Source organism: Phoenix dactylifera, chromosome 7 (genome assembly GCF_051530095.1).
Source record: "Phoenix dactylifera cultivar Ajwa chromosome 7, Ajwa_hap1_PhDact_Kaust_v1.1, whole genome shotgun sequence".
In the NCBI taxonomy this organism is placed as follows: domain Eukaryota; kingdom Viridiplantae; phylum Streptophyta; class Magnoliopsida; order Arecales; family Arecaceae; genus Phoenix; species Phoenix dactylifera.
In genome coordinates, this window is record NC_143196.1 from 10510878 (window position 1) to 10655056 (window position 144179).

The window sequence follows — 144179 nt, forward strand, 5'->3', positions numbered from 1 at the left end:
AGAAAGCATCACTACAGCAAATGAAAGTTTTGCCGACTGACTTTTCCCGACGCTAGGGGAAAGCGTCGGTAAAGGTTGGCTCAGCCCCAACCTTTTCCGACGCTTTGGGTTAGTGTGGGAAAAGCAAAACAAACAACGACGCTAATTAGCGTCGTTATAAGTCTGAGAAACAACGACGCTTAAAAGCGTCGTTAGAAAACTTAAAACCCAACCCCTCGCTCGATCGGCCCCCTCTCCTCATTTTCTATCTGCGACTTCCCCGCTGCCGACTTCCCCGCTGCCGTCGACGTCTCCTTCTGAGGTAAGCCACCTCCTTCTCCTCCGACTTCTGAGGTAGGTTGGCTCGCTTAAAAGGAGGTAAGCCACCTCCTTCTCCTTCCGTTCGCCCAGCCCCCTCTAAAATTCGGTCGATGCCCTACTTGTGCGCGCGCCGACTTCCCACCTCCATCGCGAGCCGGTGCTTCCCCGCTGCCGTCTTCCTCCTTCTCCTCTGAGGTAAGCCTCCTCCTCCTCCTCCTCCTCCTGCTGCTGAGCAGATCAAATGATTGCGACCAAGAGATCGTTGCAATGGATGCTGGGAAGGGCGATTGGGGCGAGGAGCATGTGCGCCCTTCCCCACAAATCCGCCCCCTCCTCTTCCGAGGAACTGATGAGAATGGAAGCTATGTTGTTGTACCCCACACCACTCCCCTTCTTAGATCTCAAATTCTTGCGGCCTTGATCTAATGCTTTCCTCACTTAGATCCTCTGTTATTTATGTAGATTTATTATATTTGGTTTTGTTGGATGTCGATGCTACCAGGTCTCTGACTCGGTCGATCTTGGTTTTGTTGGGAAGGAAGAAATGTTTGTCAATGTTTCTGTGTTTTGTTTATGGGTTTATCTATGGTTTTGACAAGTCTGATTGGTGCATGATGATATGCTGATTGAAATTGGAGGGTTGCCATGGCTTTTAAGAGTTAGTGATGCTGATTTTCAGCTGATGCTAATTTTTGATACGATGAGAATTGGTGCTATTCTTTCTTTGTTGTTTGGCTTTTTGCTCAGTGAACTTGGAATTTTTGGGCTTGGTTTGATCTGCTGCTGTAGTTTGTGGTAGTCGTATAAACCGGTGATGAATCAAGGCAGACTGTGTGGGTGGTGACGATTGCTTCTTTTGCTTTTTTACCCATTGTCTGAAATCTTCTTGTTTTAGGTTGTTCACTTTCTCTAGCTGCATCTATTAAGAAACTCATGCTGTCCTAATGCAGATCTACCTGCGGAGGTCGCATAGAATAAAGGCTATATCTGAAGATCAAGTTTTAGCTTGATAATGAATACTGATTTAGGAAGAAGTTTCACTGCTCCAAAGGTTTGTTCCCCCTCCAGTAATTTTTTTTTCAGTTGTTAAGTTCATGTATCATCTTCAATTCTTCCTAGAGCTTGTTTTGGTTCTCCAAGCTTTGGTGATAACATGTTTTAGGTGTTAGCACCTAGGTTTTTCTTCTTAGTTTGGTGGGTTTGCTGAAAACTTGATTACCCAATTGATTTCAGAAGGATTCTTGGAAGGCCATCTTGCTTTTAGCATATCAGAGCCTAGGTGTGGTGTATGGGGATTTGAGTATATCCCCTTTGTATGTTTATAAGAGCACCTTTGCAGAGGATATAAAACATTCAGAGACAAACGAGGAGATTTTGGGTGTGCTTTCGTTTGTGTTCTGGACTCTTACCCTTGTCCCTCTCTTCAAGTATGTTTCCATAGTTCTTAGAGCTGATGACAATGGTCAGGGTACGTATCAACAGTTTCTGAAATTTGTTTTCTTGAAGTAATAGTTTTGTCCTTTTATTGACATTATTTATTTATGATGTTGCAGGTGGTACTTTCGCCCTATATTCTTTGATATGCAGGCATGCCAATGTAAGCCTTCTTCCTAACAGACAGGTTGCAGATGAAGAACTCTCCACTTACAAACTGGAAAGCCCTCCAGAAACAAATAATAAGTCAAGGGTGAAAATTTGGCTTGAGAGGCATAAGAACTTGCACACTGCCTTGCTAGTAGTGGTTATGCTTGGTACCTGTATGGTGATTGGAGATGGTGTACTCACTCCAGCTATATCAGGTGCTTCCAGTTTTCTTTTATTGAGTTTTTTTTTTTTGTGGGGTGGGGTTGGGAGATGGGGGGCTTCTTTCTCTTGTTCTGGTGCTCAGGTTTCCACATTATTTGCTAATCTTATTCTCTTTTTTTATTTTCCCCCTTGGTTAGTTTTTTCTGCAGTTTCAGGACTCGAGTTAGCCATGTCCAAAGGCCACCATGAATGTAAGCTTTTCTTCTATCGCATGAATCAATTTTTTTTTTGGCTCCAACAGCAGTCCATTGATAGCTCTAAGAAAAGCCTATTTTACTAGTCTCTTGTTATAAGTGAAGACCACGTAACTCCCTTGTTACTTTAGCCATATGTCAATCCCAATGGTGCTACTCTTTGGTCTTTTTATATGTTGGACTGCTCAGGTTTCATATTGTCATGCCTTTTTCATCCTGTAACACTTGTAGTCAATATAGTTGTCTGTGCACATCTTATGGAACTCTCTTAATTATTTTTTACATAAATAAAGTATTTGTTGGAATTCTCTTGTACATCATATGGTAATTAAGAGAATAATATATTTCTTTTTTTGATTTTGATCGTTAGTATCTAGTTTGATGTTTTTTCCCAGGTTAGGTACTTATGCCATTTATTAGTTTCTCTTTGTGTATTTGTTCAATTCTAACTTTCAAATTCAGAAATTTTCTTTGATATCTATTGGGCCTTTTCTTACCATTCTATTTAGTTGCTAATGTACTTTGGTAACTCCTGATGTATGGTTTAATATGTTTATTTCAGCCTTCCAATGATACTGCCCTCTTGTTTATAAAAATTCATTCAATTGTGCTGGAATATGTATATCAAGTTCTTTGTAACAGTGGTTTAGGATAATTTAAATTCTGGATTGCAGTTTTCTTATGTTCCTTTCAGTGCTTGATTATTTAAATAGCTTGGTTTTTTATTATAACGATATTGCAGTAAAAGCAAGAAGCGTGCAACATCTCTTAGGACTTGCAATATCCGTGCATGCAAGTAAAAGATCTGTGACATTTTTTAATGATATCTTTTGTAGGGCTGGCAGCGCAAGCTAGATCCTGACTTCAACATTATGCAGACACTAAAAACATTATTACTCAAGGAGGACTGGGCGCAACCCATTGATTACTTTTTCTCATAAACAATTTTGACATTGAAAATAAACATATGGAAAAAAATATATATTGTTTTGTGAAGTGTACATTCTTGGGATCCAGAAATTGTATAGAGTGCCTAAGTTATGTATCTTGATCTCTTGCACCTCACTATCATATGTCGAGATTCTTGTCAAGAAAATTTTGACTAATATTGTTTCATTTGATTACTTTCCATGGCCCTATCATTGTTAGATTGAGAATGGGACTGGCTAAAACAAAGCAGATTGTATTCTGCTTTTGGTTGTCATTAATTGTTTTAGCATACTTATAATATCTTGTGAGCTTACTTATTTTGCTTCACCTATGTTTTTTTTCGCGTTAGTATTCTGTTTTTTCTTTTCGCGTTAGTATATATACTGGAAACAGAACTTTGTTAACGCAGAACTTTGCCACGTTGTAAAGCCTTGTGCTTCGAGGGCCAATCTTGTCCTTGCTTCTTCATTAAAAAAGTCAATATGATGATTTCTTGTCCTTCACAAACAAACTATGAAAAGTGTGAGAAGTTGGAATTCAAAGGTTGATAGCTTTGTCATGCTCGGTAGATCAGTTCAAGTATCGTGGAACCAGTTCTTGTTTAAGTATCTGCTGACATCATAACTATTGATGCCTGACGTTTATCTTGATTCTTAAATTCCTGTGTCTGAAGTCTTTGCTAACTGAAGAGTGTAGTATTTAAAATATAGATTAATTTTTTTTAAAATATTTACATTTCCCGACGCTTTAAAGCGTCGGTAAAAACCCTTGGCCTAAGCGGAACCCGTGTTCCATTACGGTTTTTTCCGACGTTGTTTTGCGTCGGAATACAATATTTTCCGACGCTTTAAAGCGTCGGCAACTAAGGTTTTGGCCGACGCTTTAAAGCGTCGGTAAAAACCGTTGGCCTAGGCGTAACAACACTGGGAAACTGGCACGCCTTTGAAGCTTGCCGACGCTTAAAAGCGTCGGCTAACGCCATAGTTAACGACGCTTAAAAGCGTCGGCATAGGCCACCATAGCCGACGCTTAAAAGCGTCGGCATAGACCGCCGACGCTTTCTTCACGCGTCGGCCTAAACCGGCCCCACGCCCACCTGCCCGACGTCGGAGCCACGCTTTGGGGAGCGTGGGTGAGAAATTCGCCGACGCTTAAAAGCGTCGGTATAGGCCAAATATAGCGTCGGGAGATATCAATTATTTTGTAGTGCATGTTGGTTTTTCAGTTTTTACGTCTTTTGCTTTTACAAAGAAATTCTTTAGATACTTTTGTTGCTTATTAGTTTTATATCCTAATCCGGCTTTATTGAAAACAGCTCTTTGATTTGAAAGAATAAGATTTAATTTTTCAGAGCTTTGTGTGAATTTTTCAACAATTGGCTTGTACTTATGTACCTCATTCTTAAGATTCAAATTTTCTTTAACTAGTTCTTTCATATCCTTTTTAAGAGATTCAACAGTTTGCGCAAGTGAGGTATTACTATTGAGTAGGGAATTTACTTTTAGATTTAATTTCTTGATTAGTGTTTTTGCCTTTTCATTTTCAGTGCTAAGTCTTGAATTTTCGATTTTTAGGTTAGTAGTGTTCATATTTTTAACGCTCTCCTTTTCAATTAATAGGTTTTCAATATTTTCCTTTAATTTTTGATTTGAGGCTTTTAATTCTTTATTCTTTGCTCCTAACATACTACAATCACCCATAAGTTCTTGAAAAGCATTATATAATTCTTCTAAAGTAAAATTTATAGTTGGGTTTTGACATACCTCGTCATCTTCGAGCGCCATGAAGCATAGATTGGCGGTCTCTTCCTTCTCTTCCTCCGAGGATGATGTGTCACTGTCATCCCATGTTGCCTTCAATGCCTTTTTCTTCTTCTTTCCAAAATGCTTCTTTTGTTGTGGGCATTCGAAACGAATATGTCCCGGTCTCTTGCAGTCATAGCATACGATTGGGTCTCTTTCTTTTTCTTTTTCTTTTTCCCAATCATTTCTCCCTCCAAATTTCTTTCTTGGGAATGGTTTCTTTCTTCTCATGAACTTTTTAAATTTCCTTACTATCAAACCCAAGTCCTCATCTTGACTTTCTTCTTCACTCTCACTGCTCTCTTCTTCACATACACTTGAGGTAGCCTTGAGTGCGATTGTCTTTTTCTTTGGCAACTCTTCTTCATGCTGCTTCATTGTGAGCTCATGCGTCATCAATGAGCCCAAGAGTTGTTCTAGCCCCAAGGTGTTGAGGTCTTTGGCTTCTACAATCGTCGTGACCTTTCCTTCCCATGCTTTTGGCAGTGACCTGAGAATTTTACTCACAAGTTCGGGGTTAGTGTAAGATTTGCCCAAGCTTTTTAGACCATTAATAATTTCGGTAAAACGTGTAAACATGCATGTGATGGTTTCATTAGGTTCCATCTTAAACAATTCATACTTGTAAACTAGAATGTTCACTTTGGACTCTTTGACTTGATTTGTACCCTCGTGGGTAACTTCAAGCCTATCCCATATTTCCTTAGCGGAACTGCATGTAGAGACTCTATTGAACTCATTTACATCTAGAGAACAAAATAATGAGTTCATGGCTCTAGAATTGAGTTGAGCCATCCTATCATCATTCTCATTCCAATCCTCCTCAGGTTTGGGAACTCGAATGCCATTCACCACGTGTGATGGTTCTTGTGGTCCCTTGACTATAACCCTCCACAAGGCATAGTCTTGTGCTTGAATGAAAATTCTCATTCTCATCTTCCAATAGGTATAATTTGTCCCATTGAAGAGTGGAGGTCTATTGGTAGCTTGCCCCTCGGCAGGAACATTGTTAAAGGGTGTTGCCATCTAGATCTTTGGCTAAGACGGTTAGGTCTTTCAAGAAATATACAGAGCACCCGCTCTGATACCACTTGTTGCCCAGAGATGGTCACCCAAGAGGGGGGTGAATTGGGTGTTTTAAAAACTTTTTGCCTAATTAAAAATAAAACACACAAATATATGAACTAAAATAAGGATAAAGAGATAAGAAGAGACAACCACAAACACACGATTTTATAGTGGTTCGGAGCCTTCACCGCTCCTACATCCACTCCCCAAAGTGCCTTTGGGAATTTCCACTATAATCCAAGATTACAGTACGGTAGTTTTGCGAGTTCACTACCCAACTTGTTGTTTTACACCGGGCTCACAACAAACCCTAAAACCCCCAATTTCTCTTAGGCTTGGGATGCCTTTCCCTTGTTCCAAGTCCCTTGACTGGAACAAGCACCACAATAAAAGAGTTTACAAAAGGAAATAAAAGCTCTAAGAAGCAAATATAACAAGTATGAATAATGTAACCCGGAAGAATCCTTTTGCCGTTGGAAGCGTGGGAGATGTTGATTCTTCCGAGGTGGAGCGCGTAGGGTTGAGTGTGAGCTTCGAATCCCGAGCGCACGAGAGTGGTTGAGCTTGAAATCGCTTGGGAGACTTGAGAATACTTGATTTCCTTCCTTGAATGCACTCACTCCCTTGAGCTTTTCTTTCTAACTTCTCTCTTGAATGATCTAGCTTTTTGGTTGGTGAAGAGTTGTTGAGAACCACTTAAGAGGTCCCTTTTTATAGCCCAAAAAGCAAATATAGCCGTTAGAAACAAAAAGAGAAGGATTTGAAATTCAAACCAAACCTGAAAAGCTGTCAGTCGCGTCCCAGGCGCTCCGGGGACGTCTCCGCTACAACGAGGGACGTCTCGCCTACAGGATTTTACTTTTTATGTTGTCTGGGGTCGACTCGGCACTTTACGGGGACGTCTCGGCTTGTCTGCACTTTCTGAGTGGGGACGACTCCGCTGCCTTGGGGACGACTCCGCTTCTTTATCTCCGAAAGACATGTCCTCTGGAATTTCCTGAGAGAGTCGACTCCGCTCTTTCAGGGGACGTCTCGGCTCGTCTGCACTTTATGCATGGGGACGGCTCCACTGTCTCAGGGTCGACTCCGCTGCCTTATCACCGAAAAAACCATTCTCTGGAAAACCCTGAGAGAGCCGTCTCGGCTATCTTGGGGATGACTCGGGAACTCTCCTTTTTACCTGCGAGGACGACTCGGCGTACAGTGGGGACGTCTCGCGCATATCTCTTGAAAACTGCCTTTCTGCCGCCACTGAGAGAGTCGACTCCACTACTGAGAGAGTCGACTCCGCTAACGCGGGGACGACTCGGCAGGTGCCGGGGACGTCTCCAAGTGTGCCAGTTCTTCCTGTTTGTGCCAGAGACGTCTCTGAAACCATCAGGAGACGTCTCGGCTGTCCCTGAACTTTTTCATTAACTCAAAATGTTCTTCAATGAATTCATAAAAATTATGGGAACTTGCCTAGACATTTCTCAACAATATTCTAGATAAAACACATGAATTCCTTAATTAAATTGTTAAGATATAATGGAATTATGCTCTAGTGTTTTGTATTCATCAAAATCCATTAGGGGGTCAACAAGGTGAATACCTCACCAGTGAGTTTGTGACACATCTAGAAGGGAATGGGATCCTCTCTCAGTGGACTCCTCCTGGTACACCTCAATATAATGGAGTGTCAGAAAGGAGGAATCAAATCTTGTTAGACATGGTTCGATCCATGATGGGGTATGCTAGTCTGCCAATATCCTTCTGGGGATATGCGCTTGAAACAGCTTCTTATATTCTTAATAAAGTTCCAAGTAAGTCTGTGACTAAAACACTACATGAGATGTGGACAGGGCATAAACCGGTGCTCACTCACCTTAGGGTCTGGGGGTGTAAGTCTGTGACTAAAACACCACATGAGATGTGGACAGGGCGTAAACTGGTGCTCACTCACCTTAGGGTCTGGGGGTGTCCAGCCTACGTCAAATATTTGAAAGCAGACAAACTCGAAGCTAGGTCTAATAGATGTTCTTTTGTTGGCTATCCAAAAGAAACTAAAGGTTATTATTTCTACCTTGCTGAAGAACAAAAGTTGTTCGTCAGCAATAGAGTTGTCTTCTTGGAGAAAGAATTTTTTGGAGAAGAAACTAATAGCCCTAATGTTGGACTTGAAGAAATTTAACATGTAGAAGAACCGACAGCACCCACTGAACCATTAGAACCTGATTTGATTAAATCAAGCCTAGAACCCATTATAAAAACATCCTTAAGGCGATCTAGTAGAGTACCACGTCATCCAGACATATACTATGGTTTCTTGGTCCGGGACGAGGATCTTGTTGAGCTTAATGAAAATGATGAGGATCCGATCACCTATATGGATGCAATGCAGAGGAACGACTCCGATAAATGGCTGGAAGCCATGCATTCCAAAATGGAATCCATGGAGGTCAATAATGTATGGACATTGGTTGACCCACCCGAAGGAATAAAACCCATAGGGTGCGAATAGATTTTCGAAAGAAAAAGGGGCGCAGACGGAAAGGTGGACACCTACAAAGCCCATCTGGTTGCTAAGAAATATCGTTAACGTTATGGTATTGACTATGACGAAACGTTTTCTTCCGCGACAATGCTCAAATCTATTCGGATTATGCTTGCGATAGCAGCACATTTTGATTATGAAATCTGGCAGGTGGATGTGAAAATCGCCTTCTTAAATGGAGATTTGGAAGAAAAGATGTATATGATACAACCTGAAGATTTTACATCCGCAGATGAATCAAAAGTGTGCAAGCTTCAGAGATCCATATATGGATTAAAGCAAGCTTCTCGGAGTTGGAGCATACGTTTTGATAAAGTGATCAGAACGTATGGCTTCATTAAAAATGAAGAAGAACCTTCTATATATAAATGGGCTAATGGTTTAGTGATTGTATTTCTTGTTTTGTATGTGGATGATATTCTCTTAATCGGGAATAACATCCCTGCATTACAAGGAATAAAAGTTTGGCTATCATCACAATTCTCTATGAAGAATTTGGAAGAAGCATCCTACATCCTAGGGATGAAGATCTATAGAGATAGATCTAAAAAGTTGCTTCGGTTGTCCCAATCCATGTATATTGATACCGTGCTGAAAAGGTTCAGCATGATGAATTCCAAGAAAGGCTATCTTCTGATGGGCCATGGAATTCAGCTCTCTAAAAAGGATTGTCCGACAACTCCTTAAGAAAGAGAAACTATGAATAGAATTTCATATGCTTCATTAGTGGGATCTATTATGTATGCAATGATATGTACCAGATCAGACGTGGCACACTCACTAGGGGTAGTGAGTAGATACCAGTCTGATCCAGGTAGCAACTGGAAGATTGTAAAAACCATTCTTAAGTATTTAAGAAATACTAAGGACCAGTGGCTTCTCTATGGAGATACTGACTTGAAATTAGTAGGATACACTGATTCTAGTTTCCAGTCAGATCAAGATGACAGCAAAAGTGTATCGGGTTACATATTTACCCTTAAAGGTGGTGTTGTCTGTTGGAAAAGTTTTAAGCAGCATACTGTGGCTGATTCAGTGTGTGAGGCAGAGTACATTGCTGCATCCGATGCTACCAAGAAAGCTGTATGGATGCGAAAGTTCATCACCGAGCTTAGAGTAGCACCCTCCATTGATGGTCCAGTTCCACTATTCTGTGATAACACTGGAGCCATTGCTCAAGCGAAGAAACCAAAAACACATCAGCGGACCAAGCACATTCTGCGGCGATATCATCTTGTTCGAGAGATAGTAGAACGAGGTGATATAGATCATCAGAAGATCGATGGAAAGAAAAATCTGGCCGACCCATTTACTAAAGTCCTCGGCATCAAAGAGTTCAACGATTATAAATCGAAAATGGGTATACGATACTGTACTGATTGGCTTTAGTCCAAGTGGGAGTTGTTAAGAATTATATCCTAAAAGTCAATCGTCAGCCTGTTGATGATTGAATTGTATATGAATTAATGAAATAATAAAAGATTATTTAGCATTATTCATCGCATATATTTTGTAAATCTTCTTGAACTCTTGTAATGTGATGAAGTCCTTAGGACTCTTCTAAAAGATAAAGAAGGATTTGTCTATGATCCTTAAACTGTTCGCGACCAACCGATATGCTATTACTAGGACAATAGTATTATCAAGAATAGGTTGTTGTGTGCCATATCATTGCTTGTCCTCTTAACCAAGGAGTGTAGAGACACTAATATGCCACACAGGTGAAGTATAGGAGTATATTTCATTGAACGTGACCAGTTCTAAAATGCTCCGAGTGGATATGGGTATAAGTATCCCTCAGACCTGAGATCACCACGGTGACTTACAAGCAACTCACTGTACTTTGGTGTCGGACTATCTGAATTTCTAATTTAGTGATGGAAGGCTACTGGGTGCAATCAAGTACTTGCGAACTCGGTGCGTGAGTCAAGATGAAATTGACCCCTTCTGGTGACAGAAGATAATGCCCTTGTGTTCAGTTTAGCAAAACCTTGGTCAGGATAATTCTTGTGAGGAGTCATAGGATTTGTAAAGTTGAAACACATTTTGTATGCACTGATTAAAGAGTTGACAGAATTCTGAAGTCATCCTAGGCATTTGGAGTCATAGGGATTAATTATACAGTAACCATAGTCCAAGGATTCTTGAATGTTGCTTTGCAATCATTCGGCCTATTCGGACGTCAGGCACCATTGTTAGATGGTCATTTTGATTAGTACATGAAGTTGTTCTTGTGCTATCGGCTTAGGTTTGGACCTATAGGGTCACATGCATAGAAGTTTTTAGGTTGATCAAATGGCTGATCGACGATTAAGAATCGTCTAGGGGCACATCGGTCAATTCGATTGACAAATTACCCTAAGCAAAAGTTGCAGTAAAATAATTATTGAATTATTGAAGGATTAATTAGCAATTATATTGCTAATGAACTCAATTTGATTGAATAATTGAGCTTAGGTTGAGCCAAATTGAAGACTCAATTTGAGCTTCATCAGGGTTTGACCTAATTGGATTGGGCTCGACCCAATTGATGGAACTTGACCCAATTGGATTGGGCTTGACCCGAGTCTATTAGAAGTCCTTATTTGATAAGGATTCTAAGTTCAAAAATTCAGAAATTGATAAGGAGAAGAATTCTTAAATTTTAGAATCCTAACTTTCCTTCTTGAAGAAGAAAATTGACACCTTAACTTATCCTCTAAATTCATGGCCCCTCCCTCTTTATTTTTGGCCAATTTTTGGCGTGAGAAAATAGGAGGCGTGGGACTAGTTTCTCAATAAATATGGCGCCTCAAACCTTTCTAAAAAGATTAGGATGAAATCCCCAATTTGTAGGGAATACAATGTGCATGAAGAAGGGTGGCATACGGTTGAAATTTGGGCGCATGAATCCCTAGTTTGTTGGGATTCAAAGCACACAAAAAAGAGGCATAATCATCTCCTCTTACCTGCTGGTTCACCATAATTTTTTGGGATTTTTATCAGCCAAACAAATTGGCTAAAATAGGTGTGAGGAGTGGAGGGTCTTTTGGCTATACAAAGACCCCCACGCCTAGGGTTTAGGATAGAGAATTTTTGAGAGACCTAGGTACTCTGAAAAATTCTGAAACCTGCCGTCTCCTCTCTTCACCTTCTTCTCCTTCATCTCCATTCTTTATCCTCTTGAAGAAGAATCAAAAGTTGAGTACTTCGAAGGAAAACCATTCAGCCACTGTAATACCTCTGCACGAGCTAGCACTCCTGTAGTTGTGGATCATCCTAGAGCTTCGCGTAGACTATCCGTAGAGGTCGGATGTATATGCGGCTACATTAGGTGATCAAGGCATCATCAAAGTTCTCAAAGCAAAAACGTATGAGATCTGATCTCATTAGAAATTAGGATTAGAACTCAACTAGGTTGCTGAAATCTGCATGATTACATGTTAGACATAGAATCATGCATACTTGTTTATGATAGATGTTTAAAATTCTGGATCTATTTTATTATTGAGATATGATCTCTTGCATGCGTAGAAATTAAGATGTTAATTTCAATTGCTTCCGCTGTAAAATTTTAAAAATATACACATAAGACCACTAGGATTCCCAACATCAGCATGGGGTCACGCCTCCCCCTCTATGGTCACGGGAGAGGAAGGGAAGGGGAGAAGAAGAAAAAAAAAAGGGAGGAAAGGAAGCTTCGGGAGAAGAAGGAAAAAGAAAAAGAAAATAAGAAGAAAAAAGAAAAAGAAAAGAAGAAAGAAAAGGGAGAAAGGGGGTGTTTACGGGTATGAATCCGAACTCGAGGTACTAGGCACTTCTGCAGGGTCAGCCATAGGGGAACATTAAAATTTAAGTTTTTTATATATTGTGATGAATTTTAAAAGAAGAATATGATTTTTGGATATTAGGTTCTGCGAGGAATTTATGAGATTAATTAGATTTATGGTGTATCGCGTTCAACGTAAGTAATGAACTATCTTTTCTAGAGTTTTCATTTATATAATATTATTTTTGCATCGAATAAATTGTTAATGAATTCATATGTGATTTATGAATTTTACAAGATGATGATTTGAATGAAAAAATAGATATGTGAATTAGAATAATATTTTTCGGACTATTGTTATATTTACTGTCCTTACATCGTATATGCATATTTAGATCAGATTATAATATATCTATTATGTTACAAAAAATATTTTGATGTGCATCAGATTTGGAACTCTCCGCCTGACTATGTTCTAGATCCTGCCAATTAGGGATTATGCATTGGCAATTCTGACCCCACCATAGGGTATAAGTGTGGTATTCTGGCCCACTCCGTAAGGTATAAGTACGGTATTCTGACCCACTCCATAGGATATAAGTGTGGTATTTTGGCCGACTCTGCCGAGTATAAGTGCGGTTCTATTTTTAGCCCCTCCATAAGGTATAAGTGTGGTCGTAGTTAAAAGCTGTTGAGTTGAATGTGATTGTTTCAAATCGGATTTATGATTATATATATGGATATTTGAAAGATACAAATTTCAGTAGACTTGTGTTTGAAAAGAAATTGATTATGTCATTATGCTGATTCGTCATAAATTGTATTTATATTTTATGTTATTATATGAATTGTCTAGTTAAAGTATTTATTACTTACTGAGCTGTCTAGCTCATTATACGATTTCTTACTATTTTTACAGATCCGAAAAATTAGCTCGATCCGGAATTTTACAAAATAGAAGAGCGACTAGAAGGATAGTAGCCTAAGCTATTTTTGAATTAGAATTTATTTAGGTTGAACTGTCATCTTGGACATTTATTATGATCATTAGACATTGCAATGTTTTGTTATGTAAAGAACTAAATTTTGCATTTTGCTAAATTTATTGTTTCGCTGCATATTTAGAACTGTGGGACTTTATAATTTGAGTTAGTTAATGAAATAAGATTACATTTTTATTTAGTTAAATTATTTTATATATTTGAGATATTTAGTTAAGATGCCTTGCATGCTCATGGGAAGAGTTTCCAATAGGTGTGCGGCGGTTGGTGTGGACCCCCGGTTCGTGATCTCGGGTCGGGGGCGTGATAGTATGATTTATCAGTTCATCAGCAGAAATACATTTGAGGCAATAGTTAAGGCAGATGTTAAAATGCTAATTTAATTGCCACAATAAGTGGTAGGGGGAAAATAGTTTAGATAAGGCTCAAAGGAAAAAAGGTGTATCAAGGAGAAAGAGGATTGAGTTTCTTGTCATAATTTTCAGTGAATGCTTTCTAGGCTATCAAATTTCTGTACTAGATGAGTTCTTAAGGGCTGAAGTACTTAGGAAGTTTTAGAATGATGGTAGAAAGAGAGACGAGCCTGCCATCCCAAATATGACGTTTCAATGTTTCTTTCTTCTTCTACTTCTCATATTATACAATAATAGGCCTATCAAGATTTAGAGAATTTTGATAAGGTTTATGGGAACTAATATACATAACTGATTATGTATATTTCTTGCTTAACATTTACTCTTCTATGTTTTATGTTTTATATAGCTCCTGTTTTGCCTAAGGTGCATAATTTGCATTGCCCAAGTAATTAATTGCAGCCTGTGAAGGTGCTTCAAGATGAGAACCAGTTATTAGACATTCTTAAACTTATATGTAGTCATAAAGCCAACACTTAGAAAAGTTAAGATTTGCTGGCTATTATCACAATCTTTTGTAACCTGCATATGATTTCATTACTATACCTGATGGAAGAAGTGAAGGAAGTCAAAGGTTATTCTAGCTTGTGAAGGTTATTCTATCTATTGTGATGGCTCACACCAAAAAAATCAGCTCCATTGTTTGCAATTGCATTCAAGATTTCCTGTGCATCCCCTTTCAGCACAATATCAGAGATTCCTAAATCTTGTTCAAATTGGAGGTCCTCTTTAGCAGCTAGTGCTTCAATATGCCCGGCAGAGCCCAGAATTTCCAGTCTTTTAGACATGCAAGCAATGAACTCGCCCTTCTAATTTCAAATGACAACCCTCGTGTGTGAAAATGCCTCCTTTTTGAATATAAAACCTTCAATGTTTACCTTTGAAAAGATGTTGGTAGGTGGCTTCCAATTGACAACCGAAATATTTTGTTGGGTCACTTTATTTATTCTTGAGAGTTGATGAAGTCATTCAAAAAACTAAAGGGGCCCTGAGCTTCCCTTTGAATACTAGGTTTTTTCAACCTTTTGGAATAGCGCAAGATGTTAACAAAAAGGCCTAACCTTTTCTGTTTTATCTGTACATGCACATCCAGTTGAATGATAAGGCTTTTCTTGCAACGATCTTCACCATGAAGGACTAAGGAACCATATTTTAGATGCAAGGCATCACTCCTTGAATATACACAAAGTGGTATTTGATTGGAAAACCATGTAATTCAAATGTTCTTCTACATTTATTTTCTTTTTTACAAAGTTTAGATGTGTTAGCAATACGTGAGCGCAAAATTTTCAAAGAAATAATTTTATTTAGACTCTCTGCATCCACATAAGTTGCCAAGTTCGAAAGGAATTTTGCACCCACCCAGACTTGATATCACGATAGCTGAAACACTCTACAAATTTCAAGATACATGATAAGTACTCAACTTTAAAATATCTTTTATAAATGAAATATTTGAACGTGTGGTCCTCAGGTAGTCAAATGCTCATAGGAATTTTACGTATTATTTCATCCTCATATGGTAAGAAAACATGGTAAGTGAATTGCTCACTCTATTTTTTTTATTTTTGGAATACTAACTTCTTTCTAGATTTTGTAGGAAAAATTATTTTGAAGTGGAGAGAGTGAAAAAGGATGTTGACCATATATTATTTGAAGCTACCAGTCCCATAGTTTAAGACAAAAATATATTTGGCAGGAAATATAAGGCATGGATTGTATATTTCGCACGAAAGAAGGATTCCCCTTCCTTCTTGCAAATCAACCATTGGATCACACATACGGATCTCAAATTATTCTCAACGCTATTCTTCCAGAGCCTTCTTTCCTTTCCAAGGCTCCATCTGTTTTTAACGACCCACTGCCATTCGTCTGGCGCTTTTGAATCGGTTTGCTTCCCCTTTCCTTCAGGAGGAGGAAAGAGAGGATGGATCCAATTGTAAAGAAGAAGAGAGATTTTTTAATCTCATGCATAAAAGAAAGAACGATAAATAAATATAATATAGGTTCTACAAAGTTTGAATAAATGTCATTGCAGCTCGAGTTTAAATGCTCCAAATGTTGGAATCTTGACGTGAATGAAATTTAGCCCTTTTCTATTTTTCTTTTCTTGCTTGCTCTTAACTTATGGTGGAACTAAATAATTGAAAGTTGAAGCACACCCTTAATAGATTTTTGGAAGTTCTCTTTGAAGTGGGTGGAGGATTTGAATAGTCACTTCTCAAATTGATGCTCAAGTTGAAGCTCTAGAAGTGATAATTGGCTTATATTTCTTTCATTTTACCTCATCCACTTAATCTCCTTAATCCATACTTTCTCCAACTTAATTTGGAAGTTTTATAGCTTGAAAAATTATTGAAGAGCAATTTATTGGGATATGATAAGCCAATAAATTTATTGAAGAAAGTCTGTTTAGGAAAGTGGAAAAATAATTAAAAATGTCAGTCTATTGTATCAGCTGGATTTTATTGGGATATGATAAGCCAATACTAGCGGGAGTTTTTTTTGGCATATCTTGTATTGGAAGTGCTTACCAATAAAAACCTTGTAACTAACCAAACTTTTTGTTGATTGATCATTTTAAATTGGTCCTTAAATATCTAGCTAAATCTTATATCACATATGTAAGGCTGCAAATGGGTCGGGTCGAACCGAGACCCGACCCGACCCGCGTAGACCCGACCCAATCCGAATTTTAGGACCCGCGGGTCCGGGTCGGATCTTAAAGTTGGATCCAAATCATTTTCTGAGTCGGGTCTGGGTTTACCTAATGGATCCGACTCGACCCGAATGGACCCGAAGAGAGAGAGAGGGGGGGGGAGCAAAAGGGAGTTTTTTTTTTGTGTGGGTCATAGCACTATTGGTCCATCAGGATTCTCTCTCGATCTATTACACTGTTGATACCTCTGGTGTCTCGGTAGCTGGCTTTTTTTTTTTTCCTTTTATTTTTTGGCTTCTGTTTTTTTTAACTTTTGCAGGGAGGAAGTGAGGGAACACTGAACTGAATATGGGTCATGTGCCAGTTTTCTGCAATGGAATTGGATTTTGGAAGACGGTCTGGGATTTTATTTGTCCTCGTGAGAGGGGAGCTGGGAGACACCAAGTTCCGTCCAATCAGTCATATGGACAAAAAATAGTGTGATATGAAATTTGGCTTGTAGACCGACTTAGTTAGCAGTCATGGGTCATCTGTTCTGACCGGAGGTCAATTGCAAGTCTTTCAAGTCACGGGTCACCCAGCCCCTCATAATTATGATATGACCAAATTAGATTTGCCCAAATCCTTTCCCAAAAGCATAAAAAAATTGGATCCGGACCGACTCGGACCCGATCCAATCTTCAACCGAATCGGATCTAGGTCCAAAATTAAGATCCGAACAAAAAATCGGATTGAATCCGAATCACCCAAGATCCGACCCATTTGCACCGACATATGTTTACAATCTATCCCCATAAGAATTAACTAGGCTCTAATTTTTTCAACCCAAGCTCAAGTTTTCTGGGCCAAACTGCAAGCTGACAGAGCTGGTTACCTGATAACACCGGGTTGGCGTACTAACCGCTTTTTGTATATCTTGTAATGGAAGTGCATACTATAATAATTTTGTACTAAAGTATGCCTTTAAAAAACATTGGATCAATCAGAAGCACATTCCATGAAAAAAAAGAAGAAAAAAATCAATTAGAACCTGTGGGCGGCCTGAATCTCGGAGGGAAAAAAAAAATCTGCTGAAATTTATTTGCCCCACCCTGCCTGTAATTCTGTAATTTTGCTAGAGTACTAATCCAGCTCAATCTTATAGAATTTTCAGCCCACTCGTTTAAATAGGCTCCTAAAAGTAAATGGTACCTTTCTTTCAAAACAAACAAGATGCGTGGCTTCAGTAAAATCTTCAAAGATAAAAAAGATAAAATATAAATTTCAAAATCTAAGCCAAACATGATAAGCCTGCCAAGATTTCCACATCTGATTTCTTCTCTGTCGTGATCTTTTCCAATTTAAGCCCCATTATTTATATCATTTTTTTTTTGAATTTTAAATGACGTCAATATGCCTCACAGGAGTGAAGACTTGTTTCAGGAGTAAAAGAAAATAAAATAAGGAAGAAGAGGAAGAGGATCTCATTAAAGAAGATAATTTCATTCAATTCTTCCAACATGTAACCTTACTTCTTTAATACACTCTTCTAATATTTCCTCCAGCATCTATCATTTTGTCCACATAAATATTGCTTGAAATTTGGGCAACCAATATAGAGAAACCTGGTAATTAGGTGCTGAAGGCAGTCTGGTGCGCTTCGACCTGGCGGCTTTGTGTGCCCGGTTGTATAGCCCACCATAGCCTACGAATTGAACTATCAAAACTGTCCGACAAGCTTATAACCATGAAGGAATCAAATTCAAAAGCTAGAACCATGACATTTCATATATAAGTCACATTCTAAATGCAGCCCAATTAGGCAGGTATCATTTACACCATTGATAACAACAGTCTGCTCACCGTTCACCAGTTCAGTCTAACAAGGCAGTAATGAAACTTCTCTATCCTCCTCAGCATGGCTGAGCAGGACTCTGCATCTCCATCTTAATCATAAGAACGTCTATATGCTGATTGTGCAGAAGTAAAGCTACACATATACATACATTCATCTCACTGAAGTGATCTTTGCGCGGAACACTTTTCAGTAAGCAACTAAATAGATGGGGCTTTTGCCTCAATTCAGCATAATTAGCTTTTACCAACACTTAGCAACAAAAATGAAATGTGGTGCTGCTGAAGGCAAAATCCAACATGGTTTGTTGCTGCATGAGATGTTATTTTGAATCTCAGATGAAAACAACAGAGACCCAGGCAAACCACCACTCCAGGCATGAAATATTAGAGGACGTTCTGCTGAAACATACCTCAGAAATGTTTTCAAATTATATTTTTGAAAGCAAAATTATATGAAATCTGCAAGATGAACATGGACATATCTAACCATGCATTTCTTCTATAACAAGTCAAACAAGAAGGCAAATGCTGCACTGTGAAGCACTTTATCCTTCCATGATCCTCCATTTTACTTTTTTGTTTCTGTAATAGATGATAATCTTATTGAAAACAAAAGAAAAGATTAAAAATACAATGCTTTACCTTCTAATTCTTGATGAAAGATGTCTAGCTTCCTCTTCCAATAATATCAGAAGGTTGACCAGAGCTAGCAGATGCTGGAAGTAATCTACTCACGAATGGGTGCTTCAATAGCTGAGCAGCAGAGGGCCGATCATCTGGATTTTGCTGTACACATTGGTGGATGAAATCACAAGCCTCTTTTGACAGAGAGCCAGGAATAGGTGGTGGTTCACCGCGACCAATTCTGAAAAAAGCTTGGGTCTGCCAATAATATAGGACTAGAATTACTAGAACCAACATTCTCTTATATGCTGAAATAGCTGTTCCATCCTCTCAAGCAATATAAGAGAAAAAATGAAAGCCGCATGAAATTTGAAGTCAATGTTGGTAATCAAGGTATATTTTCTAGGATAATGAGCATAGCTTTTACATAATATTATCAATTATCACATATTTTAAGAGAAGTTAAATTATAAGTAAATATTTTTTCTAAAATATAAAATTTTGTTTATTTTTTTAAAAAAGTGCAGATTTACTTTACATAATTTATGGTGATGATAGATGCAATTTATGACGTGTGTTGATTTAACTTGCAGAAAGGGATCCAAGAAGGAAGGAGACTGACAGGTTAGCATCAACGTATGATGTTTTCAAGCCAACACCATTAGAGGTGCAATCAATGCAACACAAGGTAGAGGGAGAAGGCATGATAAAATTGAAGCAACATTTGCCAATGATTACCCTAACATGCCTACTTGTAAGAAATATATTAAGAGACTTGGCAATTGATGAAGAAGCACTCTGCCAATTTTAGGGAGAGCAAGAAAAAAAAGTGTCGATGTCGAGATTAAGCATCAGGAAAGTAAACCACCTTCATATCACTGGAGGGGTTTAGAGGACAAGGAGATGTTGGATCTAGATGACATAGAGGCAGCTCAGAGTTCAGCTGCCATACAGAACAGTCTGCATGACTAGTATTAGAACGAGGTTGCTAGGCATAAGACTCACTTTGGGCCCTCACAGTATGAGATGGATTCTGGTCCCAAATCCGCCTGGGGAGATCTATGCTCCGAGAGGAACCGGTCAGTCGGAGAGACTATTGATAAAGGTAGCAGTTAGATAGCCTCCATGTTTGAGGTCTTTACTAGCATGAAGGGAAGGAAGCCTAGAGATATACCAACAAGAGCCATCGTTCATGACCCAGATCTACATTCCCTTCACAACAAAGATTAGAAGTAGCAAAGGATTGATTCTGCACTTATTAAGAATAAGAAAAAGGATATGCGGTGAGCTATAACTTCCTAGTTCCACTTCAACCACATCCCTCCAAAAGCCACAAACAACATTTACTATCGATCTCAAGGTTCGTCGTCTCGATACCAGACCCCGTACCAGTGCCACACTAGCACAGTATTGGTACGGTACAGTACGGTACGAAACTTTTTGACGTACCGAGTGTTAGTACGTCACCTGTACCAGGTACCGATACCGAACCAGTATGGTATGGTACACTCTGTACCATCCAGTTCGGACCAGTACGGCATACCATGATCGGTCTATATCAGCTCCATCCAAAGAACTGACCAGACATAGAACCTCCTGGACAGAAGACATATAAGGAAAAGTACTTGATAGTAACAAAGAGATAAAGAGATAGACAACCTCCTACTAGAGCAAGTAGGACACCTATGGTGTGATTTTGACATGTGATTGTTGGATGGGAACTAGCATGCTTTCACCATTAATTTCTTGACATATTGTGATAAGAAGCTATTCTTCCATAAGTCAATTGATGCTTCTAATAAACTACACGATGCCCAATACATCCTCAAATTGGATAAGAGAGCACCATGTTGTGTAGATGGTTATGAATAATAGATCATTGTACAAGATCACGAGGATATTTTAATGATTAGGAGGCCATATATTTTCTGTTATCTCATGTCTGCTTTTTGTGAAAAAGGACCAATTGAAGGGGAGGTTTTCTTCAAACAACAACGAGCTAAGGCAACTATTCAGTCAAATGACATTGAGCATGTTTCCCATCTCTTCTCGAGAAACAAGAGGGGTATTTATTTGCAAAATTGTGCTCAGTTTCATATGTGGCAATTCCACCAAGATCTCTTCGTTAGTTAGGAGAATAATCAGCACAAATCGGATTTTTTTTTGAGGAATGTATTGAGAGAGAACTTGATTTGGTTAGACAATGTGTGGTTAGTATACAAAAATCGGTTTTTTAGCAAGGTATGGAATATATTGTCAAATATTCAATATGATTTCAAAAGATCCATTTTCGTTCAAGCCCACATGCTGCTCATTGCATAGATTTGATGCTAATGAATGTTGGCAAGATGCATGCACTATATTGCACTCGATAGCCCTATAAAAAAGGAAAGCCTACATCAGATGTTCATAGTGCTGGGCCGCAGGAGAATAGAGTGGCATGGAAGGTAGTCATGTTGAGGCCTTACTGACAAATTAGCAGTTCTAGAAGTAGGTCAAGGGAATAGTCGAGGCAATCACAACACTCTATTATGTACTCAGAGCCGTGGATGGTGAGAGGTATCGTCAAATGGGTTTCTTATATCATATGATGATGAATGCCAAGTCTAAAGATCAGGTAGTGTATATTGACTTATTGGAGCAAAGGTTTGATTAGTAGATGAGCAAGAAGTTCTATTTAGCAGTAATCCAAATGCAATCCTCAATACTCGTTTATTTTTATAAAATAAAATTTAAATACAATCATTTATTTCTTAATTAAATTAATTACATATCTTGGCAGCATACCATCTCAACCCAAAGTTCCAATACAATGTTCCAAGAATAGATATGGATGAGGAATAATTGGCCTCCCTGCACCATGCCATTTACAATATAGAGCCTAATTCGATCATTGCTACCAAATGTCCGAAGTTAAGAGGATGCGAGATCATTATTTTGTCAATTCAAGCAAATCATCGACATCATATATCATATGTGTTTTACAGACAAACTTTTAGAGAGGGCTCCTATAGTTTTGGTGAGAGGGTACCTATGGCAAACAATGATAATATGAATCTAGGTACTTTTTGACATCGACTATAACTAGTGTCTACTGTGCAGATACTGGGCCCCGAACCGGTTGTTCAGCGGCACAGGTCGGTACGGGCCTGCGCAGTGCCGTGCCGGGCCTGTACCGATATAGTAGAGGCAGGGTAGAGGGTGAGCGGGAGAGACAAAAAGAGAGAAGGGGCAGAGAGGGAGGGAGAGAGGAGGGCGGCGGAGGGCCAGCGGAGGTCGGCGACTCGGGTGGAGGAGATGGAGAAGGGCTCCGCAACCAGATCTCCTGTTTCGTTCGAAACAAGGGTCCAACCGTTTTTTTACTTTTACAACTTTTAAGTAAAGTCGACAAGTGATTTGCCAACTTCACTTAAATATTACAAAATTAAAAAATTGGCCGGACCCCTATTTCTAACGAAACAAGAGACCCGATCATGGCGCCCAGAGGAGTCTCCTCCATGCAGCTCGCCGGCTGGCCTCCGCCTCCCTCTCTCTTCCTTCCTGTTGCCCAAGGTGACAAGCCAAGAGGGGGGGGGGGTGAATTGGTTTCTCTTAATTTTAACTATCTTACTTATGTTAATTGATGAGTTAGTAAAATAAACAAATCACAATACAAACAACAAGAAGTATAGTGGTTCGGTGCTCTTCTTAGCACCTACGTCCACTCTCCAAGCGACCCCTTGGGAATTCACTATAATCCCGCGGATTACAGTTGGATTGTTTTCCGGGCTCACAATCTGAAAACCTTTACACTTTGGTTTTTCGGGTTCACCAAAAACCTATGTTGGTTTTACGGGCTCACCAACGAACCTATGTTGGTTTTACGGGCTCACCAACGAACCTTTACAATTGGTTTTACGGGTTCACCAATCAACCTATTCCGTTGGTTTTGCGGGCTAACCAACTAACCTTTACAAGGAGTTTAATAAACAAAGAAAGAAGATTTAAGCTCCTAGATGAGCAAATATAACAATATAATCTACAAAGAAGAGTTTAGAGAATAGTTATCGCTTTATGTGACTTCTCTCTTATTTGTCAAGGATGCTTCACTCTTCAAGGGTGGATGGAGCTCTTAATGACTCTTTGAATCTGCTCAACCACTTTCTTTTGACTCTTGAATGAAGCACTTGGATGAAGAAGATTAGGGCACTTTCTCTTTCTTGTGTACACTTTGATATTCTTTGGAAAGGATGTTCTCTCTGATGAATAGTGCCACTTTAAATAGTTTTCTTCATCCATTGGACAAGCCCCAATGGTTAGAATTCAAAAACTAGCCGTTACTCACTGTTGGAAGGACAAAAAGTACTTCTGCAGAACTAGCCGTTATGCTTCTGCCCGTGTTTGGGTCGGCTCAACCTGTCCTTGGGTCGACCCAACTTTCACTTGGGTCGACTCAACCTTTTCTTGGGTCGACCCTCTCAGAACCACAGAAACTTGCAATTCAGCCTTCCTTCACTTGGGTCGACCCAACATTTCTTTGGGTCGACTCAAGGTTCAGTTGGGTCGACTCAACTTCTTCTTGGGTCGACCCTCTCAGGGTTTCCAGAGAACCTTTTCTATCATCTGTTCTGTCTTGCCTTTGGGTCGACCCTCTCAGGGTTTGGGTCGACTCAAGCTTGGGTCGACTCAACTTCATCTTGGGTCGACCCTCTCAGTATTTCCAGAGAACCATTTTCTGAGTTGTTGAGAAGCTTGAAGTTTGGGTCGACTCATGCTTTCCTTGGGTCGACCCAACTTACTGTTCATCTGTGCCATTTTTGCAGAAGTGTGCCAAATGCTTTCTTGATGTGCCGGGGTCGACCCAATCAACCTTGGGGTCGACTCAATCCATACTTTGCTGCAACTCAAGGTTAGATTCATCCAAGTAAACAATGAAATGCATTTATACAAATATACTGAGAGTAACAGACTTATAAATGAAGTATCGAATTAACTTGTAGCATACTCTTGATTATTGCTTGTTAATCATCAAAATAACACTATCATCCTCAATCTTCCCCTTTTTGATGATTACAAAATATAGAGTATGAGCCTATTGATACTTATCTTAAAATCAGTTTTTAAAAGGGCTCAAGTTGCTGAATTTCAGCTTTTCAAATATGAGAGTGAAGTCTCCCCCTATATCATTCAAATGTTTCCAATTTGACTTTTTGAATTGCTCCCCCTTTCATTTATATTTTATTAAAGATGAAACTCCAAAAATTTGAGATAAAGCATGAGTTTCAGGTTATGTATCGAGGTGTGAAAGATGCGTGCCAAATTCTGAAATTCTATGTGCCAAATTCTGAAATTCAATAGAAATTTTAGATTTGATCATTTTCATTGTTACAAATTGCTCCCCCTTAAATGTATATGCTTTCCCATTATAATTTTCAATTTGTTTTACAACTTATTTCTCTTTTCTTACACAACTTATTTCTCTTTCTTTACTTCTCCCCCTTTTTGTTATCATCAAATAGGTGTATGGGAATAGATACAATAAGTAACAAACATTCAAACTTCATTGATCAAAATAGGAACATTTTAGTACAATAATGCCAAAAACAAAAACAAATACAATGTTCCTCAATCAAAGTTCAAAATACATGATAAACACAAAATACATATGAGAATTAGATACCTATCCTAGGCTCTAAATAGAAATACTAATATCAGCCTAGGGAGTATCTAATGGCTGGGATCTAGTCCTCATCCTCCTAGTGTACGAGGCGAGGGGAGGTCGAGCCTGATGAGACTGAGTCTGGCGTGGAGCACGATGAGCTGGATGACTCTGTGCCGAAATCTCTGACTCAGCAGCCTGTGGCACAGATGGTCCATGAGTCTCTCTCTCCGTAGAGCTCTTATCTGCTCCCTCAGATCACTGATCTCAGCAGACATGATGTCTAATCTGCTCGTCAGCCCATCAGTGATAGTCCTCGCCTGAGCTGACATAAGCTCTGTCATCCTACTCCAGAACTCATCTGTATCTCCCGCAGGAACAGATGACGATGGTCCAGCCTTTGAAGGTGCAGTAGGATGATCCATATGCTCCTCATCCTCAGGGATAGGGTCTCCAATATCTGGTGCATCACCCTCTGGTGCATCACCCTGAATCCCTGCTCCAGTATGAACCCACTGCCCGTTCACTTTCTCATAGCCCATGCGTATAAGTGATCGTGCAGTGTATGTATCAGTATGAAGTAGCTGCCTGGAGATCTCCCCCTCGACAGATATGTCGTGCTGTCGGAAGATCAAGGTGAGTATCATACCATAAGGCAGGGATACTCTGGAGTTGCAGATCACCTTCCTCATCTGCCTCAGGATCATGGCCGGGAGATTCAAGGGAATACCCTGAATAATATGCTCCATCACTACTAGATCTCGCTCTGTGATGAGATCGAATCTCCCGCTCTTCGGAAATAAAATCCTATTTATGATGCTGAGCAATAACCTCATTTCTGCAGAAAGAAAGCTTGCTATTACCTTCTCCGAAAAGTCGAAGTCTTCATTCTCCATTATCAACTGCAGGGCTCTCATCTTGTTTTCAGGCTTTTCTGGAGTGGCTCCTTCGCAGGGGAGATGAAGCAACTCACTCAAACTCTCCTCGGAAACTCGAACCCTAACTCCTCGAACTTCCGAAATGAGCCCTCCCATCCCAGTTTTGAGGAAGGCATAGAACTCCCGAACTAGTCCAGGATAGATCATCACATCTAGGGAGCAAAGATACTCCCAACCTTGCCTTTGGATCCATTCCCTCAAACGGAACCCTTCTTGATCAAAGAACTCGGAATGGATCCTTCTCCCCGTTGTAACCGGTCTCCCCGCAAACCTTGCAAGTTGTACTAAGGGGGAAGGAGGAGGAGGTGGCTCTGCACGTGCCTCACGTTGTGGAGACACTGTAGATGGCTCCGTAGCTTCTCTTTCCTCACATTGGATCCGTGAGACTCTCCCGGATCTCTTGGCTACGGCTCTTTTGGGTCCCATTTCTCCAAGATCTTGAAGTAATCTAGCGTTTGGAGTTGATTGGAGGAGTTTGGAGTGTGGGGAATAGAGTTTTCAGAAGAGGACAAGGGCAAACAGTGCCCTAAAAAAAGCTCTCGGGTCCCCCTTTTAACAGTGGGGTCCCGACGTTGGGTCGACTCAAGAATTTTCTTGGGTCGACTCAACGTTGGGTCGACCCAAGTTCAGAATTTTTTTTTTTCACTTCCTTTTTGCTTCTAAAAATTTTTCTTGCTTCCAATCCTTATGAATTCTTTCTGGGACAATGATACATGAGTTGGAAATCTATAGATGACAAGTTTGACTCATGTTTCATCGGTTTTTAGAAATGGGAGGAATGTATCATGAGACTGCTTGCTCCCTTTTATGTCTCTTCAATAAAAAGGATCACATATGCCTAATTCCCTCCTTAGCGTGCAGAATCTATCTTCACTCAAGGGTTTTGTGAATATGTCGGCTAATTATTTTTCAGTGCATATATGCTCAATACATATGTTTCCATTTTGCACATGATCCCTAATAAAATGATATCTTATTTCTATGTGTTTGGCTTTAGAATGCTGAACCGGAGTTTTAGTGAGGTTGATGGCACTAGTATTATCACACTTAATAGGAATGTTATCTAGCTTAACTCCATAGTCCTCTAGTTGTTGCTTAAGCCATAGTACTTGAGCACAATAACTGCCAGCAGCTATATATTCAGCTTCAGCTGTTGACAGTGCCACTGAATTCTGCTTTTTGCTAAACTATAATACTAAGTTATTTCCTAAGAATTGACATGTTCCACTAGTGCTCTTCCTATCTAATTTGCATCCAGCAAAATCAGCATCTGAGTATGCAAGCAAATCTAGACAGGAGTCTCTTGAGTACCATAATCCTATGTTCGTAGTTCCGCTTAAATATCTAAGGATTCTTTTAACAACACTTAAATGTGACTCCTTAGGATCTGATTGGTATCTAGCACATATTCCTACACTAAACACGATGTCTGGTCTACTAGCAGTAAGGTAGAGCAAGGATCCAATTAGTCCTCTATAAAGCTTAATATCAATACTCTTTCCTTTCTCATCTTTGTCAAGCTTACTAGTAGGATTCATTGGAGTGCCTACTCCCTTATGATTTTCATTCCCAAACTTCTTTAGTATTTCCTTTGTATACTTAGTTTGATGAATGAAGATACCTTCTTTAGTTTGTTTGATTTGTAATCCTAGAAAGAAACTTAGTTCTTCCATCAAACTCATTTCGAATTCTTCGTGCATTAAATCAGCAAATTCTTTGCAAAGAGTATCATTTGTGGCACCAAAGATTATGTCATCTACATATATTTGTACCACTAATAGATTTTCGTCCTTTCTTTTGAGAAACAGTGTTTTATCTACATTTCCTCTACTAAAGTCATTATTTAGTAGAAATTTGCTTAATCGATCATACCAAGCCCTAGGTGCTTGCTTCAATCCATATAATGCCTTATATAGTCTAAGGCATCGATTCCAAATCTACTCATTAGGGTTTATCGATCATCAAGATAATCCCTATGAGTCCCACTATCCACTAGTGACACCTAGCAGCATGTAGTGGCTACCCAGCAGAATAGAATTATGAACCTCTAGGTGCAGTTATCATGTGATACAGTCTTTCTATCGTGGATCCCTACAGGATGGAGGTCATGGATAACTCGTCAAACCCCTTCGTCTGTCATATGTCAAGATTTATTCGACTTAAGTTCGAGAGCGGAGAACTCTTTCTCCACTGTGCAATCTGCCCCGGCCGAGGTCTTACGAACTCAGTCTTATAAATCATATAGGATCTCTCCTTATCTATCAAGGTCGATAGATTCCTTGTAGATGCATACCCTACTCCTACAGTGAACTTACTGCAGCCAATCTACACTGCATGGACCCATATGGCTAGAGACCATGTATTTGTGCAGTCAAACTACAATAACCTCACTGTGAGTAGCCGAAGCATCGCAGGTCAAAGGACCAGTCACACTACTGCAACATCAAGCAAGTCACTGACGAGTGGATAGACATCCAAGTGACTTCTTGTGTTGGTCACGCTCAGTACCCTTGTTCTCTAACAAGCACCTGCACTATTACTTCAGTGTCCCTACACTGTGGACTCGAGTCTCATCCATCCATAAGGAAAGTGATGTGTGCACTGATCTCATCGGATCGATCACCGTCCTCGTGATGATCCATCGATCAGGAGCATTCAGAAATTAACCACCAATGATACATGGCTCAAATTCTTAACTCTTAAGAATATGTATCATCATCTTATTAATTTTTTGGACGATTCATAGACACAAACAATATGAATGAAAAAGATGCCTTTTATTTATTCAATAATAAACAGTCAAGTACAAAATTATGTCCTAGAATTAATAATGTGTCAGCCAAAATTGGCTTCTAGGGCATACATCTAACAAGAAGCATTTTTAGGGGCATACAAGCTACTCTTCAGCAAAATTTGGTGTCCATTTATTCAAATTTTGATGCGATCATACGCACAATGGCCTATGCCTAAATTTAGAAAAAATTAAAAAATAAGTAATAACATTTATTGCATGCCCACAAGCCTAGAAAAATATATGTAGCATCCATTATTGGATTCTACATGAATCTGAACTGAAATTATTTTTTTAAAATATTTATATTTGAAAAAAATTAATTTAAAAAATAAAAATATATAATTAATACCAAAAATTATGAAAAATTAGTAGTACATAATACATATTTCAAAAGTATTTTTTGAAGTAAAAAACATATCTTTTCTTGAATTTATGATATTTAAACATATTTTTAAATTTAAAAATTACTAAAATATATAAATAAATAAATAAATAATATAAAAAATTAGTATTACGTATTAGATAAATTAGATATATTTTTTGAGGTAATAAAATTATCTCTATCGTAATGAAATTTTGCTATTTTTAAATAATTGATAAATTGACGTACTTAATAAACGTGCAAGAATGGAACCATAAAAGAAAAAGAAGCTAAAGCGTGACATTGGTTAAAATCATGAGCAAATACTCTCGGGTCGGCACTATTCGAAATGCAACTGGTGCAACACAGAGTTCAAGAGAGGAGAGGTAACCAAAATGAAGTAGCACTTAGCTGGTGGTTACGTCGACGTATCTATATATCGAAAATGCCCACAGGAGGTTCAGCAGCTGATGAAAAAGCACTTTTCTGATTTCAAAGCAGCAAAGAAGAGGGTTGCCAAGAAGAAGGTAGAGATAGGCCGTCGAGCGGTAGGGCCACTTTCCTATCACTCTAGAAAGTTAGAGGAGGCCTCCGCTTCAGATGACAAGGAGGCATAGATTCAGGCTGCCATTCAGGCGAGCCTGGACGATCAGTAGCAGCAGGATAAGGTGGCCAGGCATAGGGCTCGTTTGGGCCCTCATACGACGAGTCGGGTACCGATTCTGCGAGCAACAGGGCAAATCCAGAGTTCAGGAGAACCTCCTCAATCAAAGAGGCCGTCAGCAGAGGCGGTGGTTGTATTGCATCTATGCTGGAAGTTTTTAGTAACAAAAAAAAAAATCACCTAGAGAGATTCCACTAGAAGCCACCATCCATGATTTAGATCCAAATGGCTTCCCCAGCATAGATTCAAAGCAGCATAGGGTTGATACAATGCCGAAAAAGAATAAGAAGAAGAATATATGACGAGCTATTCGATCAAAGTTCCACTTCAGCCACATCCCAGCAAATGTGGCAGACAATTCTTACTATAGTCTGCCATTTACTGCATGTAGATTGTCGATCTTAGTGTATATCCTCCAAGACCGAAAGACATCTACGGTGAGCTTCTTGACAATAATAATGAGGAGCTAGAGAAGTGGATTGCCTCATACAAGAGCAAGTGGCCCATGTATAGACTAATATTGATGTGTGATGGTTGGATCGGTCCTACCAAGCGGAGCATTATCAACTTCTTGATATATTATGATACGAAGACTTTCTTTCTTAAGTTGGTTGATGCTTCCGATCAGGTGCACGACGCTATGTACATCCTCAGATTGATCGAGGAGGTGATTGATCAGGTATGAGAGAAGAATGTCGTGCAGGTCATCACTAATAATGGGCTACAATATAAGACCGTCAAGGATATCTTGATGGAGCGATGGTCACATATTTTTTGGATCCCATATGCTGCACATTGTATCAACCTCATGTTGATGGACAACCCAAACCATCACCAGATATATTTATAAATATACATGGGTCCTTTCACTATGAGGAGTGTTGCCCAAGGTGACAAGCCAAGAGGGGGGGGGTGAATTGGTTTCTCTAAATTTTTACTACCTTAATTGAGTAAATTGATGAGTGAGTGAAGTTAAAAACAATATACAATACAAACACACAAGAAGTATAGTGGTTCGGTGCTCTCCTAAGCACCTACGTCCACTCCCCAAGCGACCCCTTGGGAATTCACTATAATCCCGCGGATTACAGTTGGATTGTTTTCCGGGCTCACAATCCAAAAACCTTTACACTTTGGTTTTCCGGGATCACCAAAAACCTATGTTGGTTTTACGAGCTCACCAACAAACCTTCACAGTTGGTTTTACGGGTTCACCAACAAACCTACACCATTGGTTTTACGGGCTCACCAACAAACCTTTACAAGGTGATTAAGAAGAAGAAGAAAGTTGAAACTCCTAGATGAGCAAATATAACAACTATGAGCTACAAAGAAGAGTTTAGAATATAGTTATCGCTTTGATGAGACTTCTCTCTTCTTTGTCAAGATTGCTTCACTCTTCAAGGGTTGATGGAGCTCTTAATGTTTTTTAGAATCTGCTCAATCACTTCCTTTTGGTTCTTTGAATGAAGCACTTGGATGAAGAAAATTAGGGCTCTTGTCTTTCTTGTGTAAGCTTTGATATTTTTCAAAAAGGATCACTTCTCTGATGAATAGTGTCACTTTAAATAGTTTCCCTCATCCATTGGACACCTCCCATTGGTTAGATTTCAAAAACTAGCCGTTACTTGCTGTTGGGAGGTCAAAAAGTACTTCTGCAGAACTAGCAGTTATGCTTCTGCCCGTGCTAGAGTCGACCCAAACTTTCCTGGGGTCGACTCAAACCACTGTTCATCATACTTGGGGTCGACTCAACTTTCACTGGGGTCGACCCAACTTTCACTGGGGTCGACTCCTGCTACATTGGGGTCGGCCCTCTCAGGAAACACAGAACCTTATATTTCAGCTATTTTTCACTGGGGTCGACTCAACTTTTTTTGGGGTCGACACAAGGTACAGTAGGGTCGACTCAAGTTCCACTGGGGTCAACCCTCTCAGAAATTCCAGAGACAGTTTTGAACGACACAGCCTTCGGGTCGACTCATGTTCAGTTGAGGTCGACTCAAGCATTCCTGAGGTCGGCTCCATCTGGGGTCGGCTCAAGGAAGGTTGGGGTCGGCCCTCTCAGTAAATTCTAGAGACTTGTTTTCTTGAGGCTTGAAGATGGAGTCGACTCAAGCATACTTGGGGTCGACTCCACTACTGTTCATCCGTGCCATTTTCGCAGAGGTGTGCCTGATGGTTCCATGATGTGCCGGGGTCGACTCCACCTTTCTTGGGGTCGACTCATTCCACACTTTGCTGCATCTTAAGGTTAGATTCATCCATACAATCAATGAAATATACTTCAAGCAATTTTGAATGTATGTCATGGTAGTGCTACATACTCTTAACAATGAAAATTACTATTGTGCCCTTATGAGTACGTTTCACTTGAAACTTTGCTGAATTAGAATTTAGAATTCACTATCCCTTTTCTATTGCAAATTTTATCTCATTATTAATCATTGAAAGACATCTTGATCTTATTCTTCTAATGTATCGAGAGTGTCGAACTTAGTAATTATGTATCATGTTAACTTGTAGTATTTAATTAGATATTTTCTCAATGATTGTGTTAATCATCAAAATAACACTATCATCCTCAATCTCCCCCTTTTTGATGATTACAAAATATTGAGTATGAGCAGATTGATACTTATCTTAAAATTAGAAAATTTGTTTTAGAAGAGCTCAAGTTGCTGAATTTCAGCTTTTCAAATTTGAGAGTGAAGTCTTCCCCTTTTTCATCCAAATATTGCCAATTTGAACTTTTGATTTTCTTCCCCTTTCTTTTATATTTGGTTAAGGATGAAACTTCAAAAATTTGAGATAAAGCAAGAGTTTCAGATTATGTATCGAGGTATGAGAGGTATGTGCCAAATTCTGAAATTTGATAAAAAGTTTAGACTTTAACATTTTCATTGTTACATATTGCTCCCCCTTAAGTGTATATTATCTCCTATTATAATTTTCAAACTTATTTGTCAACTTATTGTGACTTCTTTCTTTCCTTACTTCTCCCCCTTTTTGTTATCATCAAATAGGTGCATAGCAATAGATAAGTAGAAGCAGTAAATAATAAATAATCAAATTTTATTGATCAAAATGGAACATTGTAGTACATTAATACCAAAAATACAATGTTCTTCAATCAAAGTGCAAAGTACATCAACAAGGCAAAATACATATGAGAGCTAGATAAATCCTAGGCACTAATCATAATGCTAACATCAGCCTAGAGGGTATCTAAGGGCTGTGATCTAGTCCTCATTCTCCTAGTGTAAGTGGCGAGGGGAGGTCGAGCCTGATGAGACTGAGTCTGGCGTGGACCTCGCGGAGCTGGATGACTCTATGCCGAAACCTCCGACTCAGTTGCTCGGGGCACAGATGGACCATGAGCTTCTCTCTCTCTGTAATGCTCCCACCTGCTCTCTGAGGTCTCTAATCTCAACAGTCATAATGTCCATCCTGCTCGTCAATCCGTCAGAGAGAGTCCTCATCTGAGCTGACACAAGCTCAGTCATCCTACTCCAAAACTCCTCTGTGCACCCCGTGGGTACGGATGACGATGGGCCAGCCTCTGAAGGTGCCGTAGGATGATCCTCAGGTACCTCAGCCTCAGGGATGGGGTCTCCAACCTCTGGTGCATTACCCTCCGGTGCATGTATCCCTGCTCCTCCACGCACCCACTGCCCGTTCACCTTCTCATAACCCATGCGAACTAGGGACCGTGCAGTATAAGTGTCGGTAAATAATAGATGCCTGAAGATCTCTCCCTCCACTGATATGTCATGCTGTCGGAAGACCAGGATGAGTATCATACCATAGGGCAGAAAAACTCTCAACTTGCATATAGCCTTTCTCATCTGCCTGATCATCATAGCTGGGAGGTTCAGGGGAATGCCCTGAATGACGTGCTCCATAATGACCAAATCTCGCTCAGATATGTGATCAAATCTCCCACTTTTCAGAAACAAAATCCGACCTATGAAGTTGTGCAACAACCTCATCTCAGCTGATAGAGAGCTAGCTATCACATTTTCGAAATAGTCAAAATCATCGTTCTCAAAGATCAACTGTAGAGCTCTCAACTTGCTTTTCGGCCTTTCTGGAGTTGCACCTTCGCAGGGGAGATGGAGCAACTCACTCAAACTTTCTTCTGAAACTCTAACTCGTACACCTCGGACCTCAGACACAAGCCCTCCCATTCCAACTTTTAGGAAGGCATAGAACTCACGAACCAAGCCCGGGTAGGTCACCAAATCTAGAGAGCAAAGATACTCCCATCCTTGCCTTCGGATCCAATCCCCCAAACGGAACCCTTCTTGATCCAAAAATTCGGAGTGCATCCTTCTCCCCGTGGTTACCGGTCTTCCCGCATATTTAGCAAGTTGAACTGAAGGGGAAGGAGGTGGAGGAGGCTCAACACGTGTCTCACCTTGTGGAGAAACTATAGAGGAATCTCTAGCATGTCTATCTACAATGGTTGGGCATGAGACTCTTCCGGATCTCTTAGCAACGGCTCGCTTGGGTCCCATTTTCACCAAATCCTTCCTTAGGTCTTGATCTAACGGCGTAGAGAAGCAATCTAGCACTGTTTGGAGATGATTGGAAGGGATTGGAAAGTGGAAAATAGGATTTTAGGAAGAGGACAAGATGAAACAGTGCCCTATAATAGCTCACGGGTCCCTCTTTAAAAATAGGGTCCCGCCGTTGGGTTGACATCAAATTTTTTTTGGGTCGACTCAACGTGGGGTCGACCCCATTCTGGCTCGGGTCGGCCCCAGTTCAGAAAAATTTTCTTTCTTTTTTTTAAAAAAATTTTTCCTTTCCTCCAATCCTTACAAATTCTTTATGGGACAATGATTCATGAGTAAGGAGTCTATAAATGGCTAGTTTGACTAATGTTTCATGGGTTTTTCGAAATGGGAGGAGAGTATCATGAGACAACTTGTTCCTTTTATATCTCTTCAATCAAAAGGATCACATATACCTAATTCCCTCCTAAGCATGCAAAATCTATCTTCACTTAAAGGTTTTGTGAATATGTCAGCTAATTGTTTCTCAGTACATACATGCTCAATACATATGTTCCCATTTTGCACATGATCTCTAATGAAATGATATATTATTTCAATATGTTTGGCTTTAGAGTGCTGAACCGAATTTTTGGTAAGGTTAATGGCACTAGTGTTATCACACTTTATAGAATGTTATCTAGTTTAATTCCATAGTCCTCTAGTTGTTGCTTGAGCCATAGTACTTGAGCACAGCAACTCTCGGCAGCTATATATTCGGCCTCAGCCGTTGACAATGCTACTGAATTCTGCTTTTTGCTAAACAATGATACTAAGTTATTTCCTAAAAATTGACATGTTCCACTAGTGCTCTTCCTATCTAATTTGCAACCAGCAAAATCTGCATCAGAATATGCAAGTAAATCTAGATAGGAGTCTCTAGAGTACCATAAACCTATGTTTGTGGTTGCTCTCAAATATCTAAGAATTCTTTTGACAGCACTTAGATATGACTCCTTAGGATCTGATTGGTATCTAGCACATATTCCCACACTAAACACTATGTTTGGCCTACTAGCAGTAAGGTAAAGCAAAGATCCAATTAAGCCTCTATAAAGCTTCATATCTATACTTTTTCCTTTTTCATCTTTGTCTAGCTTACTAGTGGGATTCATTGAGGTGCCTATTTCCTTGTGATTTTTATTTCCAAACTTCTTTAATATTTCCTTTATGTACTTAGTTTGATGAATAAAGATACCTTTCTTAGTTTGCTTGATTTGTAATCCGAGAAAGAAATTTAGTTCTCCCATCATACTCATCTCGAATTCTCCTTGCATTAATTTAGCAAACTCTTTGCAAAGATTATCATTAGTGGCACCAAAGATTATGTCATCTACATATATTTGTACTACTAGCAGATTTTTATTTTTTCTTTTGAGAAAAAGTGTTTTATCTACATTTCCTCTACTGAAATCATTATTCAGTAGAAATTTGCTTAGTCGATCATACCAAGCCCTAAGTGCTTGTTTCAATCCATATAATACCTTATATAATCTAAACACATGATTTGGCAATTCATGATTCTCAAAACCAGAAAGTTGCTCTACATATATTTCTTCCTCTATAAAATAGTTTAAGAAGGCACTTTTTACATCCATTTGATACAATTTGAAATCCATGAAGCATGCAAAAGCTAGAAGTAATCTAATAGCTTCTAATTTGGCCACGGGAGCAAATGTTTCCTCAAAATCTATCCCTTCTTCTTGATTGTATCCCTTAGCTACAAGTCTAGCTTTATTTCTTATAACTACCCCATTTTCATCTAATTTATTTCTAAAGATTCATTTTGTTCCAATTACAGAGTTATGCTTTGGTCTCTCAGTTAATGTCCATACATTGTTTCTTTTGAATTGTTTTAATTCTTCTTGCATAGCATTTATCCAATTTATGTCTTTTTCAGCTTATTCATAAGTCTTAGGTTCTATTTGTGAAACAAAAGCAAGATAGTCATTTAAATTTCTAAGAGAGGATCAAGTTCTTACCCCTTGAGATGGATCACCAATGATTAAGTCTTTAGGGTATCCATGTGCATACCTTCATTCCTTTGGCAAGTCTTGAGATTGTGGTGGCACGCGATCATTTTTCTTTTCTTGATTTGGCACGTCATCAAGATTCAATTTTTCAAAGTCAATAATTCCTGCACATCATCAAGAGTATTTTCTCTCCTAGGAGACTCACTATCAGACTCATCAAAAATGATATTAATTGACTCTTCAACTACAAGAGTTCTTTTGTTGAACACTCTGTATGCCCTGCTACATGTAGAGTATCCTAAGAAGATACCTTCATCTGATTTGGCATCAAATTTACTTAGATCCTCCTTGCCATTGTTTAAAATGAAACACCTACATCCAAATACTCTAAGATATTTAGCAGTTGGTTTATTATTCTTCCAAAGTTCATAAGGAGTTTTCCTAGTTATAGGTCGTATTAAAATTCGATTTAGAATATGGCAAGCAGTACTTATAGCTTCAGCCCAAAAGTACTTTGGAAGATTTGACTCGCACAACATTGTGCGTGCCATTTCTGCCAAAGTCCTATTTTTCCTTTCAATAACCCCATTTTGTTGAGGCGTTCTAGGTGCTGAAAATTGATGTGAGATACCATTTTCATTACAAAATTCTTCAAAGTGTTGATTTTCAAATTCAGTTCCATGATCACTTCGAATTGCTATTAAGGTGAGCTTCTTTTCAGTTATGATATTTTTATAATATTTCAAAAATGCTGAAAATGCTTCATTCTTATGTGCAAGAAATGAAACCCATGTATATCTTGAAAAATCATCTACTATAACTAGTCCATACTTCTTCCCTCCTAAACTCGCGGTTCTAGTAGGTCCAAATAGATCCATGTGTATGAGTTCAAAAGGCCTAGTGGTTGATACTATATTCTTTGATTTGAAGGATGATTTTGTTTGCTTTCCTAATGAGCATGGTCACAGATTTTGTCCTTTTCAAAGATCAATTTTGGCACATCTTTTATCAAATCCTTCTTGACTAGTTTTGATATTAAGTCCATACTAGCATGTCCTAGTCTACGATGCCAAAGCCAACTTGTTTCATTTTTCCTTTCTTCATTAGTAATTAAACATAATCAATTTTTTTTGCCTAAATCATGAAGATCTACCATGTAAATATTTCCATGCCTTTGTCCTATAAGTACAATGTTATTATCTTTAGGATTTGTGATTATGCATACTAAGGCTTCAAATGTGACTTTAAGATCTTTATCACAAAATTGACTTATGCTAAGTAGGTTATGTTTTAGACCATTAACTAATAAAACATTTTCTATAAAAGTGGATGGAGTAATATAAATTTTACCCTTTCCAATGATAAGTCCTTTTTCCATTGTCTCCATAGGTTACCACACCACCCTTCTTAGATTCCAAGATGACAAATTATTCTACGTCACCTGTCATGTGTCTTGAACAGCTGCTATCTAGATACCATCGTTTATCTCCCTTATTACTGCAAGACACCCCTGCAATCAAGATCAAGAATATGCTTTAGGTATCCAAACTATGTTGGGTCCTTTAGGGTTAGTACTTGATGTTCCTTTTGGAACCCAAATTTTCTTGAATTTTAGCTTATAATTATCACTCAATTTGTTGTAGCTAGACTTTCTATAATTACATTCATATGCTTTATGTCCTACTTTATTGCAGCAATGACAAATTATATTTTCATTTTTGGTTTTCACAGATATGTTCTTTAAGTATTTTTGTTTTCTATTTGTTTTATATCCTAACCCAGCTTTATCATATACAACTTTTTGACTATCAAGAATTATATTTAATTTAGTTGAGCTAAGTGTAAAATTGTCCACTAAGGATTTGTATTTTTCTGCATCTTCTTTTAACTTGACATTTTCAGCAATTTGACTTTTGGTTTCATTGGTGAATCTCCTACTTAATGTTTCATAGTCATTAGATAGTTTTAGCTTTTCTTTGATAAGAGATTGATTTTCATCTTTTAGAACTTTATTTTTATTGATAAATTTCTTGTGTTCTTTCATGAGTTCTAAAAATGCATCATGTAACTCTGAGGATGATAGTGGTATTTTGATGATTAATATAATGATTAAGAGTATGTTACAAGTTAATTCGATACATCATTAATAAGTCCGTCACTCTCGATACATTAGTTTAATGAGATTAAGATGTATTTCAATGATTATTAATGAGATAAAATTTGCGATAGGAAAGGGATAGTGAATTCTAAATTCTAATTCGGCAAAGTTTCAAGTGAAACATACTCTTAAGTGGACAATAGTAATTTTCATTGTTTGGAGTATGGAGCACTACCATGACATATATTCAAAATTGTTTAGAGTTTATTTCATTGATTATATGGATGAATCTCACCTTAAGTTGCAGCAAAGTATGGATTGAGTCGACCCCAAGATTGATTGAGTCGACCCCGGCACATCAAGAAACCATCTGGCACACTTCTGCAAAAATGGCACGGATGAACAGTACTTGGGTCGACCCAAGCAAAAGATGAGTCGATCCAATCCTCAAGCCTCAAGAAAACAGTTCTCTGGAAACCCTAGAGGGTCGACCCAAACTAGAGTCGACCCCGAGTTAACATGAGTCGACCCAAAGGCAATGACATTCAAAAATAGGTTCTCTGGAAATCCTGAGAGGGTCGACCCAAGTGAAAGTTGGGTCGACCCAACTGAACCTTGAGTCGACCCAAAAAGTGTTGAGTCGACCCAAGTGAAGGAAGGCTGAAATACAAGGTTCTGTGGTTTCTGAGAGGGTCGACCCCAATGTTGCTTGAGTCGACCCAAGTGAAAGTTGGGTCGACCCCAGTAAAAGTTGAGTCGACCCAAGCACGGGCAGAAGCATAACGGCTAGTTCTGCAGAAGTACTTTCAGACCTCCCAACAGTGAGTAACGGCTAGTTTTTGAATTCTAACCATTGGGGCTTGTCCAATGGATGAAGGAAACTATTTAAAGTGACACTATTCATCAGAGAAAACATCCTTTTGCAAAATATCAAAGCTTACACAAGAAAGACAAGTGCCCTAATCTTCTTCATCCAAGTGCTTCATTCAAGAGTCAAAAGAAAGTGGTTGAGCAGATTCCAAGAGATATTAAGAGCTCCATCCACCCTTGAAGAGTGAAGCATTCCTGACAAAGAAGAGAGAAGTTTCATCAAGCGATAACTATTCTCTAAACTCTTCTTTGTAGCTTATAAATGTTATATTTGCTCATCTAGGAGTTTCAACATTCTTCTTTCTTTTTAATCACCTTGTAAAGGTTTGTTGGTGAGCCCGTAAAACCAACGGTGTAGGTTTATTGGTGAACCCGTAAAACCAATTGTGAAGGTTCGTTGGTGAGCCCGTAAAACCAACATAGGTTCTTGGTGATCCCGAAAAACCAAAGTGTAAAGGTTTTTGGATTGTGAGCCCGGAAAACAATCCAACTGTAATCCGCGGGATTATAGTGAATTTCCAAGGGGTCGCTTGGAGAGTGGACGTAGGTGCTTAGGAGAGCACCGAACCACTATACTTCTTGTGTGTTTGTATTGTGCATTGTTCTAATTTCACTCACTCATCAATTGATTAAAGTAAGATAGTAAAAATTAAGAGAAACCAATTCACCCCCCTCTTGGCTTGTCACCTTGGGCAGCAAGTGGTATCAGAGCTAGGTGCTCATATAGTATTTGTTGATCTCACAATCAAGAGGCAAAGATCATGACAACCCAAGTGGGATGTTCTATGAGTGAGGGGCAATCCACAAATAGACCTCCTCTATTTAATGGCACTAATTACACATACTGGAAAGCTAGGATGAAGATATTCATTCAAGCTCTAGACTATGAATTGTGGTATATTATAACTAGAGGACCTAACACACCCACAATTAGTATAGAGGGCACTATCATTTCCAAACCAGAAATGGATTAGAATGAGAATGATAGAAGACTAGCACAATTAAATGCTAAAACAATAAATGTACTTTACTGTTCACTAGATGTAAGTGAATTCAATAGAATATCTACATGCATCTCTGCAAAAGAAATTTGGGATAAACTTGAGGTCACACATGAAGGAACTAATCAAGTTAAGGAGTCAAAAATAAACATATTAGTACATAAGTATGAGTTGTTTAAAATGAAATCCACTGAGTCCATAACTGAAATGTTTACTCGTTTCACGGAAATAATAAATGGGCTAAAGAGTCTAGGAAAGTCTTATACTAACTCTGAATTGGTGCGAAAAATTCTCAGATCTCTACCAAGAGTTTAGGAGGCCAAGGTAACCGCAATTCAGAAAGCAAAGGACCTCAATACACTGCAATTGGAGGAACTTTTAGGATCACTCATGATCCATGAGTTGACCATGAGGCAAAATTCAGAAGATGAGGTCAAGAGAAGAAAGACCATTGCCCTAAAGTCTACCACTCCAAAACAAGAAACTAAATGGAGTGAAAGTGAGGAGTCAAATTCGGAAGAGGAAGATCATCAAGAGACGGCCCAAATCTGCCATATGGCCAATGACGATGAGGTAGATTCTGAACTTGAATGTGATTTTACTGTTGATGAATTACATGATGCATTTTTAGAACTCATGGAAGAACACAAAAAACTAATCAATAAAAATAAAGTTCTAAAAGAAGAAAATCAATCTCTTATCAAAGATAAGCTGAAACTATCTAATAACTATGAAACATTAAGTAGGAGACTCACAAATGAAACCAAGAATCTAATTGCTGAAAATGTCAAGTTAAAAGAAGATGCTGAAAAATATAAATCCTTAGTAGACAAGTTTACACTTAGCTCAACCAAATTAAATATGATTCTTGATAGTCAAAAAGCTGTATATGATAAAGCTGGATTAGGATATAAAATAAATAGAAAACAAAAATACTTAAAGAACATATTTGTAAAAGCTAAAAATGAAAATATAACTTGTCATTGTTGCAATAAATTAGGACATAAAGCATATGAATGTAACTATAAAAAGTCCAGTCAAAACAAATTGAGTAATAATTATAAGATTAAATTCAAGAAAGTTTGGGTTCCAAAAGGAACATCAAGTACTAACCCTAAAGGACCCAACATAGTTTGGGTACCTAAAGCTCATTCTTGATCTTGATTGCAGGGGTGTCTTGCAGCTAATAAGATGGATAAACGATGGTATCTAGATAGCGGCTGTTCAAGACACATGACCGGTGACGTAGACCAATTTGTCACCTTGGAGTCTAAGAAGGGTGGAGTAGTAACCTATGGAGACAATGGAAAAGGGTATATCATTGGAAAGGGTAAAATTTTCATTACTCCATCTACCTTCATAGAAAATGTCTTATTAGTTAATGGTTTGAAACATAACCTACTTAGCATAAGTCAATTTTGTGATAAAGGATTTAAAGTCACATTTGAAGCATCAGTATGCATAATCACAAATCCTAAAGATAATAGCATTGTACTTATAGGACAAAGGCAAAGAAATATTTACATGGTAGATCTTCATGAATTAGGCAAGAAAAATGGATTATGTTTAATTACTAATGAAAAAAAGAAAAATGAAACAAGTTGGCTTTGGCATCGTAGACTAGGACATGCTAGTATGGATTTAATATCAAAACTAGTCAAGAAGGAATTAATAAAAGATGTGCCAAAATTGATCTTTGAAAAGGACAAAATTTGTGGACCATGCTCATTAGGAAAACAAACAAAATCATCCTTCAAATCAAAGAATATAGTATCAACAACTAGGCCTTTTGAACTCATACATATGGATCTATTTGGACCCACTAGAACTGCGAGTCTAGGAGGGAAGAAGTATGGACTAGTTATAGTAGATGATTTTTCAAGATATACATAAGTTTCATTTTTGGCACATAAGAATGAAGCATTTTCAGCATTCCTGAAATATTATAATAATATCATAAATGAAAAGAAGCTCACCTTAATAGCAATTCAAAGTGATCATGGAACTGAATTTGAAAATCAACACTTTGAAGAATTTTATAATGAAAATGGTATCATTTTCAGCACCTAGAACGCCTCAACAAAATGGGGTTGTTGAAAGAAAAAATAGGACCTTGGCAGAAATGGCACGCACGATGTTGTGCGAGTCAAATCTTCCAAAGTACTTTTGGGCTGAAGCTATAAGCACTGCTTGCCATATTCTAAATCGGGTTTTAATACGACCTATAATCAAGAAAACTCCTTATGAACTTTGGAAGAATGAGAAACCAACCGCTAAATATCTTGGAGTATTTGGATGTAGATGTTTCATTTTAAACAATGGCAAGGAGGATCTAAGTAAATTTGATGCCAAGTCAGATGAAGGTATCTTCTTAGGAAACTCCACATCTAGCAGGGCATACAGAGTGTTTAATAAAAGAACTCTTGTAGTCGAAGAGTCAGTTAATATCATATTTGATTAGTCTGATAGTGAGTCTGCTAGGAAAGAAAATATCCTTGATGATGATGCAGAAATTATTAACTTTCAAAAATTGAATCTTGATGACGTGCCAAATCAAGATAAGGAAAATGATCGCGTGCCACCACAATCTCAAGACTTGCCAAAGGAATGGAGGTATGCATATGGACACCCTAAAGACTAAATCATTGGTGATCCATCTCAAGGGGTAAGAACTCGATCCTCTCTTAGAAATTTAAATGATTATCTTACTTTTGTTTCACAGTTAGAACCTAAGACTTATGAAAAAGCTGAAAAAGATACCAATTGGATAAATGCTATGCAAGAAGAATTAAATCAATTCAAAAGAAGTAATGTATGGACATTAACTGAGAGACCAAAGCATAACTCTGTAATTGGAACAAAATGGATCTTTAGAAATAAATTAGATGAAAATGGGATAGTTATAAGAAATAAAGCTAGACTTGTAGCTAAGGGATACAATCAAGAAGAAGGGATAGATTTTGAGGAAACATTTGCTCCTGTAGCTAGATTAGAGGCTATTAGATTACTTCTAGCTTTTACATGTTTCATGGATTTCAAATTGTATCAAATGGATGTAAAAAGTGCCTTCTTAAACGGTTTTATAGAGGAAGAAGTATATGTAGAGCAACCTCCTAGTTTTGAGAATCATGAATTGCCAAATCATGTGTTTAGACTACATAAGGCATTATATGGATTGAAGCAAGCACCTAGGGCTTGGTATGATCGACTAAGCAAATTTCTACTAAATAATGACTTCAGTAGAGGAAATGTAGATAAAACACTTTTTCTCAAAAGAAAAGACAAAAATCTGCTAGTGGTACAAATATATGTAGATGACATAATCTTTGGTGCCACAAATGATAATCTTTGCAAAGAGTTTGCTAATTTAATGCACGGAGAATTCGAGATGAGTTTGATGGGAGAACTAAGTTTCTTTCTCGGATTACAAATCAAGCAAACCAAAGAAGGTATTTTCATTCATCAAACTAAGTATACAAAGGAAATATTAAAGAAGTTTGGGAATGAAAATCACAAGGGAATAGGCACCCCAATGAATCCCACTAGTAAGCTAGACAAAGATGAAAAAGGAAAAAGTATACATATGAAGCTTTATAGAGGCTTAATTGGATCTTTGCTCTACCTTACTGCTAGTAGACCAGACATAGTGTTTAGTGTGGGAATATGTGCTAGATACCAATCAGATCCTAAGAAGTCACATTTAAGTGCTGTTAAAAGAATCCTTAGATATTTAAGAGGAACTACAAACATAGGATTATGGTACTCAAAAGACTCCTGTCTAGATTTGCTTGCCTACTCAGATGCAGATTTTGCTGGATGCAAATTAGATAGGAAGAGCACTAGTGGAACATGTCAATTTTTAGAAAATAACTTAGTATCATAGTTTAGCAAAAAGCAGAATTCAGTAGCACTGTCAACGGCTGAAGCTGAATATATAGCTGTCGGCAGTTGTTGTGCTCAAGTACTATGGCTTAAGCAACAACTAGAGGACTATGGAGTTTAACTAGATAACATTCCTATAAAGTGTGATAATACTAGTGCCATCAACCTTACTAAAAATCCGGTTCAGCACTCTAAAGCCAAACACATTGAAATAAGATATCATTTTATTAGAGATCATGTGCAAAATAGAAACATATGTATTGAGCATGTATGTACTGAGAAACAATTAGCTGACATATTCACAAAACCTTTGAGTGAAGATAGATTTTGCATGCTTAGGAGGGAATTAGGCATATGTGATCCTTTTGATTGAGGAGATATAAAAAGGAGCAAGCTGTCTCATGATACTCTCCTCCCATTTCTAAAAACCCATGAAACATTAGTCAAACTAGTCATCTATAGATTCCTTACTCATGTATCATTGTCCTAGTAAGAATTTGTAAGGATTGGAAGAAAGAAAAATTTTTAAAAGGAAAAAGGAAGAGAAAGAAAAATTTCTGAACTAGGGTCGACCCAACCCAGAATGGGGTCGACCCAACGTTGAGTCGACCCAAGAAAAATCAAGGGTCGACCCAACGACGGGACCCCACTGTTAAAAGGGGGACCCGTGAGCAATCTAGGGCACTGTTTTCACTTTGTCCTCTTCCAAAAATCCTATTTCCCACTCTCAAATCTCTTCCAATCATCTCCAAATAGTAGAAGGAAGCTTCCCCAAGCCGTTAGATCAAGATCTTGAAGAAATGGGACCCAAGAAAACCGTAGCCAAGCGATCCGAGAGGGTTTCACAGACCACCCGTGTTGAAAGAGATGCTACAGAGCCTTCTACAGTGTCTCCACAAAGTGAGACACGTGTAGAGCCTCCTCCTCCTCCCTCCCCTTCAGTCCAACTTGCGAAATTTGCGGGGAGACTGGTTACCACGGGAAGAAGGATCCACTCCGAGTTTTTGGATCAAGAAGGGTTTCGGTTGGATGATTGGATCCGAAGGCAAGGATGGGAGTATCTTTGCTCCCTAGATGTGGTGATCTACCCAGGATTGGTTCGTGAGTTCTATGCCTTCCTGAAAACTGGAATGAGAGGGCTTATATCTGAAGTCTGAGGAGTGAGGGTTAGGGTTTCCGAAGAAAGTTTAAGTGAGTTGTGTTGCCCAGAGATGGTCACCCAAGAGGGGGGTGAATTGGGTGTTTTTAAAAAACTTTTTGCCTAATTAAAGATAAAACACACAAATATATGAACTAAAATAAAGATAAAGAGATAAGAAGAGACAACCACAAACACGGTTTTATAGTGGTTCGGAGCCTTCACCGCTCCTACATCCACTCCCCAAAGCGCCTTTGGGAATTTCCACTATAATCCAAGATTACAGTACGGTAGTTTTGCGAGTTCACTACCCAACTCGTTGTTTTACACCGGGCTCACAACAAACCCTAAAACCCCCAATTTCTCTTAGGCTTGGGACGCCTTTCCCTTGTTCCAAGTCCCTTGACTGGAACAAGCACCACAATAAAAGAGTTTACAAAAGGAAATAAAAGCTCTAAGAAGCAAATATAACAATTATGAATAATGTAACCCGGAAGAATCCTTTTGCCGTTGGAAGCGTGGGAAATGTTGATTCTTCCGAGGTGGAGCGCGTAGGGTTGAGTGTGAGCTTCGAATCCCGAGCGCACAAGAGTGGTTGAGCTTGAAATCGCTTGGGAGATTTGAGAATACTTGATTTCCTTTCTTGAATGCACTCACTCCCTTGAGCTTTTCTTTCTAACTTCTCTCTTGAATGATCTAGCTTTTTTGGTTGGTGAAGAGTTGTTGAGAACCACTTAAGAGGTCCCTTTTTATAGCCCAAAAAGCAAATATAGCCGTTAGAAACAAAAAGAGAAGGATTTGAAATTCAAACCAAACCTGAAAAGCTGTCAGTCGCGTCCCAGGCGCTCCGGGGACGTCTCCGCTACAACGAGGGACGTCTCGCCTACAGGATTTTACTTTTTATGTTGTCTGGGGTCGACTCGGCACTTTACGGGGACGTCTCGGCTTGTCTGCACTTTTTGAGTGGGGACGACTCCGCTGCCTTGGGGACGACTCCGCTTCTTTATCTCCGAAAGACATGTCCTCTGGAATTCCCTGAGAGAGTCGTCTCGGCTATCTTGGGGACGACTCGGGAACTCTCCTTTTTACCTGCGGGGACGACTCGGCGTACAGTGGGGACGTCTCGCGCATATCTCTTGAAAACTGCCTTTCTGCCGCCACTGAGAGAGTCGACTCCGCTACTGAGAGAGTCGACTCCGCTAACGCGGAAATGACTCGGCTGGTGCCGGGGACGTCTCCAAGTGTGCCAGTTCTTCCTGTTTGTCCCAGAGACGTCTTTGAAACCATCAGGAGACGTCTCGGCTGTCCCTGAACTTTTTCATTAACTCAAAATGTTCTTCAATCAATTCATAAAAATTATGGGAACTTGCCTAGACATTTCTCAACAATATTCTAGATAAAACACATGAATTCCTTAATTAAATTGTTAAGATATAATGGAATTATGCTCTAGTGTTTTGTATTCATCAAAATCCATTAGGGGGTCAACAATCTCCCCCTTTTTGATGATGACAAAACACTGAGTATATGCAAAATTTGAAATTTAAACATATACACAGTATTTGATCGGATGTACAAGTATAATATTTTGGCCTAGATACAATGTGCATCACTCAATTCAGTTCTTTCCTTGTGCATAAGATTGATCTTTATAGTTCTTAAATGATTTTGGCATATGAACTGAGTTTGAATCAAGTTAAAATGAGATATTGATGCTGAAGATAATTGAAAGCTAGATTCTTTTTTGACTCCCCCTTTCTTTTCAGAAGGGCAATTATCTTAAAATCAATATTCTTCAATTTTATCTTTCCTAATTCAACTTTGGAGTATGATTAAAAAATTTTGCATTCCATATTCAATATCCATGTCTACTCCCCCTTTCATACTCCCCCTTTCAATATCTATTATAAATTTTGCATTCCATATACTATCTACTCCCCCTTTTTGTCAGCAACATGAAGGGGACAAATTATCCTTAGGTGCTTAAGACTCAATTTATAGTGGAATTCAGCATTCATTTTACTCAAGGATATTCAAGTTGTGCTCCCCCTGTCCAAGTCATTTCTATTAATGTATTCATATCACTTCCCCTTTGTTTTGGAATTCATTTCAGACTTATCTTTTAGTTTAACATAGTTATCACAAGATGTGCTCCCCCTGTTTTATGTGCATTGTTTCTTTGTATCAAATTTGAACACTCAAGGTATGTGGTAAGATTTTTATGGCATATCATACAATCACATACACAATCACAGAAACACATACGCAGAATTGGCAATGTACACAAAGTGTTCAAAAGAGATTGTATTCATTCATATGTCATCATAAACCTTTGAAGTCAGTACATAGTCAAAAGAAGAAATCATTACAAGTATTGATTTTTAATACAAAAAGAAGATCCTACAAGATATCCATCATCGGCGACGTTGCTCATGGGGCCTACTAGATGTACTTTGTGCATAAGCCTTACAAGCTGCATCTATGAATGCATTGATGGAGTCCATGAGGGTCTTAAATTGATCTCCCTGTGACTTGTGGAAACCTGCCACAAGTGCTTCAAACTCTATGGTTGCCATTTCAATTCTCCCTCTGAGTTGGGCAACCAAGGTGCCCACGTTGCCATCTGGTTTTGTCAGCTCTTTGAGACTCTTGGAAATGCTCTTCAAGCTGTCCTTGAGCTCTAATGATCTGATGGTTTGGGTGGCACCCATGCCAATTATCTCTTGTGTTGTAGCTTCAATCTGACTTCTAATATCCTTCATCTCTTGTAGAAGCCCTTCATGTGAAGCTCTGATGGGGGCCAACTCTGTGGAGATCATGGATCTCATCTCCTCCCTTATCTGCTGGCAAATGGCAGATGCTAAGGTGTGCATCTGATCCTCTGATAGGAAGGAGGGCCCACTGACTGGAGGAGGTGGTGGCATGGACGTGGATGGTCCAGCTGAGCTGGAGGGAATATCAGGGATGTTCATGTGGCTAGGTGGAGGAGAGTGATGGTCAGACTCATGATGTGGGATTTCAGGCTCTATGGTTTGTACTTTTCTTTTTGGAACCTTGACCCACGACCCATCTATCTTATGAAACTCCATTCTTCTCATTGTGCCCTCATTATAGTAGTCGGTGTTTCTCAAGGCCTTTGCAGGTTCATTTGTTGGAATGGGAACCTTGAAGTGTTTAAAGATTAAGGTAAAGATCATGCCATAGGGTATACTAAACCTAGAATACCTATGACATAGGGCAATGTAATTTAGCATGAGTCTAGGAAGGTTTAGAGGGATCCCTTGTAGGATATGATGCATAATAGCTAAGTCTCGCTCCGAAACAAAATCGAAGCGACCGGTTTTGGGAAACAAGACCCGGTTGACAATACTTAAAAGTAATCTCATTTCGGCGTTTAGGTCTTGGGAGTTGATAACATCAAGAGGGCCGCAGTCCTCTTGTCCTAACAGCAGATTTAGGGCTAATTCCCTTTGGGGAAGTGAGGTTGGAGCCTCACCGTCCTTAGGGATTTGTAGGACAGTGGATAGGACATCTTCATTTACTTCCACTAATGTCCCCCGGACACATCCAGTGTACCCTTGGTCCCCTAATGCCATATTGCTAAAAAACTCTCTAACTAAGCCGGGATAGGTCGAGGTATTTAGTGTGCAGAGGTGCTCCCACCCTTGAGCTCGGAGTCTCTCTCCAATAGAGAACTCCTCATGATCTAAAAAGGAGAAATCGATGTACCTACCAGTCGTGACTGTGCGATTTGCACAGGAAATCGTCGTGGTCGGCGGAGCAACCGGAGGAGAAGGCGCGGAGGGTTCTTCCGCCGTTCCTCACCGTCGGCCGCTACTCTAGGTCGCCTCCCACGGGTTGTCCTAGCTTTCTTTGGTGCCATGGATGCTAGGGTTTGTGATTTAGAGCAAACGGAGGTTGGGATTTGAGGTGGAGAGCAAATGGAGGCTAGGGTTTTCCGTTTTGGTCGGGAATGAGGGAGAAAGCTCGAGTCGGCTCGAGCGATTTCGACCTATTTAAAAAAACCCTCATTCGGTCCCCGAGACGTCTCCGCGACTAAGGCGAGACGTCTCCCCTTGGGGGGACGTCTCTGCAATTTGCCAGAGACGTCTCCGGCACTGAAAAATTTCAGACTGTATTCTATCTTCTCCCAATTTTGTTTAATTACCCTAATCAATATGATCTCTTTTGATAAACTTAGAGTGAATTTGTTTGTGATCCTCCCCCTTAATGATACAACCTATAATAATTTGATAATTTAATTTTTTTGAATTATTAATATTGAAATGAGGAATGTTTGACCAAATTTCGAATACCTATGAAATAGGTTCTGAAAATATCTCCATGAAGAGTCCAAGGGAGGGTAACCATCCTCCGGAAAGTCAAACAGTTTGTCATTTAGCTTAGATGAATTCATGTTTTCACTTATGTCTACCTTGAGGTTGATTACTAGTTTGAGTAGCAAAGTAATCCAATACAAATTCAACTCATTTGCTAGGATCATACAAGCTCAAGGCATTCCTTAAGAAATTGAATCTTTCTTTACAAAGGGGCTTTGTAAAGATATCAGCTAATTGATTTTCTGTACATACATATTCAATCATCACATCATTTTTCAGCACATGATCCCTAATAAAATGATGCCTAATCTCTATATGCTTTAACTTAGAGTGTTGGACAGGATTTTTTGTTAAATTAATTGCACTTGTATTATCACATTTAATTGGTATATTATCCATTTTGATACCGAAGTCTTCAAGTTGTTGCTTAATCCAAAGAACTTGGGCACAACAGCTTCCAGCTGCAATGTACTCAGCCTCAGCTGTGGACAAAGCAACTGAATTTTGTTTCTTGCTAAACCAAGAAACCAAATTGGCACCCAAGAATTGACATGTGCCACTTGTGCTTTTTCTGTCGAGTTTGCATCCGGCAAAATCAGCATCGGAATAAGCAATTAAGTTTATGTCAGATTGTTTAGAATACCATAAGCCTACATTAGATGTCCCTACTAGATATCTAAAAATTCTCTTAACAGCTTGCAAGTGTGATTCCTTAGGACATGCTTGGTATCTAGCACACATACAAACACTGAATAATATATCTGGTCTACTAGCAGTAAGATAAAGTAGAGAGCCTATCATACCTCTGTATAATTTGCAGTCTATACTTTTACCTTTTTCATCTTTGTCTAGCTTGCAACTTGAGCCCATGGGTGTGCTGATTTCCTTTGCATCCTTCATCTTGAATTTTTCCAGCATTTCCTTGATGTATTTGGACTGACTGATGAAGATGCCTTCCTCTGATTGTTTTATTTGTAACCCAAGGAAGAAGTTGAGCTCACCCATCATGCTCATTTCAAATTCTTCCTGCATAAGCTTGGCAAACTCTTGACAAAGACTATCATTAGTAGCACCAAAAATTATATCATCCACATAAATTTGTACAAGCAATAAGTCATTTCCTTTTCTTTTAATAAAGAGGGTTTTGTCTACATTTCCTCTCTTGAATTTGTTCTTAATTAGGAAATTACTTAACCTTTCATACCATGCCCTAGGGGCTTGCTTAAGTCCATACAATGCTTTATGCAATTTATAAACATAATCTGGATGTAAGTGATTTTCAAAACCTGGAGGTTGTCCTACATAAACTTCCTCCATTATATAGCCATTTAAAAATGCACTTTTTACATCCATTTGATAAAGTTTAAAATCCATGAAGCATGCATATGCTAAAAGTAGTCTAATAGCCTCTAATCTAGCAACAGGAGCAAAAGTTTCGTCAAAATCTATTCCTTCCTCCGATTATATCCTTTGGCCACTAGCCTAGCTTTGTTTCTTATAACTATTCCATCTTCATCTAGTTTATTTCTATACACCCACTTGGTACCTATAATTGAAACATTAGGGGGTCTTTTCATTAGAGTCCAAACTTCATTTCTTTCGAATTGATTTAATTCCTCTTGCATAGCATTCATCCAGTTATCATCTTTTTCAGCTTCTTCTAGTGATTTAGGCTCTATTTGTGATACGAAAGCAAGGTAATTACTAGTGTTTCTTAAAGAGGATCTAGTTCTTATACCTTGTGAAGGATCACCAAGGATTAGATCCTTTGGATGACCATGTGCATACCTCCATTCTTTAGGAAAATCTTGAATTTTTGATGGAGGTTGACCTTCTTCATCTTGCTGATTTGTATCTTCCTTGACCTCATCCTCATGTTGTTTGTCTTGTATGGAGAATTCCTTTATTCGGTCTTCAAGTATACCTGCATCACCATCTTCTTCTTTTCTAGAAGAATCTCCATTAGTTTCATCAAAAACAACATGAATGGATTCTTCAACAACGAGAGTTCTCTTGTTGAAGACCCTGTATGCTCTACTAGATGAGGAATAACCTAAGAAGATCCCCTCATCTGATTTAGCACTAAATTTACTGAGATTGTCCTTTCCATTATTCAAAATAAAGCATCGACAACCGAAAACATGAAAATAACTTATATTTGGTTTCTTACCTTTTATCAATTCATACGGTGTTTTCTTTAAGATGGATCTAACTAAAGCACGATTTAAGATATAACATGAGGTATTTATTGCTTCAGCCCAAAAATACTTTGGTAGATCCGATTCGCACAACATGGTACGAGCCATATCTGCTAGTGTGCGATTCTTCCTTTCTATCACCCCATTTTGTTGGGGTGTCCTAGGTGCCGAGAAATTGTGATTGATACCATTTTCGTCACAAAACTTTTCAAAGTGTTGATTTTCAAACTCGGTACCATGATCACTCCTAATTGCTTTTAGTTTAAGATTGAGTTCATTCGAAACCTTATTATGAAACTTGACAAAAGCGAGAAAGGACTCATCTTTGTGTGCAAGAAATGAAACCCATGTAAAACGTAAAAAATCATCAACAATGACAAGACCAAATTTCTTACCCCCTAGACTAGCAGTTCTAGTGGGTCCAAACAAATCCATGTGAATTAGTTCTAAGGGTTTTGATGTTGAGACTATGTTCTTAGACTTGAAAGAACTTCTTGTTTGTTTCCCTAATTGACATGCCGCACAAATTTTATTCTTTTCAAAGTCTATTTTTGGTAGTCCTTTGACTAGATCCTTTGTGATCAATTTAGAGATTAAATCCATGCTAGCATGCCCTAACCTACGATGCCATAACCAACTAGTCTCATTGACTTTGGGATTCATGGCTACAAGACATTGGCCATCCTTCATGGTGAGATCATCAAGATCTACCATGTAAACATTTCCATGCCTATGTCCTGTGAGTATGATCTCATTGTCAAATGGACTACCAATTATGCATAGTGATGATTCAAATGATACTTTAAAGCCCTTGTCACAAAATTGACTTATACTTAACAAATTATGTTTTAGTCCATTAACCAACAATACATTGTCAATAAATGAGGAGGGTGATATGGAGATTTTACCAATACCAATAATTCGGCCTTTAGCATTGTCTCCAAATGTGACTACTCCTCCTTCTTTTAATTCCAAGGTGACGAAGAGACTCTTGTCACCGGTCATATGCCTTGAGCAACCACTATCAAGATACCACATTCTCTTTTTATTTTCGGCTGCAAGGCATACCTACAAAATGATCATGTGAAGCTCTTAGGTACCCAAGTTTTCTTGGGTCCTTCGTGGTTAGTGTAGTTGGTTCCCTTAGGCACCCATACTTTAGTTATGTTTTTAGCTTTTACAAATGTACTCTTGTTAGTTTGGATTTTTCTTTGAATACAAGAGTAGGCTTTATGTCCATTCTTTCCACAAAGAAAGCATGTTGGTTTTTCAGTTTTTACGTCTTTTGCTTTTACAAAGAAATTCTTTAGATATTTTTGTTGCTTATTAGTTTTATATCCTAATCCGGCTTTATTAAAAACAGCTCTTTGATTTGAAAGAATAAGATTTAATTTTTCAGAGCTTTGTGTAAATTTTTCAACAATTGGTTTGTATTTGTGTACCTCATTCTTAAGATTCAAATTTTCTTTGACTAGTTCTTCCTTATCCTTTTTAAGAGATTCAACATTTTGTGCAAGTGAGGTATTGTTATCGAGTAGGGATTTTACTTTTAGATTTAATTCCTTAATTAGTGTTTTTGCCTTTTCATTTTCAATGCTCAGTTTTGAATTTTTGATTTCTAGGTTAGTAGTGTTAATATTTTTAATGCTCTCCTTTTCAATTAATAAGTTTTCAATATTTTTCTTTAGTTTTTGATTGGAGGCTTTTAATTCTTTATTCTTTGCTCTAACATACTACAATCACCCATAAGTTCTTGAAAAGCCTCATATAATTCTTCTAAAGTAAAATTTATGGTTGGGTTTTGACATACCTCGTCGTCTTCGAACGCCATAGATTGGCGGTCTCTTCCTTCTCTTCCTCGGAGGATGATGTGTCACTGTCATCCCATGTTGCCTTCAATGCCTTTTTCTTCTTTTTTCCAAAATGCTTCTTTTGTTGTGGGCATTCGGAACGAATATGTCCCGGTCTCTTGCAGTCATAGCATACGATTGGGTCTCTTTCTTTTTCTTTTTCTTTTTCCCAATCATTTCTCCCTCCAAATTTCTTTCTTGGGAATGGTTTCTTTCTTCTCATGAACTTTTTAAATTTCCTTACTATCAAACCCAAGTCCTCATCTTGACTTTCTTCTTCACTCTCACTGCTCTCTTCTTCACATACACTTGAGGTAGCCTTGAGTGCGATTGTCTTTTTCTTTGGCAACTCTTCTTCATGCTGCTTCATCGTGAGCTCATGCGTCATCAATGAGCCCAAGAGTTGTTCTAGCCCCAAGGTGTTGAGGTCTTTGGCTTCTACAATCGCCGTGACCTTTGCTTCCCATGCTTTTGGCAGTGACCTGAGAATTTTACTCACAAGTTCGGGGTTAGTGTAAGATTTGCCCAAGCTTTTTAGACCATTAATAATTTCGGTAAAGCGTGTAAACATGCATGTGATGGTTTCATTAGGTTCCATCTTAAACAATTCATACTTGTGAACTAGAATGTTCACTTTGGACTCTTTGACTTGATTTGTACCCTCGTGGGTAACTTCAAGCCTATCCCATATTTCCTTAGCGGAACTGCATGTAGAGACTCTATTGAACTCATTTACATCTAGAGAACAAAACAATGAGTTCATGGCTCTAGAATTGAGTTGAGCCATCCTATCATCATTCTCATCCCAATCCTCCTCAGGTTTGGAAACTCGAATGCCATTCACCACGTGTGATGGTTCTTGTGGTCCCTTGACTATAACCCTCCACAAGGCATAGTCTTGTGCTTGAATGAAAATTCTCATTCTCGTCTTCCAATAGGTATAATTTGTCCCATTGAAGAGTGGAGGCCTATTGGTTGCTTGCCCCTCGGCAGGAACATTGTTAAAGGGTATTGCCATCTAGATCTTTGGCTAAGACGGTTAGGTCTTTCAAGAAATATACAGAGCACCCGCTCTGATACCACTTGTTGCCCAGAGATGGTCACCCAAGAGGGGGGTGAATTGGGTGTTTTTAAAAAACTTTTTGCCTAATTAAAGATAAAACACACAAATATATGAACTAAAATAAAGATAAAGAGATAAGAAGAGACAACCACAAACACACGGTTTTATAGTGGTTCGGAGCCTTCACCGCTCCTACATCCACTCCCCAAAGCGCCTTTGGGAATTTCCACTATAATCCAAGATTACAGTACGGTAGTTTTGCGAGTTCACTACCCAACTCGTTGTTTTACACCGGGCTCACAACAAACCCTAAAACCCCCAATTTCTCTTAGGCTTGGGACGCCTTTCCCTTGTTCCAAGTCCCTTGACTGGAACAAGCACCACAATAAAAGAGTTTACAAAAGGAAATAAAAGCTCTAAGAAGCAAATATAACAATTATGAATAATGTAACCCGGAAGAATCCTTTTGCCGTTGGAAGCGTGGGAAATGTTGATTCTTCCGAGGTGGAGCGCGTAGGGTTGAGTGTGAGCTTCGAATCCCGAGCGCACAAGAGTGGTTGAGCTTGAAATCGCTTGGGAGATTTGAGAATACTTGATTTCCTTTCTTGAATGCACTCACTCCCTTGAGCTTTTCTTTCTAACTTCTCTCTTGAATGATCTAGCTTTTTTGGTTGGTGAAGAGTTGTTGAGAACCACTTAAGCGGTCCCTTTTTATAGCCCAAAAAGCAAATATAGCCGTTAGAAACAAAAAGAGAAGGATTTGAAATTCAAACCAAACCTGAAAAGCTGTCAGTCGCGTCCCAGGCGCTCCGGGGACGTCTCCGCTACAACGAGGGACGTCTCGCCTACAGGATTTTACTTTTTATGTTGTCTGGGGTCGACTCGGCACTTTACGGGGACGTCTCGGCTTGTCTGCACTTTTTGAGTGGAGACGACTCCGCTGCCTTGGGGACGACTCCGCTTCTTTATCTCCGAAAGACATGTCCTCTGGAATTCCCTGAGAGAGTCGTCTCGGCTATCTTGGGGACGACTCGGGAACTCTCCTTTTTACCTGCGGGGACGACTCGGCGTACAGTGGGGACGTCTCGCGCATATCTCTTGAAAACTGCCTTTCTGCCGCCACTGAGAGAGTCGACTCCGCTACTGAGAGAGTCGACTCCGCTAACGCGGGGACGACTCGGCTGGTGCCAGGGACGTCTCCAAGTGTGCCAGTTCTTCCTGTTTGTCCCAGAGACGTCTCTGAAACCATCAGGAGACGTCTCGGCTGTCCCTGAACTTTTTCATTAACTCAAAATGTTCTTCAATCAATTCATAAAAATTATGGGAACTTGCCTAGACATTTCTCAACAATATTCTAGATAAAACACATGAATTCCTTAATTAAATTGTTAAGATATAATGGAATTATGCTCTAGTGTTTTGTATTCATCAAAATCCATTAGGGGGTCAACAAGTTGCTTCATCTCCCCTGCGAAGGAGCAACTCCAGAAAAGCCTGAAAATAAGTTGAGAGCTCTACAGTTGATTCTTGAGAATGATGATTTTGACTATTCCGAAAATGTAATAACAAGCTCTCTTTCAGCTGAAATGAGGTTGTTGCACAACTTCATAGGTCGGATTTTGTTTCCGAAAAGCGGGAGATTTGATCTCATTTCTGAGCGAGACTTGGTCGTCATGGAGCACATTATTCAGGGCATTTTCCTGAACCTCCCAGCTATGATACTTAGGCAGATGAGAAAGGTCATATGCAATTCGAGAGTCTCCCTGCCTTATGGTATGATACTCACCCTGATCTTCCGACAGCATGACATATCAGTAGAGGGAGAGATCTCCAGGCATCTACTATTCACTGACACATACACTGCACGATCCCTTATTCGCATGGGTTATGAGCAGGTGAACGGGCAGTGGGTACGTGCAGGAGCTGGGATTCAGGGTGATGCACCAGAGGGTGATGCACCAGAGATTGGAGACCCCATCCCTGAGGATGAGGAGCCTACAGATCATCCTACAGCACCTTCAGAGGCTGGACCTTCGTCATCTGTTCCTGCGGGATACACAGATGAGTTTTGGAGTAGGATGACTGAGCTTATGTCAGCTCAGGCGAGGACTATCACTGATGGACTGACGAGCAGATTGGATATTATGACTGCTGAGATTAGCGATCTTAAAGAGCAGGTAGGAGCTCTACGGAGAGAGAGAGGTTCATGGACCATCTATGCCCCAGGCAGCTGAGTCAGAGATTTCGGCACAGAGTCATCCAGCTCACCGAGCTCCACGCCAGACTCAGTCCCATCAGGCTCGACCTTCCCTCGCCACTTATGCTAGGAGGATGAGGACTAGATCACAGCCATTAGATACCCCCTAGGCTGATGTTAGCACCTTTGGTATTAGTACCTAGGATTTACCTAGTTCTCATATGTATTTTGTGTTGATCATGTACTTTGTACTTTGATTGAGGAACATTGTTTTGTTTTGGCATTAATGTATTACAATGTTCCATTTTGATCAATGAAATTGAATTGTTTATTATTTATTGTGTCTACTTATTGTGTCTATTTGATGATAACAAAAAGGGGGAGAAGCAAGGAAAGAGAAATAAGTTGACAAACAAGGTTGAACATTATATTAGGAAAGACTGTACATTTAAGGGGGAGTAATCTGTAACAATGAAAATGTTAAAGTCTAAGATTTAAATCGAATTTCAGAATTTGGCATATAGAATTTCAGAATTTGGCACATACCTTTCACACCTCGATACATAATCTGAAACTCATGCTTTATCTCAAATTTTTGAAGTTTCATCTTTAATGAAATATAAAAGAAAGGGAGAGTAATTCAAAGGTCAAATTGGAAACATTTGGATGAAATAGGGGGAGACTTCATTCTCAAATTTGAAAAGCTGAAATTCAGCAACTTGAGCCCTTCTAAAACTAATTTTAAGATAAGTATCAATAGGCTCATACTCAATATTTTGTAATCATCAAAAAGGGAGAGATTGAGGATGATAGTGGTATTTTGATGATTAATACAATGATTAAGAGTATGTTACAAGTTAATTCGATACATCATTAATAAGTCCGTCACTCTCGATACATTAGTATAATGAGATTAAGATGTATTTCAATGATTATTAATGAGATAAAATTTGCGATAGGAAAGGGATAATGAATTCTAAATTCTAATTCGGCAAAGTTTCAAGTGAAACATACTCTTAAGTGGACAATAGTAATTTTCATTGTTTGGAGTATGGAGCACTACCATGACATATATTCAAAATTGTTTAAAGTTTATTTCATTGATTATATGGATGAATCTAACCTTAAGTTGCAGCAAAGTGTGGATTGAGTCGACCCCAAGATTGATTGAGTCGATCCCGGCACATCAAGAAACCATCTGGCACACTTCTGCAAAAATGGCACGGATGAACAGTACTTGGGTCGACCCAAGCAAAGGATGAGTCGACCCAATCCTCAAGCCTCAAGAAAACAGTTCTCTGGAAACCCTGAGAGGGTCGACCCAAATGAAACCTGAGTCGACCCAAACTTGAGTCGACCCCGAGTTAACATGAGTCGACCCAAAGGCAATGACATTCAAAAATAGGTTCTCTGGAAACCCTGAGAGGGTCGACCCAAGTGGAAGTTGAGTCGACCCAACTGAACCTTGAGTCGACCCAAAAAGTGTTGAGTCGACCCAAGTGAAGGAAGGCTGAAATACAAGGTTCTATGGTTTCTGAGAGGGTCGACCCCAATGTTGCTTGAGTCGACCCAAGTGAAAGTTGGGTCGACCCCAGTAAAAGTTGAGTCGACCCAAGCACGGGCAGAAGCATAACGGCTAGTTCTGCAGAAGTACTTTCAGACCTCCCAACAGTGAGTAACGGCTAGTTTTTGAATTCTAACCATTGGGGCTTGTCCAATGGATGAAGAAAACTATTTAAAGTGACACTATTCATCAGAGGAAACATCCTTTTGCAAAATATCAAAGCTTACACAAGAAAGACAAGTGCCCTAATCTTCTTAATCCAAGTGCTTCATTCAAGAGTCAAAAGAAAGTGGTTGAGCAGATTTCAAGAGATATTAAGAGCTCCATCCACCCTTAAAGAGTGAAGCATTCCTGACAAAGAAGAGAGAAGTTTCATCAAGCGATAACTATTCTCTAAACTCTTCTTTGTAGCTTATAAATGTTATATTTGCTCATCTAGGAGTTTCAACATTCTTCTTTCTTTTTAATCACCTTGTAAAGGTTTGTTGGTGAGCCTGTAAAACCAACGGTGTAGGTTTATTGGTGAACCCGTAAAACCAATTGTGAAGGTTCGTTGGTGAGCCCGTAAAACCAACATAGGTTCTTGGTGATCCCGGAAAACCAAAGTGTAAAGATTTTTGGATTGTGAGCCTGGAAAACAATCCAATTGTAATCCGCGGGATTATAGTGAATTCCCAAAGGGGCGCTTGGAGAGTGGACGTAGGTGCTTAGGAGAGCACCGAACCACTATACTTCTTGTGTGTTTGTATTGTGCATTATTCTAATTTCACTCACTCATCAATTGACTAAAGTAAGATAGTAAAAATTAAGAGAAACCAATTCACCCCCCTCTTGGCTTGTCACCTTGGGCAACAAACTCTTCTACTGTAAAATCACATTCAAGTTCAGAATCTACCTCATCGTCATTGGCTATGTAGCAGATTTGGGCCGTCTCTTGTTGATCTTCCTCTTCCGAACTTGACTCCTGATAGTCAACTTTAAAGAACACGCAATAGCACGTATCTTGTAGGATAGTGATTACGGGTATCGATCCACAGGGATTGGGGTATAGTTGTTTTCTTAAAATAAAAATATTTAAAAGGATGAATTTGTGAAGACTATTAAACTAAGCAATTTAATAAAAGAAAATGCAATTAAAAGGATATCAGTTTAAGGGAACCTAGGGCAAGGAATTCACCATTAACATCGGAACAAGGATTAATTATATTTTTAATTTATTCTTGGATTAACATGCAAATTGGCTACAAGCCTACTAAGCATTCGAATAAAATTTCACAGAAGTAATTTAGGCATAATCCATCTTTAGTTTAGCATGAAATGTCTACCCTAATCTAAGATGGTAGCACATCGCATCTTCCTTAAGCATGAACTATCTTAATTTTACTTCAATGATCATGAAGAGCAGTTGTATAAACTTCATATTTAAAATCACAAAAATTAAATATGAGTTAAATATGAGATGAAATAAAATATTCATTAGAAGCAGAATAAGGTTTATACAACTCCAAGAATAGAAATTAAAAATATAAAAACCCTTGGCCCTTTGTTAGGGCTACATCCGGCCCTGGAGAAGAGATCAGCCCTGCATGGAGTTGGAGACGGTAGCAGCAGCACAGCAGCAGGCTCCCATCTCTTCCTTCATGATTTCTTTCTTTGAAATATTCCCAAAATAACAAAACTCTTCTCTCTCCTCTTATTTTTTTATTCTGTCATGTTCCCGTGGCTCACTCCCTCCCCTGTTTCCTCTTCTTCTTCCCGTGGGACTTGCCTCCGAGAGATTGATAGATGCAGCCCCCAGTGGGGGAAGAGGGAATGCCCCCCGGTGGGGAAGGAGGAATGGCCTTCTCGGTTCACGCCTGGGCCTTTTATAGGCTGCGTTTCTCCCCCTCTCTCCCCTGTTCCAAGTTGAGATAAAGATGGATCAACGGCAGCGGGATAAGGCTGAAAGATTCTTGCTTGATCTCCGGGCGTGCTATGGATAACGTGGGATGAAAATGGAGTTAATCCGGAATGAGATGAGAGCTGGGAGTCTGTTTGATGGTTATGTGAGAAGATCTCGGAACAGGGGAGTGATGCAAGATGCGGGCGGCTGGCAGCTGGGACTTGAGCTTATCCGGGAGAGGATGCTCTGTTCCGTGAAGCTTGGATAGAGTGACGTTGAATCCTAGCTGGTTGTGGGATAAGGAAGAACTCGGACGGATTCGTGAGCTGGGAGGAAGGCTGCGGATGTTTGGGAGCTCTCTAGAACGAATTCGGGTGAAGAGGATTCGGCTGGGATTGGTTCTGTTATGAAACATGGGATGAGGATGCGGACGAGGATCTTGGACAGGGGAGATGATGATCTGGTGACGTTATTGAGAGCTTGGAAAGATGTAGATGAAGTTGGGATGAAGTTTGGTAACGAAAGTTGGGAGGAAGTGGTTGTATTGGATGATGCACGGGATGGCTGGGTGGATAAAGATGAGAAGACTCGGGAAGATGAAGCCAAATCGCGGAGAAGTGCGAGTAATCCGGAAGAATGAGCTGATGTTGCTTCAACGAGGTGGAGATGAAGATGTTGAGGAGATCTCGGCTGGGCGTGGGAGAATCAACATGGAGGGGATCTAGCGGGAGAAGCTGGGAGCTGTGCTTGGTTTTGTTGTGGAAACAGGGGAGTTGGATTGTGACGGTTGCGGCTCTAACAAGGAAAACAGAAAATGAACTCGGGCGTGAGGGAGGACGTGTGATTGGAGGAGATAGGTTGAGCTTTGGGATCCGTGCGACGATAGATGGTATGCTTTGAGATCTATGAGACAAATGATCGAAGGAATTTTATTAAAATAGGATCATGTGGGAAAAGAGTTGGGTGACTGAATCAGAGGGTCTTGATTTGCGGGGTGCATGTGGTTTAGGTCCAGGAATAATCCCTAATGAACTTGACTCAACCTGCATATATTAGACTCAATCAGTAAATAAGTAAAACTTGAATTACCTTTAATAATTTATTAAAATGCAATGATGAAGGTAACACATTTTTTAGTTGAATTTATAAAATATATGAATTAAAATAATGATAAGTGCTATGAATAAGATATTAATTTATGTATTATTTAGCACTTATCAACTCCTCACTTTCACTCCATTCAGCCATGAGGTTCCTCTTCTTAAGTTTTCTTGCCATCCATTTCAATTCCAGACAATCTATCTTGAAATGCCCGGGCTTGTTTCACTCATAGCAAATTGGTGTTTTCCTTTCCTTTTCTTTGTCCTTACCCTTTTCCTTGCTTCATCTTCCTTTGAGGAAGGGCTTCCTTTTATGAAATTTCTTTATTTCCTCATAAATTTTCTGAATTTTCTTGCAAGCATAGCCATTCCTTCTTCATCATATTCCTCCTCATCATCAGATTCTTCTAATTCAGTTTCCTGTTTTAGAGTGGTAGACTTCAAGGCAATGGTCTTCCTTTTCTTGACCTCATCTTCTGAATTTTGCCTCATGGTCAACTCATGGGTCATGAGTGATCCTAGAAGTTCTTCCAATTGCAGTGTATTGAGGTCCTTTGCTTCTTGAATTGCAGTTACCTTAGCCTCCCAAACTCTTGGTAGAGACCTGAGAATTTTTTGCACTAGTTCAGAGTTAGTATAAGACTTTCCTAAGCTCTTTAGCCCATTTATGATTTCCGTGAATCGAGTAAACATTTCAGTTATGGACTCAGTGGATTCCATTTTAAACAACTCATACTTATGTACTAATATATTTATTTTTGACTCCTTGACTTGATTAGTTCCTTCATGTGTGACCTACAGTTTATCCCAAATTTCTTTCGCGGAGATGCATGTAGATATTCTATTGAATTCACTTACATCTAGTGAACAGTAAAGTACATTAATTGCTTTAGCATTTAGTTATGCTAGTCTTCTATCACTCTCATTCCAATTCATTTCTGGTTTGGGAATGATTGTACCCTCTATACTAATTGTGGGTGTGTGTGGTCCTTTAGTTATGATATTCCACAAGTCATAGTCTAGAGCTTGAATGAATATCCTCATCCTAGCTTTTCAGTATGTGTAATTAGTGCCATTAAACAGAGGAGGTCTATTTGTGGATTGCCCCTCGCTCATAGAACATCCTACTTGGGTTGTCATGATCTTTGTCTCTTTATTATGAGATCAATAAATACTATGAGAGCATCTTGCTCTGATACCACTTGTTGCCCAAGGTAACAAGCCAAGAAGGGGGATGAATTGGTTTCTCTAAATTTTTACTACCTTAATTGAGTCAATTGATGAGTGAGTGAAGTTAAAAACAATACACAATGCAAACACACAAGAAGTATAGTGGTTCGATGCTCTCCTAAGCACCTACGTCCACTCCCCAAGCGACCCCTTGGAAATTCACTATAATCCCGCGGATTACAATTGGATTGTTTTCCAGGCTCATAATCCAAAAACCTTTACACTTTGGTTTTCCGGGATCACCAAGAATCTATGTTGGTTTTACGGGCTCACCAACGAACCTTCACAATTGGTTTTACGGGTTCACCAATAAACCTACACCGTTGGTTTTATGGGCTCACCAACAAACCTTTACAAGGTGATTAAAAAGAAAGAAGAATGTTGAAACTCCTAAATGAGCAAATATAACATTTATAAGCTACAAAGAAGAGTTTAGATAATAGTTATCGCTTGATGAAACTTCTCTCTTCTTTGTCAGGAATGCTTCACTCTTCAAGGGTGGATGGAGCTCTTAATATCTCTTGGAATCTGCTCAACCACTTTCTTTTGACTCTTGAATGAAGCACTTGGATGAAGAAGATTAGGGCACTTGTCTTTCTTGCGTAAGCTTTGATATTTTTCAAAAAAGATCATTTCTCTGATGAATAGTGTCACTTTAAATAGTTTTCCTCATCCATTGGACACCTCCCATTGGTTAGATTTCAAAAACTAGCCGTTACTTGCTGTTGGGAGGTCAAAAAGTACTTCTGCAAAACTAGCTGTTATGCTTCTGCCCGTGCTGGGGTCGACCCAAACTTTCCTATGTTCGACTCAAACCACTGTTCATCATACTTGGGGTCGACTCAACTTTCACTGAGGTCGACCCAACTTTCACTGGGGTCGACTCCTGCTACATTGGGGTCGGCCTTCTCAGGAAACACAAAATCTTATATTTCAGCTGTTTTTCACTGGGGTCGACTCAACTCTTTTTGGGGTCAACTCAAGATACAGTGGGGTCGACTCAAGTTCCATTGGGGTCGACCCTCTCAGGAATTCCAGAGACAGTTTTGAACGACACAGCCTTGGGGTCGACTCATGTTCAGTTGGGGTCGACTCAAGCATTCCTGGGGTCGGCTCCATTTGGGGTCGGCTCAAGGAAGGTTGGGGTCGGCCCTCTTAGTAAATTCCAGAGACTTGTTTTCTTGAGGCCTGAAGATGGGGTCGACTCAAGCATACTTGGGGTCGACTCACTACTGTTCATCCGTGCCATTTTCGCAGAGGTGTGCCTGATGGTTCCATGATGTGCCGGGGTCGACTCCACTTTTCTTGGGGTCGACTCATTCCACACTTTGCTGCATCTTAAGGTTAGATTCATCCATACAATCAATGAAATATACTTCAAGCAATTTTGAATATATGCCATAGTAGTGCTACATACTCTTAACAATGAAAATTACTATTGTGCCCTTATGAGTACGTTTCACTTGAAACTTTGCTGAATTAGAATTTAGAATTCACTATCCCTTTTCTATTGCAAATTTTATCTCATTATTAATCATTGAAAGACATCTTGATCTCATTCTTCTAATGTATCGAGAGTGTCGAACTCAGTAATGATGTATCATATTAACTTGTAGTATTTAATTAGATATTTCCTCAATGATTGTGTTAATAATCAAAATAACACTATCATCCTCAAGGAGATATGTAGAAAGAGAAATCTTGAGACTAAGAGTGACACGGTTTGCTGCTAACTATGTTGCACTTGATAGCCTTCTTGAGAGAAAAAAGTCCTATGTCAAATATTTGTCAGTCCCGGATGGTAGAAAAGTAGATTAGCTATGGCCGACACTGACGAGAGCATTATCGAGGACTTGGCGATCAGGCAGACATTCTAGCAGCGGGCCGAGAAGATAGTGAAGGCTATCAGACTATTGTATGAAATGCTTCGGGCCATGGACAGTGAGAGGTACCCCTAGACGGGTTTCTTGTATCATATGATGAAGAGGGCAAAGATATAAATAGAGGCAGATCCAACGTATGCCCAATAATACATCGACATCATTGACTGGTGGTGGAAATACTAGATGGATAGAGACCTGCATCTAGAAGATAAGCAAGAATATTAAATATTAAACTACTTCTGTACTTGTACATTGTTACTAAGACAATAACGAACTCTATCTATAGCATACTATCTGAACCTAAGGTTTTAGTACACCGTAGCTGGAATCAATATGTATGACAAACTTCTAGCTGCTCTATGTAATGTGATTTACAAGATGGAGTCTAATCTAGAAGTCGTGGCTCCATATTTAGAAGAGATAAGTTAACTTAAGTGACATATGTAAGTTAACTGGTATCTTTAATTATTAACATATTACAACACAGTTTTTTTTATAGACCAAAATATTTAGAGAGGGCACTGACAGCTTTAGAGTCTCGGCAGCCATCGTAAGAAAAATATGAATCCGGGAATATTATACACCAGGAGGACATTTACTTGGTGTTAGTTGGTTGCTAATATGATACTATCAAGGTCCACCGTACTGGTACCAGTCGGCGTACCGATGGCGTCCCGGACCGGTACGGTACCGGTCCTGTACCGGTCCCGTACCGGTCTCGTACCGGTTCCGTTGAATGGCCGAGTTTTGGGGTTCCACATACTAGTCCTATATCGATCCCGTACCGGCCCGTACCAGTCCCATACCGGCCGTATGGGTCTCGTACCGGTCTCGTACTGGTTCCGTACCGGTTCTCCAACGATAAGATCCCGGTACCGAATTCCGCGCTGATCCGGTACCGGTTCAGGGCGGTACCGGTTAGGCAGGCCTTGGATACTATCTTATATGTAATTTTCTTCAATATTTTTGCAACTGAATGGTCAATTTATTTTGATTTGTCCGTGAAAATCTTAAGCGAGAGATGGTAGCCTCAAGTAGAAGTGAGCACAACTTGTCCACCTTCGCCCTCATCCACAGCAAATATAAAAACCATTTGACATAGAAGCGCTTCATCGACCTTATAAATGTTCACAACAATCTGACATTGAGGCTGAAGTGTATTCAGGACGAAGTGGAGCTAAAGTACATAGATCTGATCCATAATACTTTCGTTGATGATGAGGATGATTCGATGATCGGATAGCTTATGGGCCAACAGCAGGAGCCGGAGCTTGATGAGTGAGGATCGCCTCCACGACCGGCTAGTTTCGTAGCCAGCGAGGCTAAGATCAATGCAGGGCAATGGGCAAAGAGCAATATCCCATGCATTCTTTTAGCTGATCAACCACAACCACAAGGTCACTGGCAAGGAATGTTGAATCAAGCCGTACCGCCCGATTCAGCTCGTACCAAACCGACCCGATCTCCGACCGGGTCTGTTCGGCGTTAGAAAACGGTTTCGGCCCCTATGGGTCTGGAACTACAATGGTAACGAGCCGAAACCGGCCGGTACTAGAAACATACCGGATCCGATTTGGCTAGGAATCGGTGCGAACTAGTCGATTCGCACCGATTCCACTTTAATTTGGGCTTTTGGCCCAAAGCCACAGCACGCATGTGCTGTGGCTTTTTGATTTGACCATAGCATGCATGTGCTGTGGCTTTCTGATTTGACTATAGCGTGCATGCGCTGTGGCCTTTTTGGACTTTTTAAAAAAAAATAAGATGCATCATCTAGCTTAAATCGAGATCATAGAAACATCGAAAAACATAAAAAAATAAGAAAATATAAAAAAAATCAAATTATACTTAAATTTATAGAAAAAGTTTGAAAAGAAAGAAAACTCCCAAAAAATTAAAAATTAAGGGCCAAGAATTGCCAAACCGGTTGCCCGGTTCGGTATCGATTCGAACCGGTCTGAACCGGTACCGAACCAATTCAGCAATCCTTGGTCACTAGGGAGCCGATCACCATATGACTCATTATCTGAGACATTCTCTCAGAGATATAATCAAGAGATGCTTTGACAAGGCTACTACGCTATCAGGTCGACTCAGTCAGTGGGGCGACATACATCCAACATAGCCAGGCAAAGAGAGGCACGAAAGATAAGAAGGTAGCTGCTCAACACACCAAAAAAAATAAAAAGCACCCGTAGCCCCCGTGAAGAGTGTAAAGGAGCCAGTTTACTCAGATTCAGATACTAGAAGAAACAGTTCTGGTGGCCATGGATTTGCTGGCTAGAGAGAGTGGAAGGCAAGAGACCACCATTTATGAGACAGCCATAAGGTAGTCTTCGATTCACCAATGAGTCCTAGTTTACGCATGCTACATAAGATAGGGACCACGGTGCACGATCTGGTAGAGCCCGTGAGAATATGATTGCATATAAGAGACAGGCTTCTCGACATTATTTAGAACACGATGCAGTTGCAGATGACCTCGCATGTGGAGTAGGATACATAGACGTATCACGTTCTGAGTTGTATATTGGATCCTATTACCCAAAACTACAAGTAGCCTATGATCCATACAAATACAGATATAGATATAGTGCGTCTGAGGCAACTTCCAGTGGCTACTATCCTACGCAGCCCGAAACATTTTATAAATCGAATTTTGCTGCCAGCTTATTCGGATAGGCCCCTTCACAGTCGTTTTATCAACTAGAGGATACTTCTCGTAGAGATCTGAGGGTGCTTATAATCTAGAGCACGATCCTTATGGGATGAATATACAAGACTACAATGCTACTTGGTTAGAGGAGTGGGCTGATGTGCCACCTAATTATGCTAATGATCTAGATATCTACAGGAGGCATCACCACTCGACGAGATTTCAGATATCGGTATGTATGCTGTACGTAAATATATGTAATTGATTGTATTATTTTATAGTTAATTTTAGGATATTTCATATTGCTTATTGTAGCATGCAACATCTCACTAATCATTTTATATTTTGTATCCTTTTAAAACAACAAGATGCACCATTTAGGTTAAACCGAGATCAAAAAAACATCAAAAAAATATCAAATTAGACTTAAAATTATTTAAAAAGTTGAAAATAATTGATTACCAATTAATTAAATTTGAAAAGTCAAAAAATTGGTGTGTCAGTACCGTGTGTTAATATAGTACCAAAACCGGCACGACCAAGCATACTGCGTCGGTACGGTACCGAACCGATACCATACTGACCCGCTCGCCGACCGGTATGGATTCCAGTACCGGTTCAACTGACCTTGCCTAGAAGATTTAAATACCATTACAGAGCTTAAAAGTTCAGACACATCACTTGCATAAATGTGCTAATCATGGTAAAGTTGTCATTCACTAAAAGTTCAAAAACTAATAACAATAATTATCTAGTCTTAGTCAATTAGCTAATGCCATGCTTCCAAATGCTTTTCTGAAGATAGTGCCCTCATAAAGACATTTTTGTATGAGATGAACTATTTGAGGCATTAGTGAAATTATCCTTACCTTATACAAGCATATTTTGATGTATTTATCTTGGAATGAGTTTTCTATGTGATACTAGATACCTAAGATCCATGAGAAAATTATAGGAGATTTAGTCATTAATTAGGGAAATCAAAGGAGAATTAAGAATCATGTTTCTTTGCTCATTCTTTAAGTACATCATAGAAAAGAATGAAATTGGAGGCTTCATTCGTACGGTTGACAACTACGAATAATGACTACAAGATAGTGGCAACTTCTATAAGTAGTGAAAATAGTGACTCCAACACAGGGTCTGCTATGCCAGTATCGGGCACCATATCGGTTGTCCAGCGGCACGAGTTGATACAGGCCCACACCATACCGTGTGGGGCATGTACCGACACAGAAGACCGTGGGAGAGAGGAAAAGAGAGAGTAAGCGGGAGAGGGAGGGAGAGGGAGAGGGAGGCCGGCGCTGGTGCGGGTGGCGGAGGCCGTAAAAAATTTCACAATTTTAAGTGAAGCCGGCAAATCGCTTAAAAATCGCAATTTTTTTACGATTGTACCCTTGTTTCAAACAAAACAGGGGTTTAGCCACGGCCTCCACTACCCGCACCAACATCGGCCTCCGCCGGCCTCCACCACCCTCTCCCTCCCTCTCTCGCTTGCTCTCTTTTTTCTTCTCTTTCCTTCTTCGGTGACGACGTTTCAGTTTCTTTCTCAGAACCATCCCGATAAGCCGCCGGTACAGCTCGAGACGCTCTGAACCGGATAGTTTGGGATGGTTCCGCCAACCTTGCTCCAACACTTTGTGGATCACATCATATTGATAGGCTGACATAAGGGCACAATTAGTTGAAACCATATTATCAAGATGGACAATATTATCATTGTGTTATAATCTTAACATGTCTCCTGACAAAAGATATCTACGTGAACAAGCACTAGCAAGTCACTTTCATGGTAGAGCAATGTAGACTAAGAAGCAAGATATGCCGTACCATCCCAAACCAAGTGGCACGGGACATATCGTACCGGTTTGGTACTGGTACTCGATGCAGGTGGCGTACCAAGTGTATGGGTGGAGTAACGTAGACTAAGAAGTAAGATATGCCATACCGGCCCGAACCGGACAGCATGAGGCATACCGTACCATAGCAGTTCGCTATTGGTACTCGGTGCGGGTGCATACTGAACGTATGGGTGGCGTACCGAGTATGACACCAGTACGGGGTTCGATACCGAGACGACGAACCTTGCTAAAAAGTCTATCTATAATGTCCTATTAGGTGTGCAAGACTTTCACGGAGGTCCTGTAAGATATTCAACAAGGAACCTTCATTTTTTATATATTTTTTGGGGAAATTGTTTCTAGTTTGACAAAATTACATTATTTGGCCTATGATCTAGTGAAATTATCGGAACCGCTATTGAAAATCATGTATCTTGAATCCTTGATCCTTCACCATAACCATGTTTTCTCAATGAAACTTTGATTTTACATCAATGATAATTTGATTTATGTCATGGTATAAAAGTCTTGTGTTTCTCATTGATAACTAGAATTCTTGATTGTTGTAGAATTTTACTGAACTTTCTAGCTCAATTTAGCTACTATACAGGTCTTAAGTCAGTCAAGTAAGTGATTGTAATGAGCCTTTCGCATAAGTGGACTTGGTGACTGGGAGTTGCCTTTTCGGATCTACTGGCTATTGAAGCAACACCAAACAACATCATTCTTTCGTGCTGTATTAATATCATTAAAGGTATAGTATTGTGTATTAAAGGACATATTTGAATTGAAAATTAAGTTTTATCTTTAATATCTTGGGTTATAATATATGTTTACTTATATATTGGTGATTCATATGGATTATTTTGAGGATATTAAAATTTCAATGATGTTTTGAGCAATCATTATAGTCACTCCTTGAGAGTCAAGCAAGTTTAAATTTCAGGCCCTAAACTCAAACCAACATGAGTTCAAGTCTCAAGTGCTCTAAATCTTGGTCAAAAGTTCAATTTTGAATACAGTGTGGACCGAGCCAGATGACATTTGACTCAAGTAAATTTGGCAAAATAAATTCATCCAAAGGCTAAAAGTTCCAAAATGCCACAAAATAGAACAAGGAAAAAGAAAACATGGATTATCATAGATTTTCTTGTATTATTCGTCATCACATGGTGTGTCATTTTGGTATCAAAGAAATAAATTTATAGAAATTAAAAACCACGTTTCCCATTATTTTGGAGTGTGATAGCTTCACATTTTGATTTTTAATTACCCATGAAACATGGAGATAGATGAAACAAGATACAAATACAATAAAACATACATATGCCAATAAAGCAAGTTTAGAACAAATAGAATATCCTACTTAGGACATCAATGTAAATAGATAAATAAACAAATATACATATTACTTCTATGTGAAAAAGTATTCATAAAGATGATGGATTATGACAACAACGTAGTTCCTACTTCATAATAGCATAAACATCCAAGAACTCCATTTATTCATCATTCAAATCCATAGACTGTGCTCTGTTCTCCATTTACTAGATCAACATTACAAATTCTAAAATTAACCATTCATCATTTTCATCGTCAAAAGTTCACACTTTTCAAAGGGAAGGAAAAAAATCCTCTCTCTCAACCCAAAACATATCCAGTAAGTATCACCTAAAAGCATTTATGAGCTATCTAGAGCTTTTTTTAAATTTAAAATAGGATACTCAGGAACAGTATCTAACATGTAATCTAGTCAAATCCAATACATATCAATGTCTGATAATTATCGCATATGATCATAGCATGCAATTTGAAGTTTACATGTAACCTAAATGATGACCTACATGTCTTGACATAAGAGCTCCTAGTTGCCAAACATATGACTTAAGAAAATGCTTCTAAATCAAAACATGGAACCCATTTATGATGGTTCTAGTTCCAAAACTCTTAAATCTGAGTTAAATCTTGAGAAAATGTTACTACTACTATGATTCAAGGAATTAAAGAAATTATTAAAACTTAGATAAATGATAACTGGCACAACAAGTTAGCTTAAAGGGAAGCTCTGAAACCAGGCCTGTTTCAACCAAAATTCAGTTGCAAAGTTTCATCCAAAAGAAGTATAAAATTTACAATCAACTCTTTGGACTGAGAACAACAGTCAGGTTGCCTAATGAAAACAGGGAAATGAAAGAAGTAGAAGGAGATAATAGTATTAGAAGTTCTTCTTACTTGTACAATTAAGCTAACAATGTTAAGGTTGCAAGAAAATAGTTAACAGAGCATTTTAAGCTCATCATCTTGGAAGCTAAAAAACCAGGCATTACAGCTTAGGTCTTAAAAAAATATATGGAAAAAAAATCTTCAAAAGAAGACTCAGCACTTGAGAATGCAAAATTAGATAAATTTTTCCATTATGATCGTGTATCTATTGAAGAGCACAAAGCAAACAAACTGAGAACAAAATTCAAGTCACAGCAGAGAATACCTTGTCTGTTCCAAAATACTGAACTATGTTCTCATGTTCAAAACGACTAAAGAGCGCAATCTCCTGGAAGCACAAGTTTGGGATCAGATAGAGCAACCTCAGAAACTATAAAGAAACAGGTTCATTCCCAAACAAATTAGACAGAACTTAGCAACATTTTCAGGTTCAAAAATCAGGATCACAGGATGATAGACTGTCACCACATGGAACATAATATGTATACAATTTTTTCAAGAGCCACTGTATAGAGTACGACTTCACATAGTCTCACCTGTTCCAGTTGTAAAATGCACTGCTTGGCATTGCTCCCTTGGTCAAGCAAGGATACTTCTTTGACCGCAAAGAAAAATCCGTCACTGCACAAGATGACAATATAAGCATTGTGAACGCAGGGAAAAACAATATGTTCCTGCCAATGTAACCATATCAAGATAGTTATGAATTGAGCAGAAAGAATAACCTTTGAATCAACTCAAGTATTATATAAAAGCAAAGTTTTAACAACCCAAGACCTTATCCAAAAACGCTAACCAGAAAGTATTATTTAGGTTCCTCAAACTTGTACCCAAGATCTATCTAGCACATAACCAATATAAGACAAAACAAACATCCACATGGATCCTCACACACTCCACCTATTTAAGCCCTAGTGACCTTGCTACACTAAAGGTCCAAATCCAATCACAAATACTTCAATCTGCCTATGGTCAGTCCTAAATGGGCTCGTGCTACAATATCTCCAAGTCCACATGGCTATGGGCTAAATTTGCTCTCCTACTATTTGTAATGATCCAGAGCCTTAAGCAAAAAGGCTAGCCGATAGATATTGTTTGAGTTACTTGGCCCAGTATAAGTATCCAAGATATATCCAACTCATAATTGGTGTGGGACTATAACACGCCTATAAGACCTCATCCAAAAAGGCTAGCCAGAAGGTAATATCTGGATTCCTTGGCCCTATGTAAATAACCAAGATCTAATCCAATGCATAACTGATGATGCGGGAATGCCCGCATGGGTCCTTAGCAATAATCTAGGGCAAATCTTAAGGACAATACATAAGATTCAAGCAATTATTGTAGGCAGATATCCTAGACTCTTTCAATACCTAAGCAGAGCAGTATCATACAATGAGGTATAGTAGAGGTATTTCAAAAAAAAATTAATAAATAATATTAGTAATGCAGTTTGGAAAACGAAACAGATATAGTTCAACCAAATTCAGAATTAGAATGATAGACTTGCTTATAATGAGAGTAACCAAGGCAACTCCTAGTATGAATTCACAATTGTTGATAGAAAAAGAAAATTTAACAATTCCAAAAACTTTCTATATTACCTTGGCCTTGCACAAGCATGCCGTCTCAAGAATAACTTTGATGGGTGCTTGATAAGGTGGCAAGGAATTCACAAATTGGTTTCTTGGTGAGAAATGACTTTGGAAGAATATTATAGCGAAGATCTATTCCTTGTTAGGCTAACCTCACTGTGTTTGTGGAGCTTAAAGCAACCTAAGATAGGGTGGTCCTGAGGTATGCAGAACTATCACAGATTGGCCGGGGAAGAAACTTATGAACATTGTCTTTTTCCCACAACAAGGCCCAAAACAAGAATTTTTTCATGCTTTTAGAGAGTGCAACATGATGACCCCAACCTATATAGAGAAAACTACTTATATATATGGATACAAAATATGAAAAGTGAACCATTCTATTGAGGTGCTAAGTGGTGCAAGCATGGTCTGCCGAACCGGACCGAACTGGGTCAGTTTGCTTTTAATTTTCGGTTCCAGCCCCAAACCATCCAAAATCGGCCGGTAAGGGTCCGTACCGGCCAGAACCAGTGCAAACCGGCCTAGAACTGGTCAGTTTTGCTCAAACTCAGTGCTAACCAACCGATTCGCACTGAGTTGACCTGATTCCGAACTAGGCCTCCTCTTTTGAGTAGTATAAAGGTTATATTTATCGTTGGAAAGCTCTAAGAAAGCCTTCCCAACAACAGGTGAAACCGGCGGAGAGGTCTTCACCGCTCTTTCCCAAAAACTTAAAAATCCTACCAATTCAATAGTTCAGAAAGAAGATCCAAGCCTAAATAAGATGTGCTTCCTCTTTCCTATCTTATTCTCTTATTTTTTTGAGGGGTTTCAAAAAATAGCTCGAAAATTGCAAAATAAGGAGAGATCGTGCCAAAATTTTTGATTTCGGCTTTATTTTATTATGTATTGTAGATTTATGGACGATCTACACAATCCAATAAAAAATTTTAATTTTTAGATTATATATAATTTTTAAAATTAGAAATATATTTTTGGATTAAAAATGAAAGAATTTTTAAAATAAATAAAAATTACAAAAAATGTAAAATTAAAAACATATTTAGAAGCATGCAAGCTACTCTCCATAAAAATTTGATGTCCATTTATTCAAGTTTTGATGCGATCACGCCCACAGTAGCCTAGGCCTAAATTTGAAAAAAATTAAGAAATAAGCAGTCTTTGATGCATGCCCAAGGGTCCAAAAAAATATATGTAGCATCCATTGTTAGATTCTACATGAATCTAAGCTAAAATTAATTTTTTAATATATTAATATTTAAAGACTATTTTAAAGTTAAAAAATGGGTGCTCGGCCAAGGCTGGGTGTGCTCGGCCGAGGCTGGGCATGCTCGGCTGGGCGTGCTCGGCCGAGGCATGCATGGGCGTGCAGTGGGCTCGGCCAAGGCTGGATGTGCTCGGCCGAGACATGCATGGGCGTGCGGCATGCTCGGCCGAGATTGGGCATGCGCTCGGCAGAGGTTGGGCGTGCTCGGCAGAGGCTGGCTTGCGTGGATGCGCGGTGAGCTCGGCCGAGGCTAGGCGTGCTCAGCCAAGGTTGGGCAACCTTCCATCCATGCCAAGTGACCTCCCTCGACCTCATCATGCTTCCGAGTCTTCCATGGCCGAGGGCCCCGGCGGTGTTGCTCGCGGGAGTCCTCAACATTCTCCCTTTCTTGAAGACTATCCTTGTCCTTAAGGATAAAATGTGGATACCGCCGGCTCACATCATCATAATCCTCCCAAGCTTCTTTTTCTGGCATACCGCTCTAATGAATCAAAACTTGCCATGTCTTTCTTCTCTCTCCTCTTTCTCCATATGCAGTAATTGATAGCTTCCTTGGGACGTAGTAGCACTCTTCCATCATGATCAATAGTGGGTAGGTCTTGCTCAATCAATGAAAGTTGAGAAAAGGTCTCTCGAGCCAGGTTTCTAAGATTCAAGTCTATGGGAAAGCTAGGATTAGGCTAAGAGGTGCTCGTACTTCCCTCCAAAGCACGAAGAAGAAACTGCCATCAATGAAGGGTTACCCACTACTTTTTTGAGTAAGGAAACATGGAAGACCGGATGTAATAATGAATTGTTTGGAAGGTCTAACCGGTATGCTACTTCTCCAATCTTTTCCATCACTTTGAAGGTCCATAGAACCTTTGAGAGAGTTTGTAGCTGAAATTCTTCTCGAGGAATTTTTGAGTGTAGGGTTGTAACTTCAAATAAACAAAATCCCCAGGATTGAAGGTTACCTCCCTTCGGTTCTTGTCATAATACCTCTTCATTCTTTCTTAGGCCTTCTTGAGCTCCCTCCTTGCATTGGTTAGAGCTTCATCTCTTCCAGCCAATGCTTGTTCAACCTCTTCATTCTTGGCCGTTCCCTTCTCATGTCGGTACAACCTGGGTGGGGGTCTACCATAGACCAACTCAAATGGGCTTGTCTTGATGGAAGCATGATAAGTAGTATTGTACCAATATTCCGCCCAAACAATGAAATTCCCCCACTTTGATTGTTGGTTGTGGCAAAAGCATCTTAAGTATCGTTCAAGGGTTCGATTAGTTACCTCCGTTCGCCCATCCGTTTGAGGATGATAGGATGAGCTTGCCTTTAATGTGCTCCCTTGAAGTGTGAATAGCTCCTACCAAAATGTGCTCATGATACCCTATCTTGGTCAGATACTATGCTCTTTGAAATGCCATGCAATTTGACCACTGACTCCACAAATGATGTAGCCACCGATTTGGTTGTGTATGGATGCTTGATGGGGATGAAATAAGCATACTTGCTTAGTCGGTCCACCACCACTAATATGACTTCAAAGCTCTTGCTAGTAGGCAAACCTTCAACAAAATCTATGGAGATATCTTTCCAAATCATGCTCGGGATGGGGAGTGGTTGTAGAAGACCCATAGGTGCGCTTGGATCATATTTAATCTCTTGGCAAACCTCACAACCGGCCACTAATGCCTTGATTCGGCTTTAAGCCTCTCCTAATAAAAGAAGTGTTTCACTCGGATGTAAGTGCAAAGCCAACCCGAGTGTCCACCCTCCTTGCTATTGTGAAAATGATCAAGGATGCTTCTTAAATTAAGGACATTAGGCACATAGACATACCCTTTGTAGATGATGAATCCCTTCTTAAGCTTGTAGTTGGCCACCCCCTCGGTTGATGCTTCAATCTTCTCTTTGATCTCCAAGGCCCGAGCATCAAGCTTGTTTGCCTCCCAAATTTGGTCCCAAATCTGCCATACAATCCCACTAAGAGCCATAGAAGTGGGTTCTTCTCCTTCGGCCGCCCAAAGCAATAGGCTCCCCTCTTTTCTTGATAGTGCATCCGCCACCTTGTTCTCCTTCCACGGTTGATACACAATGTCATACTCAAAGTCAAGTAACTTGACTAAAAACTTTTGTGGCTCCGGGGTCACAATCTTTTGCTCCAAGAGGTGCCTTAGTGCTTGTTGATCGGTGACAATAGTAAACTTCTTCCCAAGCAAGTAAGGCCTCCATACCTTGACGGCATGCACCAATGCCAATAGTTCTCTTGCATATGTCCCCCAAGCCTTCTTCATGGGTCCCAAGGCTTTTGAAAGAAAGGCTGGGGTCTTTTTGTTGCACAAGGACCGCTCTGATGCTATCTCCACTTGCATCGGTGTAGACTTCAAAGGGGATAAAAAAATTCGGAAGAGCTAGGATTAGTGTTTGAGTCATGGCCCTCTTCAAATTGTCAAAAGCTTCCCTTGATTCCGGAGTCCATTCAAACTTCCCTTTCTTCAACATGGAGGTTAGAGGCTTGGCAATCAATCCATAGTTCTTCACAAACCTCCGATAGTAGCCGGTTAATCCCAAAAAACCTCTTAGAGCCGAGATATTCATGGGTAGAGGCCAATCCACCATAGCCTCAATCTTTCTTTGATCCACCTTCACTCCTTTCCCCGAAATAATATGACGCAAGTACTCCAACTCCAGTTGGACAAATGCATACTTGAAAGGTTTGATATAGAAGTGGTGCTTCTCCAAGATGGATAATACAACCTCTAAGTGCTTGAAGTGCTCTTCCATTGATCAGGAGTAAACCAAGATATCATAAAAAAAACCAACATAAACTTCCTCAAGTAAGGCTGGAATACCTCATTCACGGATGCTCGGAAAGTAGATGGGGCATTGCAAAGGCCAAAGGGCATCACAAGGTACTCATAATGCCCCGAGTGTGTCCGGAATGCCGTTTTGTGGATGTCTTCTTGCTTCATCCGGATTTGGTGGTATCCCACCCTTAGGTCCAACATGGTGAAGATTCTTGCACCATGTAGTTCATCAAGCATTTCATCTACCGTAGGAATAGAGAATCTATCCTTGATGGTAGCTTCATTCAAGGCTCAGTAGTCGGTGCAAAATCTCCAAGTACCATCCTTCTTCACAAGTAGAACCGGAGATGAGAAGGGACTAGTGCTATAGCGTATCAACCCTTGCTTCAATATCTCTTCTACTTGCCTTTCTATCTCTTCTTTTTGAAAATGTGCATGCCAGTAGGGTGGGACATTTACCGGTGTGGCCTCATTCCTCAATCGGATAGAACGATCAAAACTTCTTGGAGGTGGAAGAGATGTGGGTATCTTCATGACATGTTGATGATCCTCCAACAAGCTCCGAATCTTTGGAGAAATTCCCTCCAACTCATCCTCCTTCTTGCCTTCTTCATGATGTCGGCCAGTCACCACAATGGCAAAACAAGAGGCCCCTCCTTTGCACAACTTTTCAATCATATTAGCTTCACAAGACCACACCTCCTTGTTGCTCATGGTGGTCCATTTCTTCTTTTGGCCTCCAAGTTTGAATTCCATAGTCATGGTGCTATAGTCGGTTAGCACCTTGCCCAAGCCTTTCAACCATGCATTCCCCAATACAACATCCAAGCCGACTAGTTGGAGAACATGCAAATCGGCCTTGATCCTCACCCTTTGGACATTCAAGCGAACGTCCCTCACAACTTCTTCACATTTGAGCTTTTCTCCACTAGCTACTTTGACTTCAAAGGGCTCCACGGCCGCCCCTTTCAAGCCAACCTTCTTCACAATTTTGGAGTTGATAAAATCGTGGGAAGAACCGCTATCCACCAAAAGTGATACTTCATGTTTGCCCACCCATGCCATCAAACGCATGGTGGACGGTCTTTGCACCCCGGACATAGCATGCAAGGATAGCTCGGCCTCCTCTTCCGGGCTAAAATCAGCCCCATTTCTATGCTCCTCCTCCTCATCATCCTCCGAAGCATCCGAAGTAGCTCCCCCCTCCTCGGAGCCCACATCAAGTAGGAAGGCTTTGCCAGTTTTGCATTGATGGCCCCGTCTCCATTTATCACCACATTTAAAACATAGCCCCTTCTTGATGTAGTCTTGGAGCTCGTCTCGAGAAAGCTTCTTAACTTATTGAGGCCGCTCTTTGTTGCTTCTACCGGTTTCTTCGTTTTCCTTCCAAAGCCCTTTTGGTAGCAATGATATAGTGGCCTTGGCATGGAAACCTTTCTTTGTCATTCTTCTCTCCGGACCATAGCTTTGGTCCAAGATCTCTGCCATTCTCATTGCTTCTTGAAGCCTTGTTGGTTGCTTAAGCTTCAACTCCTTGGCTAACCAAGGCTTCAAACCATCAAGAAAAGTGCCCAATAATGCTTCTTCGGACCACCCACTCACCATGGTTTGGAGTAGCCAAAACTCATCAATGTAAGCTTGCACCTTTCCTTCTTGCTTCAACTTGGCGAGTTGGCCGTGGTGGTTCACAACGAGAGAGGAACCTCATTGTGACATGAACTCCTTGACGAAGGCCGTCCACCCAAGTCTCTTTCCATCTTTCACATAAAGGTCTCGGATCCACCTCCACAACTAGCTAGCTCTTCCTTCAAGATGGAAGCTAGCAAGTGTGACCCAGTCTCCTCTCGGCACCTCATACACATCAAAGTATTGCTCCGTCTTATCCATCCACTCATAGGGGTCTCCACCACTAAATTTTGGAAAGTCAATCTTAGGTTTTCTCACTCCTCTTTCTTGTTGCCATGGTCCCCTAGCTTCTTCACCAAAATCTTCTTCTACCCTCACTCTTCTCCTTCCTTCCATTAAATTCCTCCGTCCAATAGGCCTTTGGGCATGGAATGGGTCTTCCTCGGGCTCACTCTCTTCTTCCCCATGGCTTCCTCCTCTTAAGCTAGGCCCTTCATCATCTAGCCATCTTTCTATTTCAACACCCCAGGCTTCTACTCTTCCTCCTCTCCTCCAAGGGCTCCGATGGTCAAGCTCATCAGGTTGGTTAGCCCTCAAGCTCCCAACTTCACTCCCCCTCTTTCCTCTTCCTTGGCCCCGCCATGATGCGTGCGACCAACGTTCTCCCTCATTGGATCTTCTAAGCTCCTTTTCTCTTTCATTTTTACTAACTCTCCTATCTAATCTCTCTAGATGGGCATTTACTCTGGCTAGGGTGGTGGATATGTTTTCTAAGGCTCGGCTTAGTTGTTGTGAACTTCTTTCTAAAGCCTCAAGCCTTGCTTGGTGGGTATTCGAATTTCCTCCGGACTCCATGATTTTTTTAACTCCAAATCACCACCCAACCCTCCTTTGGCCGTCACCCAAGGAATGATCTGACCCTCCTCTTTTATAAAATTTTGTAATGAACACCACTCAATCTCCACCAATTACAACAAAGGTTTACAAAGTAAGGATCACTCGTTCCCCCAAGAGAGACGTTTTGAAGTTTTATTTACTCCCTACCCGATGTAGTTGGGAAAAGGGCACGAGGTACTACCACTAGCCTCCCTCTTGTATCGTTCCTAATATACCCTACACCGAATAGTTGGGTCAAATAGTGCCGGGTGCTACCATTAGCCTCCCCATTGGCACTATCCCTATAATGAGCAATATAGAGATCAACCCGTTCCCTTTCACAAAAAAAATGCTCACTCCTTTTTTGCAAATATCAAAGTATGTCGCAGAATTTTAAGCACTATTGCATGCAAAATAAACTTCTAGTGTACCCCCCTTGATTGCAACAAGTAATATGAAGGTATTGAAAAGTAATCTTCACTTCTAAGCATGCAACGGAAAGTAAAGCACCTAATCTCAACCTAATATAAAATTTGAAATTTTCTTGGGATTGTAGGCATTACCTCTTGGAAGAGATCTTTCCACTGAAGATCTCAATGAAAGCACCAATGTTGGAGGGCGGCTTTCGGCCCTAAGCCACCACACCAAGCTTCTTGCCTTAAGCTCCTTGCAGATGCCTTGAAATGTACGAACACAGGCCGAACGGGTAACGTCGGATGCTATTCGCCTCTTCGGAAGGCCGTGGAGAACAAGTCAAGGGGCGAAGTCTACTAGCTGCAGCTTGGCCCGACCCTTGGCTTGTTGGAAACACTTGACATGCTTCTTCAAATGGCCGTGGGATCCAAGACAAGAGGCGGGTCTACTGGTTGCATCTTGACCCGTCACTTGGCTTGAAGAAGAACAATCAACACAAGAAGATATGTAAAGGAAAGCTTGTTGATGGATTCTATTCCCAAAAGATCAAGATACAAGAACAATCTAACAAGAGCTATGATTGGCTCCGGCTAGCCCAAGTCTTGGACAAACCCCAAGACCGAATATAATAGAGACTAAGTCCCTCCCAAGCCTTCAAGGCCGAAAATACAAGTGGATACAAGGTTCTAAGATATCCAAAGGTGCCTCTCCAAGGCTTATTTATAGCCTTCCAAGTCCTTATGTGGCTGCCCCAAAGGAGTGGCTAAGGCATGGCTGGCAGGCTACTGGCTGATGGTGATGGTCTGCAGTGGCTGGCAAGCCATAGGCATGGCCTGGTGTGGCTGCAGGGCATGGCTGGGCAGGGGCTGGCCATGTCCTGGCGCTGGCCAGACCAGGCATGGCCTTGACTGGCTGGGTGCAGGTCCTGGCAGGGCGGAATGGCTGGCCGCAGGGCCTGACAGGGCGCTGGCCAGGTCGGCATGGCCCTGGCAGGCGCCCAACATGGGTGTGGCAGGGCTGGCGTGCTCGGCCGAGGCTGGGCATGCTCAGCCAAGGCATGCATGGGCATGCGGCGTGCTCGGCCGAGGCATGCATGCATGGACGCGCAGTGAGCTTGGCCGAGGTTGGGCAACCTTCCATCCATGCCAAGTGACCTCCCTCTACCTCATCATGCTCCCGAGTCTTCTTTGGCCGAGGGCCCCGGCGGTGTTGCTTGCGGGGGTCCTCAACATGCTGCCCCGCATGTGGGCGCGCTACCCCACGCGCCTGCATACCGGTGCAAACATGTCCGGTTCACACCGGTACGTCTTTGTACCGCTCGATTCCGGCTCCAAAGGAGTCGAAACCGTTTTTCACTGCTGCCGAACCGGTTCAATACAGGCCGATTCAGCACACCATGCTTTGAAGATTAAACCATAAGACTTTTCATTGGACTTTTGGATTTTAGTATACATATGGATGCAAGGTTCACAGTCTCGGTACTGACCCCATACCAATACCATCCTATTAAACTATAGGTGCATGGTACGATATGAGACGATGAGGTATATCGAGTGTCAATACAGTACGAGTACATATTAGTTTGGTACGTACGGTACAATACCGACCAGTACGACTATGGATGTGTACAAAATATGAAAAGTGAACCATTTTACTAAGGCATAAGTGTTGTAAGTATCATTTTAGAACACATACTTTGAATACTAATTCATAAGACCTTTCTATCAGACATTTGGATTTTAGTATTGTTTTTAGATTTAAGGAAATTTATGAAACCTTAAGATTTGAGAAATACTTTAGCATTTGGAAGTTTAAAAATTGACTTAGAACCAAAAATTGGGGTTTCGAACTAAAGTTAGGAAATCAACTTTTAATTCTTGAGTAATTGGAATTTTAAATATTTTTTAGTTCAAATAGGGTTATTTCCTTAATTATGTGTACTGTCTAAAGTAACTGAAAGTAGAAATGAAAATAAAAGGAGAGGACTTTAATTATATTTAATTGTCTTTGTCTATCTGTCTGTCTTAATCTGCTTGCTGAGGCACCTACTAACTGGACCTCCTTGCCCAACGAAACCTAAATACTTGTACTTGTGGGCCCTGCTTGTAAATGAACTACCAAGGTGCCAGAGGAACCGACCAAGCGAAGTGGGCCCAACGTAAACCTGAACCGCATGTCAGCTTATAACTCAAGCCAAGGAGGGCAAGTCAAGGGAAGGAGGAAGGGTAGCCTAGCTAGGAGGAAGGAAAGAAGAAGACGATGATGATGATGATGATAAAGAAGAAAATGATGATGATGATGATGAAGATGTTGATGATGAGGGTTTCAAATCTGCAATCATTAGGTAACTTTCTCCATTGCTTTGGATTTAGTTTTTATTTTATTAGTGCTACCTTTAAATCTCATAACCAGTTTTGAGCTCATTCATGGTTTTAAAATTCTAAATGACATGATCCTTTCCAAAATTAAGATTATTCTTGTATGTGACGTCCCTATATATCTTGAGCTTAAGTATTATTTATTTATATTGAGGATGATAATGTTATTTTGATGATTAACACAACAATTGAGCCATATCAAATTAGAAATGCAAATTAACTCGATACATCATTAAGGAATGGCACACCCCCAATACATTCACGATACATTAAGAAAATGCGGTCAAAACAACTCTCAAAGATTAACAACGAGATAAAATGTATAGTAGAGAATGATAGAAAGCCTTTCAATTCATTTCGACAAAGTTTCAAGTTGAGTATACTCTAAAGGGCAAAACTGTAATTTTTATTTTTAAGGGTATGAACTCTATTGTGCCATACACTCAAATTTATTTGAAATATGTGTTATTGATCCTATGTGCTAGTCTAACTCTAAGATGCAGATAATCATATTTAGAATCGACCCCAACTAGTTTGGAGTCGATCCCGACACATGTGGCACGTCTTTGGAACACATGGCATAGAATAGGAGTCGACCCCAAAAGAGGTGGAGTCGACCCTGGCACATTTTGGCACGAACTAGCACAACCTTGCAAATATGGCATAGATGAATAGTAAATACGGCCGACCCCAAGAATCCTTGAGCCGACCCCAAGAGAAGCCGACCCCAAAGAACCATGAGCTGACCCCAACTTGTGAACTCAAAGAAAACAACTCTCTGAAAATTACTGAGAGGGCCGACCCCATGTTTCCTTGAGCCAACCCCAGGTGGAGCCGACCCCAAGAGAGCATGAGCCGACCCCAGGATAAGAACTCAAAAACCATGTCTCTGGAATTCCTGAGAGGGCCGACTCCACTGTAGCTTGGGTCGACCCCACTGTAGAATGGGTCGACCCCGAGAAAGCATGAGTCGACCCCAGCGTGAAGAGCCAGAAAAATGAGGTTCTGTGTTTCCTGAGAAGGCCGACCCCACTTAGCAGGGGCCGACCCCACTGTAGCAGGGGCCGACCCCAGAAAAGTTTGAGCTGACCCCAAGACAAATGAACAGTGACTTGAGCCTTTCGACCCCAGAAAAGCTTGAGTCGACCCCAACATGGGAGACAGCCCAACGATTAGTTCTGTAAATGTACTTTTTGAGTCTCCAACAGCTAGAAACGGCTAGTTTCTCAAATTCAACACCTAGGGAGTGATCATCTGAGGTTGGAAAAGCATTTAAGAGGCACTATTCATCAGAGGAAGACATCTTTTTGAAAAACAAGAAGCTCACTCAAGAAAAAACCCAAGAAAAGAAAGCCTCATTTAATTGCTTCATCAATAAAGCTAAAAGAAAGTGGTTGAGCAGCTTCAAAGTATCATCAATAGCTCCACCAACCCTTGTGAAGTGAAGCAAGCCTGACAAAGAAGAGAATAGCTCCTCCAAAGCGATAAACATTTCTAAACTCTTCTTTATTGTTCATAATTGCTTTATTTGCTCTCTTAGGAGCTCTCTTCCTTTACTTGTTAATCTTGTTGTAAAGGTTTGTTGGTAAGCCCGTAAAACCAACATTGTAGGTTGTTGGTGAGCCTGCAAAACCAACGTAGATTATTGATGATCCCGAAAAACCAAGTTGTAAAGGTTTTGGATTGTGAGCCCGAAAAACAATCCAACTGTAATTCGCGGTATTATAGTGAATTTCCAAGGAGACGCTTGGGGAGTGGACGTAGGTACTTAGGAGAGCACCAAACCACTATACTTCTTGTGTGTTTGTGTTGTGTGCTTTTCAATTTCATTATACGTATCTAATTAACATAAGCTAAAAATTTAGAAAACCTAATTCACCCCTCTCCCTCTTGGGTTGTCACCTTGGGCAACATATATTTTGAAATCAATTTGAAGATTTTGTGTTTTGATACTCCAAGTCATGAAGTCTTTTTCAAAACTATGGATTTCCTTGTAAGGGACTCTTTCATGCCCTCAGAAATTAAGGTTTTATGATCTGTTTTCTGATTTTGAATCTCTTAGTCACTTCTAGGTTTGTGTGCTCGTACAAATTCAAAATCTTAGTAGTTTCTCAAAAATTAATGGATACTTTGAAAGTAATTCTTCCATGTGATTTGGAACCAAATTCCACTTGTTTTTTTGAAATGTAGTCAATATCAAAATTGTCATTTTGAAGTTCTAAAATCTAAACATTACTGCTGTTTTTAAAGCCTGCGGTCTTTGAAATTCTAACACTTCCATTGAATTCAATTTTAAAGTTGATTTGACACTTACCTATTCTTACTTGAAAATATGGAATTAATTTAATTTTAAATTTATTTAATTTGAAACTTTTGGAATCATGTATGTTTTTAAATTGTTATATTTTGAACAAGAATATCTCTGCTGAACTGAAATCATGTACGGAATCTTCTAAATGCCAATTTTGAAAGTGCATGTTCTTTTTGGAGCTTTTGTTAAATGTTCAATATGGAATTTGATGAATTTTGTTAAGCATGAAAACCTGACATTATCATAAATTAAAAAGTGGACCCTTAGCCAAGAGGTATATGAGTGGCCCCACTTGACTTTCAGTCAGGAACCACTGTTTAGGTGGTATTTCATTTGATTACCAATGAGGATCTTAGTAACCACCAACCAAGTGGTTTATGAGTGGCCTCACTCGAATCATTGTTGGGGAACGTTCCATTGGTTATGTCAGATCTATGGACCCTCGGCTATGTGGTATGAGTAAGCCTCAAGGATATGAGTGGTCTCATTTGCACTAGCAATGAGGTTAATGACTGGCCTTAGCTGAATTATCAATAAGGATAAGTGGTCTCGCTTGCATTCGCACTGAGGATATGAGTGACCTCAAGGGTATAAGTGAAACTTGATAAAATAATGTGAAACTATACAAAATATTAGAATTTGATTCAATGTGTTTTGATTGTTTCCTTGTTTCTTCCTTATTAGTGGATTTTAATTTCTGGAATTTTCATTATCAAAGCAATTAAATGAACCACCTGAACTTTCAAAAAATTACAGTTCGTGATCTAGTGTGAATTCTAAACTCTTCTTGACAATCACACGTTTTGACTCTTTCATCACATTTCTTAACGAAACTTTTGATTTCACTTTATTTCAATAAACCCACACTTGGATTCTTACAAATAATTTGATTTGTATTATGATTTAAGATTCATGCATTTTTAAGTGAAAAATTCTGGACCATGATCAAGGTACGCCGAACCGGTACCGGTCGGCGTACCACTGGCGATCCGGATAGAGTCGGTACCACTTCGGGCCGTACCGAACCGGTACCGATCCGGTCCGCCGCGAGAAAGCGCGCCCGCACGGTTGCCAGCGCACGCGGGCGCGGGACGCGTTTCCATCGCTTCCACGGGCGAGGCCGCGCGTTCCCCACACGCACGCAGGCGTGCTGCCCAGCGCGTGGGGGCACTTCCCTGCGCGTTTTCCTGCACACGGGTAAATTTTTACGCTCATTTCTTTGCGCATGGGCGCGATTCCCCACGCGCTGCCGCCTTTCTTTTTCTTTTCTTCTTTTCTTTTTCATTTCCTTCTCTTCTTCCTTCTTCTCGAAGCTTCTCCTTCCTTCTCCTTTCTTCTCCTCTCTCCTCCTCTTTTCTCCTCTCTTTCCTCCTCCCGCGAGCAAGGAAGGGTGAACGAAGCTCTTGGGAGCAAGTTACGCGGTACCGATTGTACCGACGTACCGGTGGGCATCGGTACCGGTACGGTACCGAATCAAACCGAGCCGAACCGGTACTGTACCGATGGGGCTAAAAGCCAAAAAAAATTTGAAGCCGGTACGGACGGGTCGGTATGGGCCGGTACGCGCCGGTACGCGCCGGTACCAGGCCGGTACGCGCCGGTACCAGGCCGGTACGCGCCGGTACCGAAATATGTAGCTGTACCGTACCGGTAAAGTCCGGTACCAGTATGTACCGGCCGGTACCGACCCGTACCGACCAGTACGGCAAACCATGCTTGGGAGGAAGGTGATCCTCGTCGGGGTGCTCGGGAGGGGATCGGCCTGAGGCCCGACTTCCCTTCTCTTCTCCTCTCTCTTCTTCTTCCTCTTCTTCTTTCTTCCTCTTTCTTCCTCTTCTTTCCTCTTCTTCCTCTTCTTCTTCCCCACGCGTACCGGTACGAACCGGCCGGTTCGCACCAGTACAATGCGGTACCGATCCGAACCAATCCGGGTTGCACCGGTACATGGCGTGGACCGGTCCAATACGTGCTGTACCGGGCCGGTTTAGCATACCATGACCATGATAGAATTTTACTTGCTGAGCTTTGTAGCTTACCTTTTCTTTTATATAAATTTTTCAAAGTGACTAGTAAAAGCCTAAGCAAACCTACTTGAGGAGGTAGACTTGATATTTCAAAATTAATATTTGGATAATTAGATCTAGTGATTATCGAAGCGACACCAGAAACAGTTTTCATCTTGTGTTAATATCATTGAAGGTATCATATTCTGAATTTTGTTTTAATATTTTGTTGGATGTCATAGTTTGAGTGGATTTTGTTTTAATATTTTGAGTTATATTTTAGTTATACATTGTTGGATGTCATAGTTTCTTTTGAGGATTTAAATTTTAATGAAGTTTTAATTGATTATGATGGTCACAACTTGGCATTCGATCAAGATCCAATTTCGGGTCATGACATGCAATGACTTGGCAGATTGACTTGGGAAGAGGATGGGGGCATCTACTAAGAGACACAACTAGGGAGGCAATTCCCCAAGAACTCAAAGGACTTAGTAGGAATGGACCTACCATCAACCTCTAGTACAACTGAAATGCAACTTTTCTTTAGTTAACAATGAAAAGAAAATAGATAGGCAAAGGATTTTGACAAGTTAAATATGTAATTTGGTAGTTAATACCAAGAGACTATACTGATTACAATGCATAAATTTGTGGCCATGCATACAGTGTCTAATTACAAATTGACATATAGAATATCTCTAGGTTTCTTGGAGGAGTTAAGTATTGTTTACTGGTGACATGTCAACCTAGAACCGGCATAGTTTCATGTTGTGCGAGCTATACCAATGCTTGGCATTCTTCTAGTTACTGGCGTGGCAGCATGATAAGTATTGGCATGCAGCCAACACCGTGCCAATTCAACTGGCACTCAAAACAGTCTTATTAGTACAAATGTCAGCCTTACGACAAAAATCAATTGCCATTCCTTGAAGAACTTGATTCTATTGGAACTTGATTCTACCATATCATAGCTTAGAATAGATTTTATTTGTTGATGTTCTAGTAAAGTGTAGGTGCATTAGCTAGATTTCATTTTGTTTCAATAGGCACTGAATCCTTTGGATTGAATCCTTAAGTGCATTGCAACGAGGCTTACATGTTTTAGAATGATCAAAAAGGACACGTGATACCATCCTTCAAAAACCAACTATAGTACACCGGAGTAGAGTGGAGTAAACAACTTCCATATTTCTTTATTATGTATAACACAAACCCCTTAAGAGATCAGTATGCCTCAGTACGGGTCAGATACTGTATCGGTATCCTATCGGTTCGGTACAGTATGGTACGGTGCACCTCTGTTTCGAAACAGCCCCTTAGTCATTTTTCTCAATTTTTATCTTGGTACACCTTGATATAGATCGGTACACCTCAGTACGGGCCGGTACACACCTCGATATGCCTTGGTACCGGTCGGTAGACTCGGTACAGGAAGGTATATCTCGGTACGGGGCGGTACAAGGCTTGTACCAACTTGAAGTTAAGTTTTATATCAGTTTCCTTCTGATACAGATGGTATGCCTCGTTCCAGGCAGTACGGCAGACCATGCTCTTGAGCATGGTCGGATGTTTGTATGAGACATGAGGTTGACCACCTTTTTCCAATAGACCATGAGGTTGGCCTAGTAAAATTTCAACAGAGGTCCCACTAAAGTGTTGTTTCTATGACAATATATTTGCCAATAATCCTATGTCTTTGGTTACAACTATTTTTCTTGGTGCATAATTTGACACCATTTATTATAAATTTAGATCCACAAACCTTTAAGTGCATTCTATCACAATACTCTCATTCTTTAAATGGGTACAAATGTCTGTTTTACTATTGAGAAAGCATATGTCTTTAGATCAACATTCATCGAACCAACCCAAGCCGAATGGTTGGGGTCGTATCGAACCAAACCAATATCAAATTGGGATGATTTTGTTTATCAGGTCGGTTCGGTTTATAAAAACCCTCCCTCCCCCCACCACCCAGCCCACCCCACTCCCCCCAACCCCCCAACTCCCCCCCCCCCCCCGAAATGCTCGCTCTCTCTCTACCCCTTTTCAAAGTCGCGACGCCATTAGCTACCCTCAAGGTAAGCTTCCCCCTCTCTCTCTTTTTCTCTCTCCCCCTCCCTCTCTCTCCAACAAGTGCTCACTCACTTGCTCTCTCCCCCCTCTTCAATGTCGTGACACCCCTTGAGGTAAGCCTTTCTCTCCCCCTCTCTCTCTCTCTTCAGCGGATGCTCGTTCGTTTGCTCTCTCTCCCTCACCTTCGACCTTGTGATGCTGTTGACCACCTTAAGGGTAAGTCCCATCCCTCCCTCTCTCTTTCTCTCCCTCCCTCTCCCTCCCTCCTCTCTCTCTCTCTTCCTCCCCCTCCTTCTCCCTCTCTCTCTCTCTCCATGGTTTGTTATGCCGAGGCTCGATATGATACATACTGGTATCATATCGAACCAGTCACCGATTGATACAAGCCTCAGTATCGATCCAACAAACCTTGCTTCAGATGCTACCTTTTATGAAGATAAACTTTGCTATTATGAGAAAAGTCATTATTTAGAAAATTCTACATTCTCTTTAAAAAATTGTACTGCATCTATGTAATGGTCACAATGTACTAAAAGGTGGCTACAGTATCCATGTTGTGAAGGAAAGAAAGCGCATATATATTTTAAATAAATAAAAATATTAAAAACAAGTAGTTAGTATAAGAGAACATTGTCAATATCATGGAAGAGTTACTATCAATGCCATGAACATTCGAAACTCAAGAAGTGATTTAAGCTCATGCGCGGCAATTTGAATAGATTTTGCTAATTTTTTAGTATAAAGAGAGAGTTTTGGCAACCTTGTTATCTAATCCTTTAAATATCCTGAAACCCTAATGCCTTAATTAGGGGCTATTAGGGTAGGCAAGAGTGTGGAGGAGCTTGATGTCTTATCATTGAAAAGGAGTCTTCATATGAGGATGTCAAGAGGTGAATCACCATTTACCATTGCTTTTCACATGAATAATGATGGAGGCTTGGGAATCACAACTCCTAGATACAAGAAACTAATGCTGAGTTCATAACTAAATCATTTTATATATTTCTGTATCCTATGACATTCATATGTGTTGGAGAAAGAAAGAGTGGATCTTGTAGGCCCATTCAAAATGGTAACTTGTGTATTAAACATAAATGCTTTGGGGGAAAGTAGGAAGCAAGAAAGATAAAGAACAAGTGTGAATTAAAGAGACATTATATCATATTTAACATGAAATCTAAAGTGGTGTAGAGGACAAGATAGGAAGAATTATATATTTGAGAGATAGGTATTTATATAATAATATATCAATCATGTGAATAAGGAATAGACTATTGAGTGTCATGCCAAAAAGATCCATAATGGGGAGAATCTTGTGAAGGGAAATTAAGTTTCTATTCTCTAAAAGAGATAAAGACTTTTAAATATTCGCTGCTTTATGATAATAGATAAGACTTGATGCACGCTTTAGTGATTAATTGAAGGTCGTACCATCAAGATGTGATGTCTTGTTCAAAACATTCCTAATGGTACTAAGACCTTGGTACTTTGAATCATAAGGTACAAGGTGGCAAAAATTGTGAATTATTAAAATTTTGCTCATAATAAGTACTTTCATATTTGCAAGTTTTAACAATTTCAACTATTATTATAACAGATCCCAGAAACCTATTTTTATGATTCATTTTTTCAGAAAACCATAAGAAACATAAAAATTTTGTAATTGTACCAGTACTTCTGCCAGAAATACAATTATTACCAATAAAATTAGCAGAAGGGCAAACATTATAAATTAATCGAGTCAAAGTGGTAAGCACATAACAAAAATAGTATAGGAGCATGTGGGAAGTATGAGAAAGATATCCTAGAAGAAGAGTGGGAAATCAAATTGTCACGCCCCCGCCTACGCGGGGCACGTGAGGCACCTAGTGCCTACGTGGGAGCCACATGAGGGAGAAACATGGGGCTCCCCTGCCAGATATTATCCGATTTCGGGGCTTCACGCAAGCGTCCTTCACCCCTCTCCGATTTTATTTTTTCACCCAAAACACGTCTGTAGGATTTAGAGACACCCGCCTCATATGCCCAGGCTCTAGAAAGAGTCTTTCCGATGTGGGACTATTCGACCTCACACCCTTTCCACCATCGGATAAGAGTCGTTCTCGGCTCTGATACCAAATATCACACCCCCGCCTCTGCGGGGCATTTGAGGCACCCAATGCCCACGTGGGAGCCACATAAGGGGAGAAACACGGGGCTCCCCTGTCAGATATTGTCCGGTTCTGGAGCTTCGCGCAAGCGACCTTCACCCCTTCCCGATTTTATTTTCCTTCCAAAATGCGTCTGCAGGATTTGGAGACACCCGCCTCATATGCCCAGGCTCTAGAACGAGTCTTTCCAATGTGGGACTATTGGGTCTCACACTATTCCCACCATCGGACAAGAGTCGTCCTCGGCTCTGATACCAAATGTTACTCCCCCGCCTCCGCGGGGCACATGAGGCACCCAGTGCCCACATGGGGGCCACATAAGGAGAAAAACACGAGGATCTCCAATCAGATATTGTCCGATTTCAGGGCTTCACGCAAGCGTCCTTCACCTCTCCCCGGTTTTATTTTCCTCCCAAAACGCGTCTGCAGGATTTGGAGACACTCGCCTCATATGCCCAGACTCTGGAACGAGTCTTTCCGATGTGGGACTATTGGGCCTCACACAAATACTGTTTAATTGTTAGATTTCAGAAAAAGTCCAAACTTGAGAGAATTTTATCTAACAAAAAAATGAAATTATAGTAATTTGTGCATAGCACTGAAGGAAACAAAAGCAGTTGAATTAAAATAAAGACTTGTTATGCAACTTACTCACTGATAGCCTCATACACAGTCCCAAATGATCCACTTCCGAGCCGCTCTCCTTGTATCCATGCCCTGATGTTCCTCTTGAACTTCACTTTGGTTGAAATAGCAATCATCGCATCGCCGCTACGGAAGCTGGTCTGGGCGGAGTAGGCGGCGGGGGAGCGGGCGATGTAGACGGCTGGCGCGTCGCCGCTGGCGGACCAGGGCTCCCCGGACGCCGGCTCGGAGTCCACGTACTTAATGGCGTTGCGGCGGTCCAGCCGTGGGACCCGCGCCTTCCCCTCCGGCTGCGCTCGCTTGTAGTCCATCAATAGACGGAAGGCGGCTTGGCCGCAGGGGTTGTACTTTGGGCTCGTGGTGCTGACTCCTTCCAAGGACTGATTAAACAACGGTGCGATGGACCCTTGCGGCTGGTTAAAAGGATGCAGTTCCGTCAATCGAACAGAGTCCTTGACGTCAGCTGGAGAAGCCCGAGCAGTGCCGCGTCAAAGGGGATGTGAATGTCTTTCTAATTGTTGCCACGCATGAGGCTTGCGTTTTTCTAAATAAAAATAATTATTAAGATATTATGTATTATATTATTTATTATTTATTATAGCCTAATTTTGCCGTACATACTCCAATTTACACTAATAGAGAAAAGTTGCGGTAAATTGACTCCCTCCATATAAATCATTGGCGACATTCCTACCAATGAGTTTGTATCAGCAACAAAAATAATGAAAAATAAACAAAAGTTAAGTAAAATGTTCTTTAGATGCCGCACTATATCCATATCCGAATACGATGAAAAGTAGATAAAGCTTCTCGAGATAAAAAAAAAAAAAAGTTAGTCCAAGAAAGTTTTGGAATAAAGAGTTGTTAATCAAAATAGATGGAACTAAAAGATACGATGATTAAGGAAAAAGTTAACATAGCTTGCCTGCAAGAAATAAATAAGAGAAAAAATTAAGTAAGTTAGTAAGATCAGTTGAAAACTTTAGTATATTGAGAAAAATAGGAATAAAAAATGAGTAGGGATGATTGTGGATCATAGTCTAAAGATGAGGTTACAAATATTAAAAATGTAGAAAATAACATGGTCATAAAAAAAATAACTATTAGGAGCAGAATCTATTAACTTTATTAGTACTTATGCCACTCAAATAGGAATGGATTACGCTATAAGCTAATACTTTTGGAAACACATAGATGGACAAATTCATAAAATTTCTAATTAAGAAAAGATATTTATTGGAAAAGATTTGAATAAGCACTAGAGAATTATAATTTAGATTTAGAAAGGGTGCATGGAGGTTACTATTTTAAGATAGAAACGAGGAAGGTTGTAAGGAGGTGGACAATATTGTAAGGTGATAGTATTGCTGCCCCCATCTATTGCCAGTAGAAGATGACTAACTCTAATAGTAGAGGCTTGCGGTAACGCGATTTCACCAACATATCTCTCATTTATATAGATTTGAACTACATGACAAATCTTGCAAAATGACTAGCTAGCAAATGAATCAATTTCATCTAAGAAATATGACTTTTGAAGCCAGGCCCCCAAGGAGGAGTAGAGCTAGTTTAATCACCAAAACTTCAATTTCCTATCAAGCTTAAGAAGCTGGTCTAGTTGACCTAGCCTAGGAACTCTGAGGTTCTTTGACATAGTGTAATGGACTCCTTGGTAGTTTTGATAACCGAGCATGATTTCTCTTCTGTAGTTGTATTTCTATAAATAGAAAGGACATCTTTTCATTAGATTCTTCATCGAGTGGAATGGCGTGTGTCCCTAGTTGAATCCTACAAGTGCAGGGACATGCCACTGGCGTCAAAAATTGGAAAGAGAGTAAAAGGTTGGTACTATAGGTCATGATGCCTTAAGCTTCAAGAACTTTTACCATCAAGAAACAACTTACTAAAAGAGAATAAGGAAAATAGTAACCGAGGCTATGAACAACTATGGGCTAGAGATAAACTAGGATAAAGCAAGATAGTTAAAGGTAAATGCAAAGATAAAGATAAAGATAAACAAAATATAGGTATTTTATTTGCCAAAGATTTCTTTCTAGAATTATATTTCGATATTTATATATCACATTGTAAATAGTCTAGTAATGGTCTACTTCTGGTGGCAACACCTGTTCATGCATGACCTCCACTTCTCTAATAATTCTAGTGATTGGAGCTAATAGCTCTCCACTCTCCATGTTCTGATAACTATTATACCCGGTACCATATCATGATTTCTCTACTAGGCTAACAGGCGAAATCCCTATAATTCACTATGTTTGATTAACCTCAAGCTCGATATGGTTAGTCTTTATTCGGTTTATCTTCAACATCTATTCAGTTTTCTTAGCTTATGTTTTCTTATTCGACTTGTGAGGCATCATATCGTTCTAGTGTTAATCTGCCTAAAATAATTTGGGTACCAAAATTGATTTTAGTCAACTCACAAATGATGATTTTATGATGCACCATTAAAACTTAAGACTTTAGTGATGATAATTTAAAATGGTCATTGTAGGTATATACCTTTAATGATAAAGTTATAGAATGGTTATTAAAAGTCTATATCCTTAGTCATGATACAACTTACTAATGATAATTTTATGATTCATCACTAAAACTTATATATTTAGTGATGATATTTTAATATAGTCACTATAGGTCAACAAAAGTCTATATCTTTAGTCTATATCCTTTTAATAATGAGCTGATAAAATGGTCAACAAAAGTCTATATCTTTAGTTATGATATGTATGTTGTCATAATTTTTGGCACCAAAATCGATGTTAGCCAACACATTAATGATAATTTTATAATTCATCACTAAAATATATGTCTTTAATGATAACATTTTGAAATATTCACTATAGGTTTATGTTGTTAATGATGAGCTTATAGAGTGGTCCTTAATAGTCTATATATTTAGTGATGATGCATTATATCGACATTAAAAAATTATATATTAGTGATGAAATGATGATATCATCAAAAAATGTTTAAATATTAATAACATTTAAATGGTGCATGTTCTAATCACTAAAATAAAGTGTGGATCCTAAACTTATATTGGCGTGATGTTAAAATAAAGCCAACCGTCGTGAGAATTCAAGTGGAGATTGAAAGAATGATGAGATGTACTAAACACCATATAATTTTGATTAGACACTTGATGGATTTTTTAAATGCATCAAACTAATCAAAATTCATGCACCCCATCAGGATTAACCCTAATTTTTATTTAAAGTACAACCCAATACATCTCCCAACCATAGAAAGTGGCCATATATATGCATTGCATGGGTTATTTCCAAAATAACTAGTGAGATTGGATTGCCTTGAGATTTCGCAATCAATTAGGATCTTTTCCAGGTGCACCTTGTTGTAGTATGTCGGTCTTTTTTTAAAATTAGATTCCTCCTTTCATCCACATCACTTCTTTAGAATCCAATTCTAAAGGTAGTCTTCTCTTTTATCCTTTCTCTTACCAGTTTGTTCTTTGGGACCAACATGAATCTGGATACCATGCTTAATGCTATTGCCCAAAAGAACACTTCTTTCAGTGGTTTGTCAGGAGTGTTATTAAAAGTTATACATGATCACTCTAGTCAAGTAAATAGTTGGAGAAGTGTGAGTTAGGTTTAGCTTAGGATTTGTAATCTATTTTATAATAGTTTTATATACATTAGAGCCTATTAATTAATTAAAGATGTATTATAAATCATTTATTAATATGGGGGGTGTATAATATCTTTTACCTACTCTTGTCAAAAAGGAATCTTTAATACTTAGAATTTTTACTTGAAATATTTTGATGGGTTAAATATGTTATTTTCAACTTGATTTGATCTGATCTATTTAATGAACAAGTTTCATGAATTGGGATAGTTTAACAAGTAGAAGAGCATAGTTTTCAGCACGAAATCTACTACAAGCGATGCACCATAACCAGATAATGGTCAAAAATGTAATTATTAAAAAATTACATAGAGATAGACTTAACCAAGGATTTGGATACTAATCCAACTTGAGTTATATTAAAATATATAAAAAATTAAAATTACTTAATGACCATTTGTGTTACGTCATTAAGTGAAATGATTTTTTTTGATGATTTTATATTTTAGTCATTAAATCTTTTAATGATGGGACCTTTAATGACCACCTAGCGATGAAATATGATGGGCCACTAAAGCCTTTTAGTTATTACAGTAAAAAATTTTGTCTCAAAATTTTTTGTTGCTAAAAACCTGAATTTTTTGGTAGCAGCTTACTCGGTCTATTCCCCGGATGGAATTTGAGGATGGCAAAGCTTGGCCTCTATGCTATCATCTCATTTTGTCAATTTTGGGTGCTTGGCTTAAGACCCCTTTGTTGCCCAAGGTGACAATCCAAGAGGGGGGGGTGAATTGGTTTCTTTTAAACTTTTGGTGCTTTTAAAAACTTTCTTAATTAAGTGTGGTGGATGCTTTCTTAAGCTATTTTAGTGAGTTACGCTAATGCAATAATAGAAGGTAAAGCAAGAGAAAATAGAGACACAAGCACAATACAAACACCACAATATATAGTGGTTCGGTGCTCTCCTTAGCACCTACGTCCACTCCCCAAGCGTACCCTTGGGATTTCACTATAATCACACGGATTACAGTTGGATTGTTTTCCGGGCTCACAATCCAAAAATCTAGTTGGTTTTACGGGCTCACCAACGAACCTATACACTTGGTTTTGCGGGCTCACCAAGAACCTTGTTGGTTTTGCGGGCTCACCAACGAACCTATACAACTTTGGTTTTACGGGTTCACCAAAAATCTTTGTTGGTTTTGCGGGCTTACCAACGAACCTTTACAAAGTGTTTAAGCAAATGAAAATAAAAGATTTAACTCCTAAATGAGCATATAAGACAATATGAACAACAAAGAAGAGTTTAGAAAGAAATTATCGCTTTGAAGTTGCTTTGCTCTTCTTTGTCAAGGAAGCTTCACTCTTCAATGGGGGAAGGAGCTCTTGATGCCTCTTTGAATCTGCTCAATCCCTTTCTTTTGATTCTTGAATGAAGCTCTTGAATGAAGCTTGCCTTGCTAGGGTTCTCTCTTGAATGCACTTGATGTATTTTCTCCAAGTCTTACTTCCTCTGATGAATACTCCCTCTTAAATACTTCTCCAACCTCCAAATAGTCCTTTCTGACCGTTGGATTGAAGAAACTAGCCGTTTATAGCCGTTGGGAGTCCAAAAAGCATTTCTGCACAACTAGCCGTTATGTTCAGCCCGTGTTTGGGTCGGCTCAACCTGTCCTTGGGTCGACCCAACCTTCACTTGGGTCGACTCAAACATTCCTTGGGTCGACCCTCTCAGAAAACACAGAAACTTGAAATTCAGCCTTCTGTTGCCTTGGGTCGACCCAACCTTTCTTTGGGTCGACTCAAACCTTGGGTCAGCTCAAACTTTTCTTGGGTCGACTCAAACCTTGGGTCAGCTCAAACTTTTCTTGGGTCGACCCAACTTCAGGAAATTCAGAATCTTGAATTTCAGCCTTTCTTCACTTGGGTCGACTCAATCTTTCTTTGGGTCGACTCAAGGTTTACTTGGGTCGACTCAACTTCTTCTTGGGTCGACCCTCTCAGTAAATCCAGAGAACCATTTTTCCTTCATGTTTTGAGGTTCTTGAAGTTTGGGTCGACTCATGCTTACCTTGGGTCGACCCAACCAACTGTTCATCTGTGCCATTTTTGCAGGAGTGTGCCAAATGATTTCTTGATGTGCCGGGGTCGACTCAAACAATCTTTGGGTCGACTCAATCCACACTTTGCTGCATTCTCAAGATTAGATCCATCCAAATGAACAAGATCATATATATATTTTCAATTAAGCATATGTACTGAGAGTAATGAACTTATAAATGAAGTATCAATTTAACTTATAGCATGCTTTGGATAATTGTTTGTTAATCATCAAAATAACATTATCATCCTCAATCTCCCCCTTTTTGATGATTACAAAATAAAGAGTATAAGCCTATTGATACTTGTCTTTAAAATCAGTTTATAAGAGGGATTAAATTTCTGAATTTCAGCTTTTCATATATACTTGTGAAATCTCCCCCTTTATCATCCAAAAGTTGCCAATTTGACTTTTTGAATGGCTCCCCCTTTCATTTATAATTCATTAGCAATGAAACTTCAAAAATTTATGAGTTTCAGCTTATGTATCGGGGTGCGAGAGGAGCGTGCCAAATTCTGAATTTATATGTGCCAAATTCTGAATTATGATAGAAATTTTTGATTTGATGATTTTCATTGTTACAAATTGCTCCCCCTTAGATATGTAAGCTTTCTTATATGATTTTCAATTTGTTTGCCCATTTATTTCTCTTTTCTTTTCATAACTTCTTTACTCACTCTTTCTCACAAAAGTAATACTCTTTCTTTCTCTTCTCTTTTATATACTCTTTCCTTCTCTTCTCCTTTATATACTCTTTCCTCTTCTCCCTTTATATACTCTTTCCTTCTCTTCTCTTTTATATACTCTTTCCTTCTCTTCTCCTTTATATACTCTTTCCTTCTCTTCTCCCCCTTTTTGTTATCATCAAAAACAGATATATGGGAAAAGATGCAATAAAGAACAAGCTTCAGACTTCATTGATCAAAATAGGAACATTTTCATATATTAATGCTCAAAATGATGAAAAGTACAATGTTCCACAATCAAGATTTAAAGATATAAGGGAAAGACAAGATTTATAAGGGAAAAAGCAAGATATATATGAGAAAATGCAAGATACATACGAGAACTAGATTTCTAGCCTAGGCTCTAAATATAGATGCTAAGATCAGCCTAGGGAGACTCTAATTGAGAGTGGAAAATAGGGTTTTCGGAAGAGGACAAAGGGTAAACAGTGCCCTAGATAGCTCACGGGTCCCCCTTTTAACAGTGGGGTCCCGACGTTGGGTCGACTCAAGAAATTTCTTGGGTCGACTCCACGTTGGGTCGACCCTATTCTGGGTTGGGTTGACCCAAGTGCAGAATTTTTCTTTTCTCTTCCGTTTTGCTTCTAAAATGTTTTCCTTGCTTCCAATCCTTATAAACTCTTTATGGGACAATAATACATGAGTAAGGAATCTATAGATTACAAGTTTGACTCATGTTTCATAGGTTTTTAGAAATGAGAGGAATGTATCATGAGATTGCTTGCTTCCTTTTATATCTCTTCAATAAGACGGATCACATATGCCTAATTTCCTCCTTAGCGTGCAGAATCTATCTTCACTCAAGGGTTTTGTGAATATGTCGGCTAATTGTTTTTCAGTGCATATATGTTCATATGTTTCCATTTTGCACATGATCCCTAATAAAATGATATCTTATTTCTATGTGTTTGGCTTTAGGAATGAGATATTTAGAATGTAAGCCAGAAGTGATCTCTAAATGTAGATTCCAAAGATAGTTTTGAAATCAAGTGTAGATGGAATCTTTTTCAAGTTATTTCAAGGAGTATCAAGAATAATATTCAAAGAAAGCACGAATGAAAATCCAATATCCTCCCTTTTTTTTTAATATATTAAGTATATAGCAACATGAGAGCAATCTAATTAATTTTTAGAGTATAGTATAAGAGCAGATAAAGATCAAAACTTATATACTCAAAAAATATAAGATTATGTTGAATCCTTAATTCTTAATGACTTCAATGTTCTTTCATGATATAAAAGTATTGGAGCATAGATACCAAGACATGAATTTATGCAATGTAGGATATATAAAATTCAGGGCTTTGAAAGTTCTTTTAAACCTCTCTTAATGACTTTCTTTTACTCCTTTAAAGATCATAGCATCAAAATCAATTAAAATGAATTGGCTCATGATTGAAACACTAAAGTGCAAGCCAATAAGAGATCATTAGTGGATTCCAAAGTAAATTTTCAATGCTAAGACAACTGGAATCCTTTTCACTTAGTTTTCAAAACAAGTGGTTTACAAATTAAGTACAGATAAAGATCCAACTTTCAAAAGATATTCAATGAAGCACAAAGTTTAATACCACTTTACATTTAGTATTCTTTCTCTTATCTTTAGTTGTGAATTTACATGATTAAGTTCTATATGATCTCTCCCTCTGAAATTTTCTTTCTCCCTCTTAATTAATTAATCCATAAAATTCAAGGTATGCATCAAATTAAAGTAACTTTAGGATAAGATACTGAATATCTAAAGCTCCCCCTTAAAAGATGCATTCTTCTTTAATTATTCTTATCTTTTGTTGAATTTCAGATTTTAATAATAAACGTGAATAAAACTGAAACTTTATGATATCAAGAATGTAGAGTGATCTAGAATTATTCAAAATTTATAGCAGTCACTCTTTTTAATCTTTTAAGAACAAGTTATGCTTCCTCTTAATCTTTGAGAAAATGTACTGAAATATTAATCAGAAAATGATTCATTTGAAGCTCAAATTCTTTCAAAAGTATTTACATTTTCTTTCTTTTAAGAATCATTTGAGTGAGCTGAAATATTTCTAGACTTAAGATCATTCACTCTTTTCTTAAAAATAGTTTTTTTTTTTTTGATGGAAGCATTTAATTATGCAGGAGTGTATATTCAAAGTATTAATTTCTTAGTCATAGTTTTTCAGCAATGAATATATGAAGCACAATAAATCTTTTCAATATTAAAATAAAATCATATATTAAAAATATTTGTTTGCAATCAAGATCATCGAAAGACACATCATTCAGACCAATATTGGTACACTTTGAAGATAAGAAATGATATGTTTCAGATGCGTATCGGGGCAAGCAATCAAGGCATCAGAATTATTCTATTTTTCTTAAGCTGTAGTTTTATCTAGAAATTCATATTGAGTTTAAGCTTTTATACAAAATCAGATTCTGAATTTCATAAAGATTCTCAAGGAGGCTTTCAAAGTTGTAATTTGAGATATGTATCTTCACATTGTAGCTCATCTTAAATCATTAAGATTGAAAACACATATTTCAAAAATATTAGAGCACATCCAGAATCTTTGTAATTCATATTGAATTTTGGTACAAATTGGAGGACATTATGTACTAATGTTAGGCAAGTTGAAAGATAAATTATAATCAATTCATTCTGCCTAATTTGCAAATTCAGATTATCCTTTTCTTCTTCTATTTATAAATATATTCAACTTTCAGATTTCAAAGGTGATCATGAACGACAAATCTAAAATTTCTTTCAAAAATATTTTTAGAAAAATTCTTTATGTAATTTTTCAAACATTCAAGCATTGGAACCGATTTAATAAGAAATTTTATTTTTGATCAAGAGAGTACAAGAGAAATCCAACATATCATTGATGAGTATAGAATACAAGTAAAACAATTTTCATTAGGCTTTGAGGCACAAGTTATTTCGAAGTCAAAGGTGAAGCAAAAACTTGTATACAAAGTTAAAGCCTATTCCAAATTATGAGTGTTATAAAGAAAAATAAATTTGCTATTGGTAGAAACATGTTTCAATCAAATTATTCAAGCATGAAGCATTTCAAACTGAATATTGAAAATATATAATTCAAAGTATGCAAAATATAACAAGCATGTCATGGATCAAAATCAATTCTTTTCAAATAAAATTTTTTTTTTATTTAAATACAATTTAGCACTGATTTTATCCTTAAGGTGTGTTTTCAAGTGATTGAAACTTCATTTGATTTTTCACAACCTTCTTATATATTTTCATTTATTTATCATTCATTCCCCAAATTTTTAATTTCTTTCTTTAACCATTCAATGAACATTTTGATTATCTTCATTTATTTTTCGGTTTTACTTTTCTATGCTCTATATTCTATTTGCTCCCTATCCGGTGGAGTTGGAAGGGGCACGAGGTACTACCACTAGCCTCCCTCTTGTGCCGTCCCTAATATGCCCTACACCGAATAGTTGGGTCAAATAGTGCCGGGTACTACCACTAGCCTCTCCATTGGCACCATCCCTATAATGAGCAATGTAGAAATGTTAAACTGTTCTTTTTAGCAATAAAATATTCACTCCAAACTCTCCCTATTTAAATATAATTAATTACGGATTTTATTCCTTCCAAAAGAATGTTCACACAAGTCTCACAAATATGCTGAATATATTATGCTTGTTTTGCTTTTCCTAAAGATTGGAGTATTTGCCTTTACTTAGATTTTACTTCTCTTGAGTAATTGTTCATTTTCTTTTCTTTATCTCTCCCTCTTTTTGTTATTTTCAAGTAATTTCATGAAAGAGCAGAATAAAGAATTAATTTAATATGCTGTTTATAAATATATATCATGCAAACAGCATTTTCATTATGCCTAATGATTCATAGCTTATCACAAGTTATTTTGAATTAGAGAATTGAGGCATAAACTTGTGTATTTCATGGTTATGCATTATACAGGCAAAAGTGAACTTCAATTTAATCATACCATGAAATAATTATCATTAGCATGAGAATGAAGCATGATATCAAGAAGATTAGCAATTAAATATTTGATCATGCTACCATATATTTTCAGACTATTAATTTTGCTCAACTAACTCACAAGAGAAGGGTTTAGATTACCAATGCATTTAGCATTCTTCAAGCCAAATATCTTTTAGATTCTTTACACCCTTGGCTGAAGAAAATCTCTCCCTTTTTTTGTTTGCAAGGGAATGTTTATTGTATCTTTCATCGAGGTGTCCTTCAAGTTGAAATTTCTTGCTCATAAATCCTGTATCATTAACAAAATCTTTTTCTTTCTTGAAGGAGAGTCATTAGTTTCTTCAAGATACAAAACATTCATACAATATATTTCTTAACTAGATGGCTCAACATAAGATATGACAATAATTGAATATTGAGTTACTTTACTCAAGAGATTGTCTAAATATAAGCAAGCATATGTCACTTGAACTAGAGAGATAGTTTCATTAACCAAAATGGTTCAAGAACAAGCATGTGAGGCAATAGGAAGATTCATCAAGGTCAAATCAATTTCTTGTTTTCAGAATCAATTTAGCCTAGATTCTATTTGCTTAAGATAACTATCAATAAGATGTGCTAGCTAAGTTTTAATCAAATTATCTTAAACAATTGTGTCTATCAAAATTCAGATTGTTACATAGAATCAAAATAAACTATATTCTCAATAAAGGATCTAGTTTTAATAAGAATAGTATGAATTGATATTTCTACAACTAGTATATTTTCATTGAATATTCTATATGCATTGCTTGAAGAGTAATATCCAAAGAAACACTGTTTTATCATATTTGGCATATATTTCATTCTTGAGAATATAATATATATAACTGAAAAACATGAAGGTATGCAACATTTGATTCTCTGTTTTTCATGAGTTCACATGGGGTTTTCTTTAAAAATAGATTTAAAAGAAACCTTATAATATGACAAGCTGTGATGATAGTATTAATCAACTGCTATCACAAAGCATTGTCCTTACACAACAAAGGTTCTATTTTTATATTTTTATAACCCCTATATGCAATAGTGTTCTTGGTGCAAGCACAATTGTATTCAATACCATTTTCTGTACAAAACTTATCAACAAATTTGGCTTTCAAAGCTGTGCCATGAATTTTCACAGTTTGCAAACCTTTTTCATTTGAAACCTTTTGTAAGTTTGTGCCAAAGCAGAAAATATTTCAATTTAAGTGCCAAGAGTAAAACCAACATTAGCTTTGAGAAATCATCCATAATTACAAAATTAGAGAGCTTATCTCCTAGGTCCACAATCCTAGAGATCCAAATAAGTTCTTATGGAGAATTTTCAAAGGCTAAAAGGTGGAAACAATGTTTTCAAATTTAGAAATGATTCTAGTTTATTTTTCTAGATAGCAAACTTTGACCTTGCAAAAATTAATCTAAGTGAGCCAATGACAAGGTCTTTTGAGATTAAGTCCATGCTAGTATGAGTTGATTTTATATGCCAAAACTAGACTCTTTAATCTTGGTATTCTTAATACATATATTTAAAAAATATACCAAGTAAACATTCTTATGTTTATGATCAATAAAAGATAATGCCATGGATAAGAACACTCAATCAAGCATATAGAGAAATTAAAGAGTTATTCTAAGAGTATTGATTAAGCAGATTATCCATCAATAACTGAAGCATAATATAGAAAGATGGAATGATTTGGTTATATTTTCTTTTCATACCAAAAGTATCACTTATATCACAGAAATGATCAATACCTGCAATTTATTTGATACTAAGGCAAAGAGAATGATGAGATGCAAGGATTACTAATTTCATTATTCTTTTTATTTCAATTACTTTTCTTAAGTATATTTTAAGTTTCATTCTTTAATATATGTCTAGAGCACCCAATGTCTAAATTAACATCTTTTGTTGGAGCCTTGAGTGCTAGATATACCTACAGAAAGTATTCAGATTTTCAACTTAGGAACCCAAGCTCTTTTGGGTCCTTGTAGGTTAGCTATTATTGTTCCTTTTGGAACCCATATTTTCTTAATAGCTATTTTGTCCATAGACTTGCAAATTTTAGGATTACAAGGAGTGAACTTCAGCATTATCTTGTTAAATTTAACAAACATAGATTTAACATGAGTAGTAGATAAACTTACAATTTTCTGTTTTTGCCTATTAGAATCTGTCTTAGGATAGATAGTAGAGGATTTAACACACATGTCATTAAGGGATTTTTGTGTGTACCAAGATTGATGTCCTAATCCATCCTTTTCAAATTCAGCCCTTTGATTATTTATCATTAAGTTCAATTTTTCATAGCTAATAGTAAATTTTTCAGCTATAGGCTTAACCTTGTTAACTTCTTTAGTTAGCCTTTCATTATCTTCTGAAAGTAATTTATTATTTTTCTGAGTTATATCATAGCTTTCAGCAAGAGATAGAATTTTTTGATTTAGCTTTTTATTCTTTAACCTAAGCTTCTTATATTCAAAGTATAGATTATGAAAAGCATCATGAAGTTCATCAAATGTAAAATCAGTTTGAGTTTCAGTAAGTACCTGATTTTTGAAAGTGAGATCACTTTGTATTTGAGTACATACCTCATCTTCAGGTGCTCCAAAGCATAGATTTTCAGTTTCAGTTTGATGCTCTTCTTCTTCGGAACTAGTTTCAAATTCACTAGAAACGTTAGTGCATTCATATTTAACTTCAAGCATATTCCATATTTCCTTAGCAGTTATGCAAAAAGATATGCTATTAAGTTCACTATCATCTAATGCACAATATAGAATATTCATGGCTTTTGCATTTTGCTGAGCCCTTTCTTTATCATGATTAGTGTTTGTATGTAGCCCATTGACTATGATACTCCATAAATCGTAGTCATGTGCTTGAATGAAAATGCGCATGCGTGCTTTCCAATATGTATAGTTTATACCATCAAATAGTGGAGGTCTATCAATTGATTGTCCCTCACTCATAGAATGTCCCACTTGGGTTGTCATGATCTTTAACTCTTGATTGTGAGATCAATGAGTACTATTAGAGCACCTTGCTCTGATACCACTTGTTGCCCAAGGTGACAATCCAAGAGGGGGGGGTGAATTGGTTTCTTTTAAACTTTTGGTGCTTTTAAAAACTTTCTTAATTAAGTGTGGTGGATGCTTTCTTAAGCTATTTTAGTGAGTTATGCTAATGCAATAATAGAAGGTAAAGCAAGAGAAAATAGAGACACAAGCACAATACAAACACCACAATATATAGTGGTTCGGTGCTCTCCTTAGCACCTACGTCCACTCCCCAAGCGTACCCTTGGAATTTCACTATAATCACACGGATTACAGTTGGATTGTTTTCCGGGCTCACAATCCAAAAACCTAGTTGGTTTTACGGGCTCACCAACGAACCTATACACTTGGTTTTGCGGGCTCACCAAGAACCTTGTTGGTTTTGCGGGCTCACCAACGAACCTATACAACTTTGGTTTTACGGGTTCACCAAAAACCTTTGTTGGTTTTGCGGGCTTACCAACGAACCTTTACAAAGTGTTTAAGCAAATAAAAATAAAAGATTTAACTCCTAAATGAGCATATAAGACAATATGAACAACAAAGAAGAGTTTAGAAAGAAATTATCGCTTTGAAGTTGCTTTGCTCTTCTTTGTCAAGGAAGCTTCACTCTTCAATGGGGGAAGGAGCTCTTGATGCCTCTTTGAATCTGCTCAATCCCTTTCTTTTGATTCTTGAATGAAGCTCTTGAATGAAGCTTGCCTTGCTAGGGTTCTCTCTTGAATGCACTTGATGTATTTTCCCCAAGTCTTACTTCCTCTGATGAATACTCCCTCTTAAATACTTCTCCAACCTCCAAATAGTCCTTTCTGACCGTTGGATTGAAGAAACTAGCCGTTTATAGCCGTTGGGAGTCCAAAAAGCATTTCTGCACAACTAGCCGTTATGTTCAGCCCGTGTTTGGGTCGGCTCAACCTGTCCTTGGGTCGACCCAACCTTCACTTGGGTCGACTCAAACATTCCTTGGGTCGACCCTCTCAGAAAACACAGAAACTTGAAATTCAGCCTTCTGTTGCCTTGGGTCGACCCAACCTTTCTTTGGGTCGACTCAAACCTTGGGTCAGCTCAAACTTTTCTTGGGTCGACTCAAACCTTGGGTCAGCTCAAACTTTTCTTGGGTCGACCCAACTTCAGGAAATTCAGAATCTTGAATTTCAGCCTTTCTTCACTTGGGTCGACTCAACCTTTCTTTGGGTCGACTCAAGGTTTACTTGGGTCGACTCAACTTCTTCTTGGGTCGACCCTCTCAGTAAATCCAGAGAACCATTTTTCCTTCATGTTTTGAGGTTCTTGAAGTTTGGGTCGACTCATGCTTACCTTGGGTCGACCCAACCAACTGTTCATCTGTGCCATTTTTGCAGGAGTGTGCCAAATGATTTCTTGATGTGCCGGGGTCGACTCAAACAATCTTTGGGTCGACTCAATCCACACTTTGCTGCATTCTCAAGATTAGATCCATCCAAATGAACAAGATCATATATATATTTTCAATTAAGCATATGTACTGAGAGTAATGAACTTATAAATGAAGTATCAATTTAACTTATAGCATGCTTTGGATAATTGTTTGTTAATCATCAAAATAACATTATCATCCTCACCCTTCATCCTTGCTTTGTCCCAGTGCTGCCATGCGGCTAGGTATGTATTTATTCTTTGGATGTCATCATCAGTTAAGACATAGTGCCAATAAGAAGAGATGGCTAATAGTATTAAGAAAGTGGTTATGGAGGTTTTAGGAGAACAACGGGAAAATGGATATCTAGTAAAAAAAGTAGGTAGTGGAATAAGAAAGTTCAATTGATACTTAAGGCTAAAACAGAGTGCAATATAAGACTACCAGAATGTAAGAATAAGGACATATAAAAGCTACATGAGGACTAAGAAAAAAGTTGAGAAGGTGATAAAAGATACTAAATTTAATGTGGATGAAGAATTATATTACAAGATAGATACTAAGGATAAAGAGAAAGATAATTTAAAATTATAAGATTATGAGAAAGGAAACAAGATACTTGGGTCAAATCCATCGAAAATGAAGATCAAAAGTAAGGGAGGAAGAAATCAAAGAAAGATGGAGAAGTTATCTTGACAAGCTATTCAATGGAAATCATGTAAACAATTTAGAACATCTAAAATGTTAAACATGCACTTAAAATTAGAGTATCTAAAAAAAGGATGCTATGAAAAGCTAAAATAGGAAAAATGATTGAGTATGATTGAATCTCTATTGATATTTGAGAATGTTCCCAAGATTCAGAAATAATAAAATTGTAAAGACCAAGAAGATGCTTGATGAATGGAGGAAGAGCATTGTAATACTGATTTATAAGAATAATAATGATATTCAGAGTTATTCTATTATGGTATTAAACTCATAAACTACACCATGAAATGTAGGGAGAGGGTATAGATTAGGTCTAATACAAAAAACATTAGAGAATTAATTTGGTTTTATGCCAAAAAGGTTGACCATTGGAGCTATTTTCTCTTTCAAAGGTTGGTGGATAAATACAGAGAAAAGAGACAAAATCTTCATGTAGTTTTAATTGATTTAGAAAAAGCATACAATGAAATCTCTAGAGAAGTTTTATGGTAGTAGTATTAAAAAAGAAAGAAGTTTCAATTAGATATATTAATACGATGAAGATATGTATGATGGAGCAGTTACTAGTGTGAGAACTATTGATGGTAAAACTAATAAATTTCTAATCACAATAGGTTTATACTAAGGATTTGCACTAAGTCCTATTTACGCCTCATATTAACAACCTAGTTGGTGCATAATGGATGAAAGTCACATGGACTAATATTAGATTAAGTAAAACAGATAAAAGTCACGTGACCCATCTTATCATTATCTGGTCTAGCGTGACGTGCAATAATGGCTAGATAACGGCCGATAGTGTGATCGAGGTGCAGGTGTCAGTCCATATAGGTGGCAAGCAGCGCTGGTGGGGTGCAGACTGTGGTGCTGCCATGACTGCGGGCTACCAAAACTGTTGGTTATTAGGGCTATCAGTCTTTGTTCATATGTGCTGATTATTCTCTTTGAACTGACGCTCTTGTCTATAATGATGGTACAAGAAAGCTTAAACCTGCAGATTATGGCTTTTCAGACAAAGTCTCTAGCTTTGCTTCAATAATCCGAGCCATCGGTTCGACTTTTGCCCATTTGGCGAAGTAGTTGATCACCACGAAGAGAAATTTGCGTTGTCCTATAGCCAGTGGAAAAGGACCAAAGATGTCAATCCCCCACTGTGTAAATGGCCAAGGGACGCTGATCAGTGTCAACGGCACAGCCGATCGTCGTTGGAAGCTTGCATGCCGTTGAAATCAATCGTACTTCTTGACGAGGTTGGCCGCATCCTTTTGCAAGGTCGGCCAGTAGTACCCCTACCGTAGGACCTTGTAGGCCAAGGATCTACCCCCTAGATGGTTGCCACAGATGCCCTCGTGCACCTCTCAAAGTAAATAATTTGCTTTGGTTGGACGGAGGCACCAAAAAAGCGGCAGCGAAAATGACCTTCGATATAACTTATCATCGAGGGGGTTGTAGTGGGAGGCTTGTTGCTTTATCCAACGAGCTGCAACCTGATCTGCAAGCACTTTTCCATCCTTCAAGAAGTCGATGAGGGGATCCATCCAACTCGGCTCGACATTAGTATTTAGCACTACTTTGGGCTCGTTGATGCTTGGTGTCTCTAGGACTTCGAGGTAGGTGGTCTTAGTTAGCACGGCAGTCCCCAAGGTGGCCAACCTTGACAGCAGGTTAGCCCTTGCATTCTCATTTCAGAGGATTTGTTGTTTGTCAAAATTATGAAAGGCCGAGGTGCTCTTACCTTCTACAGGCATTTGATCATCGATGGGCCTCGAGCCTCAAATTATCTCCGAACTTAGCCGACCATAAGTTGTGCCACTGAAGGCCTTCAATTGCTGAACTCCGAGTTCTTTGGAGACCTTGAGCTTTATGATGAGTGCTTTATACTCGACCTCATTATTTGAGGCCGAAAACTCGAACTCTGCAAAGCATACTCCATGATTACTCCATCCAGACTGGTAAGTATGAGTCCAGCCCTGCTGCCCTCTAGGTTTGATGCCCCGTCTACGTGTAGGATCCATGGTTGTTCTGTGATCTTCATCTTTTTGGGGGGCTCTGTAGAAAGTCTATGTGCACTCCACTAGAAATTCTGCTAGCACTTGCGCCTTGATCGATGGTTGAGGTCGGTACTTTAGGTCAAATTCACCGAGATCCACTGCCCACTTAGCCAGCCAACCTACATTTGCAGGCTTTTGCAAGACTTTTTGTAGTGGTTGGTCGGTTAGAACCATGATAGAATGGGCCTAAAATTATGGCCGGAGCTTTCGAGCCAAGATGATGAGGGCATAGACCGTCTTCTCCAACTTGGAGTACCTGGTCTTGGCATCGTGCAGAATCTAGCTTATTTAGTAGGCCTGCTTCTGGCACTTTTCTTCCTCTAGCAGGACTAAAGTCACAGAAGATGGAGAAATAGCCAAGTACGAGTAGAGCATTTCTCCGACCTACGATTTTGTGAGAAAAGGCGATGAGTTGACATACTCCTTCAATTGGGGTCTTGAAGAATAGAAGGCAGTGTTCCACTGACCTGGAGACAAACCTTGCCAATGTAGCGACCTGACCTGTCTGGCATTGAACCTCTTTGTGTTAGAAATATGCCCTAGAAGCCAATTTGGCTGACGCATTATTTTGTTTTGGGACATAAATTTGTACTTGACCTAATAATGAATTTATTAGGATGGGCATTCTTTTCATTCATGTTCTTATGCGTCCATGAATCGTCCAAGAAATTAATAAGATGATGATGCATATTCTCAAGAGTTGAGAATTTGAGGCATGTGTCATTGCTGATTAATTCCTGAATTGCTCCTGATCGATGGATCCATCATGAGGGACGGTGATCGATCCGCTGAGATTAGTGCACAGATCACTTAGTCAGATGGATGAGTCTTGAGTCCACAGTGTAGGGATACTGGAGTGATTGTGTAAGTACTTGTTAGAGAACAAGGGTACTGAGCATAACCAAAGCAAGTAGTCACTTGGATGTCTATCCACTCGTCAGTGACTTACTTGATGCTGCAGTTGTATGACTGGTCCTTTGACCTGCAATGCCTCGGCTATTCACAGTGAGGTTGCTGTAGTTTGACGAGCACATAAACATGGGCCCTATCCATTTGGGTCCTTGTGGTGCAGATTGGCTGCAGTAGGTTCATTGCAGGAGTAGGGGTGCATCTAGATGGAATCTATCGACCTTGATAGATTAGGAGAGATCCTATGTGATTTATGAGACTGAGTTCGTAAATCCTTGGCCAAGGTAGTTTTTGGAAAAAGAGTTTTCCAATCTCGAACTGGAGTCGAATAAATTTTACATATGACAGATGATGGGGTTTGACGAGTTATCCATGACCTCTATCCTGTTCGGATCCACGATAGAGGGACTGTATCATACGCTAACTGCACCTAGAGGTTCATCTATTCTACTCTGCTGGGTTGCCACTACATGCTGCTAGGTGTCACTGGTGGATTGTGAGACTCAGAGGCATTCACTTGATGATCAGTGAACCCGAATGAGAAGAGTTGGAATTGTTCCAACCCATTGAAAGGAGTTTCAATGATATTGTGATAGGGATCACAACATATCTCACTACCAGACAGAATAGAACCTATGGGGTCACACACAATAGAGGATCTGATCGATCTAATGGTTGGATTGTGATTTGGAATCACAATAGTTTGTAATTGTCAATTTGATTGATAATTAGTTTAACCCACTAAGAGTTAGTGAGTTGAAGAAGGAATTAATTGTAATTGGATTGCAATTTGATTGAATCAATTGGACTTAATTAATTGGGCTCGATCTTATATGATAAGGTTCAAGAGTCCTACTTGGAGTAGGACACCTAGAGTTCTAATTAGATTAGGACTTCAAATTATTAGAGTCCTACTTGGAGTAGGATTGCTAAAATTCTAATTGGATTAGGACTAAAATTATAAAAGTCCTAATTGGATTAGGACTAAAATTATATGAGTCCTAATTGGATTAGGATTCCTAGAGTCCTAATTAATTTTGGTCCAATAGATAAAGATGACTCCTAATTAGATTAGGATTCATGTGAATCAAATAGGGAGACTAATTGGGTTCTACTTAGATTAAGATTCAATGAACCAAGGGCCACCTAATTCCTAATTTGATTAGGATTAGAAGGGAGGGGCAAGAGCCCCTCCCTTCCTCGGATGCTCCCGGGATCCGCATCCCGGATGACCGGGATGCGCCACCCGGATGGACGGGACTCGCGTCCCGGATGCCCGGGACGCGAGACCCGTTTTGGCCAAACATTGGTGCGGCTCCTCCTAACTTCTAGGAGGAGTCCACACCTAGGGCTTCAAAGAAAAAGAATAAAAAAGGGGGCAGCCCCCTTTGGGATAATTCTTGGTGGTTCTTTTTAGGCGAGCGGCCTCCATCTCTCCCTCTCTTCCTTCTTCCATCTGCAAGGTAAAAGAGGAGCAGCAAGGATGTTTGATTCTTCCTCCTCTTCATCAGATGCATGGAAGAAAACAAAGAGAGAAAGGTGTTTCTCTCTTCCTCCTTCTTCTTCCATGGTAAAGAAAAGAAAAGAAAGCGTTTCTTCCTTCTCCTTCTTTCTCCTCTTGGAAACAATCAAGAGTTGATTGCTTAGAGAAGTTCCAACCATCAAAAGGGATCTCTGCAAGGGAGCTAGCACCCCGGTGAGATCGCAACCTCGATCAATCCAGATCTTCGTGTGGATACCCGTAGAGGCCGGACACTTGTGCGGCTTCAAGCGAACCTGATTTCCACGATCATCAAATAGCGGTGAAGATCTACCCGCTCAAAGGTAAAGATTTGATCTTTATAATTTTAATTGTAGATCTGAAAATTTATCAAGTATCTAATTTTAATCCTTTCCTTCAGATTTCATGATCTTCTGAGTTAGAGAACTCAGAATTTTTTTGAAATCTACGTTCCTCTGGACGTTCATGAGATGAACGACCCCGCGCGCGTCTTTCCGCTGCGATCGTCGCAACGCGTGTGAGGGTAAACCGATAGTGGTATCAGAGCCAAGTTTTTTTTTTAGGATTAAGATTAACATTAATAGACTTGATTAGGATTTTATTAGATCTGAATTTTAATATTCATGCTTGCTGAAATTTTCTGCGTGCTGAAATTTCAGATTTCAGAAATTTTAGCATGCTGATTTTTATTCTTATGATGTTGCATGTTGATTTTAAATTACAATGAGATTGAAACAATTAAAAATCATGTCTTGTATAATCAGAGATTCAGTTGGTAGCATGATTAAAATTAAAATTATCAGATCTGAAATTATATGCATGAGATGCATGTGATAAGAATCAATCATGGATTCATGATCATAAAAATATATTTTTCTGTTTATGCCTATGCTTAAAAGGAAAATTATATATGCATGAGATGAATAAGATATGATCAAATCATGGATTCATGATAATTAAAGGATGTCAACTCGAGTCGACTTAAGGTTAACTCGAGTTGACTCCAAGCATACATGAGTCGACCCCTGTTTGAGGATGTGTTTGATGTATGTATTAGTTAAACAAAATTTATTTGCATGAGATGTAAATAAAATTCTTAAAAATAGGACATTTACATAAGATGTAAACTGAAACAATTATGTCATTTACATAAGATGTAATCACATAATATATGAAAGAGTTTCATATTTACATAGGATGTAAACTTGAACCAATGTGACATTTACATAAGATGTAATTATATAACATTTGGTTTGGGATAGATTGTTACATTAAATGCAAATTCTTTGAGACCTAAAACCTCCTCAATCAGTCGAGAGTGAACGATGCATTGAGCTAGCCATATTTGATTAATTGATCTAATTGGTGTCTAGGAAAGCATTAAAGGTGGTTACTTAATTAGGACCTTACTCTCTGAGTAAGGGGAGCCTCCCACCTGCTTACCTGGCCAATTGATCGATTACCTCCTATGAATAGCTCAAAGTTGGAATCACTAAGACTAGATTACCTAATATTAAGTCTTAAGGTCTTCCACCGTAGTAGAGTTGCTAAGGTCTTTCCGGCGTTGATTTGTCTCGGCTGGATACAGTGGGCAAGTTGCATCGGGGGACTGGACCTCTCTATTGGCATGAGATGTTGTGGGGTAGAGGTGGGGTTGGGTACCAATAACTGTTAGGTGAGGGCCCAATGACGACTTTACTTCTGCGGGAATTACGGTGGGTCTGACTTAACCAGGGAACGGGACCAATAACTGTTAGGTGAGGTTCTTATGACTTGGAGACCAAGTAGGCTACAACTTGAGAAGCATTGTACAAAGAGTTGTACACTTATCATTTATGTGTCATCAATAACTGTTAGGTGAGGTGGCATGTAAATTGGTGGGACCATAGCACCCCACTTGAAATCTAGAGTCGCAGGTTTCCATTTCTCTACCGGAGGAGTGTAAGAGATTCGAGAAAATAGTGGGAGGTGTTTGTTTTAAATGTCCTTAAAACAAATAGAGTTCAAGTACAAAATTCTAACTAGAATCTTTACTCTCTGAGGATTATAAAGTCAGCTTCCAGACTCTTAACTCATATCCTAAAGAACCACCGTTTGACCAAACCCAATTATAAAGACTGGCTCTGCAATTTCAAAATAGTTTTGAATTGTGTGAAATTAGGGTGCGTGCTAGACCATGAATTTTCTGCGTTACCAGTCCGTCTGATCACTGATCAGCATAAGATGCATGTCAAGTGGACGAACAATGATAATAAAATTAGGTGCTATATAATGGCATCAATGTCCAATGAACTTTAATGCCAGCATGAGAACATGAAGACTGCCGGGGATATATTGAATCACATGCAAGAGTTGTAGGGTGAACAGAGTCGCGCAGCATGGTTTGAGTGTCTAAAAGGCTCTTCAAGGCCAAGATACGCGAAGGGCAGTTCGTCCATAATCATAGTTTGACCATGATAAAGGATTTTGAGGAGCTTGAGAAGCTCGGCATGACCATGCACAAGGAATTGCAAACGGATTTGATCCCGCAATCCCTTCCAGCTTCATATGAACAGTTTATAGTAAACTATCATATGAACAAGACTGTATGCACCAAAACAGAATTGTTAAATAAATTGGTAACTACCTTAGGAACCTTGAAGAGTTCAAGGGGCATAGTTTTCGCTGTCGAGTTGGCTTCTACTTCCAAGAGAGAGTCTACCTGGAAGAAGAAGAAGCCTGCGAAGAAGAAGAAGCCTGCGAAGAAGCAGAAGACCAGGAAAAGGCCAAGTAAAAAAGTTCCAAGAAAAGGGCCGATTGCAAGGGAAAGTATTTTCATTGCATTGTGGACGGCCATTGCAAGAGGAACTGTCCTACATACATGGAAAGCATAAAAAGCAAGAAAGGGTGACACACCTTAGAAGGTATGTCAGATATGCTCAGGATACTTAGGAACTGTTACCTACTGCTAGCAGAAATTTGATTTCTGTATCTTGTTTAGCACAAAAAGATTTTTATAAGACTGCTGTTCCATTTATTTGAGAAATAAATTGGTTCCACGTGGTTTATGATTGACAGTCTCTATCACTTACATTTGGATGTACCTGTAAAATTATCTGAGCAAATAGTGAGTACCATAGGATCCAAAAGATCTAGAGATGAGATAAATCTAAAGTATTTGTGGCTCCTCAGGCTTGGCCATATAGGAGAAGATAGAGAAACATGGGCTTTCGACTCATTGACTTCCAAGTCATATCCGATTTGTGAATCCTACCTTCAAGGAAAGATGGCCAAATTACCCTTTGTAGGACACGGGAAGAGGTCCACTGAAATACTTACCCTAGTACACACTGACGTGTGTAGCCCATTCGATGTGCAAGCTAGGAAAAATAATTGTTTACTTCATTTACCGATGATTACTCACGGTATTGATATGTGTATGAGACACAAATCTGAAGCTTTTGAAAAGTTCAAAGAGTTCGGATATGAAGTAGAAAAACAAATAGGAAAACTCATTAAGGTTCTTCGATCGGATCGAGAAGGTAAACACCTTAGTGGAGAGTTCCGAGATTATCTCAAGAAGAATGGTATAGTTTCACAATGGACCCCTCCTGGTACATCTCAGCTCAACGGGGTGTCTGAGAAGGGGAATCAGACCCTATTGGATATGGTCAGGTCCATGATGAGCTTCACTGATTTACCCTTGTTTCATTAGAGAGATACCCTATTTTCAGCTATTTACTTATTGAATAGAATTTCCTCTAAATCTGTTCCTACCATACCGTATGAGATATGACATGGTAAGAAGCCAAGTCTTAGTTATCTCAAGATTTGGGGATATCCGGCCCACATCAAGCGACAACAGGCGGACAAGTTAGAGGATAAGACAATTAATACTCGTTTTATTGGATATCCTAAAGAGTCATTAGGATACGATTTTTCCGTCCCAATGGATCACAAAGTGTTTGTGAGCCGACATGCAATCTACATTGAAAAATAGTTTATCCTTGATAGAGGCAGTGGGAGAAAAATTGAGCTCGAAGAGAAAGTCTCTGAAGAGCAACGAGTCATTGTGCCTATAGAACCTATTCGTAGTGAGCCAGTACATGTTGTATCTCCTCCACCTCGTAAGTTTAGTAGGATCTTCCATCCTCCTGAAAGGTACTTAGGTATGCTTACAGAGGATGAAGAGGAAGTGTTCCATGGGAGATAGGGATCAAGGTAAGGATCCCAATACCTACAATAAGGCGATGTTAGACATCGATTCTGAGCAATGGTTGGAAGCAATGAAGTCAGAGATGGACTCCATGCATTCCAACCAAGTCTGGACCTTAGTAGATCTACCAGAAGGTATAGTACCTATTCGTTGTAATTAGATTTACAAAAGGACAAAAGGGTTTGAATGGCTAGGTAGAGACCTATAAGGCAAGGCTAGTAGCAAAAGGTTATAATCAATACGAAGGCATTGATTATCAGGATACCCTTTAGTGCAAGTGGGAGATTGTTAGAAATATGCCCTAGAAGCCAATTTGGCTGACGCATTATTTTGTTTTGGGACATAAATTTGTACTTGACCTAATAATGAATTTATTAGGATGGGCATTCTTTTCATTCATGTTCTTATGCGTCCATGAATCGTCCAAGGAATTAATAAGATGATGACACATATTCTCAAGAGTTGAGAATTTGAGGCATGTGTCATTGCTGATTAATTCCTGAATTGCTCCTGATCGATGGATCCATCATGAGGGACGGTGATCGATCCGCTGAGATTAGTGCACAGATCACTTAGTCAGATGGATGAGTCTTGAGTCCACAGTGTAGGGATACTGGAGTGATTGTGTAAGTACTTGTTAGAGAACAAGGGTACTGAGCGTGACCAAAGCAAGTAGTCACTTGGATGTCTATCCACTCGTCAGTGACTTACTTGATGCTGCAGTTGTATGACTGGTCCTTTGACCTGCAATGCCTCGGCTATTCACAGTGAGGTTGCTGTAGTTTGACGAGCACATAAACATGGGCCCTATCCATTTGGGTCCTTGTGGTGCAGATTGGCTGCAGTAGGTTCATTGCAGGAGTAGGGGTGCATCTAAATGGAATCTATCGACCTTGATAGATTAGGAGAGATCCTATGTGATTTATGAGACTGAGTTCGTAAATCCTTGGCCAAGGTAGTTTTTGGAAAAAGAGTTTTCCAATCTCGAACTGGAGTCGAATAAATTTTACATATGACAGATGATGGGGTTTGACGAGTTATCCATGACCTCCATCCTGTTCGGATCCACGATAGAGGGACTGTATCATACGCTAACTGCACCTAGAGGTTCATCTATTCTACTCTGCTGGGTTGCCACTACATGCTGCTAGGTGTCACTGGTGGATTGTGAGACTCAGAGGCATTCACTTGATGATCAGTGAACCCGAATGAGAAGAGTTGGAATTGTTCCAACCCATTGAAAGGAGTTTCAATGATATTGTGATAGGGATCACAACATATCTCACTACCAGACAGAATAGAACCTATGGGGTCACACACAATAGAGGATCTGATCGATCTAATGGTTGGATTGTGATTTGGAATCACAATAGTTTGTAATTGTCAATTTGATTGATAATTAGTTTAACCCACTAAGAGTTAGTGAGTTGAAGAAGGAATTAATTGTAATTGGATTGCAATTTGATTGAATCAATTGGACTTAATTAATTGGGCTCGATCTTATATGATAAGGTTCAAGAGTCCTACTTGGAGTAGGACACCTAGAGTTCTAATTAGATTAGGACTTCAAATTATTAGAGTCCTACTTGGAGTAGGATTGCTAAAATTCTAATTGGATTAGGACTAAAATTATAAAAGTCCTAATTGGATTAGGACTAAAATTATATGAGTCCTAATTGGATTAGGATTCCTAGAGTCCTAATTAATTTTGGTCCAATAGATAAAGATGACTCCTAATTAGATTAGGATTCATGTGAATCAAATAGGGAGACTAATTGGGTTCTACTTAGATTAAGATTCAATGAACCAAGGGCCACCTAATTCCTAATTTGATTAGGATTAGAAGGGAGGGGCAAGAGCCCCTCCCTTCCTCGGATGCTCCCAGGATCCGCATCCCGGATGACCGGGATGCGCCACCCGGATGGACGGGACTCGCGTCCCGGATGCCCGGGACGCGAGACCCGTTTTGGCCAAACATTGGTGCGGCTCCTCCTAACTTCTAGGAGGAGTCCACACCTAGGGCTTCAAAGAAAAAGAATAAAAAAGGGGGCAGCCCCCTTTGGGATAATTCTTGGTGGTTCTTTTTAGGCGAGCGGCCTCCATCTCTCCCTCTCTTCCTTCTTCCATCTGCAAGGTAAAAGAGGAGCAGCAAGGATGTTTGATTCTTCCTCCTCTTCATCAGATGCATGGAAGAAAACAAAGAGAGAAAGGTGTTTCTCTCTTCCTCCTTCTTCTTCCATGGTAAAGAAAAGAAAAGAAAGCGTTTCTTCCTTCTCCTTCTTTCTCCTCTTGGAAACAATCAAGAGTTGATTGCTTAGAGAAGTTCCAACCATCAAAAGGGATCTCTGCAAGGGAGCTAGCACCCCGGTGAGATCGCAACCTCGATCAATCCAGATCTTCGTGTGGATATCCGTAGAGGCCAGATACTTGTGCGGCTTCAAGCGAACCTGATTTCCACGATCATCAAATAGCGGTGAAGATCTACCCGCTCAAAGGTAAAGATTTGATCTTTATAATTTTAATTGTAGATCTGAAAATTAATCAAGTATCTAATTTTAATCCTTTCCTTCAGATTTCATGATCTTCTGAGTTAGAGAACTCAGAATTTTTTTGAAATCTACGTTCCTCTGGACGTTCATGAGATGAACGACCCCGCGCGCGTCTTTCCGCTGCGATCGTCGCAACGCGTGTGAGGGTAAACCGATACTTTGATGGTTTTTGGGGGTTGCATGTCTTGCACTACTCGGATCTTCTCCGAGTTTACTTCAATGATGTGCTATGTCACCATAAACCCCAAAAATTTCTCTAAGATGACTTCGAAGGTGCACTTCGTCGGGTTGAGCTTCATCTGGTACTTTTTGAGGGTGGCAAAGATCTCTTCTAGGTTGGTAATGTGTTACTCTGCTGCTTGGCTTTTGAGCATGTTATCCATATACACCTTCATGTAGAGGCCGATCTGCTCCTTGGACATCTTATTGGCGAGGTACTGGTTGGTTGCCCCTACATTCTTTAAGCCGAAGAGCATTATTTTGTAGCAGTAGAGGCCTTCGTCAGTAAGAAAGATTGTCTTCTTCTCGTCCTCGAGCATCATTGGGATCTAGTTGTACTTGGAGAAGGCATCCATGAAGGTCAGAAGCTGGTGCCCTGAGGTAGAATTTATAAGGTAGTCTATCCTCAGGAGTGGAAAGCTGTCTTTTGGGCAGATTTTATTCTGGTTGATGTAGTCGGTGCAGACTTGCCACTTTCCATTAAAATTTCTAACAAACACAACATTAGTTAGCCAGTCAGGGTAGCTTACCCCACGAACAAAGCCGACTTCCAGAAGTTTGTCGACCTCCTAGTTTATGATCTATTGTCTTTCTGTGGCGAAGTTTCTTTTTTTCTACTGCACAGGTCGGTGGGTTAGGTCCATATTGAGCTCGTGAACCATCACCTCAGAGCTTCTGCCCAGCATGTTTGCAACCGACTAGGTGAAGATGTTTCTGTTGACGGTGAGGAAGTTGATCACTTTGTCTCGGTGCTTATCACTTAAGCTGGAGCCGATCTAGATGGTTCGGTCGGGCTCTTCTTCTCATAAGGGGACCTGCACCAACTCTTCGGTCGATTCACCTCACTGCTCCTTCAACTCATCCCTTGTGTCCAGTGTTAGATGTATGCCCTATAAACCAATTTGGCTGACACATAATTTATTCTAAAACATAGTATTGTACTTGACTTGATTATTATTTGATAAGTGCTGAATAATTTATAATTTAGTTATCTTTCCATAGCACTTATCAATGTTCTTAAACTGATGAATACGTATTTTACCATAAAATTGAATAATCATTGAAATAAATTTAAAATATGGTAAGAAGTAAATAATTCTTTTCTTAAACCAGACTCTGAACTTGTCTCTCTCTTGGTTGCAATCTTTCATGAAAACTACAGGAAAACATATAAGGAGGAGATTATATTGACCCGGTTTAGTAACCTGATGGAGTTGTAATCAAGCTAAGGTTATAATTAAATGGGTTTTGGTTCTGATTAGATTGAAAGTTATAATTAATTATTTTTGTATGGGAAAAAGATTTGATTGACCCTTTTTATTATGTCACGGTCTTGTTTTTAGTCTTGTTTATTTTATCTGGTCGAGTTCGGTCTGAAGCAGTTTAGCAAGAATTAAATTTAAATGACATTGGGCTCGAGAACAAGTTCAAGCAAATCAACGATCATAACCCACCTCAAATCCAAAGCCAATTTCCAAACCAATCCCATTCCTTTCCCGTGACCACTCTGTTGGACATACTCGGCCGCTGTGCGGGCCATACCCGCGGGGTCCCTGAGCAGCACAGGGAGGGTCACTGTCAGCATGTCCTGCCGCCTGCCAACGGCGATGGCCTGGTTAGTAGGTGGGTCATACCGAGGGTCCCTGAACCCATGGCGAGGCCAGGTCGGAGTCCGGGGTTGGGCGAGGCCTTGGTCGGAGTCGACTCGTGGCGCTGCCTTTGGTGGGGTTTAAGGAAATAGAGTTGCGCCTTCACTAACACCGGTCGGTTTTGGTGTAATGGTAGCGCTTGATCCTGACAATTGGTATCAGAGCCAGAGGTCTCGAGTTCGAAACCCAGGCATCGCGTTGGGGGGGGGGAATGTTGGACATACTCGGCCGCTGTGCGGGCCATACCCGCGGGGTCCCTGAGCAGCACAGGGTGGGTCACTGTCAGCATGTCCTGCCGCCTGCCAACGGCGATGGCCTGGTTAGTAGGTGGCTCATACCGAGGGTCCCTGAACCCATGGCGAGGCCAGGTCGGAGTCCGAGGTTGGGTGAGGCCTTGGTCGGAGTCGACTCGTGGCGCTGCCTTTGGTGGGGTTTAAGAAAATAGAGTTGCGCCTTCACTAACACCGGTCGGTTTTGGTGTAATGGTAGCGCTTGATCCTGACACACTCCCCAAGTGATCCAACGGTTCAGAAACTTCCATCTCCACATCATGTTTCCAAACTAAGCAAAATAGGGGAGACCTTTGTTTTAAATCCATATATGCCCATTTTCACGTTAAAATAGAGTAAGAAAAAGAGTTTTTTCCGAAATGCTGAAAACACTGTTCATATGAATAGTGTTCTGAGATGACATTGTTCATATGAACAGTGTTCCGTGATGACACTGTTCAAATGAACAGTGTTACGAAAACTCGACTCATTGCACTGTTTATCTTCTTCCTCCCGAAGTGCATCACGGCCGTTCGTCTTCATCCGAGATCCAGCTCCTCCGCCATCAGCCCATTCCAGCGCATCCCCTCCTCCCCCAAACTTCCAAAACAGGCTGCGATCCATTGCGAAGCAAGGAAAAGATCTCTTCTCCCAGCGTATCACGCAGTGAACCAGCCCACCTTCCGTGCATCCAGCCATTTTCCAGATCCTCCCAGATCTCCTCTCATCCCACGGTGCAGCCAACGAATCAGGTGTTCGTCCGAAGCATCTTCAACGCGTCCATGGCACGATTCAAGGCTGCAGCGCATCTCCGGCCATCCTTCCGTTTCGAACACAGCCGAGGCGTCCCAGATTTCAGCTCCTAATCGTGACCAGATCAGCAGAAATCGTGCCGACACGCCTCACATCTTCCCAGCTTCCGCGATCACCGTGCGTATCATCCAGCAACGTCTCCAGCCAGCCGGACGACTTCTGCATCAGGCGTCCGCCTGCATCCCCGCCTCCTCACAGCTGCCATTTCGAGCGAGATCCAAGATTCAGCGCGTCCAGCTCCTTCCCTTCCATCCCCACGCCCAAAATTGGGGAAGATATGATTTTATTCCTGATCGGTTCTTTCAATTTTGAACATAAACCATGCAATAGCACGTATCCTGCAGGATAGTGATTACGGGTGTCGGTCCACAGGAATTGAAGAATAAGTTATTTTTTTAAAAAAAATAAATCAAAAAGAAGAATTTGCTAACTCGAATTAACTAAATTAAACTATGAGTATTGTTGCTGGTGGTCCAAACCGAGAACGATTGACACGACGGTGTGAACGGGGTTCCGCCTGAGTTGTCTTGGTTGGTGCTGGTTGCGCTCCACCTTCCGCCAAGGAACCTGCAAACAAGCCTTGCACCACCACCAGGGTGGTGATGGCCCTCCGACGGTCAAGTCAGAGGAGATTGGAGGAGGAGAGATGATAATCACAAGTGGGAGAGAGTGCTCTGGGAGGTATTGCTTACCCCCCCCTTCTCCCCCCAGCCGCATATATACCTGGCTGGAAGGTCTCTCAGGGGGGTTTGTCGTCGTGGGGCACGATAGAATGGCCACTGACATGGCCGTTACGGGGCGTCGTGGAGCAGTGCTGGGTACGGTCATGGCAGGGCGTAGTGGAGCTCCGCTTCGTACGGTTGATACAGGAGATCGTGGGCAGCATCGGGTACAGCCGTTGCAGGGAGTAGTGGAGCAGGAGGCCGCGGCGTGCCTCTGGAGAATAGTCTGTCGTTATCAAAAGATCTCCGACTCGGGGTCGGAATGCTGGATCATAGGGCAGCCGACCCGGGGTCGGGCTGCGAAGCCGAGGAGGTCCGACTCGGGGTCGGAGTGCTGGATCATAGGGCAGCCGACCCGGGGTCGGGCTGCGGAGCCGAGGAGGTCCGACTCGGGGTCGGAGTGCTGGATCATAGGGCAGCCGACCCGGGGTCGGGCTGCGGAGCCGAGGAGGTCCGACTCGGGGTCGGAGTGCTGGATCATAGGGCAGCCGACCCGGGGTCGGGCTGCGGAGCCGAGGAGGTCCGACTCGGGGTCGGAGTGCTGGATCATAGGGCAGCTGTAGCTTTCCTGGATACGCGTGCCGATCACGTGGGGCATGGCGGCTCAATTCCCCCATAACAGTAGCCCCCCACTTCCGAGCCTGGAACCAGAAGGGGAACAGGTGAAGGGAGTGATGTTTCGAGATTGCCGCCATCCTTCGGAGAGGCGCGCGCGCTTCAAGCTTCCCGCCTTCTTTATGGCGTATGGCGGTTGCTGCTGACCTGGCAACCTGAGGACTTCGGCGGACATCCTTCCTTAATGGTGTCGATTCGCCTTTGGGGTGAGAGCGACCCTTCGGCGGCCAGGCGTCTTCTGGCGTCATCGAGGTGTCACTTGCCCTTTCGCCTATTTAATCGGGGGCCCTCCCCCGTCCGTCTTCTTCTTTACGGACATTTTCGAGTTTCTCCTTTGCGCTACCATTGTTGCCGCCGGAACGTTCGCTTGCTTTTCCTTTGACGCTCTCGGAGCCGTTCTTCCTCCTCTTCAAGTGAGTTTCCCACTCTTCCACTTTGAGCTCTTCATACTTTTTCTTTTTGTACTAGTGCACCCCAGTCGTTCCGGCCCTTCCCTCCTTCTTGACCCCGTCCTGACCGTAGATTTATCGGCCATTAGGGATGGGCGAAGTGGGAGCAGATAGCATCCAGTCAAAACTGGTCGCCGAGGACTTAGACGGATTTGTGGCTCGGTACCACCTTCCCGAGGCCTGCAATGTCACGCTCCCAGGGCCTGAGGAGAGGATGTCTCATCCTCCTCGAGGGAAGATCGCCATCAATGAGGGCATCCTCCAGGCCGGGTTCCGCTTTCCCCCTTCAGACCTAGTCTTACAGGTGCTCCGGGGTTTAGGAATGGCACCGACGCAACTGGTGCCGAACTCGTGGCGTGCTCTGACGGTCTTCCAAGTTCTCTGTCGCTTGCATGCGATTCCCGCCACCTTGAACGTTTTCTGGGAGCTCTACGGCCTGAGCGGCCACCCTCAGGACAAAGGGTGGTGGTGCTTCGCAGCGCGGCGAGGGTGCGGCCTTGTCAAGGAGGGTCCTACCTCCATTCACCACTGGAAGGAGCGCTTCTTTTTCGTTGATGCAGACCCCTCCTGGGAAATCAGGGCAATCTGGGGGACGCCGGTGAAGTCCCCAATTGGCCTGTCGAAGTTGTCGAGGGAGGAGTCCGAGGGCGTCGCCGCCTTGAAGGGGTTGGTCGCCGAGGGCCAGCTTCCCCCGGTGGGCCGCCTTATTTCTGAGGATACCTTGGTGAACGTCGGTTTGAGCTCGGTCCCCACCGACCGTGAGTCCGCCATCGTTTCTTTAGCTCTTTTCTTCTCTTTCGTTCCTTCTTCCTTTCGGTTTCTCAGTCCCTGACTATCCCGTCCTTCTTGCAGAGGTCGACGACGTCATGCGGTCGGTGAAGTCGAAGGCTGTTGGTAGGGCGTCCCTGCTGGAAGCAGTCCGGAGGAGGAAACGAGCTCTTCCGAGCGGGGCCCCACCGGCGAAGAAGTCCCGTAAGGAGATACCTCCGATGCCGACCGACGAGTCCGGGCCCACCGGTCAGGGAGATGTCGTGGGCACCGACCGGCAGCTGACGCTGTATCAGCCCTCCGGTGGTAAGGTTGCCGCTACTTCGGAGGTGCCACCCGAGCCTGCTCAAGACGGACGGGTCGGACGTGATCGGTCCCCGACCCGGCCTTCGACTCGGTCGGCTCCTGATGACTCGAGGAGGGACGCGCCGAGGCCCCGGCCGAGCGGGACCTTATCAATTCCTGGGGCGACCCCCGCCCCGAGCGCGATCAGCCGGACTCTTCCCCAGGCGATGGATAAGGGTAAGGCTGCAGAACCACCATCCGGCTCCGGGGAGAAATCGGGGTCTGCCTTTACTACCGATGGCGCCCGAAATCTCATCGAAACAGTGTTGCTGGAGAAGGACCGTCGGCGGGTCCGGGAGTTGGATGTCTCTGACGTTGGGGCCGCCAGCTGCGTCTGTCTCATGTCGGTGAGTGTTCTTCTGGCCGTCTTTCACCATTTATTGGCTCTGTTGTTCTCCGCCTGACTCCCTTATTTTTCCTATTTCTTAGCTCGCCCAGTACATGATCCGTCTGGAGGAGTGCTACAAGGAATAGGCGGGGCTCTTGGCGAAGGCCGAGGACCGGCTGAAAGCAATGGAAGAGGGAGGCCGGGCTGCGGCAGGCAGGACGACCGGGGACCTCGAGGCGAGGCTCCGGGAGGCCGAGGAGCGGGCACTCGGCTTCGCCGCCCTGGAGGAGCAACTGTCAGAGGCTCGGGAGCAACTCAAAGCCGCCTCGGGCCTCGAAAGCAGGGTCAAGAAGGCGGAGGAACGGGCTGAAAAGCAGTCCCGGAAGATCGCGGACTATCGAGAGCGGTGGGAGAAGGCCCAGCGGTCTGCCGACAACGCCTGCGACCGAATCCGCTCTTTTGAAGCCAAACTAGGCGAACTGGAGTTGGCCCTGGAGAAGTCATGCACGGACGTCCAAGAGCTCCGTTCGCGCCTGAAGGAAGCCGAGGCCGCTCGGGTTGCTACCGAGGCGAAGCATAAAGAGGCTCAGGCTGATCTGCTGAGGGTCTCCTCTGAGGCCGAAGGCCGGATTGTGGCGAAGGTCTTGGAGGCCAAGGCTCAGATTATGGAGCGAGCTGAGGCGGAGCTGGCCGAGAAGAGGGCGGAAATCGGGCGTCAGGCGGTTGAGGCTTATCGCCAGTCCGCCGAGTTCGCCCATGATATGTCGGAGGCAGTGCGGACCTATCGCCAGTCTGACGAGTTCGTCCGTGACGCGTCGGACGCGGGGGCCGAAGCCTTCACCTTGGGCTTCGAGGAGGGCCTGGCAAGGGTGTCGGCTAAGTATCCCGAAGTCGACCTGAGCGAGATCTCCCTCCCGGACTCCTCTCCGGCGCCATCGCCTGCTGGTTCTCCTGCTGCTTCCCTACCTCCCGCGGACGAGCCCGGCGTTTCCGACCCAGGAGTTCCTCCAAGCTGACCTCTTGTACCTTTCATTGTCTTTTTTATTTTTGTATGTCGGCGTTTTGCCCAATTGTATGGGCCTCGGCCCTGAAAATTAATGCACGTTGAATATTTCTTCATCTCGCCCTCGTCCTCTTTTTTTTAGCTCTTGGTTGCTTCTTGCTGACTTTTGATTCCCGAAGTTCTTCCGGCGCTAGGCCAGGCATCCGAGGGTTAAACCTCAGGAAACTCTTCCGGCGCTAAGCCAGGCATCCGAGGGTTAGGCCTCAGGAAATTCTTCCGGCGCTAAGCCAGGCATCCGAGTGTTAGGCCTCAGGAAACTCTTCCGGCGCTAGGCCCGGCATCCGAGGGTTAGGCCTCAGGAAACTCTTCCGGCGCTAAGCCAGGCATCCGAGGATTAGGCCTCAGGAAATTCTTCCGGCGCTAAGCCAGGCATCCGAGGGTTAGCCCTCAGGAAATTCTTCCGGCGCTAAGCCAGGCATCCGAGGGCTAGGCCTCAGGAAATTCTTCCGGCGCTAAGCCAGGCATCCGAGGGTTAGGCCTCAGGAAACTCTTCCGGCGCTGAGCCAGGCATCCGAGGGTTAGGCCTCAGGAAACTCTTCCGGCGCTAAGCCAGGCATCCGAGGGTTAGGCCTCAGGAAATTCTTCCGGCGCTAAGCCAGGCATCCGAGGGTTAGGCCTCAGGAAACTCTTCCGGCGCTGAGCCAGGCATCCGAGGGTTAGGCCTCAGGAAACTCTTCCGGCGCTGAGCCAGGCATCCGAGGGTTAGGCCTCAGGAAACTCTTCCGGCGCTGAGCCAGGCATCCGAGGGTTAGGCCTCAGGAAATTCTTCCCGTTGGTCGGCCAAGGCTGGCGCAAGCCGAGGCGACCGGTCGGGGCTTCCGGCTAGTCTGCTCCCGGGATGATCATCGGGTTAGCCAGGCATCTGAGGGTTGTCAAGCCTCAGGGAAATTCCACTCGTTGGTCGGCCTAGGCTGGCGCAAGCCGAGGCGACCGGTCGGGGCTTCCGGCTAGTCTGCTCCCGGGATGTTCATCGGGTTAGCCAGGCATCCGAGGGCCGAGCCTCGGGAGATTCCACTCGTTGGTCGGCCTAGGCTGGCGCAAGCCGAGGCGACCGGTCGGGGCTTCCGGCTAGTCTGCTCCCGGGATGATCATCGGGTTAGCCAGGCATCTGAGGGTTGTCAAGCCTCAGGGAAATTCCACTCGTTGGTCGGCCTAGGCTGGCGCAAGCCGAGGCGACCGGTCGGGGCTTCCGGCTAGTCTGCTCCCGGGATGATCATCGGGTTAGCCAGGCATCTGAGGGTTGTCAAGCCTCAGGGAAATTCCGCTCGTTGGTCGGCCAAGGCTGGCGCAAGCCGAGGCGACCGGTCGGGGCTTCCGGCTAGTCTGCTCCCGGGATGATCATCGGGTTAGCCAGGCATCCAAGGGCCGAGCCTCGGGAGATTCCACTCGTTGGTCGGCCTAGGCTGGCGCAAGCCGAGGCGACCGGTCGGGGCTTCCGGCTAGTCTGCTCCCGGGATGTTCATCGGGTTAGCCAGGCATCTGAGGGTTGTCAAGCCTCAGGGAAATTCCGCTCGTTGGTCGGCCTAGGCTGGCGCAAGCCGAGGCGACCGGTCGGGGCTTCCGGCTAGTCTGCTCCCGGGATGTTCATCGGGTTAGCCAGGCATCTGAGGGTTGTCAAGCCTCAGGGAAATTCCGCTCGTTGGTCGGCCTAGGCTGGCGCAAGCCGAGGCGACCGGTCGGGGCTTCCGGCTAGTCTGCTCCCGGGATGTTCATCGGGTTAGCCAGGCATCCGAGGGCCGAGCCTCGGGACATTCCACTCGTTGGTCGGCCACTTGTCGCTCGCCGCCCATCGGGGTTTCTCCGTGCCCAGCCGCGACCGTGTTTCTCCTCTCCTCCAAGCGTTGCCTGGGGGGAACACGAGAAGGGTATTAAACGCTAATTAATGCGTTACCTGGGAAATCAGATCGCCAGTTGCTGCTGGTGAGGAGTGTTAGTTGAGCGGCCGCGATACGCGGGTTCTTCGAGGAGGATGCGGCCTGGGCGCGAGCGGAGACACGTGGACCTAGGGGTATACGTCACCCGGATCGTCCTGCACAAAGAATGCGATTTAAGGAGAATGACGCTTAGGAAATCGCGGGGAGATACGCCTCGGGAGCCGGAACGGCTCCGGATTCAGTGCGCCTGCATTTATTGGAGCCACCCGTATCGGAACTACCAGGGGGCCGCAGCTTGGCTATAAATACAGGTGCAGGTACGATGGAATTTGCCAAGCCGGAGCTGCAGGTTGCCATGGATCGCGGACCTCCTCCTTGGCATATGACTGAGAGACTCCCATCGAAGGAAAGGGGAGGCGCTCCCCTTACAACTTCAGCCAACTAGCCGTTTCATCTGGGATCAACAAGGAGGGTCTCCCCGGCGGAACTCCGCTCTAGGCGTTTCATCCGGGATCACGTCTCCCCTCCTTGAAGTTCGGCCTCCCGGTTGAGCTCTGCGCCGGACGCTCAATCCGGGACCGCGCCTCCATATACTCTTCCCCCTCGAATCCCTTCTCTTCCCTACCACTGGGGAAGATGGGAATATCCTTTGGAGGCGGCGTTCCCCTGGGGGCAGCGGGAGCTTCTTCTGCGGCGGCTCCTCCTCTTTTTGGTGAGGTGCTGGATGGCGCCTCCGGTTGGAAGCACCCACTTCTGGTGGGACTGCAGCCGCCCTGGGTTGAGGGTTTGGGTCCCCACCTCTTCTTTACTTTCTTTACTCCCTAATTCCCCTCTGGGAATTCCTTGTAATCACACGAGCACGCCATTGTAACCAGAAATTATTGAAATGAAAAGTATTGCACCTTTTTAAATTGTCTTTCTGGCCTTGTTGTTCTACTGGTAATACATCCGCAGGTTAGCGGAATTCCAGCCCCTTGGAATTTCTCGGCCATCTAGGGCTTCCAACTGGTAGGAGCCAGGTCGGTTTACCCAACGAACTTTATACGGGCCTTCCCAATTTGGCGCTAGCTTCCCACCTTCCGTAGGTTGAGATGCCTTAGCTCGCCTCAGCACCAGATCTCCAATTCTGAAAAGCTTCGGTCGGACTTTGGAGTTGTAATATCGGGCCACCCTCTGCTGATACATTGCCATCCGAACCTGAGCCATTTCCCTTGCCTCTTCCAAGAGATCCAAGTTCCCTCGGAGTTGCTCTGAATTGGCCTCGGGTCGGTGCGCGGCCACCCGAGGCGAGGGGAGTCCGAGCTCCACGGGGGCAACGGCTTCCGTGCCATAGGTTAGGCTGAAAGGCGTCTCTCCAGTAGGAGTCCGTTGTGTGGTCCGATACGCCCAAAGGACATTCTCGAGTTCCTCGACCCAAGCTTGCCCCGTCCGGCCGATCCGCGCTTTGATACCTTGGAGGATTGTCCGATTTGTGACCTCGGCCTCGCCGTTGGTTTGGGGATGCGACACGGATGTGAACCGATGCTCGATCCCGAATTCCTCGCAGAAGTCCCGGAAGTGCTTGTTATCAAACTGTCGACCGTTATCCGAGATGAGGACCCGAGGTACTCCAAATCGGACAATGATGTTCTTCTTCACGAACTTCCGGACTTGTGCCTCCGTGATGGTGGCCAGTGGCTCTGCCTCCACCCACTTGGTGAAGTAGTCGATGGCGACAATCAAAAATTTCCGCTGGGCCGAAGCGACGGGGAATGGTCCGAGGATATCCATTCCCCACTGTGCGAAGGGCCAGGGCGCGGTGATTGGCGCCAAGGGGACAGAGGGGACTCTCTGGACGTTGGCGTGGCGCTGGCAGGCGTCGCATTTCCGCACGTGGTCCTTCGAGTCCTCCAACAAGGTCGGCCAATAGTAGCCTTGCCTCATGATCTTATGCGCCAAGGACCTAGCCCCCAAGTGCGATCCGCAGATGCCTTCGTGGACTTCGCCGAGGGCGTAGGCCGCTTCCGCGGGGCGGAGGCACCTTAAGAGGGGGGCGGTAAACGAGGTCCGATACAGCCTCCCTTCATAAAGTACGTAGTGGGCGGACTTCTTTACAAGCCGCCGGGCCTGATCTTCGTCTTCAGGGAGGATTCCTTCGGCGAGGTAGGCGACGAGCGGGTCCATCCAAGACGGCTCTGGATCAATTGCCATCACCGCTCCAGCCCCGTCAATGCTCGGGGCATCCAGGGTCTCCAGGTAGATTGCCCTCGACAAGTTGGGCGCGTCTGCGTCCACTAGGCGGGACAACCTGTCGGCCCTGGCATTTTCGCTCCTCGGGACCTGCTGAATGTCAACACTGCCGAGGTCGGGAATGAGTGTTTGCACCTTCCGGACGTAGCTCTGCATGGTCGGGCTCCGCGCCTCGAACTCCCCTCGAACCTGCCCGACCACCAGCTGGGAGTCGGTGAAAACTTTCAGACGTCGGATGCCGAGCTCCTTGGCGAGTTTGAGTCCCGCGACTAGGGCCTCGTACTCCGCCTCATTGTTGGTCACTGGAAATCCGAACCTCAAGGCATACTCGGCTATCACTCCATCGGGATTGGTGAGGACCAGCCCAGCCCCTCCACCTTCAGGGTTCGACGACCCGTCAATGTGGAGCGTCCAGATCGGGAGATCGAGGCTGGGTGTCTCCGGCGGCTTAGGTTCCGCCTCCTGCACAGTGCACTCAGCGAGAAAGTCCGCGAGCACCTGGGCCTTGATGGCTGGTCGGGGCTGGTAGCGGATGTCGAACTCACCAAGTTCTACTGCCCACTTCACCAGCCGTCCCGCATTCTCTGGATTGCTGAGAATCTGCCGCAGTGGTTGATCGGTCAAAAGGGTGACAGAATGAGCCTGGAAATAGGGGCGAAGCCTCCTGGTCACAGTCAGCAGCGCGAAGGCGATCTTCTCAGCCTTCGTGTACCGCGTCTCGGCATCCCGGAGGACTCGGCTGATGTAGTACACAGGCTTCTGAAGTCTTGCCTCTTCCCGAACCAGTACTGCGCTGACTGCGGTTGGGGAGACCGCCAGGTAAAGGTAGAGCATCTCCCCCTCTTGCGGCTTGGACAGCAGGGGAGGAGACGCCATGTACTCCTTGAGCTGGTCGAACGCCGCTTGACATTCGGCCGTCCAGAGGAAGTCTTTTGGGCGCTTCAACACCTTGAAGAATGGTTGGCAGCGTTCGGCCGACTTTGCCACAAATCGTCCGAGCGCGGCGACCCTTCCAGCGAGCTCCTGAACCTCCTTCACTTTGGTCGGAGGGGACATATCTTGGATGGCTTTGATCTTGTCCGGGTTGGCCTCGATCCCCCGTTGGTTGACAATGAAACCGAGGAACCTCCCGGCCGAAGCACCAAAAGCGCACTTCGCTGGGTTTAGCTTCATGCGAAACTTTCGCAAGGTGGTGAAAGTCTCCTCCAGATCTGCAATGTGCTGGACTGCATGGCGGCTTTTTACCAGCATATCGTCCACGTACACCTCCATATTCCGGCCGATCTGCTCCTTGAAGATTTTATTGACGAGGCGCTGGTAAGTGGCGCCAGCGTTCTTCAGACCGAAGGGCATTACCTTGTAACAGTACAGCCCCCGGTCTGTTATGAAGGCAGTTTTCTCCTCGTCCTGTGGAGCCATCATTATTTGGTTGTAGCCGGAGAAGGCGTCCATAAAAGACAGTAGCTGGTATCCGGAAGTCGCGTCGACCAGTTGGTCTATCCGTGGAAGCGGAAAGCTATCCTTGGGGCACGCCTTGTTCAGGTCGGTGTAGTCGACGCACATCCTCCACTTCCCGCTCGCCTTCCGGACAAGTACGACGTTTGCCAGCCACTCGGGGTAGCTCACCTCCCTTATGAAACCTGCCTCCAAGAGTTTGTCTACCTCCTGGTCGACCACCCGGATCCGATCCGGGGCACAGTGTCTCTTCTTTTGCTTTACTGGTCGGTGGGTCGGGTCGACGCTGAGGGCGTGAGAAACGACCTCCGGGTCGATCCCAGGTACATCGGCCGCCGACCAGGCAAACACATCTGCATTGGCTCGGAGGAATTCCACTAACCGGAGCCGAGCTTCCAAGTCGAGGTTGGCACCGACCCGGACCGTGCGGTCTGGGCGGCCTTCTTCGAGGGGAACTTCGATTACGCCCTCAGCCGGCTCCCCGTGCCGCAAGGCCACTTCGTCTCTGGCGTCAAGTGACTCGACGCTTAGGGCCTCCATGGGCTTCTTCCCTTTGAGAGTTGCTAGGAAACACTGCCGTACGGTCGGCTGGTCACCTCGGACCTCTCCAATCCCGGCCGCCGTGGGGAACCGCATGAGCAAATGGTAGGTAGAAGCCACGGCGCGAAGGGCGTTCAGTCCGGGTCGTCCGAGGATAGCGTTGTAGGCCGAGGGGACACGGACGACCAAGAACCCGAGCCGCACCGTGGCTTCTGCGGGTGCAATGCCCGCAGTCACAGGCAGCTCGATGACACCTTCGGCTGAGATAGCGTCTCCAGTGAATCCTATGAGGGGGGTGGATGTTTCGTGCAACAATTGTCGGGACAAGCCCATCTTTTGGAAGGCCTCGTAATACAAAATATCAGCTGAGCTTCCACTATCCACAAGAACACGCCTTACATCATAGTCCGCCATAGTGAGAGAGATCACCATGGCGTCATCGTGGGGAGTCTGAACCCCCTTTACATCTTCATCACAAAAAGTGATTACATTTCCTACCCGCTGCCTCTTCGCGGCGGCCACTCCTGATACTTCCGCCGAGCCCCCTGCGTTCCTCACGGGCCGAGAGCAGCCCCCAGTGATGGTGTGGATCACTCCCGCAACGGGTCGATTCTGCTCCCGAGGCTCCTGAGGGGCCGGGTCGGCTGGACGTGGATCTGCGGGGGGACGTCGGTCGTTTACATATCGACCGAGGCGCCCTCTGCGAATGAGAGCCTCGATCTCGTCCCGAAGCTGGAAGCAGTCTTCGGTATCGTGGCCGTGGTCTCGGTGGTATTCACAGTACGCCCGTGAAGGCTTCCTCCCAGGGATCTTCTTCATCTGCCTCGGGACCGGGAGGTCCTCCCGCCCCTTGACCTCCATGAGGATCTGGGCCCGGGGGGCCAGGAGTGGGGTGTACCGGTTGAAGCGTCGGTGCGGAGAACGAGGGCGTATGGCGCCGTGGTTCCTTGCTGGCGACGGGCTTCTGCGCCGGCGTTGAGGCGTCGGGCTCCTCCTCTGGGGTGCCTCTTTTCGCCTTTTCTTCCCGGGCTTTAGAGGGGCCTCGGCGGCCTCCTTATTCCGGTGGGAAGCTGCCTCCTCGGCGTCTGCATACTGGTTTGCCCGAGACAACAGCTCCGGGAAGCTCCGCGGCAGGCGTTTGTCCAGGGAGAAGGTGAGTCTGCCCTTCCGGAAGCCTCGCTTCAGGGCTGAGAGAGCCACCTCCTGGCTCAAATTCCGGACCTCCAGTGTTGCCTTGTTGAAGCGGGTGAGATAATCCCGCAGGCTCTCTCCCTCGTTCTGCCGGACATCGAAGAGGGAGTCGGAGACCAGTCTTCGCCGGCTACTGACGGCGAAATGGCTGATGAAGAGACGGGTGAACTGGTGGAAGGACTGGATGGAATTAGCCTCCAGGCCGGCGAACCACGCCCTTGCCGGGCCGCGGAGGGTCGCCGGGAAGGCCTTGCAGAGGAGAGGATCCGATGCTCCATGGAGGAGCATAAGAGTCCTGAAACTCTCCACGTGGTCCCGTGGGTCCGCCGCCCCGTCGTAGGGTTCGATCGCCGGCATTTTGAACCCCGGCGGGTTTAGGGTCCGCAGGATCCTTGAGGCAAGCGCCGGCTGGGAGGAGATCTCCAAGTCGGCGAAGGGATCTTTGGAGTGGCCCTTCAGGACCTGGAGCTGTCTGTGGAGATCATCCACCCGCCGGTCCAGGGAGCGCGACCGGTGGGTGGGAGACAAGGAGCGGCGCGAGGGGGACCGACTGGAGTGCGGGCCCCTCGAGGACTGGGGTGTCTGAGAACGCGCCCGGGTCCGCCTCTCGTACCCCGCGCAGCTCCGATGAGAAGGTCCTGGCAGAACGGACCGCACCCGAGAATCCTCCTCGCGCCGGCGCTCCTCTCCATGGGAGAGGAAGGAGCGCGGGTTGTGAGGAAGAGGCGAGTGCTCGGGGAGCAGCGGCTCCTGAGCCCGCTGCGGCACCCGAGAGATCACACCCTGTAGATTCTGCACTGCCTCCGCGAGGGTGCGAACCTGCTGGGCTAGCTGGTCGAACTGAGCAGGTTCGACCGTCTGAATGGGAGGAGAAGCGGTGGAATGCTGCTGAGAGTGTGTTGGGGGCGCAGCAGCCTCCCGGCCAGAGGCGCGAGAGGCTCCGCGACCGGAAGCATTGGAAGCTCCGCGACCACCTCGCCGTGCCATTACGATCGTTCTGAGATTCGGGTCCCTTCCTCTAGCGCCAACTGTTGCTGGTGGTCCAAACCGAGAACGATTGACACGACGGTGTGAACGGGGTTCCGCCTGAGTTGTCTTGGTTGGTGCTAGTTGCGCTCCACCTTCCGCCAAGGAACCTGCAAACAAGCCTTGCACCACCACCAGGGTGGTGATGGCCCTCCGACGGTCAAGTCAGAGGAGATTGGAGGAGGAGAGATGATAATCACAAGTGGGAGAGAGTGCTCTGGGAGGTATTGCTTACCCCCCCTTCTCCCCCCAGCCGCATATATACCTGGCTGGAAGGTCTCTCAGGGGGGTTTGTCGTCGTGGGGCACGATAGAATGGCCACTGACATGGCCGTTACGGGGCGTCGTGGAGCAGTGCTGGGTACGGTCATGGCAGGGCGTAGTGGAGCTCCGCTTCGTACGGTTGATACAGGAGATCGTGGGCAGCATCGGGTACAGCCGTTGCAGGAAGTAGTGGAGCAGGAGGCCGCGGCGTGCCTCTGGAGAATAGTCTGTCGTTATCAAAAGATCTCCGACTCGGGGTCGGAATGCTGGATCATAGGGCAGCCGACCCGGGGTCGGGCTGCGAAGCCGAGGAGGTCCGACTCGGAGTCGGAGTGCTGGATCATAGGGCAGCCGACCCGGGGTCGGGCTGCGGAGCCGAGGAGGTCCGACTCGGGGTCGGAGTGCTGGATCATAGGGCAGCCGACCCGGGGTCGGGCTGCGGAGCCGAGGAGGTCCGACTCGGGGTCGGAGTGCTGGATCATAGGGCAGCCGACCCGGGGTCGGGCTGCGGAGCCGAGGAGGTCCGACTCGGGGTCGGAGTGCTGGATCATAGGGCAGCTGTAGCTTTCCTGGATACGCGTGCCGATCACGTGGGGCATGGCGGCTCAATTCCCCCATAACAAGTATGAATTAGAATTTATCAAAGTAAATGGATCTAGGGTTTGGAGTCCGCCGCATAGCATTGCATCAGGGTCTGTGCTCTTAATTTTTTATCTTTTGGAGAGGCATGCAAATTGGCTACAAGCCTTTTAAAATGAAAGCATAAAGAGTTTTAGGAAGATCCATCTTAGGTATAGCATGAAGTGTCTACCTAATTATACTAACCTAGAGTGCAGAACACCTCATCTTCCTATGCATAGATCATCTTAGACTACTTCAGCAAACATGAATCGTAAAAAGCATGCTCAAAGTTTAAACATCATAAAAGAAATTTTCATTGATGATAAGAATTTAAACAAGCTCCAAAATAATAAAGAAAATAAGAACTACAATGCCCTGATACATTGCTAGGGCTTCATCCAGCCCTAGACTAGACGTTTAGCCGAGCATGGCTTCCGGACGACCTCCCATCTCCAAATGAAAGCCTTCACCTCCCATTATTCCCAAAATATCACAAAATATTCTCTTTCCCCCCTCCTTTTCTTTTCTTCTCTCCCGAACAGAGCCTCCTCCCTTGGTTCGGTCTGAAGGTCCTTTTTATAGCCCCCTTTTCCTCACGATTTCATTCAAAATAAATTCAATTCCCCGCAGAGCTGACTTGCTCCAGCTGGGTGACTGGATCCGGGGGATATGAAGTTAATTCATATGGGGAAAAAAACTGGATCTTGGCTTTGCGGATGGGAGCAGAGACGGAAGGTGTTGATCCGGCAGCTGAATTGTTGATCGCGAAGAAGAGCTGAAGGCTGGATCCTTGCGGGCAGGGGACGTGATCCGATGCTTCTTCAATGCGGAAAAGGATCTGGATTTGGTGGAAGGTGAATAACAATTGATCACGCTGAGATGCACAGAGGATGCGGCCGAGAGGAAGGCTGCGGATGTGCTGGGACGCGATCTGATCTTGAAACAGGGGATTCCATTTTTTTTTTGGACGTGATCGGCTGGGAGGAAATCAAGTCTGGAGCAAGAAATCTGGGAGGGTGATCTCTGCCATAGTTCGGATGTTGAAGACTGATTCGTTGGTGATTGAAGGCCCTTGCGAATGGGAAGAATCCGGAAACAGGGGATACGCGCTGATGCGGAAGGCTTTCTGGGCGCGGTGATTCCGTGGGTAGGAGAGGAATGGTTGAGGATTATGGGAGGGCTGCGGACGTGGATACGGTTGATGGGAGGCTGGAAGTTGAGCTTTGAATCGCGGGCTGTTGGGGGAGATTGCATCGCGGATGGGAGGAATCCGTGGAGCAGGGGATGCGCTGGGGCGCGATGAACGGAGTGGGCTCGGACGGCTCGGATGCTTGGAGATGATTTGGGAAGGATGGGAATAGATGGGAGATGATCCGAAACAGGGAAAGAGAAGACGAGAAGAATGATGCGGGAGATGAATACGGGCGTGAATGAATTTTATTATTTTTAGAAGGGTGGTTTTACGCACATGTGGAAGAAAGTATTCCACACATGTAACAAATTAGGATTAATTCGTGGTTGGGGTGACTGGACCTGCACACATTAGACTAGATCAATATAGAAAATCAATCAAACTTGAATAATTTATTTAAAATAAAATGATGAAGGAAACACATTTTTCAATGTTTAAATTTAAAATATGTGCATAACAATAATAATAAGTGCCATGTAAAATAGATAAATTTATACATTATTTAGCACTTATCACACCCCCAAACCTACATTTTGCTAGTCCTCGAGCAAAATAAAATTAGAAAAGAAGAAACTCTAGCTCACTTTCACAGGCATCGCGATTGCATTTACCATATGCAACAAGGCTTTAAACCCCTAGGTTATCCCTAGTGGACGAGTTATAGTCTCGTGAGGGTTTCCAGTGAAGATACCCACAAACTTCAATCTTAAAATAAATCATTTATTATTGTTATTATTATTATTTTTTTTTTATTTTTTATAATTATTTTTATTTTTATTTTTATTTATTTATTATTATTATTATTATTATTAGATCGATTGATCTATAAAGTGAAAATCAAATTCCAAATGCATACTAGCTAAGAATTTCAAAAACTCTTTTTTATTATTATTGTTAAAATCTAATTTAAGATACATAAATGATAAGAATTTCAAAGCACACACGGTTTTATTTACTAAGTCAGCCCAAATTCTAGGTTAGTATGCAATCTAGGTTAAAGTCATTAAGCTTCCGTTTAGGGAGTTGTAAGACTCATTTATACTGGAGTGCTCGGTGAAATCTGGACCGTACACAAGCTAAGGGTTCGGATCTTCAAAATATTGCAAAGACTAATAGTTTCCAAGGATTGGTCGAAGGGACCTACTCATTTATTCAAAATCATCTTATCTGCAGGATTTCGAGAGTTGTGGATATTTACTTTAGTACCTCATGGGCTTTATCTGTAATATTCCAGTTTACTCGAATTTTTACAACGACGGCTTTCACACTATTGTCTTTTTCAAGGTCAATACAGCATTTTTTTCTTAATAATTTTTAATTTTTTTCATTGAAGATAAGAATTTTTTTCAAGAAAGATATATAAATTGTGCACTTTTACTCTTGTGGTGATTTCTCCGTGTAACGAGCAATCAGTCAACAACTCTCACACCAGTTGGCATAAGGTGTCGGGCATCAAGACTCCCCTACGGACTTATGCTCGAAGTCCTCATCACAAGCCCATTTGATCTTTGACAATAGGTAGCCCTTTTCGATGTTCCTGACTAAATCCATTTTTATTGATTTTTTTTTTGGATTAGATAAGTATGATTCATCAGGGTCCAAGGTTGCTACTATACTATCAACATAATGTCGAGCCTAAACCTTAGAAAGGTCGGCCAGTGTGTAGTAAAATTTTAAAGTATTAATTAGCTTACAATTCCCTAAGAGAGACTTAATAAAAAGAACTTAAATTTGTATTACTTCCGACTAGTCATTGGGCTTTTTAGATTTTATATACCCTGTGTGTTTATCATTCTCGCATTCATGTATAGAAATTAGGTAAAAAAAATATATGTATATATATATATATTTTAATTATTATTATTATTTTTATTATTTATTTTTTTTATAATTTTTTTAATTTATAAAAATGAACACAATTTTTTAAAAGATATTTTTATTTTTTATTTTTTATTTCTTTCGATAAACCTGACATTATGAAGTGAAAACGAATGCAAGAGATGCAAACAAAACAAAAAATGATTAGAAATACTTAAAAATACCTCCAAACCTAAACCTAACATTGTCCTCAATGTTAAAGAAAACTAAAAGAATTGGATTGCCTCCCATTAAGCGCTAAGTTTATTGTCTTCAGCCAGACACAGTGCATTCTTAATTATTTTGATAAACAGGGTTCGTCAAATTAAGGGATTCGATCAATTGCCCATCGGCAACATAGTCCACATAATTATTGCATTGTTCTACTGGTAAGTGACAAGCTTTTCCAAAAACTAATCAGTAGGGAGACATGCCAATAGGAGTTTTGTAGGCAGTACGATAGGCCCAGAGTGCATCATTTATCCTTTGAGATCAATCTTTCCAATCGGGACGTACCGTTTTTTCTAAGATGTGTTTTAACTCCCTATTGGACACCTCGACTTGTCCACTCGTTTGGGGATGGTATGGGGTAGCAACTTTGTGGGTGATGTTATATTTGCGAGCCAAAGCCTCGAAAGATTAGTTGCAAAAATGAGATCCCCCATCACTGATGATGGCTCGGGGTGTGCCAAAACGACAAAAGATGTTTTCATGTAAAAATTTAATCATAACCTTGTGGTCATTAGTTTTAGTGGCGACAGCTTCTACCCATTTTGAAACATAATCAACCCCCACAAGAATATATTCGAAACCAAAGGATGGTGGGAAAGGGCCCATGATGTCAATACCCCATACATCAAAGATTTCTACGATTAAAATAGGATTGAGAGGCATCATATCTCTACGGGAGATGGTACCCATCTGTTGGCACCGTTCACAAGTTTGGGAAAAGTTATGGGCATCTTTGAAAAGTGTGGGCCAATAAAATCCACTCTGTAAAACTTTTGCTGCAGTTTTTCTACCCCAAAATGTCCCCCACAAGCTTGTGAATGGCAGAATGAAAGAATACTTTGAAATTCGCATTCGGGGACACATCGACGGATTACTTGATCGGGATAATACTTGAATAGATTGGGATCATCCCAATAATAGAACTTTACTTGTGAAAAGAATCGGTTCTTGTCTTAAGTTGACCAATCATCAGAAATTCGTCCTATGGCAAGGTAATTTACTATGTTTGCAAACCATGGCATTTTCATTCCTTGTACCCCAAATAATTGTTCATCTGGAAAAGCATCATGTAAGGATGAGGTATTCTTAGAGGGTTCAAGAAGAATCCTAGATAAGTGGTCTGCTACGACATTTGCAGTTCCTTTCTTGTCACGAATTTCTAGGTCAAATTCTTGTAGTAAAAGAATCCATCGAATCAAACGGGGTTTGGTGTCCTTCTTTGCAAGAAGGTGTCGAAGGGCAGCATGATCAGTGAATACGGTAACCTTGGATCCTAATAGGTAAGATTGAAACTTGTCTAGCGCAAATACTACAGCTAACAATTCTTTCTCAGTAGTGGTGTAGTTCAATTGTGCATCTGAGAGTGCTTTACTAGCGTAGTAGATGACATGAGGTACCTTATCTAGTCGTTGCCCTAAAACTGCCCCAATGGCATAGTCGGATGCGTCACACATCAGTTCAAATGGAAGGATCCAATTAGGGGGCCATATGATAGGTGCAGTGGTTAATTTCAAGCGAAGATTTTTAAATGCCTCCTCGCATGCTTTATCAAAGACAAAGGGAGTGTCCTTGGCAAGAAGATTGCACAAGGGTTTGGAAATCTTGTGATGAGAGCACAAAAGTGCGATCTATACATCACTTAAATTAGTATTATTGCTAACAAATAATGATAGAAGTGCTGTATTAATATTATATTTTTGTGGGGTGCAGGTTGTAATAACCCCAAAATATTTTTTTTATATAAAAAAGGGATAGAATAGTCCTTTAAAATTGATATAAGGGTAAAATTGGAAGGAATCAGAAGATAATGGCATAGTTGTAGATACGTTGAAGTGGTAAGGGTAAAATTGGAAGGAATCAAAAGTTAATGGCATAACGGTAGATATGTTGAAGTGTTAGGGGCAAAATGGAAATTTAATAATATTAAACAAAGGGTGAATAGTGTTTTGATGTGATTTAATTAGGGGTTTGCTGTGGCTTTTGGATGGAAACCGGGAGAGAGTCACAGAGGGAGTCTCAGACGGACAGAGAGGAAGAAAAAGAAGGAGAGGAAAGGAAAGGAAGAAAGGAAGAGGAAGAAGAAGAAGAAAAAGAAAGGGAAAGGAATTCCGGTTGCACTTCCAGCTGAAGGAAAAAACGTAGATCTCCTTCCCCTCTACGCAAGGACCTCGATTTCCAAAAAGAAAAAGGTAAATATCCGTTCCTATCTAGTCTTTTGATAACATTAGGCTATACAAAGGGTGGATATAGTCTAGAGGGGTCGGATAAGGGTTGTAGAGGCGGTTAAAAGAGGAAGAATCGGATTTTGACAAATTTTTCCGGCACTACGGAAAAACTGTGTCGAAGTCCCAACTTCGGCGAATTATTTAGGGGGCCAAACGACCTCCGATAGCAATGCATTTTACCTCTTTGGAATCTCCTATGAGTGTAGAATGTTAGGTAAAAATTTCATCAAATTTGGAGTCTGGAAAGTGGATCAAACCCGGGATGAAGTAACCGGCTGTTGGTCCGGGTTACTGTTCATCCGGGTGGAAAATAAGGGATTTCATGCTATAATAGAGTATTAAGCCTAGATCAAGCTAAAAGGGACCTTGTACTCATGCAAGGGAATTCCTAGTATACATAAATGATGAGTTAATTAATAGAAAAAGAAAAAGGGAAAGAAAAGAAAAGATTTAGGGAATGGAGGAGTTGAATCAATTAAAATCTCCTATATTATAATTGGCACGTAGATTATAGCCCTTGATACAAAACTAAATATATTGTAAATGCATGTATCAGTTGGGCAAGAAGCTAGGAAACAAGAGAAAGAAGTTCCCCACTGCCAGCTGTAGATTTTTGGAGGCGTATCAGGGCTGTGCCAGATTGACAGGTGAGTGGGAGCTTGTACTTTGCACCATGAGCACATTCCTTATTCATTTTCATGAATGTTGCCAAGTGTGACTTGATTCTACCTGAGCTTATTGATTAATTGTTGTAGTAGATTCCTCTATAATCTTGATTCTCTATGCTTGATTATTTTGTACATGCATTTGAGGGAACATTGAGAGGAATTACGAGGGATTGATGAGTAACCAAATTGATTCCGAATTGTGAAATAACTTCTTTTGTAAATTGATTTCATTTCCTCTATTTCAAAGACTTGTAGAGCCCTTCTCATGGTATATTGAGTTGCATTGTACTCCCGTGATTCCTCACTCCCAACCCTGATGTTAGTTATAATTGGGTCGTGGCCGAGTGAGTGGTAATCTTGATTATGCTCCTTTTTAGTAGAGTATTGGGAGGGTGCATTATGACATTTATGCATGGCTTGGCAGTATCTGCAGGACACCTATAGTCGATGGGGTTGAACATCGGCCTTTGTGCACATAGTAGCCTTCTGGGTGGGCGGAGCCCAGTCCCTTCCTAGGGGGGACACGGCCCTAGGCGTAGGATCGGCCGGTCCTACGACTTATATTCTGCTTGCCGCCGGGCATAGTAAGACCCCGCGAGGTGCAGTATGGCTTTCCGCGGATGTAGAATTCCCACGAGGTGCCGTTTAGTATGTAGATGTGAGATGGATTTCTGTTCTGGATATTGGCCGGCATTTACATGATTAGTGTGGTGTCTTATCCTGCATATGCATGTGACAGTAGGGAGTTGTTGCTGGTTCGCCTGGGGCGTAAAACCCACCTTCCGACAGCTGTCTAGCATTTATATTATCGATATGGTGTCTTATCCTGCATAAGCATGTGACAGTAGGGAGTTGTTGCTGGTTCGCCTGGGGCATAAAACCCACCTCCCGACAGCTGTCTAGTGATGATTTCAGCATATTGACACCTGATTTGTATGTTCCAGCATTATGATCTGTTGAGCATATTCATGAGTAGCATATATGTTTACGTGATTATTCCATATATGCTTCAGATGAGTTGATATTGATTGTGGTGATATTGATGATTTACTCTATATTCTCTATGTTGAGTTCATGTTCATGTTGTTATTGATCTTGAGATTTCATCTCGAGCCATGATTATATTCTGTCTCATGTGCATAGTACTCTCTACTCCACTCACTGAGTATTCATATACTCACTCCCCAGTTTGGTGTTTTTGATTGCAGGGCAGGTATTGTATAGAGAGGAGCAGGGTTAGAGATTGCCTGCTAGCTGTGCTGCTCCATAGTATAGTATAATATAGATAGAGGTTTATCCCCTTTTGGTGCATTATAAACCTTCTGTTGTATTTAGTGTATAGTTACAGTCATAGATCCTGTTGTGGATATGGGTTTGACCATGGATGGAATGGGAATCAGATTTTTATACAGATGAGTTATATGCCTGAGATAAAGTATTGATATATATTGTCCAGATTCATTATGTGACAGATTATGTGATTGCTGCTCTGACAGGTAGTGTTGTTGTATGTATTGAAATAATCCTGACAGGTCACTATAGGAAAAGTGATCATTTTGTGCATGTATCATGCCAAATTTTCCAAGATTTATTGATGATTGATAGGTAGTAGGGTTCTACGCGGTGGCTGGTGGCCTTATGCCTACCCGCACCCTAGGACCGTCGCGGCGGCCCGCGGGGAACGGGGTGGGGGTCGTGACAGAGGTGGTATCAGAGCAAAGGTTAAGAAGAGTCCTGTCAGAGCAATAGGATGAGTTAGGATTGAGTATAGGATTATACTATGGAGCGTAGGATTTTTCTGTATGTTATTTTATGAGTCATTTACAATTCAGTAAAATATATTATGGCTCTGTGTAACGACTGCCCTCTCTTTTTGACTCCTTTAGAGACATATAAAGAATACCTCCAAGGAGAGGACCTGCTCGTCCTGGAAAGAGGATGGAGCCAGTTAGCATTGGATGCGGGTTCCGCACATGTCGAGCCCCAAAGAGAAAAATCTCCTCCTGCTGATAGACGGAGGGTTGATGATCAAGGAGAGGTAGGAAGTAGAGATGCATTGATGGAACGGTTACTGGCGGAGAATCAGGCTCTGAGGGAGCAGATTGCTCGGGGGAAACCTCCTGCCCCGTCAGTAGTATCCATCTCACCTTCTGTACCTGTGCCAAGAAGTTTGGCCAGGCGAGCTCTAGATGATGAGGGGATTACTGTACAGGAATTTCTGAGGCTTAGAACCCCAGAGTTTAAGGGAGAAGAAGGTGAAGATCCTCAGAGATTCCTGGAGGAGACTGAAAAGGTGATACGGAGACTGCCCTGTTCTGATGCAAGGGCAATAGAACTTGTAGGGCTCACAATGAAAGAAGATGCCTGGGGCTGGTACCAGAGGCACGTGGAGGACAGATTGTACAGTAGGAATCCTCCAACCTGGGAAGAGTTCAGGCAAGCAGTGATGGATGAGTTTTTGTCTCCGGCTGAGAGGCAGAATCGAGCTCTTCAGTTTGAGAGGCTGAAGCAGATGCCCGGAATGAGCGTATCTGAGTACGCTCGTGAGTTCACTAGATTGGGGAAGTATGCTCCTTACATCATCCCCACTGAAGCTGCCAGGATAGAAAGGTTCAGACGAGGTCTGATTTCCCCGCTGTATAATGCAGTACTGGCAGTAGAGGTCCCCACTTTGTCTAGGCTGATAGATAAAGCAAAATAGTGGGAGAGCAGAAACAAAGAAGAAAGAGCTGAAAGAGAACAGAGAAAAATGAGTATAGGGAAAGGGCAAAGCAGTAGAAATAGATCTGAGGGAGTAGATCTCTCGGAGGGCCCGACGGTGCAGTCTGTACGCTCAGCTCCACCTACCCCACGTAAGAGGAAGTGGAGGGAAAGAGGTCAATCACAAGATACTTTTCTACCATCAGTACCTCGTCCTCCAGTCACTATGGCCAGAACTGAATCTAGGTTCCAATCATGGCCAGTATGTGGCATATGTGGGAAGCAGCACCCTGGCAGATGCAGAATGGGTCAGGGAGTGTGCTACAGATGTGGACAGCCGGGTCATTTTGTCAGAGAATGCCCGCAGGGTGCCACCCAGCAGTTTGTGCCTTTGGCATCCTATCCTTCTGTGCAGATGGACAGGCCTAGTAGTAGGGAGCCTGTAGGCAGAGGTAGAGGTCAAGCACAAACATCACAGCAGAGTGCTGGACCATCTCAACTGTCAGCTCCAGTAGGCAGAGGGCAAGGAAGGGTGTTCACGGTAAATCCACAGGAGGCACAGGCATCGAATGCAGCTATGACAGGTATACTCCTCACTGATAAGATTAAAGCTAGAGTGTTATTTGATTCTGGAGCTACCCATTCATTTGTATCCCCTTATTTTGCTAAAAAGTTAGCTAAGGATAAGATATTAATGCATATTCTCTTAGCTATTAGTACACCTGTAGGGGATAGTATAAAAGCGAAGTATGTGTATCCTACCTGTGTGGTAGAAATAGAAGGTAAAACACTTCCAATTTATTTGATTCCCAATACCACACCGAGCAGAATATGAAGAGTAGATATACTCATCCTTTTGAGTAATCAGGTAATTTACTCTTTTAAATTCGAGGACGAATTTTATATAAGGGGGGAGGATGTAATAACCCCAAAATATTTTTTTATATAAAAAAGGGATAGAATAGTCCTTTAAAATTGATATAGGGGTAAAATTGGAAGGAATCAGAAGATAATGGCATAGTTGTAGATACGTTGAAGTGGTAAGGGTAAA

General features: G+C 41.4%; 2 protein-coding genes across 6 annotated transcripts; one reads left to right on the forward strand and one right to left on the reverse strand.

Annotated features, from left to right (window-relative positions):
* Window positions 1-224: 224 nt before the first annotated feature.
* LOC149753143 (putative potassium transporter 8) lies at window positions 225-3424 on the forward strand. 5 transcript variants are annotated; one of them, XM_089924292.1, is made up of 6 exons: window positions 225-1133; window positions 1251-1351; window positions 1534-1768; window positions 1854-2099; window positions 2244-2297; window positions 3137-3424. In XM_089924292.1, the coding sequence occupies exons 2-6, from the start codon at window positions 1313-1315 to the stop codon at window positions 3160-3162; spliced, it is 600 nt and encodes a 199-aa protein (XP_089780418.1). In that variant the 5' UTR covers window positions 225-1133; window positions 1251-1312; the 3' UTR covers window positions 3163-3424. The 5 variants fall into 5 exon arrangements, with proteins under 5 accessions (XP_089780418.1, XP_089780416.1, XP_089780417.1 ...); XM_089924290.1 differs by lacking the exon at window positions 3137-3424 and having other exon boundaries at window positions 2244-3116; XM_089924291.1 differs by lacking the exon at window positions 3137-3424 and having other exon boundaries at window positions 225-495; window positions 2244-3116.
* Window positions 3425-18690: 15266 nt separating this feature from the next.
* LOC103697029 (mitogen-activated protein kinase kinase kinase 1-like) lies at window positions 18691-91375 on the reverse strand. Its single transcript, XM_039127367.2, has 4 exons — window positions 90998-91375; window positions 71394-71478; window positions 71123-71185; window positions 18691-19172 (listed from the first exon to the last, which is right to left on the reverse strand). Exons 1-4 carry the CDS (start codon window positions 91300-91302, stop codon window positions 18957-18959), a joined length of 669 nt encoding a protein of 222 aa, XP_038983295.1. The 5' UTR covers window positions 91303-91375; the 3' UTR covers window positions 18691-18956.
* Window positions 91376-144179: the final 52804 nt, after the last annotated feature.

Coding starts and splice junctions, on each gene's coding strand:
- LOC149753143 (XM_089924290.1), top strand. CDS start 1,313: ATGAATACTGATTTAGGAAGAAGTTTCACTGCTCCAAAG. Junction 1,352..1,533: donor GAAGTTTCACTGCTCCAAAG/GTTTGTTCCCCC, acceptor AATTGATTTCAG/AAGGATTCTTGGAAGGCCAT. Junction 2,100..2,243: donor ACTCACTCCAGCTATATCAG/GTGCTTCCAGTT, acceptor CCCCTTGGTTAG/TTTTTTCTGCAGTTTCAGGA.
- LOC103697029 (XM_039127367.2), bottom strand. CDS start 91,302: ATGGACTACAAGCGAGCGCAGCCGGAGGGGAAGGCGCGGGTCCCACGG. Junction 71,186..71,393: donor GCATTTTACAACTGGAACAG/GTGAGACTATGT, acceptor TTGTGCTTCCAG/GAGATTGCGCTCTTTAGTCG. Junction 19,173..71,122: donor AGTATTTTGGAACAGACAAG/GTATTCTCTGCT, acceptor TATTATTGGCAG/ACCCAAGCTTTTTTCAGAAT.